At 37.7% G+C, this 121140-nt stretch overlaps 4 protein-coding genes across 4 annotated transcripts; 2 read left to right on the forward strand and 2 right to left on the reverse strand.

The window, feature by feature from the left end:
• Positions 1-1947: 1947 nt before the first annotated feature.
• Positions 1948-3151, forward strand: cmklr1 (chemokine-like receptor 1; the record flags this gene model as incomplete). The annotated part of the gene is made up of 1 exon (XM_083905130.1): positions 1948-3151. The coding sequence occupies one exon, from the start codon at positions 1948-1950 to the stop codon at positions 2998-3000; it is 1053 nt and encodes a 350-aa protein (XP_083761256.1). The 3' UTR covers positions 3001-3151.
• Positions 3152-4855: 1704 nt separating this feature from the next.
• Positions 4856-40642, reverse strand: wscd2 (WSC domain containing 2). The gene is made up of 9 exons (XM_083904812.1): positions 40358-40642; positions 16691-17585; positions 13691-13805; positions 12001-12185; positions 9629-9750; positions 9383-9557; positions 7603-7767; positions 7317-7517; positions 4856-6451 (listed from the first exon to the last, which is right to left on the reverse strand). The coding sequence occupies exons 2-9, from the start codon at positions 17082-17084 to the stop codon at positions 6099-6101; spliced, it is 1710 nt and encodes a 569-aa protein (XP_083760938.1). The 5' UTR covers positions 17085-17585; positions 40358-40642; the 3' UTR covers positions 4856-6098.
• A 15171-nt stretch (positions 40643-55813) lies between these two features.
• Positions 55814-72580, reverse strand: LOC310940200 (sodium- and chloride-dependent GABA transporter 1; the record flags this gene model as incomplete). Its single annotated transcript, XM_083905131.1, has 14 exons — positions 55814-55927; positions 56603-56770; positions 56957-57057; positions 57211-57310; positions 57425-57565; positions 58595-58707; positions 61027-61151; positions 61288-61391; positions 62211-62345; positions 62850-62982; positions 63159-63369; positions 70266-70400; positions 72011-72223; positions 72382-72580. 14 exons carry the CDS (start codon positions 72578-72580, stop codon positions 55814-55816), a joined length of 1992 nt encoding a protein of 663 aa, XP_083761257.1.
• A 3778-nt stretch (positions 72581-76358) lies between these two features.
• limk2 (LIM domain kinase 2) lies at positions 76359-95905 on the forward strand (the record flags this gene model as incomplete). The annotated part of the gene is made up of 16 exons (XM_083905132.1): positions 76359-76472; positions 76979-77075; positions 82427-82562; positions 86618-86727; positions 86958-87143; positions 87409-87514; positions 88663-88877; positions 89763-89949; positions 90047-90133; positions 90417-90548; positions 90972-91028; positions 92669-92734; positions 93028-93202; positions 93768-93823; positions 94618-94775; positions 95650-95905. Exons 1-16 carry the CDS (start codon positions 76457-76459, stop codon positions 95903-95905), a joined length of 2040 nt encoding a protein of 679 aa, XP_083761258.1. The 5' UTR covers positions 76359-76456.
• Positions 95906-121140: the final 25235 nt, after the last annotated feature.

Consider the following 121140-nt stretch of genomic DNA (forward strand, 5'->3'; position numbering starts at 1 on the left):
TATGTAATGCCTCAATGTTAAATTGTATTTTTCAGGACAACCTTGAAAAAAGAGAGTTTGCTCCCCATGATTGCCGGTCAGCAGCTGCTTCGTGTTCTCACTTCATATAATGACAGAGTGATTTAGCTGAGGTTTTCTCCAGGTTCTCCGGCTTCCTCCCACAGTCCAGAAACATGCAATATGGGTATTAGGGTAAATTGGACACTCAAAATTGACCGTGGTGTGAGAGTGAATGGTTGCTGTTGTGTGGCTCTGTGACAGGGTGTACCCCGCCTTTTGCCCTTTGTCAGCTGGGATTGGCACTAGCGCAGAGTGTCCTCCATGTTCTGCCGCTCAAATCCCCGTTTACCTCCTCGTCTTACCACAGCCCATACTCTTTTTTTTTTCCACCCCATCTTATCACTATCTTTAGTGATTTATATTTTAACCTACAACCTGCCAACCATTTCATCTGTCTCAGCACCTGGGTTCACTTGTTTAGAACCACTAGTGAACAGTGGGGGTTTTCAGAGGAATGAGGAATACAGTGTGATGAATGTCCTTCTGTCCTCCTCAGTCTTGATACACACCACAAAGCAAGATTAGGAACATCTGTGTTTCTTCTTCTTCCCCAGACTCCGAGGTCATCAGATCAAGGCGTCTCGATGTGGTCATCTTGCTCTTCTTGGTTAGTGTCCTACGTGCCTTCCTCGTCAGACTGTTTTTAACAGATACATCTGGCCACAGATAAATATCTTACAGAGAAACAACAGTCACAACACTAACGCAGGGGAGGAAGTCGGTGTGCGATAATGAAGATGCTTCTCTTTTTGCAGTAGAGAACATAACAAAATTATGTTACTGCTTTAACCTCGGAAGTATTGTATCTTTATCAGTGCTTTAATGGAAAATAACATTTATTCATTAGAATTCTTCACCTTTAACCTAATACGGGCATAGTTTAGTTCAAAACACCTGTAGTCTAAACATTCACACCACACTGGGTAATGCCCACACAGAACTGATTTGCTAATCTTTCTGTTCCTGAGACCCAAGGCCGTATTTCTCCCTTTCTCCTTACACAGTCGCCTTTTGTGTGCTACACAGATAAGTTCATGACGTGCGAACCGGCTACAAAACTATGTAAAATTTCTCTGTGCCTCGGAGCCATTTTGACTTGCCTCTGAGGTGTTGTCCATCTTGACTCTCTCTTTGCAAAGAAATAAACGTCTCTTCAACAAGCCATTTGATACTCAAGCTTTGATATCCTCATCAGGCATCTTAAGACAAAAACAAACGCCTTATAATTTTAAAATTACTGTTTGTTGTTTGTTTTTAAAGTATGTGTGTAAGCACATTCTCAAGTTTATGCTGAACAGTGGACCTGGAAGTGACAAACAGATTCTGATGTTATAAATATAATGTAAAGCTTTACTTGTTACAAAAAACAAAACGGGTGGTTATTCACTATTTTTTATTATGTTATTTCACTTTTTTTAGTTTGTTGCGATCAAACTGTGATTTCTAACAGTTTTGGTTTAATTAAGGGTGCTTTCACTGTATCTTGTCATTGTTATTGTATGAAATCATAACATGACTAAAACCAAAAAAATGACTAAAACATCTGAGCCTTATTGGATGCAACATCTCAAAATGCAGTACTGAAAGTATTTAGGGGATGGAAGTGTTGAGCAACCACATAGTCAGCTGATTTTGGGTTATGTGGCGTCTCCAACTCGTCAACACAAAACAGCTGTGCTCATTGGACACTCGGCTCTGTGGACACTCCGCTCTGGACGCAATCAAACCAACAGCAGCAAAATCTGTCATCTCTTCTGCAGGTATTATTACATTTTTTGACTCCATAATATTTGAAATTTCATTGAAAAATTATGTTGAATTTGATACAAAATGTTAATCTTCTATCCCCCACTTTCTCCACAGCTGTCATTCTTAAGGGAAGTGAATATGCCAGATTGGGACTATAACTATGATCTGGACTACAACTACACTTATGAAAACGACTCAACGCCACACGAGGAGCATACTTTTCACCATGAACCGACGTGTTTTAAGGAAATCACGTGTGTGCTTCTCCTGGTGGTCAGTGGGCTCATTTTCCTGCTGGGCTTCTGTGGAAATGCCCTGGTAATCTGGATTTCTGGCTTTAAGATGAAGAAGACGGTCAACACCACGTGGTACTTGAGCCTTGCCATCTCGGATTTTGTCTTCTGCGCTTTCCTGCCGTTCAGCATCACCAACATGGTAATGGAGGAGTGGATCTTTGGCCGTGCCTTGTGCAAATTCACCTCCACCGTGATGTTCCTCAACATGTTCAGCAGCATCTTCCTCCTCGTCATCATCAGCATCGACCGTTGCATCTCTGTCATGGCTCCAGTTTGGGCCCAGAACCAGCGCACTGTCAAGAAGGCATCCGCCGTTGTTGTCCTGGCCTGGATTCTGGCCATCGGTTTGAGTTTTCCCTCTATGATTTTCCGCGACGTTAGCAGCCACCTGGGTCGTACCATTTGCTTCAACAACTACACATTAAACCAGCACAGCCACAAGATCGTTGCACTGAGCCGCTTCCTCGCAGGGTTTGTCGTCCCCTTTCTCATCATCATCATTTGCTACTCTGTCATCGTCCTCAAGCTCCGCACCAACAGGATGGCTAAGTCCTCCAAACCCTTCAGAGTGATGACGGCACTAGTGGCTGCTTTCTTCATCTGCTGGATGCCCTACCACGTGTTTGTGCTACTTGAGCTCAATCCCCACAGCCTAAATCATAACATTTTAATCACTGGGCTCAAAGTGGGCACGTCTTTGGCAGCCACAAACAGCTTCCTCAACCCTGTGTTGTATGTATTCATGGGCAAAGACTTTAAGCGGAAGTTCAAGAGCTCCGTTCTCTCAAAGATGGCAAACGCAATGGGGGACGAAGAACGCACCAACACCACCAACACCAGCCGGTATCTGTCCAGGTCCAGCTCTGTGGATGGCAGAGCTTCCACACGTATTTAGAGGTATCAGAAATGGTTTCAGTCCCTGTGTTCATTTGAAAATGAGATTGCTGTTTTTCATGATGCAGTTGGTTTAGAGCAGATCTTTAATTTACCATTGCTTATGTAAGCACACTCCTGAAGAATCTGCAAATCAGAACCAACATACAAACATGTTAAGTCGTCTGTTGCTCTGGAGTCTGCCTCATTCAACAACTTTCATGCACAATGTACAGTAAACAAACTGCTGCCTCCAAAGTATGATGTGGTTTGTTTATGGATGCCACAGTGTGCCACTATTGCTCATATTTTATTACAATATGACAGAGAATTAAATCTGTTCAGTGTAAAATGTAAAGTGTAATTATTTTTCTCGACTGACTGAATCAGAGAAGAGACAAAGCTGATGTTCCTCAATTCTAGTCCTATGATAAATTCTGAAGAGTTTTTGTGAGATGAATAAAGTCTTCTCTTTCTAACATCTCTTTCTAACAACCACATATAGTACAAATAACACAAACTCAGCTGTTACCACTAAGTAACAACAGCTGTTTGTTGAACAAACATGTATTTTTATTCATGCGTAATAAATTGTGATTATGGTTTGTACTTTCTGAAATAAAGGTTGTTTTTTTATGCTCCAATCGCTGTCTTTGTTTAATGTCTCACTGCTCACGATTAATCACTCTTTTTTTGAGAAAGAAATGTCCTCATTGACAAAGTGAGAGCAATTATGTCAACACAAGCATCTGGTGGTTTTGTTGATGATGAAACACTGGAGGGCACAGGGAAACACAGAGTAACAACAGTGAGTAACAGTGGAACTCTACCTTTAAAGCTGCACGGGCCATATGTTGAAGTGTTATGTAATTTTGACTGACAAAAAGATTCAATTATTTTACAATTATGAGAGGTGCAGGCCAACACAAATAAGACGACATTCACAGGACACAAGAAAACGAAACTAAAAATGAACGAGTGGTGTAGCTGTTCATATCAAAGTTATGTAGAGGCACCTGTATAAATGGGTATTCCTATAAATTACAGCTGAATCAAAGACCATTTTAGTTATATATGCGTGTCTGTAAGAGTCTGTTGTTTTTCCTCATGTTAGCATATTTTTCTTATCCAAATGCTAATAATAAACCTTAGCTTTTACACTCTGGTCAAAACCTGGTTAAATCTGCTAAAAAAATGTCACAATGTTACAGTGGTAACAATCTTTTATTTAAATCCCCCTTTAAATCAATCATCTAGTTTATCTGAAAAAAAGTAAGGTTTGAAAAGTGTAATCATATAAGTAGCATGGAAGTAGGGGTTTATAGGAAAATTGGGATAAAACCAACCCAGGACTCAGTTGAGATGGGCAGTGGTCCGTCACCTTTGTGGGCTGTATTTCCTATCTATGCAGGATGAAAGGTGTCAACACATGGAGTTCACATAGAAACAGACTAAGCTCTCTTTACGACACTTACGATGTTCTCGCACCTTCTGCCTTGTGTACGAAAGAGTGAACACGCAACGGCCAGTTTGGCTAAAGTAGGCACACTACTCGACAAACTGTATGATATTAGTCTTGTCATTTAAAACATTTTAATGCAGACATGTTATATATTATAACTTTAAATTTGATTAAAACTACTCAAGTTATCGTTGCAGCAGACCGTGACAAATTTTACCCGCATCAGCGAAGCATGACGTTGTTAAAAGGCTGCTTTATGACGCAGATGAAAAATGTCGCAATAGCAAGTGACCAATGACGTGACCTTTACACTGTTACTCACTCAGTTATTCATTCACTTCCTTTGCAGATGTTTGAGTTTCATCCAAAAGAGCATGCAATAGAAACGTATGCAACATACTTGTTTATTGGGGCTTATCACTTTACATTCCATAGAAAATACATTCAAATGTGACACCTACGTTCAGAAAGTGCCTGCTCGTCAATGCAAGTGAGAGCCAATAAAGTTTAAAGCATGTGTTAAAAATAGAAACACCTTCCATTGAATTGTTTTTGCAATACAAATATCTTCTTCTTTTTTTGACGTGTCAGCATACACTGTAAAAATAGATTTATATTATATTGAAAATGGAAGTCAGTTAATGTTCTCTGTCTCCCAGTACCCAGTGCTTTAGTTATTTATACAGCATTTTCATGTATTTAATCATTTGCTTATCTTTAATGCATATGCCACAGCACATTGAGTACCATTATAAGACGTGCTTCGCTATAAAAATCAGAGCGCGATGTTTCACACTTTAGTTTTCAGCCAGCATTAACCGTCGTAGCTTTTTCTCACAACAAAGCAATAAAAAAAAAAGTAACACTTTTTCACATTCAGTATGATTAACTTAAGATCAAATCATAATATAACGATCACTACTACTAACGAGAACCTCCAGTCTGTGACATAATGTCTAATTCTTCAGTGATCTTTGGGGTGAGTGTTGCACAGCGGGGGTGCTTTTTGGATTTTTCTGCATCAAGTCCAGTGTCAGGAAAAAAACAACTCACAACCAAATTATTCAGTGAGACAAATAAATGCTGTGAAGATAAATCCTCCGCTCTCATCAAGAGGGAGTTTTCGTCTTTTCATCTGAGTTCTTCATCATCAAAAAACATCATTCGTCATTTCTCTATAACATACAGTCGGTTGAATAATCTACATAAAACACACAGTGTCATCATCAGGTAGTTAAAGCCTGCATATTGCATTTTCCTCCAACAAAAGGGCTAAACATTCCAAAGAAGTGTGTGTTTAAAGAACAACATTATTGTGAAAACGATGCTTTCATATCTCGTTTAGGATCAAAGGTTTTTCTTAACTTTGCAGTCAGAGTTGTACCTTGTGCATAGAGAGGGACAAGAAGTGCTTTTTGCTCATGTTCATGAAATCCAAACCTCCCCTTTCTTTATCAGTGCATGAAGCTGCAGGGAATTAAAAACAAAGATGAATAAAAAATGAAAATTGGAGGTTAGACACTGATTTCTTTGCATGACAAATTCAACCTAAATTACTTTACAGAAAAAATAATTGAAACAGCTATTAAAGTCATGTCATTCTACAAAAGAGAACAGACCAGTTAAGTGAGGAAAGGGAGAGGGGGAGATCACATTTATCATCTTGGCATGTAGTCCTCTGGAACTCCAGACATGTTCCTTTTCCTCAAGACCGTATCTACTGTCCTGATCAGTTCATTAATGTCTGCTCGCATTTCGCTTGTATACGGGTCATATTCTAGTTTGCGCAGCCCGGAACGCTTGAAGTTTCCGTCTTTCTGGCCCTCGACGCAGAGCAGTCGGTCCTCGGAAACGTTCAAACCTAGAAACTGAACCATGCCCTTGAGCCGCCTGAACAAGTCCCTCTTTAGTCCCTCGAAGTGGACCACGTGGACATTCTTCCCATAGTTCAACCAGTCCAACGTGTGGGACGCCCACCAAGGGGCATAGTTCTTCACAAACTCGGGCCACTCTGTCGGACAGATGAGACAACACAAAATAATGTAAGACAGATCTCTCAGTGAAGACCTAAGCTAACTGGCTATTCACAGTGGCTTCATATGAATGATAAGTACGAGGCATTGGTTTGGTTCATTAAAAACTTAAAATAATTAAGAAGTTTGTATGAATAATCTCTATATGGTGTGCACACACTCGACTCTAGTGTGCATACAGTTCCTACAATAATCTGGGTTTCATCTGTGATCTCAGCAGAGTGACTGAGCTGAAGTCGTTGTCAGCTGGTTCATTCTTTCATTTCTCATTTCTCAAAAACAGGCACTTCAATTGTTCCTGCGGACGTAAGCATGATCATGTCTTCAAAAATGAAACCACATGCTCAGTCATATTTGCTCAAAAGGATTTGTTTATCTCCTTTTGCTTACCATTTTGTGTCACTGTGCATAGTTGCAGTGTTAATTTGACAATGTTTAAACTGACTACTAAGTAATTGGATGAAAACGGAAAGACATTTTTCATAATCTTTTCTTCAAATTGATTGTTTTTAACCATATGTTGAGATGTTTAAAATTCCTCTTATAAAATGGTGACAGTCAAGTGATTCCCTTAATTTAACATATCCACCCATATACATGCAGCCGGCTATTCCCTTATCCAATGTGATCACAAACTAATATCAAAACAAATCAAGTGCCAAAGTAGCAATTAACACATCTTAATATAATGGAAAAAAAACAACTATAAATAATTCATGGCTCTGACAAAAAGCCTTGATTAACTTGTTGTAACACTATCACAATGCTTTGACACATCTGCTTTGTTTGTTTACATCGTGACGACGGAATGAAATGTTAACAAAACCGCTTTCACCTGCTTACCTTTCCCTTTCCAGTGAGCCTGGGAGGCAAAGCCAATGTGGCCGCCATATTTTCTATTAAATTCTGCCATGAGGGCTTTGTAGGGGTTTCGGATCATGAGGACGCCAGAATCAAAGGCTTCGATCTCCTTCCTGCCGCTCTCGTGTGTCTTGATGCAGATCGTTCTCCCACTCCGCCAGTGGTCCCGTTCCCCCTTAAATCCTGTGAGACCAAAGACGGTTAATATTTTGAATTCATGCTCGATTACGTTTTGGAATCGTGTCAAATTGTGTGTTGAGGGGAAGACCTTTATTGTAAAGGGAACCATCAAAGTAATAGCTGCCGGTGTAGAAGCCGGTGGCGAGCTCTATGAGGTGGCGAGCCCACGTGTTCCCGGCTCCAGGGAAACTGGCGAGAGCCACCAGCTGTTTAGCACGAGTGGGGAGGAAGTGGCGGTCCATGCAGCGGTTATCTGAAGACGGGAAACAAAGACAGAAAGATGAGCTGTGGGTTTATACATGCAAGTAACGACAAGCCAATGCTCACTTTACAGACAAGAGGACACCGGATGTTCTTTCGTAACGCAACCCACTAGAGTCAATTTAGTGTGGATACCCCAGCCCTTGACCTGGCAGGGACTTGAACCGGCAACCTTCCAAATTCCCTTTCCGCTTGGCCTTGGCTTACCATCTCACAGTAAAAAAAAATTTACGTTAAAAATGATCTTTCACCACAACTTCAATGGCTATATCTGCCGTATACTTTTCAAACGCAACACATCCTGTTCCTGTTTCAAAGTAAAAGCACTCAAGTGTTCCAGTTCCCTGATTTTGTATGGGTGCTTTAGGTAAAGGCCTTAATTTATAGTCTGTATTCTTACAACGCCATGTTTCTACAGCAGCACAGTATAGAGAGCGGTAAACAAAGGAGTCGATGTGCACTCTCACCACGAAATTTCGTACACTAATTCGTACACGGTGGACCTATAACGCAATCAACCTTCAAATAGACAAGTGGAAGTGAGTCACTTTCAGTTCATTAATAGTTAAGTCCTGTGATATCAGGGGCTAAAGGGGAAAAAACAAAAAACAATTGTGTTGAAATATTGGAAGTTGGTGGAAAAGTCATTTAATATCATAAGAGAAAGAGAGAAGGTCAAATATATGGGAAGTTTTGTGTGTGGGTTTGTTTGACTCACTCTTGTTCCTGCATGCCCGCGTACTGACGTTAATGCGTTTGGTACGCTGTTCGGTCAGTTGAAAAAAACACCAAGAACTTCTTATTTTTATTATAATATTTTCAGTAAATCTTACTGTACCAGTTCTCTGTATGTTTGTATTAACACAGAATCAGTCACAGATATAGTCACACAGGATAGCGTCAGACACTTGGTAAAATTATCGTGCTGTTGCGTCCTGCACAGAGGAAGTGACTCATACTTTTAAGTAAAACTCCTTGTAAATGAAACTGTGTTGCCAAGTAACATAAGCATCAGCAGCAGAGCTGTCTGTGAGCACCGTGTTTACTAATGTGAGTGGAGGTCATGCCGCAGACTGGCCCATTTACTGTGTTCACTTTGGTTTCCCTCTGCATTTTATTTTCTTCATGTATGAACAACGGAGCATAATTGCATGGTTGAAGTGTCGCTCGGGTATATAACGTATAGTATTTATTGGAAAGCCCACAATTTACCAGCGTGGCTGTGAGTGTTTGCACAACATGACGCTCGTTCTAAGCTTCCTGTTGTAAAGCCTGGAGAGTCGCGTACTACGTCAGTTTTTTGAAACTGGGCGGTCACCTGCAACTAAGGCTGAATGATTTATGGAAAAATTGTCACTGAACAATACTGTAGATCAGTCAAAAAGACTTTAAAATCCCAAAAACATGCGTTTATCGCTAACATTTGCCACAAATGTCTATTTAACAGAGGAGTCTGGTGTATTTAGTGTCGCTGTATTTCAGTTCAGTGTTAATTAGCTGATTCTATTGATTCAGTTAGTGAAAAAAACTGCTTTACAAGTCACTATATCAGTATAAAACAATATCACGGCAGTTTCAGTTGTGAGACGTATGTTGCCAAACTTTACCTTGAACCTGCGTCTGGTACACCACAAAGTACTCTTTATTGCCGCAGCTCTCAAATTCTTCCCCGTGGCAACGGTGCTGACACTTGTCCTCTTCCTCCAGCTCGTGAAGCGAGAAAAGGGACGTGGGGAAGCCGCAGTAGCATCGATCTCCGGCCAGCACGGCGAGTGATTTCTCCTGAAACATGGCTGCCATTACACACCGCAGAGAGACCTACAGGTACAAATAATGTGACGCACGTCTCTCACCCTCTCCGTGCACATGTCCACACACTTGTCCACAGACATGTTTTGGATGACTGCGTTGAAAGGAAGTGCCAAAGTGACATTGTCCGGCCGATGGAAACAACCCTTGAAAATGGCGCTGCCATCTGAAACGGAACCAAACAAAACATTATTCTTTATCCAGATGAAAAGAAAGATTCACTTCAGTGACAAAGAAAGTGAAAACCGCTTCTGTCATGAAGTGTCCTCTCTCCCCTGATGTCTTAAGAAGACATCTCATTGGGACTCATCATGGGGGTTGCTGGTGCCAATCCCAGCTGACATAGGTCACCTGTCTTGTGTTCAATTATTAGTTTTCAGCTTCCAGGCCTCATCAAAAATGTATCTGTCTGACAGATTTCTGACTGAATGCATATTGTCATATCTTTTATTGATATTTTACCTCTTTAAAATCATATTTTATAGTATAAATAGTATAAAAATAAATGGCATAAATATTGTGAATAGTTTAATATATAATATAATTGAAATCATATTAATTATGATATACTTTTGGGCAGTCCATGGCCAGAGGAAACAGAACTTGGCTTGTGACTGGAAGGTTCCCGGTTTGATCAAAACAACAAATTTCATTTTGAACAAACTTAATTTATAAAACAGTCAGTCATGTGAATGTAAAGATCTCTAAGTGGGCAAAACCACAAAACAGCCACCTCGACACAATGCACTGCGTTTCCTCTTTGATGTTCTCACATGACAGAGATCAGGGTCAGAGGTGAAGACGCAAAACATGCAGAGCAGACTCAGCAGTCTGACTGACGGAAAACAAGGAGATGGAAAAAAGCAGAAATGAAAACATCAGTAAAACAAATTGATTGAAATTGGATTATATAATGCTTCCTACAGGTCACTTCAAGTTAAATCCAAGATACTTTAGTGTAATGTTGCATGTAAAGACATTTAGTCAGAGATGGAGGTGGTGGAGACGAGCTGTGAAATGCATGATGCTCACCGGCAGTGTTTTTACCCTGTGTATGTGCAACTCCACTGCCTTAACCAGTGTGAGTAACTCCTAGGACTTAGAGAGATATTATTTTCAGGTTTGCAGAAACCCTGAGTATACACTACCGTTCAAAAGTTTGGGGTAACTGAGTAATGTCCTTATTTTTTAAGGAAAGGCACTTTTTTCAATGAATATAACATTAAATTAATCAGAAATAGACTCTATACATTGTGAATGTGGTAAACGACTATTCTAGCTGCAAGCGTCTGGTTATTAATGGAATATGTACATAGGTGTATAGAGGCCCATTTCCAGTGTTCTAATGATACATTTGCTAATCACGTTAGAAGGCTATTGGATGATTAGAAAACCCAATTATGTTAGCACAGGTGAAAACAGTTGTTTGACAAAAGCAAAGTTTGAAGGGCAAAATTATTATTTTGAATTAAAAATCATTATTTCTAACCCACATTTTGATTCAAACCTATCTTTGTGAGGACATTTTGACCTTTTGAGGACTTGTGACTGGGCCTCACAACTTTAAAGGGCTTTTTAGGGTTAAGCTTTTCAAAAAGTATTGTTTCAGGTGTCCAAACCTGTTGTCTCTGAAAAAAAAGCATATTCACGCTAAATCAATTTTCCCCTTAGGGCAATAGAATTGGCTTTAGATAAGGTTTAGGTTAAATTTTTGTTTAGTTGTGGTGGTTAAGGTTACGGTAAGAGGCTGGGGGATGCCTTTATGTCTAGGAGTGTCCTCATTTAAGAGAGAGAAAGTGTGTGCGTGTGTGTGTGTGCTGACTTCCTTACAGATTAACAGAGTATTTCTATGAAAAGAGAAAAGATAAAGAAAAGAGAAGGGAGGAAGTAAAAGGTGTCGTCATGTTGCAGATGGGACTTTCTACCTGACGGGGAAAAAGTACAGACAGAAATGATACTTTCTTTCTTTCTTTGCTCAAACTACCTCATTACTCATTGTTTTTCACGTCTGACCAGCTCTTGCTTTATTCTGCTGTCAGCAGGCTGTATACTGTGTATGTGTTGAGTGCAGGCCACGGTTCACTGGGCTACATACCGTACTGTAGGTACCACGGCTCTCTGAGGACACAAGTAAACACAACATGGCAGCCTGTTCCCAACTGTGGCGTTGACCCAAAAATAAACACATATTTTCCTCTCACTGCAGTCAGACTGTTTGAGGATGAGGTTGTTTTCTGTTGAATTTCTGATCCAAACATGAATCATTAAGATTCAGAGGATCCTGTGTGATACTCGGTACTCTCAGTGCAAATTACACTTCTGTGAATCGATACACACTTGTGCCAAATGTGCCGGAGTTATTTTTTTTATCATTTTTATTATATATATTTTTTTAATCATGCTGACTCAGACTTACAGCGGCGCGCTGACTCATGGCTCAGCTCCAGCCTGTAGATGGACAGTCTGTTTGCTCCTCCACACAGGTTGCTCCGCTCTCCTTTACACTCCATGTTGCATTCGCTCTCCGAGGCGTTGGGGGCCTGGATCTTGTGACCGCAGTAGCACTCTGCTCCAAACTCCAGGCCTGCATACATGTAGCCTCTGAAGGACGGAGCAAATGAAGAGGATCAGTGCAATCTTTATTATTAGTTTGCCAAACTACTGTCCTTGGGCCAGTAAACAAGCACTAGAAAAGATATGATTCATTGAATGATGTGTGTCCACCTCTGATACAGTAGGTGGCGATACGCCTCCTTTCAGCTTCTTATTATTAGGCTTCTCCTGGTTGACCAGTCATGTCACAGATTACAACATCTTTAGCTGGCAGGGTAGTAGTTGTCTTTCTCTTACCTGGAAGAATATTTAATTCTGATAAAGCATAAACTCTGTGTTGTTGTCGGTCTGAAACTGTACCACTCTGCATTTTGCTAGGTTTTCTTCTTCCGTTTACTGGCTCCTCATATTATTCCTGGCTCAAAGCCCACGAGGTGGGAACTATGAAGCATGTGTGTACATGTGATAGTAATTCAAGCTCTGGTTCAACTTTTTTTTGACTGTGTTTAATGGTTTGTTATGTTATATTTTGACTGAATAGTTGTTTTGCATTTGATTAAATTGAATTGTTTTAGTTTAACAGAATTGAAGGAATAAATAATTTGATTTTGGAAACTTCTGAGAATCATTTGCTACACTTTTTAGTATTTTTTTCATTCATTTATTTAAAGATTAATTTTGCATCATAAATACTTTTTAATGTGAACAAGTTTCCATTTCATTCAACACTCACACAAATTATTTTTTTAAATTATGTGAAATATTCTACCAAATGTCATGATTGTGATCATTATATAACTCATATCGTCGACCTCTACTAAACAGAAGCTTTTTCTTCCCTCCTGCACAGACTAGATGTTCAGCGGATCATAGCTAATTTGAGTTTGAGATGCTGGCTCTGAGGGCAAAGTCAATTGCAAATGAGTTTATGGGGAAAAATCCATCACATGACGCCTCCTTGCTAACCCTAATCCTAACCCTCAGCACATGAGACGTCACAGAACAGGGTACGCCGATTAGATAAATGTGGGAAAATCGTCACTTCCAGGGAAGCTCAGCATATCCGAGAGTCAGTGGATGATTGGAGGAACTGTCTGAAAAGTGGAGCCAAATTTGACTGACAGTGTTGCAGAAATATACAGGTTAATTGATGTATGTCAAAGACCAGCAACCAGCCGCTGCTAGCCATTAGACCAATGTGTGGCTCACCAGGCCAGCACTGTACTATTTAAATTGTGTTGTTTATATTCAGTTCATCAAATTGTATTGACTTGTGAGCATCCATTACCGTGCATTGAGGCCAGTGAACTCACAGTGGCAGCAAATCCTGCTACAACCACACTGGTCAATAACCAGTGATGATTATTCACCAGTGTGGCATTATAACGCACTGTAAATATGGAAAAAATAAAATAATCTGTAAAACACTTTTAGTTTCTTCCCCTAGTCCTATTTAAAACATCAGCCTAAGCATAACATGATGAAGAAAATAAACTGAGGGATATCTCATGGAGGAGGATTGTTTTTTTTTAATATTTTTACTGCCATCATACCTTTCTGCACAGTTGTCCTGGCAACGGAATACAGTCATTCTTTTGTAGTCAAAAAAGGAAACTCCTCTCAGGGCTCTTTTCTGTGTGTTATCAGCGTGGCAGCCGATGTACTTTGCTGGAAAAAAAGAGACAAAATATGTTAGTGGCACACAGCAAGAATATATGTCTTATAACACATGAAAGAAAATGCTGTGAAAAGTGAACAGTATGAGCACACGGTGAGTTTTCTCCGCAAGGAAACACAGTGTGTTGAGCTCACATGGAATCCAAACTGGGGCAGAGTCTTCACTTATTTATAAAGACACACAACCCCTTCTAGTGGCCTGTAAGTTAGTCGCAGTCATGTCTGCATTTTTCAGAAGTGTGTGTGTGTGTGTGTGTGTGTGGGGGCTGGGCTTCAGTGAATCTCTGCAGTGTCTGACGGCACAGCAACCCTTCCACGGCTCCTCGGCTCTCATTAAAAACAAGCCGCACAGACTCTGCTGTACCTTCACCGACAACCCTCTCACCATCTGTGCTGTGCCATTAACCCCCTGAGCTTCTGCTCATCACTAAATGACTCCTCGTCCACTGCATTACTTTAATTATTATGGCCTAAAAGCCTGTGTTTCAGCTGCATGTTGCTGCAGGACTCGGCTATAATCCTTCTCCTCAACTATTGTTGAGATGTAATAAATAAATAAATAAATAAATGATAATAATCTGCTTTGTGATGACGGAAAAATGCTGATTTAATACAACAGTGACGAGCACACTGGTGCTTAGCTACATGACATGAGGAGAAAACGATGAAACAGCAGATGTGATTGATGATTATTACTCTTAATGCTATTATCAGCTGATCTGGGTCAGTATTTATTCTCCCTCTTCTTGTCATTCATGTATCATTAAATAAATTATTCCTTAATATGATAATAATGATAAGTAATGAAGGTGTTTATAATTTCCAGGTGTATTATTCCTGTTTTTCTTTGCTTTCTATGCTTTGAAGCAGTTAATTACTCCATCATCACTTTTAGCTGCAGTCCTCTGAGAGGAGATATTTCAGGGACTGTAAGAATGAACAGGAGGAAGAGGAGGAAGTGGGAAAACTGAGAGACCCTTCATGTGATCGGATAACTTTGAAAGTACATTGTTTGTTTTACTGACCTTGGAATGAAAGTCGTGTAATGGAGTGCTTAACAAACGTTGTAATACATGCACAATAATGCTTAGTGATGCTTTTGTAATATAGTCATATTACCAATTTTCACTGTGGGTTTGATTCTCTTTCAGCTCAAAGATGTTGGAGTCTCGTTTAAGTCTAAGTGAGGACACCACGTATACATAATGTATTCTCCAGCCCCTTACCCTAAAATTAACCATCATAACTAAGTGCCTAAACCTAATTCTAAGCCTAAAACTAGGGATGGGACGATACGGCTTTCTTGTATCCCATTTACCAATACCAATATTAATCCGATACAGTGATTTTAGACCATTTGTGAAACGAAGAAGAAGTTAACAACACATTTGTGGCGAGTCGTTTTAACTCATTGGCTGCCAGCCATTTTCAGCGCAGAGATCCCCATCCATGCTGCCAAGCGTTAGAGCATTTTGACTGATTTTCCAAGACCCACAAAACAGTGTGTTCCATGACTATGTAAACACAGAAACTACCAAAAGACAGAGTAGATTCTCTTCTTTCATCAGACGTCATTGGCAGTAAACGGTTGTATTTGAATTGACGTCATTGCCAGCCGAATTGTTAAAGACATAGTTCTCAAGCTGTGTAACAAATATTGTTCTCCCAAAAAGTAGAAATAAACAGCCCAAACATGACTCGGTTAAAATTATGTTTTTTTGGGATTGTATGAGATCCTACAATTTTATCTGTATGCTATCCGATCCATTTTGACTATTATCAGACCGATACTGAACAATACCGATTCCCATCCCGACCTAAAACCAGGACTGAAGCCCTTTCAAAGTTGTGGGCCCCAGTCACACAATGTCCTCACGAAGACAGCTATGTACGTTTCTTTGGACCTCACACAGATATAAATACAAGTACACACACACAGCAGTCACTCACACTCAGTGCACGTTTCATATTTATGGCTGTTCTCCACATGCCAGTGTGCTTGTACCGCACATTGGAGGGAAACCAGCAACCCATGTAATCACTGTGAAGCTCCACTGCAAATCATAATTATTTATGACTATTCAGAGTCTATTTTAAGATTCACATGAGCGCTGTAGTTCACTGCAGTTGTGAGGTATGGGTCCATTATTTTAGTATTTCCTTGTACTATTTCCTCCGCTCCACCACATTTTTCTGCACTACATTTTATATCTCCCGATCTTGAGATTTTGTCATATAATCATGTTGTGCCATCATTCAAGGTCAAATATGTCAGCTCTGGACACAGTTGATGTTTTCACAACATTTTTGTGTTTTTGTCAAATGTCAGTGAGGAGTTTAAATGTTAAAACTTGAAGCTGTTTATTGAAAAGAAAACAGCACAAATCATTGAAGGTTTCATAATCATTACCTCACTGTACGTGACCAAGTGGAAAAATGCAGTGTCACGTCGCTCATACGTTTCACAACTCTTCTCTTAGATTAATTTCAGTCTTTTTGTACAAATGTGTACCTTTATTCATTATTATCAGGAGTGTTTAATTTCATTGGATTTTTTTTTTACGTGGATGTAAAGTCTTGGGGTAAATTTCAGCCATCACTTAAGCCGGGGGAAAATATCTGACATGGTTTGAATGTTAAAACTGCAGTGTGTACATTTTGAATATAAACAAATGTTTATACCAGTGTGAAATGAGTTTGAGTTTAAGCCAGTCAGCTCCACGTCACTCTCTTTGCGTTTCTCTCTCTGAGCCCTACAAATAATCTTCAATAGTTTTTGTCCATATAGTTGAAACATCAAAGGAAAAACAAGTTATGTAAATGTACATGCTGCAGGTTTATAACAGTATAATAAACACAGTCTCGGTTTAACTCACCTCTTCCATCGTCCACATCTTTGGCATTGCGTCCTTTAAGTGCTCTGTTCCAGTTGCTGGTGTAGTCTCCCCCTCTGACCTCTTTCCCCTGTCTCTCCTGTCCCCCCTTCCTTTTCATCCAGGGAGGACCATACCTCCTGCCAGACCTGTGCGTCTCCTTGATCACCCGGCTCATGCTGCCGAGCCCCCGGGTGTCTGACGACGAGGTGCGTCTCCCCAGCTCTGCGGCCGCCACCGACTCCCGGCTCCCTCTGCCTCCGGGGCCGCTGTCACCGACGAAGCCCGAGTGAAGGAAGACGAGGCTCCCGGCGGTCAGGTAGAGGAGGATGAGGGAGAAGAAGCGGACGGGTTTCCTTCGAAAATAGCGCTGTATCTTCAGCAGAGCCTTGGCCATGCTGGCTCCCCTGCCTCTCAGAGACACTGTCCCCGTGATGAAAACACATAAAGCAGGGTAATCGACAGCAGCTCTCCCCGTTTCAGCCACCAACTAAAATAAAGAGTGCCTTAATCCTGACGCAGGAAAGTTATCACACATTAACGTGACTTTTCTCTCCAGTGAAGGATCCCTCATGACGACTCTCTGCGACTGTGTCCACGTTTGAGCCTCTCTGCTGACTCTTTACCCCGGAGAGCTGGCTGCAGCTACCACAGCATGAAAGGTGAGTGACTCAGAGGTAAAGGTGATCGCTCAGCACTGCTGTCACTCCGCTGATCAGCCCTCGGAGGCTGCGCGGCGCCAGCACCAGCACTGCTGTGACACTTTCTCCCACGCTGTGCAGGAGCTGGTTTATTTACAGCTAAGCTGAGATCCTTTCACCTTTGTGGCATCCACTATTCACTGAGACGGTCCAAGAGAGAGGGAGTGAGGGGAGGAGGGGGGGGCGTGACTCACCATCTGGAGCAAAAAACAGAGAGAGAGAGAGAGAGAGAGGGTGAACACCTGAGTAAGCTTTATCACTCATGGAAAAGAAGAAACTACATGAGCATGATAGAAAAGACAGAAGTCAACAGTACTTGGGTACAAAATGTATTCAAATTTCTAGCAACGTTTACTTTTACACCACTACAGTTCTTCTAACTATCTTTGTTACTCATTACTACCTAATAAAATCAGAGGAAGAAGAGTTGGTAATGATCTATATTTATATAAAGCTGCTTCACTAGTTTTCACCCATTCACACATGGGGATAAGTGTCTTGCTCAAGGACACACGTAGACTAGCAGAGCCAGAAATTTAACCCACAACCTTCCAGTTGAAAGACAAGTCACCCTACCACTGAGCTACTATGGCTCAATCCTACTAATTAATACTTTTACTTCTAAAATTTAAGTACATTTTATATCATAACATTACTTTTGATACTTAAGTAAATGTCGTATACTTAAATATTTTTAACGTAAGTAATAATATTACTTAAGTTACTAACTCTGCACTATTTAGTGCAGAGTCCAGGAACTGTTTACCAGTTAGCTCCTTTAGCGTCGTTAGTGCACCTACAGTCAAACTTGACCAGTCTGTTTTTTAAAGGAAAAGAGCAGCGCTACAAATGACCAGCGTACCTGTGCCTCTGTTGAGGCACCGGTTACGTACATACGTACATACGTACACATGACGTCATGCGCGTCTTTTTCCAAACTCGTCATGCGTTAACACCTTTAACGCTGTTAAAAAGTGACTTCAACTTCTACCAAAGTCATTTTCTGGTAACACACTTGCACTTTTACTCAAGTTTTTTACGCTGTGCTTTAAATGAATCCTGAAAGTCTTATTAGAGACACAAACACTCACAATCTATACATGTTCTTTTGTAGTTTTGAGCTTTGTCCTCTGTCAAACTAACATTCATGAAACACAGAAAATGAGCAATAGAAAAAATTAAACTCATAGTATGATTTAAAACAAATAAAGACCCACACAACGCATATGTTGCTGTTCACCACACAGTGAACACACTCTGAGTTCTGTGCTATGATCTGTAATAATTATGGTTAAGCTGAGAGGAGAAAAACAGAAACAAACCCTGCAGCATTTTCACTGATGAGACTGGCAACTAATGTTGTCTGGGAAAGTGAAGGGAATTAAACACATTATTCATGACGATAATTTATTTAAATGTGTGTGAGAAAAGAGCACAAAATTACACGGCTCAAATTAAAGCTACTCTTCGATCAAATCTACGACAGGCGGTCTAATTGAACGTCTTATTCTCATCATAACTCAGTCTGGATTTGTTTTGGGAGGAAATGGCTGAATCTCGACTTTCCAAATTGTCAGCAGTCTTCCTCAAAGGAGTCTCTGTTCTGGGACCAGGGGGCTACAATTGGTAGGTAACGCAACACTCTTCAGGGTCAGCGAACTTTCCACAACATTGGAGAGGACACTGGCCCTTGTGGCTTTCCGACTGCCACAGGGCAAATTAAATTGCAGAATACTTGTCACTTGAAACCTCAGACCCCCCTCGGCTTTCTGCCCCTCTATGTTTCGTTGCATTAGTCTGGGAAGAACTCCTGGACCCTCAAGGAGAAATGGATCACTTTCTGCTGATGAGCCCACAGCATCCGGACACGGATACAATCCTCGTCCTGTCTGACTTCTCGCTGCTCGGTGACTTCTAAATACCTGCCGAGGAAGAGGAGGAGGAGGGTTTTCACTGCCGCTGTCTTTGTCTGCATCTCAATGACTCTGTTTTGTCTTCGCTCTGGTCAAATAAACACCGACTGCAGTGAAGGTATAAATGAAGGGCACAGACGCCGATAGAAAACAATCTGCCATCACGTTTGACGAGTGAGTTTAATACAAAATAATGATAATACTTTGCCGGAAATAAACCTGATCTGCCTCAGCACCTTAAGTCCCACGGAGTCATTCTTTTCTTTTATCTTAAGTACATTTTTTTTAACTATTTAAATGCTTTATTTAATTCATAGAACAATAAAAGAATTGAACATGGACATGAATACTGTTTTTGAGTGAAAGCAGCCGCTTAGTTTGCTTATTCTCTGTCCAATTCTGTAAACTAACAGCATAAGTAACAATGCAGTCTTCTAGATTTTTCTTTCTATTGTCTTCTGTGTACCAGCTTCTTTTTTGTTTTTTTCCCAGGTCAAAGGTCAGGTGGGGGGGAACTGTTGAGCATGCACAGTGTCATAGCCAGTTTGTGTCCAGTTGAACGTGCAAATATGAGTCAGATTATCATATTTATATGATGTTTTCAAGGTTCAGTTTTGTCAAACAAACAAAATAATATAATATATCATCATCTAAACGCACTGTTTGCGTCTGTCGAGGGAAAGGTAGGCGTTATATAAATGATAAAGGTATAGGTATAAGGTAGAGATGGTACGATAACACTTTTCTGTGTCCAATACCGATCACAAACTTGAGCATCTACCGATTTTAAGACCACTTATAAAACTATGAAGCTGCTAACACATTTGTGCGGAGTCATATCAAAGACCCAATCCAACTGTGTCACAAATAGTTCTCCCCAAAAAGACGAAATAAACAGCCCTCACATGACTCAGCTAAAATTATTATATTTATCTTCATTTTTACACTCGTAGTGAAGCATGTGACATATGGGATTTTTCAGATTGTTCAGATTGTATCAGATTCCACATTCATCTCTATGATATCTGATCCAGTGATTTTTGACAAGGGGCCACACGGGTGGTGTAGTGGTTAGCGAACGGTCGGAAACCAAAAGCCTTTCTGCATGGAGTTTGCATATTCTCCGTGTTTCCTTCCACTCTACTGATTGTTTGTCTCCGTGTCCCTGTCCAGGGTAAGACTCCGCCATATCGCCCCATGCCAGCTGAGATTGACGCAGGATAAAGCGGTAGAAAATGGATGGAGGATTTTGACCGATTCCCATCTCTAGTATAAGGTAAGACGATAGATTACATATTGTGTGCACACGTTACGGATCTTGTAAACACAATTGATTATACTGCACAAGATTACTGGCTCTGTAGTCAGTTTAGAGCAAACAGCTCATGCCACAAAGACTGAAAATGGGGGGGGGGGTGGAGACATGTAACACTTTGGTTGTCATGGTTGATTAATTCAAAGAAAAATGTCACAATAAGTTCCTGTCACTCTTCATGCAAAGCTGCATTAATCAGCCGCTGGTTCAGGCTTAGCATGGTATCGATCTTCTACTTCACAAACTGCTCCTTTAAACATTTGTGTCTGAAATATCAATGAAAGTTCAGGGCTCGTTTCATTCCCATGAACAGCGTTCAATCCACAGGGATGCATATGAATCCACTCCTTGTATCCTATTTGTTGAACATGGACTCCCTGGCTCAGCATTTCATTCCCCTTTTTCAATTTATATTTTAGGGCGACTGGATTCAGTAACAGCCTTAGAGAGATTTAATCATATTTTGGTTACCTACATGGTCACAGGGTCTAAACACAAACATAAAGGGCATCATTTCAACATGCCTCTTACTCGGAAACCGTATCCTGTAAATGTTCTCAATATGATTTAGATCAATGAAGGTCACGAGCAAAGACTCACAAGAGAGTATTGTTGCCTTTGTGTGTGTGTGTGCACACAGGTCATATAAAGGCAGTATCTAAACAGCAGTGATGTGCTCCCGTTCTGAGAGCATAGTAAACGGGTTTATGACGACGAACAGATGGAGACATAAAGGCACAGCAGCACATACGACACCAACAACGTTCTGCGGCTCGCAAATTCAAACGTGGCCTCGCAGGTTAATTACCGATATTAATAATTAATGTCCTCCCCCGGATAGGAAAATGAAACTGAACTCTACTCAAAGTCAATTTCAAGGTTCAAATTACTGTAAGAGAAAGTGGACGGACTTGACTTGGTTGCAAGCTCATGGTTTCCTTGTGATGCAGTTTAATTCTCAGCTCACAGGTATACGTAGTCATGAAAAAAAAAATACATATCTGTCTGAGCTGAAGCCAATCTGGCGTTCACGTTGAAATTATGAATTTAATTATCTAATTCAATGTCTGAACAGGGCCTGCTCATTTCTTTAAGGGGGCCCTAAGCTGAATTTGATTCCCCCCTAGAGTAGCCAGTGCTTGATTATTATTGATACAAATATAACACTATAAATTGCATTCATTATAGTTGTGTTATTTACCAAACCAGTTTCATTTCCATTAAATGACTTTGGTTCTTAAAATGTAGACAAGATATTCAAATGTGCACTAAATCAGCAAATCTTCAAGTCCAAAATGAAACCAAATAACTTATTTATAACTTATCCAAATAATAAAATTTAGATAAGGACATCTATATAACTTTAATATGTTAAAATATGTTAAAACACTACTGCTTGGGGCCCCCCTGCAGCCGTTCACTTTGCTTATATCTAGGGCTGGCCCTGTGTCTGAAAGAAGTTGTGTAAAACAAGGGATTGAAAGTAGAAAATATATTTAAAATCTCAATACATCACCTCACATTAAAATTGCACCAGTGGCTAAACAGGTGCTAAGTCCCTTTAAGGCAGTGATTCCCAAACAGGGGTACACAAAGTGATGCAGGGGTATACGCACACATTTTGACACCACTGAACCACTGAAAATGGAATTTGATCAGAAGCCACATCCTGATTTCTGGATCATACTTTGCAGAGAGCAGTCTGTGCTGGCCAAACACAGACAGACACTAGTTGGTTTTCTTTTGTTGGTTTTTTTAATTGTGCAGGAGGAGGGCGTACAAGGCTGGAGGTCAAATGTCTAAAGTTTGGAAACCACTGCTTTAATGGAACCAGTGTGTGAAGATCTAATGCCATCGCGTCACTCTGTGACTGCGCTGTATTTTCTACCGCTCTCGACCACAACTCCACTGAATTTTGCTTTTAACTACTGCTTGTAACTATCAATTTGCTGGAAATACACTTGTTTTAGTTTCTACTTTCAAGTATGTGGCACAAGTAAGAAGTTGGAGATGTGTGTTTTTGAATAAGTTTTCAATTCCCTTTATTGGAAAAAATGTGAAACAAAAGTTAAATACTTTTGTAATCATTAATATACAGTATTTAATGGACAATCAATCGTGATAAACTTCATATTCATAAATACAGACCACGTCCAAGAATTGGAGGAAACACAAAAGCCCCAAGGGACCATGTTCATGGAATAGTTTGGAGTTGACGTGAACCCACTGACTGACCATTAATTCACATTCATGCCGCATGAGTCAGCAACTGTTTGATCAGAGGGGAATTAGGTGGAGGAAACGTCAAAGGTAATCTTTGTCTGCCTCACGCCTCCACAAGGTTTATCCATAAATATTCTTCATATCTAACGTGGGACACATTGAGTCGCAGCAAAACAGCAGCTGTGCTCCACACCTCTCTGTTCTCTGTGGCCTTTTCATTCTATGTTGGAACAAAAGAAGCTAGCAAGAGAAAGATGAACGGATAATCAGATGAGATTAGACAAATAAATGTGTCTTTTTTTGATCTTCTAACAAAATATTGTAAAGATATAGAAGATCTAGAGGCTGGGTATGTAGAGGCAGATAAAATCATCTCTTTTGTTACTTGCTTCTGCTATTGCAGTTTTCACCTCCCCGTCCTGTGATTGCCAAAAACGCTTTCATTAGAACGTGGGAGAGGAATTTTGACTGCGAGACCTCTGAATCTCTACAGTGCAGATCTCGCTTACTGTGTTTTCATAGTGTTTTTTTTTATTTAAAAACACAGGAAAATGGCTGTGAGTGTGTGAAAATGTCAGAAACGCTTATTCCACAGTCAAGGCGCTGATCGTCATTTACATGATGATGAAGGAAAATCAGACAACAGTGTGATGGAAACAATAACAGTGGCAGGAAGAGAAGGTTAGAATAATCTGACTCTTCTCTCTCTGAACACACTAAACTTTTAATCCCATCCTGTACAACTGCACTGATCTAACTTACTGTTGTGTTAGATGTAGATTAGTTTGGCAGCAGAAGGGTTAACAGTGAGCCGCAGCAGCAGCCCTGACCCTGCACTCACCCTGGGGCCTGTCTTTCCGCTCTCCTGGTGTGTTTGGCCTGCCTGTGCACATTAGCCGTGTTTGTCAGATCAAATCAAACTAAAGATCGCATTCTTCCGCCCGCTGGCATTCAAGTTTACATAAAAATGTTCCATGCCTCTGACAGTTATCCTCGCGAAATGTTGCATGATGCCTGATTGTTACAGATCCAGCAGAAAAAGAAAAAAATCAGTACAACCAGGAGGCAGAAATATGTTTGAGATTTGTGACTCTGTGTTTTATTGTTTCACGCCTATGAATCAAACAACCTGAGGGCCAAAGAGCATCTAGTCTGGTCAAGAGGGGTCAGTTTAGAGATATACATTGGGGAGAGAGAGAGAGAACTGTTCAAAAAATGTTGATATTTTACATAATTTCAAAGTAAAAGTGTTTGTTTTGATATTAAATGATGGATATTTTTGCAATAACAAACATTTATGACGATCATATCCCTGTAATGTGTAATTTAATGTTAAATGTGATGAATATAAATTAATGTATTATATTATTAGTAGTATAAAATGTTAGTATTATATCTGTCCATATTCTATTGCCTCAGCATATGCACTTTCTTTACTGGGCAGACGTCTGGGCCATTGTGGTTTTCAATATGACATATAGTGGCGGGCCACAGGAAATTGATTAGTGGCCACATGCTGTTTCCTTCACCTTGCAGCTCCAAGTTTAATGGATACAGTGTGGAGAATAACATGTATATATAAGGCAACTTAATGAAGTTGGCAGCACCACATCTTTCTCTTCTCCCTCTCTTTCTCTGTGTGTAGTGGGAGTGAGAGTTATCGGGGGAGAGAGATAAAAGCAGGTATTAGAGATCACCATGTTTTAATAATGAGGTTCCACACTGGAGCTCTCAGTGTGTAACAGATAGAGAGAGAAATATTTGAAGATATTTGCCAACACTCTTAACATAAAAGTCAGAGTGGAGAGGAACTCCTCTGTGCAGACGCCAACTTTTAGGAGAGAGCGAAACATTTCCATTAACAACATGATCCGAATGTGCTGCACTTCTGGATGAACTGTTTTCATGTCAGCCATTTTAATTAACTTTGTCCTTGATCTGCATGTGTGCGTGCCTGTGTTAGTGATTGCCTTGATTACAGATTAGCCACTCAAAGAGAAAGTCAACAGCAAACATGTTTTCAACAGTGACGGACTGTATGCAGCCTCATGAGAAAGTTATTACACCGATAGAAATGTTTATTTCACTGTATAATAACCGCTCTATACCTGGATCAGGGTGCACAGATGGGTTACAGGAGGTTTTTATGGCGCCGTCATCAAATAAAAGTCTGTAATTAAGCACATTGCAGACTTTTTACTGAGGAGTTAGTGTGCATATTTTGTGTATAAACTAAATGTTTATTCATTCATCATATAAACTGATCAAAAACTTAACATTTAAGGGAACGCTTAATTATCACAATTATCTTTGACTTTGTGTGATTTTGGTTTCCATTGATGAATGTATTTAAGTTAATTTCAGTTAGGATCACGGCTGGAATGGTTCATCCATCAAGTTTTTATGCATGATTTGGGTGTTAATTCATTAATTCTATAGTTTTTTTAGCACTATATATTTTTTTATTTTCATCTATTTAACCAGATCAAATCCCATCGAGATCTCTTTTACAAGCAGGCAACAACACACGTCATAATAAGCAAACAAAAAGACGCATTACAAACATATAGCAGTATATAACATAAATCTCATATCATCAAATTTCTCACAATTTACATTGTGTCATGTGTACAGTGGTACAGGTCTGATCATGTGGAATAATTACGTGCAGTACGTCTTTACAAGTCAAGTTGCAGTTGAATATTTCATGTGTTATAAATGTATAATAAGATGAAGCATCATGTCACGAGATCGCTCAAACTCTTTATACTATAGTTTGTTTCTCACATTTTGAAATGATGGAATTAGAACAACCTTATTGCAAACATTTCAAACTGTTTTTCTTTTACTCCAGTTTATTTTATACCAAGCATTTATCACATACGTCCACGCCTGCTTCAGCGTCGACACTCACAAGTGGCACTTTACAGACCTTGTGATGGAGTTTCTAAAAACAGTTTCCCCGCGATACACATCGTCATCACTGTGAACAGTGTTCTGTATTTGTCAGTATGTTATATTATCTGTCACCCTGTCATACAGACCATGATAATAGTAAACAAATCTGTGCTGACATTTGAAAATGTATTTGAATGCAATACATTTCTTTTTTTTTTTTGTAATTAGGTCCATGTAGACTAAAATATAATATTTAAGCTGTTATAATAATGCACACAGACATTTTTTTCCACTGGCAGCAGAGGGTTTTGGTATAATTTCTCTGTAGTACTTTATAACTTTGTCTGTCTCTCAGTCTACAGATTTGTACGTCCTGACTAAACTCTCCTACGGAAGAGGATTAGGGCCACATGAGAATGTTTCAATAACAAAGCCATTATTCTGAGACTAAAGTCTGACTTTAATCTTAGAAGTCAGGTTGTTTTCCAAATTATCTTTTACATTTGGCCCTAATCCTCTACCGTACTCTACCAAAAAATCAGTACAGCAATTATTATGAAAATGTCAGTGTGTTTTTCTTAGGTTTTGCTCAATTATGGAAAAAATAATAATCACTCTTTGACTTTTGTAAATAAATATATATATAAAAAAACCTTTTGAATTGAACTCAAAATGACTATAAATTATTGTATGTTGTATATATCTTTACTCACGCTGTGCGTCTAACCTGACGATTCTATTTGCTCTATATGTACTATTTTTGCTCAATCACAAGCGGGACAGGAAGTACAACGCCATTACAAAATTTTTCATAATAAAAGCCCCCATTTTATAATAATCGTTTTGTTTAGATTATTTTGTTTTTGTAAATGTTTTGGGATATAATCGTAACTGAAACACAAGTTTTGATTAATTGCACAGACCTAGTTTTTCTTACATGTATAACGTGTTAAACAAAGGTACAGTAATGATTACAATCTTATGATACTGGTTGTTCCAGACAAGCAGGTTATATATTATCATAGATAAATCAGTGTCAGTGTATAAGTTGCGTTGGTTAATAAGTAATTATGTTCAGACACTGTAACGACATATTGAGGTTTTACTGTAAACGTGACATGGAAAGGAAACTAAAATTGCTTTTTTTGTTGCCGTTTAGTTGTAAAGAAATGTTATTTCCTAACTGTGTTGCGCCCGCGCAAAGATTACAAATACCCAGTTTGACATTGGCGAGGACGAGTAGACCAATCAGAGCAGGAGTTTTAAACACAAGCCATGAAGCTTAAAAAATTAAGTCCAGGAACGGCAAAGAAAAGCTCATTGTAATCCTGATAATACTCCACAGTCCATTAAGCCCAATGGCGACCTTAACTCTGAAAGAGAAGAGGGGAATTAAAGGGGACTAAAAAAAAAATAAAAAATTATGTAATCCTCTTCTTTTAATGGTGCACAATGTAAGTAAAGCTGCAGCGTTTTAATGGACAGTTCCACCAGTGCACAGGAGAAATCCTCGACTGTGACTGCAATTAGGTAAAAAAGAACAAAGCTATGAGCACAAAATCTACCACGGGTTCACAGAAAACCCTGGAGGATTGGGGATGGAAATGACACGAGAGCTCCTGACACTAATGTTGTGTTACAAACATCCCAGGTTCCTGTTGTGTGGACTTTCAGACTCACTGCCACTTCCATGTCCCAGTTGGCCACATACGGACATTAGAAAAACAATCACTTTAATTATTTCTCTCTCTAACGACTTCATAACAGAAGCTATTATTCTGCAGCAGGGAGCTTCTGTCCTCATTCAGGGCCTTTACCAAATATCTGCAGTACAGGTTGTTGTTTCTTTTTAGGCGGAAAAGCAGCATTTTCTCCATTTCCTCTCCCACCTCCACTAAGCACAAACGATCTCTGTTTTAATTAAAAGCAAATTCCTCTCCTGCAAACCTCAGTCCTCTCGACAAGAATAGACGTAGGTGGAGGCTGCAGAGGCTTTCAGAAAAATGTTAAGCTGGTAAGGAGGAGGAGGAAGGATAGAAGGTAAAAAGGAAATGCCTCAGGTGGAACTCAGGGCAATTTTCAACAGCACATCATTAGGTTAACTAACGCAACTCAACCACAGGAATCTGAGAAATACAGTTATTTATTAACCTCGAAAAAGGCCCTTTCTTTCCATCCTGGATGGTTAAAAAAAACATCTTGTCAGAACAGTGTACGACTCTTTATCGTACACTTGACTTATATTTAGAAGCTCGAAGTATGAGAGATATTCAAAGCTGCAGTCCATGTTTTTGTTGTTGCTGATGTCCATATTGTAACCTGTGTTACTGTGTTATGCTGAATCCTTGAAATCACACCTGACCATAAACATGTACATCCTATTGGACGATACCAGCTGTCAATCACACTGGTGTCCTCATTTATAGTGCTGGTCGGTACACAGGTTTCCTTTATCATGTTTATTTCTCTGAATGGGAAGATAATTTACAAGAATGACATCATGTGCTGATGAAGAAGACCTGAAACAAGCGATTGAGATCATTAACCATCTGGATTTATTTAGATTGTATGGCTGTGGAATTGTCAAAAAATGTTCAATGAGTGAGTTCTTCTGCCCCCTTTTTCCAAAATAACGTTCACTTTTGATATCTGGCAGTTATTCAACCATTTAGGAATTACAGCACGGAGAAGCTGATGACTAACGTGTGATTGGACGGTTGTTCCGTGGAAATCCTGAGGGCTATCGTAATGACGTAAAGTATATGGGCGTAAAGCTCTATTTCTTTGCCTTCCAGTATCCACTCATCTTCTTCCGCTTTATCCTTGTTAAGGCTGCACGGAGCTGATCGGCTTAATTATGATCGTGTGAGCTCATTTTTAACAATTATTTTACTGTCACAGACATTTGTATGTTACAATTTTAGAATTAGTTTGTGACCAAAAGCTGAAACACTAAAACAGTATCTATATTTACGCTGCTGTCATAACCGTAAACCATAATAATCCGTCGCTGTTTTTGTGGGGGTAAACTGTTTCACAGACTCATTATCACTCTGCTGCTTCTTATGCATGAAGAGCTGAGACAGAGGAGACGCAGATCATCTGCAGGACACGCTGCTGCTGCTGCTGCTGCTGCTGTGTCTCCTGAGGACCCACTCTGCTCAAGTGTCCTCAAGTGACCACTGTTTAAGGTCAGACAGCAGCATTTTCTATTTTATACAGAATATTATACTGATTTGTGGGTCTGTGAGAAAAGAAGTAGCAGACGAGAGACAAACTCTCATCTTCCTCTTAAAAACACAAACCACACTGTGGTTTTTCAGAGGTGCTGACGCTGCTCACACCCACAGTCGTCATATCTTCTATCAATCTACAGCAATAAAAGTTAGAGTGGGGGGGGAGGGAATTGAGATGAGAAAAGGCAAGTAAATAAATAAATATGTTGTGTGGGGAGACGGGGTGAGTGTGGTCACAGCGCCACATGCTGCGATCGCTTCAGACGAGACGAGATCCTGAAAGTGCCAGCTGCTGCCTCAGCGTGAGCCGCTCAGCTCAAGATATTTAGTAAAACACTCCAGACTTGTGTGTGTGTTCTAAGGGAGGAACAAAACCCAAAGAAAGATTTACTAAATTGACTTTGCTTAAGAATAACAAGATTCAGACAAAATACTTTAAATGTCACAGGGAAATTGATTATAATGCTTAATATTATATGATTATATACTGTATATTTATATTTTAACAACACTTAAACTGCTGCTGTCGTGTTGTTTACTTGATTTAATGAGTTTAATCTAAACCCGTCTAGTAACGAGTGATTACTCGCCGTCAGGTTTTTGTTGTTGTCGATGGAAAGAACATTATTCCCCTCTGGAGAAGAGTCAGCTGCTGTTTAAGTATTTAAATTACGGCGTTTATTTTTGTGCTGCTGAACAAACGGAATCCATATGATTGAAGGATATCACTCTGCATGAAGACAATATAATTCAGCTTCATATACGTCATAGATAATCAGTGTTTATTTTTTGACAAAAAAGTTGAGTGATACTAAATAACAATTGTCCTATTGTGAGACTAATAAATGTTTATCATATTTTATTGTATATTATGTGAGCAGCCCATATAACTTGTGGTTGCAGATTCAAGGTACCCAATTCTCATTTTTAACTGGAAACTCTAAATTAGAGGTCTCCAATCAGCCCTCCAATCAAATTCATGCGGTCCACCACTTAATTAATGTCTTTTTTTGTGAACTATACATCATTTTATGTCAACAAAGACACTTTTATTGTGAAATTCTGTGAAATATTGTCACAAATATCGTTATGGCGATATCATTAAAGAATTTTGTGATGCGAACAGTTGCACGTGTTTCCACATGACCAGCCCCCCCTTCCTGACCAGAGTAGATGCTCAGTAGCCCCTAGTTTTATTTGACATTGAGACCCCAGCTCTAAATTGACCCCCAGTCACATCTAGAGTCCTCCTTCTGTTGGTCCCAAGTGAGGAAGGGGCATCAGGCATAAAAATCTCTGCCAAATCAAACATGTAGAAAATAATAAAATCCTATCTCACCTTAACTGTTATTTGAAGAGAAGTGAGCTGCAAAAACTGTATTTTTCTTCTCACAGAGCGAAAAATAACATAGCGCTGTCATAACAAGTGCTTGGAGTTCTTTTTCTGCGTTTGAAAAAAAAAAAGAACAGCAGCAGCAGCAGCAGTATTAGTATGCAGTCGTCTGTTTGTGGCTGTCACCACCTACACATATAAACCACAGTACAATGGCAAGCACTTCAACAACTCATTGGCTGCAATGGTTATGTGTGTTTTTTTTAAAAGTATCTTAACACGATCTGCTGTTAAGAAAGTGCATCAACTTTCTGACTTTATCGACAACACACAGAAAACCACTTAGGTGTTTTTTTTGATGAGCTGCTGAGTGTGCACCGTCACGCAGGGGTTGCAAGAGAGCTCGGTGCACCGGTCTGCATGAGTTCATTTAAGGGACATTGTGTGTGTGTGTGTGTGTGTGTGTGTGTGTGTGTGTGTGTGTGTGTGTGTGGCAGTGCAGGGCGCTCAGTTAGCATGTCTCCCAAAATGTGCAGTGAACCATGGGCGACATCAGCATCGCACAAAATCTGCCTGGAAAGGTGGAGCAGCAGCAGAATCTCACAGTCAACATATCCTTTCAGTTAATCCTTAGAACACAGAGCATTTAGGCGGCTTTTCCCCCCTCATTTACTTTATAAAGTGCTACATTTTTCAATACGTCAAAGTTTGCTTGGCTCGTTTTTATGAACAAAAATAAAATTTTGTTTTTTTTTAAATGTGCGATGCAGAATGAATCATAATTTTGACTCAACAACACATAAGACAACGAAAAAAAGGCATCTTGTAAAGTGTGAAGATGTGACCTACAAACACAGAATGTCCATATAAGGCGTTGTAAAATATTCTCGCGGTGCACCTGTGGCACAGTAATAGTTAAATATGAACACCCACACACACTGATGTTTTTATGAACATTTTTAACTGACAGGAAAATGAACATAAATATAGACTGTTTCACACAAAACAGTAGCCAAATTCCAATTATTTGCCAAATGAGTTCACATATACTGATTTGTGCATTTCTCAGTATAGCGATCGTTCCCACACTGCACACAGGAAGTGATTTATTTTACGTCAAGACACACAACGGCTGCTGCAGACAGGTCTGAGTATGACTGAAAGTAGAGAGAAACACCCATGAAATGTGTTTGCTGTAACTGTGTGACCACAGTGTTTTTAAAATGATTATCATCAGTTACTACATGAAGTTAAAATCCAAAGGAAATTGAGAAAGGGTCACTTCTGCAATAATGGAAAGGTTACATGCACATGTATATATACACAGGGGAGCAGTGCAATTTCATGTGGCTGCATGTGTGTGTGTGTTTGTGTGTGATTGTGTGTGTGTGCAGAGGCAGAAATAGGCAAAGTATCAGGGGGACTGGGTCTTTCTGACAGCTGCCTGCTCCGGCCTCACACAGGACTGAGCGCAGCCTCTCCTACGATGAATAAAACATAACCAGCACAAACAGAATGGCAGAGTTTCACTGTTGCTCTGATGCAACCGTAGAATAACATCTGTGAAGCGATGGAAGGAAAACCAAGCCTGTGTGTGTGTGTGATACAGACACAAATCTCTAAAAATAATAGAACAAGATGTCAGTTATTTTCTTATCCCTATCAGTTTAAATGGTCACTTCAGCTCAATTCTCCAAACCAGATTTTCTCACTTCCCTCTTGTGTGTTGTCTTGCTGCTGGTTGTGATGTTATTTTGAGTTTATGCTTCTTTAAGTTATGCCTTCAGTAAAAAAAAAAAAAGAATCTAAACAGTACTGTTCTCTCTTCCAGAATAAACTAGGGCAGCGTTTGCACAAAGGCATGTGACTGCTGAATCTTTCAAATGTCATTTCTTTTGTGCAGCGCTACCAACATTCCTTACACCTCAGCTTGTGTTTGAGGTTGGAGGCAGAAATCTCTCAGGCAGATGAGACCAAAACTGAAACTATCTGCATGAAGACACAGCAGTGATGGTGAGAGGGAAACACACTGCACACAGAGAGCACACTCACAGAAGCAGAGCTCGTTATGCAGCCTCCTCAGCACACAGTGACTCTGAACCATCATCAGTGCGATGACTTCCAGTGGGTGTGAGTGAAACGAGTGAGCGAGAGCCTTATTTCACACATAAAAAATTGTATTTTATGTAAATACAGATATGTGCAATCACAAGGCTTGTGGACGTGGTCAAGAGTTCAAGGTTTCAAACAGAGCATTAGACCGACTAGGTGGTTTAAAGATATAGTACGGAACATTTCTGCATTCAAGTATCTAAAACAAAGTATTTTATTGAGTAATGTACTTACTTATTAGCCAAAAAATTTCCACATGACATCCAGGTCATTTTGGTTCCACTGCCACTGCATGTTAAAAGTCTGATTATAGTCGGACTAAGACAATAATTTGGCTTTCTTAATGTCATGTATACACGTTAAATACCGCACTGGTCTTAGTGCATACCCGGATAAGCACGATTCATAGTCCGATTACTCACGCATGTATACGCTTAGTCGGACTGGAGTCGGATTTGACGTTCTGCGCATGCACCCTAAATTTCCTCCCCGGTCTTTGACCCGGAAGTAGGAGGAGACCTCGTATAAACTGCAGTACTGTAGCCAGAAATCATAGTGGTGTCGTCTTTCTTTGCACAACAGAGCATGGTCTGGTTTGAGTATTTTAGAAACTGCTGATCTACTGATATTTTCACACACAACCATCTCTAGGGTTTAGAGTGAATTGTCTGGAAAAAGAGAGAATATCCAGTTTACAGCAGTGTGAAAATGCATTGTTGATGCCTGGGTTCAGAGGAGACTGGTCAAGAAAGATATGCAGAAGATCATCTCTGTCAAAGCCTGAAGCAGATGGGCGACAACAGTGCAAGACCACACCGTGTTCTTGCACTGTTGCAAGTGCTGTTCTCACCACGATCATGTCCTCTGTGTACCTAATAAAGTGGCCAGTGAGTGTAGGATTACAGATAGGATTAGAAAGATCAGCACAATGCTAATCTCCGTATATTTATAGTCAAAATAAGCAGCAAACGTCCTGTTTCAAGAGTCAGACTACAGACCAGGATTCCCACCAACACCACAGTCAGTATAAAAACACCAACAACTATGTCTTCAGTGCTCACATTAATCAATGCTAATGTTATGTCTTTAAATGAGACACTTATTTCTCAGGATTCCTTGGAAAAGAACATCTAATTTTCGGGAATAATGTCAGTATGAACCAGTGGGAGCAACAGATCTGTGTGGTGAAATATTATCGAACATTGAGCATCCAACAGTCTAAGTGTGTGTGGGAAGTGATGCAGTGGTGTGAGGTTTCTGGAACTGCGTCACTGCGTGTGTGTGTGTGTTAACCTGTGTTTTGGCCCGAGTCTAACTGTGCCAGCAGACCGTGTTTAAGTTGCTAAGGTTGACTGAGGAGAGAGAGAGATGAGGCAGGAGTCAGTGGAGTGCTGAGAGAGGGAGCCTGAGCTGAGTCATCCTGTCCCTAAGCAACCTGGGAAAGACATCTGCACAGTCACAGAAAGCAGGGAGGGAGAGGAAGAGACGAGGTGATGAGGAGTGACACACTGTGGAGCCGGGGCTCGTGGTCATCGAGGTGAGCGCCGTTTTACTGTGTGTAATAGTTCCGAAACATCGCAACCAATCTGGACGGCTTCACTGACAGATGGGGGACATTAGCTCTGTGGAGAGGCTCATGCGTGTGCTTTGCTTAGTGCCAGATTCAGAGTGAGTGATATTAGGGAAGGAAGTCCTGCTGTTTGCTGCTGAACAGAACAATTAAAAGGTTGAGTGGAAAAATAATACGCTCCTAATTGAGGTTAGTTCTTGGTGACTGTGCTGCTGCACTTCTTTGAGGTGAAATCCCAGTAAATGCAATTACTGAGCACAAAACTATCAGGAGAATATTCTACTATTTATTTATATTTCTAGAGGGCTTGGAGCAGTAGAAGGGTTTGGAAAGAAACGGGGGGGATGCACATCTTGATTTGACAGAGTAGTTAATTTCACAGAAACCTGACAAATTTCTCTTGTAAGTGTGACACCCCAATTAGGGCCGAGCATGCTGACCGGAGATGTGAAGCCGCTGCTGACAGCACAGACAGAAGTCCACTCCTTCTGAGTCTTCACCACAGAGGCCTCCTGCTCCTCCTGTTCCTCCTTCTGCTCATTACAGAATGCAGAATATATAAAATTAATCTTGCGTTCTCTTTTAAGAAAGAGCCAGTTGAAGCCCTGGTCACACTTCCGTGTCCTCAGAGAGCTGTTTCGCATTCCCGCATGGTCGTACATGTCTGTGATTACCTTCATACTAAAACAAGAGCTCACAACATTTTTGCATATCCTCACCCTGTTAAAATTAATCGCTTCATCACTAATTTTTTTAAGTTTTTCAGGAAACACAAAAACCTTCACCGCTTAAGTCAAAAACTTGACATAGGCCATTATCTGAAAGGGGTAAAATCACATGATCCGATCAACTGAGGATGTAGGTGATTTTACCATAGGTGGCCGGTGTCATGAGGAGATGATTTAGGCAACAAAAAACAATTTTGACAAAAAATGACTGAGGCGATTATTTTAAGTGTGACGATATGCAAACTCAATGTGACATTGACTTTGCATATGCCCACAAAGATTTGTTGGCCCTCATTTGCTTGTCCTTGTATTCTTTGAGCGATGGGTTTGTACATGTGTGTGTGTGTGTGTGTGTGTGTGTGTGCACCAGTGTCCAGCTAGGCGGCCATTAGCACAGCCCACACCACACCTACCAAGTAAATGTACTGTTCTCAGTCGAAACGCAAGCCTGAACCAGAACTTTACAATTCCATACAATATTGTACGGTACCAAAATTAACCACACCATGATGGAAACTACTTTTTTTACGCTACCTTTGAAGGCGGTTAGCAAGCGGCTAGCTGTTAGGATGCCATTCTGCATCTTTCTAGCATATATAGACTTTAAAATATAGAATTCTTTGGACTAACAGAGCTTAAACTGGCTTCTGGATCAGGAACTGTGGAGCATGTGTAGTTTGAGTTTTACTGAACATTATTAAGGAATATTGTTTTGGTCGGAATAACAAACATTAATTTTTTACTGGTTGTTTTTTGCTAATGTGCTTGTGAATAATAACTACTTTTTATATTTGCCGTCATTAAATATTGCTTGCCAGTCGACATCACAACAAATGAGTATGTGTTATATTTATTCCAACTTTTATCATTTTTCATACATTTCATCTTGGATCTCATTTATAAGTACGTTAAGAGTGCGTGAAGCTTTAGTTTAAGGGTTTTATATAAACGTTTCTCAGACTAATTTCATCTGTTTCCTGAAAGGTGGAGTTGGTAAACTGCTTCTCTATTTTAAAAGTGCGGCGGTTGCCAGGTTGGAGCTCTGTCGGTGCAACGTCAACAAAGGCCTTTTTGTGAAGCAAGACCGAGCTACACAAAGGTCAAGGCAGGGGGTCTGCAACTGGAGGTGAGTAATTACAGTGGTGATGTGTTAATCTTGAAGACTGGTACCGCCTCGAGGTCGGGTCATGAAGCTGTGGACCACAGAGAATGTGGCTTTTATATTGAATGTTGTTTTTTCTCCCTCCTTATCTGCTGGTCCTCATTTCCTCAGTCAGTCAAACACTTTCCGTTATTCTCACTGTCTCATACAAACATACGATGTTCTGACTCGCCCCAAACAGAGCTTTGAGTCAGTTATTTGAGGTCACACCCGGGACCCTGAATGACCTCGGGCTGAATGTTGTGATAACTGATGCTCCTGGACAAAGTCTTAGTCTGAGAAGGAGATGGATGTTTTTCTTCATCTGATAAAAACTGTAAATGAAATACCTTTAAAAGTAAACACGACAGGATACGGCATGCGTACTTCTCATTCTACCGTAACTTCTACTCCTTTCTGTCCATAAATAATTCAGACACAACTAACAGGCTTCTTCTTCTTCTTCTTCTTCAGTGTGAGATCATGATACTAACAGAAGACCCACCTAATATGCAGTTCCATTACTATTATTACTCACAGTATGATGATATGCTGTGTTGTGCCCACTTAAAATCACAAGTGTGAGTCATGTCTTGTTTTAGCCTGTGTGGAGATGTTTCCCAGTAGTTGTTGAGTCTAGTTTGGGGTTTTTTCACCTGCTTTGACTGATACGTCTGTATTATCTCACCGCTCGTCCAGGAGGTGATTATCAGGAACGCGTCTTAAAGAAGACGTCTGGTGTTGAGAATAATCCTCCTGTAAGCTGGAAATCTGTCCGAGGCCGACCCACTCTTTGGATCCGTGTGGCCGTAACAGTTTCAAAGATGATTCTCGCTCTAAAAAAATCACATCTTCTTTTGATAGAAGGTGAATTGAGTCACTGAAAAACGTGGGAATCCTCTCTTTGTGTTTTTAAATGAACACGAATACAAGCAGAACTCGATGCCACTGGGTACGAAACGTCCTCTTTTGAACATCACACGCTATAAACAGCATGTCTTTGGCGATGCCGGCAGAGCATTTAATGTCAAGCTATTTTTGTGAGCGCTGTAATGAGGAACTTGACATCCTTTATTGATGGTTAAATATCAAGAGCGCGAACAGAGAACCAGCCACCACCATCATCACTGTGATTTCCCCTGCAATGGCGAGCACATGCATGGGAACTTTGAGTCCCATCGGGTTTTCTCCGACGATCTTCAAAGCCCGCGGCCATTGGATATGATCCACAGCACGTCCCTGAGAGGTCGCCAAGAGGATAAGGAGATAAGCTCTGGTGGAATTCAAAGCCTTTTTTACGCTCTTCTGCTCGCCACCCACCCCAACACGACACACAAAGAACTTCATATCTCTGCTGCTTTCAAAGTTGCCCTCTGCAAACTACTCTGAAAACCAACTATTAAATTTACCAAAACAATCAATCTTTTATGGAACAGTCCTAGAAGAGGAGGCTTCTCTTCCACGGCATCCTCTCATTCTCGAGTTTACAGATATGCGTTTAATTTGTTGGCTTGTTTCTCTGACATCTGGTCACTGCTCTCCCTGGGAGGAAACGGAGCTCATGGGACGGTCACAGTTAGCTGTTGTTACCAACAATAACAACACCAATGTTGTTTAACTCTTCCCTCCACCATGGAAGTTTTGATTTCAACTGTGTCTGATACATGGATATAAAATTGGACATAGTCTTTTGCCTTTTTGGTTGATAAGAACCCAGAAGTGAGAATATATTGAATGTCCACCAGTGGGACGTCAAAAAAAGAAGTCTTCTATGTTTACACTCTGTATTTGTAACGTGACAAACATTTTCCTGAAGCGTTTATGGCACAAAGAGCAGCACACTTGTGTCTCGTTTATGTAAATGATACTCTTTACGTTGAGTTAGGGTTAAGCTAACCCGCATTACTAGCTGTGTGCGTGCCAAAGAGAAAGCAAAAGTAGTAAAAATAGATTTGCCCATTTGCTTTAGGTTTGGCCCTAAAAACTTGACTTTGACTGAGATGCATTCACTGACGCTCGTAAAATCTGCTCGCTCACAGAATTTGCGTACACACGTACAAACATTGCCCTGTCTCTAATATTGATAGAGACAATCTGACTTTCTCGTACACAAACCTACGCCCTTGGTTTTTAGTTATATTTTAACAACCCCCCCCACCTCCACAGTCTTACAATTTGACTACCTTCATGGGAGCCCGACTCCTCTTTATGAGAGCTCAGCTCCCATTGGCTCCCACGTAATTCAAAGCTTGGTTTACGGTCTTAATCACAAGCTTCGGGGTCTTTCTCAATAGAACATGACGTCCATGTGGTAAATTATGTTCTCATTTAGAAGAAAATAGACAGTAAAGCATGGCACGTACAGTATTGTGGACACCAGTGATCGGAGGAACAGTCTGAGAGGCGTAACACACTTTTTGATTGACAGCTTTGTGGAAATATACAAAACACTGGAGCCTTTTCTGTCTCAGTCAATGCAGAGCTGGTTGTGTGTTTGTACCCTTTACATATACAAATAAAAATACTAGTATAGCATTTCCTTGCTCCAGATTTACATAATTCTTGCGTTTTCTTGTTGGTGTGATGGGATTCTTGGCTGTATTTTTTTAAAGTTGAACATTATTTTTAATGTTTGAAGTTAAATAGTTTGAACTTTTCCCTCCAAGTTTGAACAAAAAGAGTGACAGCCTAACCTATCCCCGAGCAGCAGAAATGACATACTGTTTGTTTGAACTCTTCTGTAACAAGAGCTTCACACACCGTTTGGACACGGTATGTACTCGGCTGAGTCCCATATAGTTTAAGTGAGTGTCCACAGATTCCCTGCGGGTGAAACCGCTTCAACTATCGTCCAATCAGCAGAGGTGTAAATAAGAATCCAGCCATAGTTTTTATTATCTCAAACAGCCTGGTCCCGACACTCATGTTTCCACTGTCGCCACGACGAGAGGTTTGCGCTGCTGCTTATTTTCTGTCATAGCAAGTGCTGAAATTGCCGCATGAGTGATTACTTTCATTCAGCAATTGATTTTTAACAGCACTGTGATCAATATTAACAACCATTGTGATCTTCTTTGACTCCAACACTCTCACACCAAACCAAGCTCAATGCAGTGACGTACTGTATACTGAGGGAAAAAGGAAACTTCTAATTGAACCTTTTTTAAATTAATAAAGCATCTTATTCTCACATTTTAACAGAGCAGGAACCAACATTTCTGCTAATCACGACTGAAACAATCAATCCAGCACAAACATTCAGAAACATTCTCTCCTTCTGAGGTTTGATTTACAGCCCGTGTTGAAAATACGCAGCAGCGCTCTAATGAAAGTCCAGCGACTTCACACTTTGGTGAAAATTGTGAGAGGGCGGGCGTTCAGTCTGTGGGACATCCCCTGGCCTGTGGGGCATCTTTAACTGCCCAATTTCCTGCCCAAACCAGTTAATAAAGACACCATTATTCATAAAACGCAGAGCAGAAAGCATATACTACGAATAATACTAATAATAGACACATGAGCAGCCAACTTAAACTTAAACAACCGTTCCTCTGTGCACCAGAGCATTCCTGGGACCTTAAACGCACATTTAATTCAGTATAATAGGAACATTACAGAGGGAAGTAAATTATGTATTTTTATATCTGGCAACTTCACAGACAAGTGGAAGGATTCCTGTTCTTAGCTGAGCGACTAAAAACCTCTGACGTCTGGATAAATAACATGAATTTTGAATATACAGTATGTGCATAATATTTGGTTTTGACTAAATAAATGAAGCAGAAACGACTGCTAAAAGTGCAACCTCTGCTTGAATCGATAGCCTTTTTTCATTTAAAAAGCCAATAACTTAAGATTAAAAGCTATTTCTTGTAATTGGATGATTTTGGGGACTGTGTCACCCCACGGGAAAATGTGTCACTAACCACCTTTGCCAAATTTTAATGATTAAAAAAAAAAACAACAACAAAAAAACCATGCTGTTTAAAAATCAGGTCATGTGAAATTCAGCAGCTTTCAGAACCTGCAGCTTCACAGCAGGAGTCTGCTCTTCTCTCTCTCTCTTCATTTCCTCATCATTAGCCAGTTTAAAATCAAATAACAGTGTTTTTTTTTGTTTTGTTGAGCATTGAGGTTCGATACATTTTCCTAGACAAAAACATCTCAACCAGCTACTAAACCGAAGGCTGTCTGCAGTAATTCAGTAAGTGGTTAAATCACAGCGTTAACTATAGCACTGGTGCGTCATGGAGCCAAATCCTCAACGCGAGACTGAAGAGATGCTGTTTTCAGCCTTTACTCCATTATTCTACCCTCTCAGTTACTATTTTCAAAGATATATAAATAGCTATATATTTATGTTTGAAGAGGAGAATTTGCTTTACATGCACTTTTTTTAAAAAGTGTTCATGAAAATGCATCTAAATCCACATAAGCAACCGTGAACGAGCTGCTGCATTAAAGTCAGATGTTATTATTCATCTGAAGTGGGCTCCTCACCTCAAACACGAGCCAGGACGAGGCTCCGAGACATCAGCAGAGATCACAGGAGACAACTCTGAGCTGAGGATGGTCCTCTGTGCTGCTCAGGCTTCGCGTTCCTTCACGTTCCTCATCTCCACCAAAAAATATCGATCTCAGAAAGACGTTCACAGTGAAGGCGACTGTGCCGCAGATGAAGCTCTAACTCCAGCGTTAACAGTCGCAGAGGGAGGAGTATGTGATGATGTTAGTGGCCCAGTGCAGGTCTCACCACTTCACGCCACACTGTCCCCCTCTTCGTGTCGCTCTCTCTCGATCCGCTCGGGTCAACGCGTGGATGTGACGCGGGGCTGTGGAGCTCGACCAGTCTGTTCCCTCGACCGTCGGACGTTTGACGCTGCGGAGAAGCAGCGCCGCACTGTGCGCCCTGCGCTCGCACACTGGCCAACAGCACTGCCTGCTGTATTTAAAGAGACACAGCAGAGCAAACAGCGTCACTGTGGTGAAGAAGAAGAATAAGAATAAGACGGAGCTGCTGCTGCTGAAACTGCTGCTGCGCTGTGCGCCACACGGGAGAGCTTTGGCACGGTGACGCGCTCCCTGCGGACGCGGTGTGTGCGTGAGGGTTTCACTAGGACTGATGCAGCTGCTGCTGCGGGTGCGAGCATTAGTGTGTGTGTGTGTGTGTGTGTGTGTGTGTGTGTTCTTGTACTTGCGCCATACTGAGGACCAGTGAGGGTTTTTAACCAACAAAGTGAGGACATTTTGGTCGGTCCTCACTTTGTTTTCATTGAAATCACTTCCTTAGGTTGCTATAACATGCTATATTGTTTGTCAAAAAAAATAAAAATTTTGGACAACATAGTATATAGTATGACTTTTTTTGTCAAATTTTGGACCAAACTTTTTGCGTAAATTTTTTTTTCAAATTTTGGACCAAACATTTTGGGTCCAATTTTTTGTTTTCAAATTTAGTACCAAAATTTTGCGTCAAATTTTTGACCAAACATTTTGGGTCAAATTTTTTTTTTCAAATTTTGGACCAAAAAGTGTGCGTCAAATTTTTTTACAATTTTTTTTACAAAACATTTTGGGTCCAATTTTTTTTTCAAATTTTGGACCACAAATGTTGCATCAATTTTTCTGTCAAATTTTTTTTCAAATTTTCGACCAAACATTTTGGACCAAAAAGTTTGGGTCCAATTTTTTTTTTTTTTTTTGGACCAAAAAATTTGCATCAATTTTTTTTTCAAATTTTGGACCAAAAATTTTGGGTCAAATTTTTTTTCAAATTTTGGATGACAGTATACTATGACGTTTTTGTCAAATTTTGGGTCAAATATTTTTTCCAAATTTTGGGTCAAATATTTTTTCCAAATTTTGGACCAAACATTTTGGGTCAAATTTTATATATAAGTAGATATTTGTAATTGTGTTGATTTATAAAGTGGAAATGCTGGTTCTCACTTTGTCAGCTCTTTTACCCGGTCCTCAGTATGCAGCAAGTACAAGAGTGTGTGTGTGTGTGTGTGTGTGTTGCTCGCTGTCTACTGTATCCCTTTAAACTGAAAATCACAAAATGTGGAAATGCACACAATGATTTAAAGCTGCAGTGCGTAACTTTTGGAGATTTTCTTTTTTGGATGATGTTAATATTTAAATAATATATATTAATAAAAGACACTCAAACAATGAATTGATTATCAAAACCATCCTGGATTTGGTATGCGTACCTCTTATGACCTTAAGTAGTTTTCTTGTTCATTGTTTGTCTCGTCGTCGTCGTCATCTTCAGTAATTGTCGATGCAGCGCCGCCTCAGGTGAGGAGGGGGATGCGTTATTCAAAAGGTTCAATTGGTTTCACTTCAGTGTGAAAGCAAACACGGGCCTGAATGTAGCAACCCCCGATTGAACCGAGTCTCGCGGACTTGAGTCAACTCCTAACGTTGTCTGACACGTTGTGATTAACACTGAGAGGAGGAATCTTTCCCTCTCATGCCTGGATTTCGATGACATAATCCTGACTTCCGTCTTGCGTGGACCCTCTCGAGCCCAGATGTTCAGCTGCTGTGCACGAGAGGATTTCTAGCATCTGACGCGAATGATCGTCCGTTCCGCTTTAACCGCTAATCTCTTTGTGTGTAAACTGTGCCCTTTAATCAGTTTCATCATCTCTGTCCCTCCCGACTGTTGCAGCTATTAAATCAATGCTTAAGAAGCAAAATGCATTCAGCTTTCTTTCACAAACAGACATTCTCATGCGAGCAGATCTCTAATCCACCTCACTGGCATTTTCCTGAAATATAAGGAGGAGGATCTTTGGTCTTGTCTCACCTGGGAGGTTACAGTAAAACCCTGCATTGCTCTCAATAAGCCACTCGATTAGTTAGTCACTTACCAGCTTAACTCTGTCCTGCAGGGATGACTCGACAGAGATGACTCTGCATATTTTAGCAGCAGCAGCACCACCACCACTCCATGTGTGGGCTTGTGTCTGTGCTGCTGGCGCCTGCAGCACTGTCACCTATACAACAACCACTCTTGTCTCCTCTGCATGGTGACTCAGCGCCAGGCTCCAACTTGAAGGGGGCACTCTTAAAATCACCAGCGCTGCTGCGGTGGTATAACTCACGCTGAATCAGGCAGGACAGGACGGGACGACAGCCAAAGCAGCAACACAATCCTAAAACTCTGAGGCAGATGTTGGATGGAGGCTAATGGAGGGAGTTGTTTTGATCAATGATGCTGCAGGGTGCTGTAGATGTAGCTGCAAAACAATGTTAGCATAATACGTGGTACATGTATTCATCTCTGGGAGTCAGGCGTGGGGAGTATAAGTCATGAGGTGCAAGAGATAAGTGCAGAGTATTGTGTGCACGGTTTCTCTGTGTGTGTGTGAGCAGTTTATCTCCTATATGCAGAAGACATGAGTAAATACACGACAGTGGGTTCATTGTGTACAGTCTCTGCTGTGCTGGGATGCAGGTGGCTGTGTGGTCGGGGATAAAAAATGTTCCTTTACTTTTAGAATGATATCAGTTCTTTCCGATGATCCTGCATCAGGATCAACTATGCAGGTGAAATCATGGCCCGAGGATCTCTGCTTGTTTTCATACATTACAGAACATGCATTAAAGGGATCCACAGTGTTTATTTTCAGTGGGTAGATTCTTACAGTCACAGTGCGACAGTGTCACACACTTGGCTGATCATGTAGCCATTATACAAAACTCTGTATACAGGAAGTTGTTAACAGAGGAACAGACAAACCCGCGCTGATGAAAAGATAACCTCCTTGTTGGAGGTAAAAAAAAAATCTGCTCACAGATTTGCAGAAGCTCTATGAATCAGTCTTACATAATAGCATATTAACAGAGGGTGAATAAATCATAGATTCTGGTTTCCAGGTTTCAATAAATCAGATTTTAACACCCATTTTTTAAGACCCATCTCTTCTCCTTGGCTTTCACCTCTGGATAGAAATAGTCAAACTTTTCTATGTAGTTTTGACCATTTTATTAATTATGTCGCTATTTTTACAGTTTTACTTCTATTTTTTTATGTTGCTGTGAAACACTTTGGTCAAACTTGGTGCTTTAGAAATATAGTTGACTTGACTAATGTAAGAAATTGGAACCTTAAATCAAGGTCAAATACATGGTGATTTCTTTTTTTTTTTGTAGTTAACTGAAATGTGTCCAGTTCTACTGTGTGATTTTGCTTTTGTGCTCGGTGATCAAAAATAGCTGTTGCTATGGCAAAAAGAAGAAAATCTACTATAATGAGAAATGTGATTGTTTGTTTATCAAACCTTTGCAATATAACCTTCATCCATCCATCGTCTAACACTTTATACTCCACATTTGTAGAAAAACCCACACAGAAAGACTCTTGTTCTGACCGGGTCATAAATCCAGATCCTTTTGCTGCAAGGCAACAGCGCTAACCCCTACTCCGCCATGTGGCCCACAGTATGACATTGATATAAGAAAAAATACCTTTTACTTGTTGTAACCAAAAATGAAACAGTTCCCTGTAGGTTGTCTGTCAACATCACAATCTCATGGTGTCAGAAATCATAAAAAATCATCATCATCGTCACTGTGATTCCGTTTCATGTTTTTAGAGCAGAAAAATCCAGACACCGTCGGCTTTTCAGAAACTGTGCGTGTCAGCAGGAACAAAGCCTCGTAACTCTAGAGCTCACCGTCCCGGGAACAATCGTGTGACACGTGTACACGTGTCTTTTTGTAGAAGGTGTTTAAATGTCAGTCAGAATGTTAGCGAGACGACGAGAGAGGAATATGAGAAGGACGAGTCAGCCCACGTCTGATCTCTGTTACTGTGCTGGGCGTCATATTTCTACTGGTGTTTGTTTGGAGAATGAAATGAGCAAGGGTTGTGATTTTTTTTTCGTTGTTGTCAATTATAAGAAGGAATTTCTTGGAAATGTGATCATTTCACCAGTGGTTGATTGAGTTTTATAGTTATTATATTCTTTTACCCAAGAAGCAGGTAAGGGTGAACCATGACATCAGCCGTTTTTCATTACAACAACAAAAGCACTAGTTCCGATTTCACAAATGGGAAGTATCGTCTTTCCAATAGCATGTGAAGGCAGCATTATACTTGCAGAGAACGAGTTTCCAAAGATCCAATTAATTTCGCAGGATTTCGGGTTACCACTAGGTGGTGCTTTTTCAAAACCTCAAGAGAACTCATTCCTAAAATACTCCTGGACAAACTGCACAATTTGATGTGTTGACTGTGGTAAAATTGGTCTCGAAACTGTAGAATTAGCTACATTTTGGAAAAGCCAAATGCTCCCACTGACTTTTCTTTGTGCATGATGCACTATCCCACACCGAGGCTGCAAGCTACTCCTGCAAAACACACGTTTGACCAGAGCAGTGTTTCCTAGGTTTGGGACGTTTCCCCTGCCACATAATGTCATTTCCAAGCTTTTTCACAGCTTGGTGACGAGCTGACTCATTTGAATCAGGTGTGTTGGAGCAGGAAAACATCTGAAACATGCAAGGCCAGGGTCCCCGAGAGACACAGACCTTGGACCAGTGTCGGATTGCAGAATATTTGCAATCTGTCCCGCTGTCCATACAAAGTTAGGTGAGTTTTCGTGCATGCTAAAACCCTCAGGCCCTAATAATCCTCTTGACATCAGTACAGTGGGAGTCGACTGTCGTCACTAACAACAAACATATTGCTGATTGTTCTAGTTTCTCATGTCGAATCAGCTGATCGTCACATGTCGTGTTTATATAGATCTGCACAGTGATTCTATATCTGCCCGCAATCATTTCCAACTATTGTGGTGTTACTGCAATTTCTTTCTTTGAATAGTTCTCATCGATTGGACACAGGAATAACATCATCGATATTATGTGGAGCTGACCTTTAAACCAGTAAACACTCACCTCCCACTCCGCTGGCATTTATTTGCCTACAACTGCAATTACATAAGCATTCTTTTTGACTAAATTATTGCAATTATTGCAAAATTTGATTAATGCACTTTTCTCTTTGCGAACCACAACACCCCCGCTGATGCTGCTGCTGATGCTGCCACTGCTCCTGTGTTTTGTTATTATTTCCGTTTTGAGAAAACTCAGCTGAAGAAACGCTGTGAAGATTTCACACATGTGCTTCCTCTGGCTTCCTGTCACCTTTGTGCACCCACGAAAAACCCACAAGTGAAGTCAATATATGACTCGTCATACAGGGAAGTGAGCAGCCTTTTTCACATGATCATTTCATCTCTCTCTGCACCGCTGCATCTCTGTGTTTCCATATTCACTGTCTCACTGTCACTGACCATCATTTGTCAAGTGTGTGACAGACAGCTATTGTTCCCGTTTGAAGGACTGAGCTCCTCAGGGAAACATTACGGATGGATTGATAAGCTTCCATTAGCTTCAGCAACCCCAAAACAATGGTCCTTGTTATTCCATTTTATCTTAAGCATATAAATCTAGCTCATGAGCATTGACTGACACTGTGAAATCTGATTCAGCTCTTTCAGCAGCAGCAGCATGGTGATGTACTGCGCTGTTTTATGATGAATGGTGATGAAATGTTCTCAGACAGACGATGGTGTAACATAAATCATAACGCATCCAAGAGGTTGATGAGGTTAAGAAGCGATCCTCATCTGTTTAACCCTTAGAATGTGCCGCATAGAAGGGGTAGGATGAAATAAGCTTTTGCTTCTTCCTACTCCATGTTTTATTTATGTTTAATCCATTAATTTATGTTTAATCCATTTGTTGTTTATTAGTTGTTTAGAGGAGCAGTGAAGGACATATATATATTGTATATTCACGTGATTGCTGTAAAAAGAAAAACGATTAAGTCATACTGACACCTGCACATTCTCAGCCTTAGTGCTGCTGTAATGAAGCTGCTTTTGTTCTGCTTTTGTCACGACATTAAATACCTGTACGTGACTCAGTGTGGGAAGCGTGTGTGGAACTCATCTGACACATGTTTGAATGTAACGGATATTTGTTTATGTTTAAATGTTACGCACCACAGCTTTAACACTACAGTGCACTAATTAGAAATGTGAATTAATGATGAGAGGTTATCTGCAGTAGTCAGCTTAAATTACAGAATCTAGCTCTCCAGGAGACTTAAGACCCGAGTTCATGACCCAGTCAGAATAAGGGCCTTTGTGCATGGAGTTTGTTTGTTCTGTGTGTGTGTGTGGGGGGGGGGGGGTTCTCTGGGTTTTCCAGTTTCCTCCCACAGTGCAAACATAAAATAAAATATTGCAGATTAGGCAAACTGGACACTCTAAATTAACCGTAGGTGTGAGTTGAGTGAGAGAGACAATGGTTGTTTGTCTCTGTGTGTCCCTGTGATGGACTGGTGATCTGTCCAGGGTGTGACCCTCATGTAAGCTGAGTTTGGCTCCAGCGACCCTCATGTGGAGGAAATAAAACCAGAAAATATTCACATTTAAGAAGCTGAAAAACCAAACAAACTTTGTTTAATCAAACCGAATAATAGATTATTAAAATAGCTGTCGATTCATTTAGTAATCGATTTATCGATAAATTGTTTCAGCACTATCTCCAGGACACACACAGGAGACCACCATTAAAAAAATGAATGTTTCTGTCACTGAGCTTCATTGGACTCCTGTGACTCTGCTGCCTGTCACATCTCATTAGACGCATCTGACACAGTCGCCTCATTTTGATGTCAGTGTCAGAAAACTTGTTGTTGTAAATGGATAGAATAACAAGCTGCAGTTAAATTCATTTAAACTGTTTTATCCAGGGCTTTATTACAGGAAATACTGTATATGCAGATGTTACTCTCATGCAAACTGAACCCAATGATGCTTACATGAAAAACAACTGCAGTCATTTATTAATGGCACATGCTTTCAAGTGGTTTAAGGCACTTCTTCATATCTGCTGAACTGCACTCGTGTTGTTAATGGCTGTAGTTTGAATGATATAAGACCAGAGATGAAGAGTTCTGTTTACTGTAGTATATCTCTTAGAAAGGAAAAAACTCTCACATGTGGCAATGACTATAAAGCAACGTCTTGGTAAATGGATTAAATGTGTTTACATTCCCACACTTTTCAATTTATTTAAGTCCTTGTGTGTGTGGTGTCACTGGATGAAATCCTTGGTTAAATTATTTCTCATATTATTTCCTTTGAGAAACGTGACATAAAAATTAGTAACCCTTCTGAGTGAGGTTGAGAAACAGTGTCGCACAGTGAGTCCAAACATTTCTAGACATTTATAGTTTGTAGACATTTCCCGTCTGCACACTTACGGGATCTGTGTTCACTGGACTAGTTCAAATGTTTTGTTTTTTTAACGGCAACATAATTAAAAACTTGTTCTGGTAATCGTAGTTTGTGTCTCTTCAGGAAATTGCAGCGTGTGAAATCATATGATAACGTGCACATCGTGGCGATGTGTCTCTACTGATAATCTCACATCGTTGATATCATTATTGTACACTGTGTGTGTGTGTGTGTGTGTGTGTGTGTGTGTGTGTGTGTGTGTGTGTGTGTGTGTGTGTGTGTGTTTGTGTCAACACCCGTAAAAAGCAGCTTGTCAAATGTCAGTTTGCTCGTGTGTCGCCATCGTTCACCATCTGAGAGCATGACCCAGAAGAGTTGACCCACTTCATGGTGCAATTCACCTCAGTGACGTCCTCTGTCACTCTGGGTCTTTCCCTGCCCACATAAATAAGCTCATATGACCTGAAAAAAGGAAAGAGAAGTTAACTTCAGTCTTTTTTCCGTGTCGACACTGTAAAAATGTGATGCTTTTAAAGATTAATTACATGTGAAACATTGATTTTACAGTCCACAACTATTGTACATTGAATACATACAGGGAAACTCCCATTAAACGTTTTAGAAGTTCTTGATTTCTGCTTCTCAAAACAATCCAGTCGTTCAGAAGTTTGAAGGACAAAATGCTTCTTGTCTCTGCCCGCTGTGCTACCGCTGTACACACACAAACAAAATCACCATAAGTTACGCACTGCAGCTTTAAATATGTCGTTCTTAAAGGTTTTTACAAGATATCAGACATTGATTTTGCAGTTCACAACTATTTTATTTCATAACAATGAGGTAAACATATCAGCATCTTGACATCATAAATTGAAGCACAGTTAATTTGTCACGCTATGTGATGTGAGAGAAAACTCTGTTAACGATTTACCAGTTACCAACTTAATCACCAACTATTTTGATAAATCAGATTTTTCAGCTCCTTGAATGTGAATATTTTCTGGTTTCTTTTGTTATGTGACAAAACAAATCATTACATCTTAATACTTTTGGTTTGTTGGCATGAAACATTCTATTTTCTGCCAATTTATGAACAAGAAGTCGAGGAGTAATTAAATAAAATAATTGACGGATTTGTCAGTTGAGAAAATACTCATTAGTTCCAGTACTTTTGTGTGTGTGTTGGTAGCGAGTCATTTCTAATGTGGAGATTATAAGTAACTGTGTGTGTGTGTGTGTGTGTTTCGAGAACGGAGTGCTGTCATTGGTGTGAGATTATATCCTTGTGTATAAATCAGACGGATGATCTCTATTAAATAAATCAGAAGATAATCTCAGTTACAAGCTGCTTACACTAATCTAAGTCGTCTTTATGAGAAACCGTAGAGTCATTACGTGAGTGATACCAACTGAATCAATCACAGGTTCATAACAGTCTGAACATTATAGTGGACTGTAATTTTGGGGAAATGGCATCGAGGGAAAAGGAACACGATACAGATTAACCTGGTATTTACAAAAATCTAATTCGATTGGATTAAAGGGTTTGGGTTTCACACATTATACGAAAAAAAAGTAAAGGGTTGCAGAAGCTTCATCAAATTTTTATTCCCTCCCACTTTCATAAAAAGCTGACTCAACATAAACATCTCTACGACGTCATTAAATTAGCATTAAAAAGCACTTTCTTCCTGTTTAGGAAACCCAAAGAAGTGCTGACCTCCAACCAGGCCGCTTAGTTTCACACGAGAACCGAAGCCTTCAGAAAACTTCATCAAAAAGATGGATTTCCTTTTTCTTGAGTAATCGGCTGCTTACAGGATAATCACACCTGCTTGGTAGAGAGAGAATGATGAAATATTGATTTCATGCACACATCCTAAAGCAAAATATATCCAAAATCAACCCATGTTCATGTAGAGTCAATGTAGGGCCACGTTTCGCCTTGGGGGGCGCTATAGAGCCTTAGTGAAATGTACGGGTCTGACCACTATGACTGGCCACACCAGAGTTTTTATGCACGTTAATCTCCTCAAAAATGAAAGCTACGGATGTAATAATAATCCAAGCCGTTTATGGCCCCTAGCATTCATGCTCAGGCTCTAATAATGACTTTATATTTTATATATTTATATTATATATAAGTGGCAGGCTATAAGTGGATCACGGACCTGGTTTGAGACCTCTGTGCTAACTGAAGGCCAAAATAAGTTCTCCTACCAGCTTTGGAAGGGAAGTGTGAGATGAGGGACATTCAGCTGCAGTACACAACTTCACCAGTAGATGCTGCTAACTAAATCCTACTATCTTTAATTTCGAGGCACACAAGCAGTAGATTTGTGGTTTTGTTTCTGGCAATCTGCAACTGTGCTACTATAAGTGGATTATGTTGTTTGTGCAAACCTCCAATCTCCAGATGATAACTTATTAACTTATAGATTAGGAGGTTAAATGTAAGTCTTGTATTGATCGGGCCTGCATTTTTGTTTGATGCATTTCTGCACCCATGTGACCTTGGAGGGCTTGGATATGACACAACAGCTGCTGTAGGTTATTAAGATGAAGAATCAAAGGCCGGAGTGGAAAAGTTAATGATGAGGTAAAACATGGTTCCCTCATTTAGCTACACACTCATGAGCTGCAGTAGCAGAACATCATCAAGCTTTCTTTACTTAATCATCTTTGAACGTTTTTGCAGAGACCTTTTTGTGTGAATAGTTGGGTTCCTCTGCGCTCTCTGAGTAATAGTAACTCTAAAGGACTTACTATGTACAGCGCCTTGAGATATACAAACAAAACTGAATTGAATTGAACTCCCCTCGCTCATTCAGCCACAGTTATTACAGAGTGTGAAGCAGAGACCGGTGGATTTCCTGCCCCACTGCACAATTTACTTCTACTGAAGATGTGCCGTGACAAGATCTGAAACTGCTCCAACGTGAGATTGATGTCCTCACACCCCCATGACAGTGAGTTAGACGGTGACCCATCTACACGGTCTTTGCCCCGTTCAAGCTCACCAACACTTCCTCTCTGCCATGTATAGCCATTAATTTACTGCCCCCTCCCCCCTTGGGCTCTACTGTTAATGACTATTGATGGAATGGACCTCCGGGCGCTAATACAGAGCCAATGATACATTTCTGACATGAGGGGCTCAGGATAGGAGTATTGATTCACCCCCAGCTTTGCTCAGGGTGCAGCAGCAGCAGCAGCAAGGGCTTTAAACCTCTCAGAGCACTGCATTAAACTGCGCTCGCCTTCACAAGCAGTGACACCAGAAGACGTGGTTCAATTCCCAGCGGGGTCATTCATTCTGGAAATATATATGCAGCGATGGAGATGGCGGGCAGTTTCAATGACATAGTGTCTTCTAGCCATTAATTGCACAATTCTGCAGTGTGTGCTGCAATGTTGTGATGTTGAGTGTCAAAGATATGCAGATGTTCAGTATGTGGTACAAACAAAACAAGCATGTTTAGATGTGACGAGAGAGGGAGAGGGAAAAAAAAAAACCACGGATGCGTTTCAGTAATGAGATTGAGATTTCACGGCGCCATCCTTTTATTCCCTGCTCCTCTGCTGCCATCCAGTGACTCTGCACGGGCTGTAATCCCACAGACAAGAGGTTCACCACCAGCATAGAGAAATTAAGGCGTTTTATTTGTTGACATTTCTCACACATCGCAATGTAAAATACAAAAATATGATAAGTAGAAATAAAGAAAAGAAAAACAAACACATGGTGTGACAAAGCCAGCGTGGCCCTATACCTCCCTCTTTGTCTATGTCAGGACCAAAAAACTTAAGAAACCACAGGAAGTGAGTGACATTCTGGGTTAAGACTTAAGGCTCAGCACTGAGTTTAACCCTTAAACACACCTAGACACATATTTTTGTGTTTTTGGCTTTTAATTTGTATAATTCTTTTGTCATCTATATTGTGAAAAAAATTATGCCAATACATGACAATTTTTTTTATTATTATTTTTAGTCTATTGTAAACGTTAACTAAAATCTTTGATGCGTCGTGACAAAAACCTGGCAGTTTAAGGGTTCAAAAATTATATGTATAATGAGGACTGATTTTAAATAATAATAATAAAGAAATGAAACAACTTTAAAAGCTTGGTGCTCTAGGTGTGTTAATGTAACTTTTATGAAGGCACAAAAGGGTTTAAGGGTTAAGGTAAGGGGCTAGGAAATGCATTACGTCTTTGAGTGTTCTCACCAAGTATGTTGTACAAACTTATGTGTGTGTGTGTGTACATGTATTACTAATTGTGGGGACCTAAATCTGTTTACACAGTCACATTATGGGGACTTGTCTTCCTTATGGGGACAAAAAGTCCCCACAACGTTATTTATTACATTTTAAGGAAAATGAGGTTCGGATTAGGGTATAGTTAAGGTCAAGGTTAGGATTAGGCCAGTAGTAATTATGGTTAAGGTTAGAGTTAGTCTCCAGGAAATGACTGTGAGTCTTCTGAAGCTGATTGGTCCTGTCTGCTCTGTCCCACCCCCCTGGCTGTAACACCTGCTCATTTACATGAAAATTAAACAGATATTTGGTAAAAGTAAGTGATATTTGGTTTTACAAACAAACAAGAAAATAGTTCTATTCATTTCAGCTTATTGCCAGACACAAGGTACAAAAAAGAAGATGATTCAAAACAGACAAAAATACATGAAGATAAAATCAGTAAAGGTAAATAAAAGGCAATCATACCAATGTTTCCACAAGTACGGTTGCTAATGCACAGCAAATCGGGGGTCGCGTGTAGATCATTCAGTTTACATCGAGGATTTTGCAGTATAGTGTGATGTAAAGTTTCATTTCCTGCAATAAGGTTTCTTGAGTAATCTCTGCTGACAATCATGAGGCAACCTGATGCTGGCTTTCTTAAAATCAGTTCACAATGCAACAGCAGCAGCAGCAGTAATAAAGTTACTGTTTCACTGTGATTACATATTCAGTGCATGACAGTACACGACTTAACATCTTAAAAAAAAGAAAGAAAGATTATTGTGTTCACCTGCTAATTACAGTTTGTATGCTGCTCAAATTAAATGACAAAGTTGTTTAAGGTGTAAACATTGACCTATTATTTTCTAGTGCCTCTGACAACAGTCACTTAATGAAAAGTAAAAAATAATGCAGATTACATCACTATACATGTACAGTATCACAACAAATATACATTTTGGTTGTCTCTCTTTCTCTCTCTCGCTATATATATATAAATGTATATTTACCAGATTAACTTTGCCAATCAGATTAGTATCTTGTGCAAAATATGATACAAACACAAAATTTCAAACGGCAGCATGTTTAACTTAAAAAAAAAAAGTGTAACCATCGGGGTTGTTGTGCTTTTTTTGTGTTTTTTTAAAAAAAGAACACAACTTCACAAAAATGTACAACATCTACCGTACAATATGAGCTTATGAGAGGAGTATTGTTGGATTGAAAAGGCACACGGTGTTATTTAACAAGCTACCTCGTTAGACTAAAGGCCATGAGTAGAGTGTGTGTGTACTGTAGGGCAGAAGTCATTGGCGTTTCCACAGACTGCATCTTCTCAGGTCATTTCCAGCTGAGGTAGTTCATCTCCATAATATATTAGCCCCAAAGCAGCTGAGTTTAGAGTCCTAACACGGACTTACAGTACATTTAACTCCCAGTGCAAAGACAGAACTTTCTGGGATCCGGTCCAATTTGTCGCAAAAGAGATGAATGCTTGTTAAAGTTAAAGCCGGACATTTGGATCAAACTAATCGCTACAACCAATCAGAGCAACGAAGAAGGTGACGTAGACAGCGCGACGGGGAAGAGTTTGATGCAGGGATTTCTGTAAGCCGACAAATGTTATCATTGGAGCCCAACGACTGTTGCCGTTTTTTGCGCAAAGATTATGAGAATTGTAGGCGTGCTTGTACATTCAGCGAGCGTCTTCAAAAAAAAACGAAGAAACCCCCAAAGCATGTCGGAGCGGTGGTTGAGACAACGCTCACCCTATTTATCAAGACTTGAACGTGACTTGCCACCGGTGTGACTGTAGATGGGGTGGAGGATGAAAATGAGCGAGGAAGCCTCCTCAGTAAAAAAACGAGACAGATCGTTGGGATAAACGAGACCGTGAGCCAACGCCATCGAAGACGCCCAGCGTCTTGTGAAAGTTCTGCCATAACCCCCCCAGGTCCTGGAAGAGCTAATATCCGACGCAGCCTCACCGAGGTATGTTGGTTGTATTTACGTATATTACACGAACGGTTGCAACTGTCGTTGTTACGTTAAGCGCACCCACCGACTCTATACACGACGTGATTGGCCAAACCAGAGTTTGGTTTCTAGAAGGAACCACGGCTGCAAATTAAACTTGCTACCGCTAGGGTCCGTCCAGATTTCTAGGCTAGCGTTCACCGGTATGAAGCGTGAGATTAAACTGGGTCAAGATTTGGGTCAATATAATATGCAGCACAACTGATTGAAGAGATGGACCATAATAGCAGATACAGTAAGTGGCTGCTCAATGACTCAGAACAGCTTTATGGCAGTAGATCTTCAAAGGCACCATTAATTACTCTCACGAGCTAACCGGCTTTATGAAAGTTTAAATAATGATAATAATAATAATGATAATGACATCAAACACAACACTGAAAAACTGTTTCACATATTTGCATCTTCACGGTATGCTCAAAGTGAGACGTACTATGTCTGTATAAAAATGTTTATAATAGCTTTTTAAAGTGTGCTTAAAATCAAATATTTTGTGTGGGTTTTTTTTGTTTGCTGACCAGGCTTTTAAAACCTGTTCTGGCAGTCTGAACAGTTCCCCTGTATTCATTCACAAAGGTCATCATAGGTGAGCGCTACAACTGCACTTTTATAAAAAATGTTGCCAAATGAAAATGTGACCCCAACAGTTTCACCTATTAATAAACCAAAAGTGGGGATGTAATCATTTAACGTCCAATCTTTGCATAATAATCCACAGCTGTACTTGTGTCTATTGTCAGTCACTTCCTGTCTCTGATTGTTTTACCGCCACTTTTTCTTTAGCATCTGAGTGCTCAGATTCCTCAGAGTGCATATAAAATTGAATGTGTCATTGTTTCATGTTTGGTCGAGTGCTCCTGTGTCTTCCTGTGCTTGAGTTTTTTTTTTTGGTCTGCTTGTTCTTTTCCTGTTTTTGGACTGTTATCTGGACTCTGATCTTCTGCCCTTCCCCATTTTGGATTTGTTTCCCAGTGAATTTAAGGTCATCCCCCCCCCCCCCCCCCCGTGTGTCACCAGTGACACTTGGTAAGAACAAGCACATGCATAGTCTCTAGAGAGTGAAAATGGACACTCATGTCTAAATTAAATCAAATTAAATTAAATTAGCCTTTGGCTGATGGACAAAATCTCAGATTTTCAATGCTAACTTTGTGAAAGGGGATATTTTCATCCTGTTGAATTCAACTTGATAAATACAGTGAAGCACTAAAGTGGATTCAGGATAAACTAAAGACCTAATCCTTAAATTGTATGAATGAAATTGTACAACCTCAACCCAAAAACTATATACATACACATATACATATGTGTATGTATATGTCTATATGTACCACAGCCAATAGAGTTCAACACATTCAACATTTTAAAAACGGAACTGTGTCATGTGTTTTGGCTTCCGTCTCATCACGCCACGGAACTCAACAAGGTTTCAGACATCTGCAGTTCCAGATTCAGTTTTTCTGACAAGGCATCATCAACGCCCAGGTCTACTGTGGGAGTAATGGCCGTTTTCAGCCTCTGTGGATTAGAGAAGGCATGGTTTGAGAAAATCAATCTTTTCAAGCTAGTCCGGTCAACGGTAGCTGTAATACAGAGATAAGAATTATTTAAACCCTTTAAAACCGAGTGAGAAGTTTATTAAGATAATTTAACACGCGCTGTTGCAGGAAGCCAGAGAATAAGCGTCTTTATCACCAGAGAGGAGAGAGTTGGAAAAATAGCCTGAGCATAGTTGGCATGTTTTGCACATTGAGACAGACTCAAACATTTTTACACGTAAAATATGTTGTTCATGCACAACTGTCATTTTAAATTGTTAATACACTACTCTGACAGGCAGTAAATTGGAAATAACTGCCAGATATTCAACGTTATTATTACTTGGAGGACATTTGTCCGGGAAGTTTATGGTTCAAATAAGCAGGACATTTTGAGACTGTGTTAAAGGGTTAAATAGTCTGTGTCTTCATTTTCGATTACTAAATCAATCTTGATAATCAATTTCTTTGCTCTATATAAGATAGAAAATCAATAAAACTGAATAGTTTTGTCTTGTGGACAAAACAACACATTCGAGAACATCATCATTTCCAGGTTCTGATCGACAATTTCTGACATTTTAAGGATAAAACATGTCCTCGATGATGAAAAGAACATTAGTTTCAGCTCTAGAATGATAAAGCTTGAACTGACCTGACGAAAGGAGCCTTTGTTTCTGCAGATCTCTTGAATAGCACAGAGTGGGATCCACACTATGGAGACAAGTGAAATGGCCCAGCCCAGCCACTCAGACCACGCCGGGTAACTGTACTTCCCATACTTAACGGGAGTGTACTGGACAATGCTGGAGATCAGTATCACCTTTGTAGTGAGATTAAAAACAAGAAAGAAAATTAAATCTTATTAAGTCCTGTGATAAATCATTTTGATATAGCCCTGTTAATTTAGGGCAGCTGTGGCATAAACCAATTTGGGGGTGGTCTGATAAATGTGTTAAGCATTGTATATATGTAGATGTAGATGTACGTGTAGATGTGTATAACTCACCAGCATCAATATGGGACAGAGCACCATCCAACAAATGCGAAAGTAGAGGTTTGGCGCTTTCCCCAGCATCTTTTTGATCATTATCGAGATACGAGAGACTCCTGAATGAAAAAGACAAAAGTTGACTTAACACCGATGTTGACCACAAACTTGATACTGACTTTATATGACATTTGGGCTTAAACGGCTAAAACATTTTAACACATAAATGGGAAATGTGGGTTTGAAGTCATCGAAATTAAAGTGGATTTTACCAAAGATCCAACAGACAGCTATGACTTCAAAGAAAGCCAAGAAGACGAGAGAAACCACAGCAGTGTAGTGGTCCATCAGCTGAAACACGTAGACTCCTCCCTGTGCAGAAAGTAGAAGATATTTTAAAGGAAACAAAACAGCTGCAAAGAGTGACCCAACTTGTCTACAGACGTGTTTCTGAGGTGTAAGAGCGTTGCCGTTTCATACTCTTACCTTTGTAATGTGAGGAATTCCTAAGAGAAAGGAGAAGATGCACACAGCCAGGGTTAACAGCTCCTCTCGTTTTATATAGCGCAGAATTCTGGGGCCGTACTCGTCTCTAACGAACGCCACAGCCACCTCAACTGTTGCAAACTGCAGCACACACAAAAATATCAGGGTGTTATTTTACTCATTTCTCTGGGGCAAAAAAAATTATTTTTTTGCTTAGTTCTGCATGTTAACATAACCATTTTTTCAAGTGGGAAGACTTCACACCTTCAGGGAAATGTAAAATTGCATAATTAAACGACAAAATCTCATAATCAGTCATGTGGAAATACATTTGTAAAGATTTTGCAAGTGGCTGCACAAGTCACTTCTGTTTTGTGGTGAAATCATGCAACGCTTGTATTTTAACTGGGGCTGCAGCGTTAAAGGATGTTAATGTCATCGTGATGACGTGACTTCTATCGACCCAAGGACTATTTCCATTCTTTCCACACAGTTTTACTGAAAAAACAATCCATCTCAATGCTTTAAACATTTTATACTACTTAAAAATATCCCCTACTATCCCCTGACTGCAGCATTGGGGTGGGGATTTTAAAAATAAAAATAATATCATCTAACTTTATGGTAATTTCTTGGCCTTAATGAAAGTAGCTCAATACAGAGTCTACATCAGAGTCCTGCATCGGGTTAGGTTCCCGCAAAAAGATAAAAATATAAACTCACGCGTACAGACACGGGTGAAAATTAACTTAATGTAGTGGATGGTAACAAAAGTATATATATTTTTTTAATATGTGCAGTATATAATAAATCACTCTTATTAAGACAAAATGACGTTGGTAATTAAAAATAAAAATGAAGCCTGTGTGTAACCTGTATGGGCAGGTGCGGAATTGAATAATACATAATGACGTTTAATAAGTCAGTTCTTTTACAGAACTTTGCGTGTATGGCCCGGGGGATATAACGTTGGTGATAACTTGTCGATATATTGTGAAATAACAATTCAAACATGGACACCAGGTAAATGCAACAGAGAAATGGGGGGAGATGTCAGTAAACAACAGAATCTCTCCCGACTGCAGATCTGTTGGTACAGGTGTAGTTTCTGCATTCATCTTCTCACATGTCGTCCTGCTTCATTATGTGAGGGGGATGATGTTTACCTACCTGGCTGTCAAGCCCCAGACAAAGAAGCATAAAAAAGAACAGAGGGGCCCACAACTGGGAGATGGGCATGGTGGACAGGATTTCAGGGTAAACGACAAACACCAATCCAGGACCTGAAATGTGATTAAGCAAACAGGTCTTCAGAGTCGGATGCAAATGTGGTAAAATTCAGACTCGCATGAGTCCATGAACTGAGGTCGGCCGTGTCCCTCTGAAGACAAAGTGGTACATTATGTTTGTAGATAAACTGGAGACAGCTCGCTAACAAAGCCAGCAAAGCTAACAAAATCTGCCCTGTTCTTGTTCTCTTGTGCCAAAACCAGTGTTGAAAGACATCTTAAATACCCTATAAATCAAATCTATAGTTTCTCCCCTTCACACAATAAAAAAAACAAAAAAAAACTGTTCCTTTTCAGAGTTCTGCTCAGGATTTTTTTAAGGTGAGCCATGGTTAGCATAACTCCCCTTCAAACGCTGTAACGATATGTGACACACTTTATCAACCTGTTCACAGTAATGAGTAATATTCCTCATTCATGAGAACTTACGAAATGCTTAGTATTGTGACAGGTAGACGGACGTAAAACGGACGAAAATTTAGTATATTCCAAGTATATACCTTGGAAGCTAATGCCAAAATTCAAATTAAGTAGCCGGTGTTTGACTAGTGAGATACGCCAAGTTTTATCACATGTATAATTTCATTACTTCACACTAAACTGTGAAGATTTGCACCTGAATCAATACAACACCAGTTCTAGATACCCATATACACTAGTTTTAACCTGTAAAAAAGTGGTTCAGTTATACATTAAATACCACTTGAAAATGCAAGGGCGGAGTGAAAGATGAATAGCATCTCAGCCTTCCGTACACTAGAGTGTTTTTCCATTCAGAACCTTAACTAAGGGGTTTATTTTAGGTCACATTTGACCAGTGATAGCTATTAGAGCTATTTCACTTTTATAAAGACAGGCATGCATATGCATTGTGTTTCACCCTCATGATATCCTGGTGTTTTAATACTGGTTTTGGCACCAGGAGCCGTCTGGAAGAACGAGGCAGATTTTGTTAGCAAACTGGTTTCCCCCCTTTTCCAGTTCATCTCCCAAGATAACACAAGCTAACTGGCTCCTAGCAAAACGTTGTCATGAAGTGTCATCAATCCAGGCCAGATTGCAAATCACCATATCATATCAACATTTAAACTATTATTTCAAGGGAACAATGTCATATTATCACAGAGCAGAACAAACACATTAAACTGAACCTAAACTGGGTTTATGTTTCATACTTTCAGGGAACAAAAACAACTCTGACACTTTCTTGTATTCACTTTGAACACATTTAAACACAGCACTTTTGTTTAATCATTAATGAGCCCACGAATCAACAGATATGCTATATGGAACAACATATTTGGCCACACCTGTTAAGTATTCAATCCTGGTGTTTGGGTTAGGCCCCTTATCTCCAGTGAAGGACAATCTTGGCACTTCAGCTATCTATGATTCCAACTTTGTGGCAACAGTTTGAGGAAGGCCTTGTTCTATTCTAACATGACTATGGCCCAGTGCACAAAACAAGGACTTTAAAGACCTGGTTTGACTTTGAGTTTAGGTGTGGAAGACCTTGTCAGTTCTTGGAAGACCAGACCTTCTCGTCCAACATCAGTGCCTGACCTCTTAAATGCTCTACAGAATGAATGGGTACAAATTCCCATAGAAACATTTTCTAAGAAGTGTGGAAGCTGTTATAGCTCATATTAAAGAATTGTGTATATAACACTGAGATTATAAGTGAAAGGCAATGTCTTCATCGTGTCATGGGATTCTTAAATGACCCACAGGCTTAACCACATGATATCTCTGTTATTTAGCCCTCACTGTTGACTCAGACATGAGCTCCAGGTCCAATTATGTGATTTATATAACAATTACAGTAAGTAAACACAAAGATTAGGTTATGTAGAAGCTGTTTCACAATAACACTACAGACGTATAGATGCCCCTATTAAGGGCAGTGTATGAATTAAAAATATATTAGAAGAACGGTATTTTAATTAAACACAGACAAGTGGAAGAGTCAATCACTGTGCTTCATAGAAACTTTACTTTAAAAAGCTCTACCATAACCAGAACTCTCTCATCAAACAACTTCACAAGTAAAAATATAGTGAAACATTGCTTTAAGAGATGTTTTTATATTTTGTCCTCAAGGAACTACAAACTGTTGCATTGCACATCTTGACATCTGTGTTTTGTCTTATCATGACAGACTTGAGGATAAAAACAGTGACCTCTCTGTTGCCGTAACATCTTGGCATTTATAGTATACATTACACAACACAAACCCATGTTTTGGTCTTTTTGTCTCAATACCAAGAATCTGACAAAGCCGTTCTCTGTGATCGTGCCAGGTTTAATGCTTACCATCTGTAGCAATGTTGTCCACTGGGAGGTTGTGTATATGAGCCATGTACCCAATGGCTGAGAAAATCACAAAGCCAGCCAGGATACTAGTGAATGAATTGGTTAATGACACAATCAAAGTATCCCTAGGACAGAAAGAAAAGGTCAAAATAAAGGTGTGAGACGACGAAGAAACTATTTGAACATAATCATGACTGATCTGTCAGGGAATGCACAAAGGTTTGCTTTCCCTGGAAAGGATCTTTAACAATTCATCTTTACCTGAGAATGTTGTTGTTGAACTTGTTGTAGCTAGACAACGAAATCTGGGAACCAAATGCTATTCCAATGGAGTTAAACACCTGGGCAGCCGCGTTAACCCAAACCTATGATTGGGATTAAAAAAAAATCGGTATTTCATTCAATATTATTTCATTACATTTAATGTGGTTTAAAATGCTTTAGTGCATTCTTAATTCATCTGCACAAACCATTACGTTTACCTCCAATGCAGAAATTCAGGACTCAAAACAAAACTAAAACAAATGTTAATCTTACAAGACAGGCTATACAAGACAGATTACAAATGATGCAGATCCATTCAACAGTAATGAGTCAGACATTGCGGTTGAAACATATTTGTCATCAGACGCATGACAGCGCAGTCTTGTACACAGTCATTGTCCATTGTGATTGCCAAACCGCCATGACTTAATATACTGACGATCCCGTTCTGCGCCTTTTGTGACTTGTCATTCAGATGACACGGACAAATTAGTCGATGTGAATTATGAAACACTCAGATAATTGCAGATGATCCGACTTCATTGTCATTGTCCTTTGTAATCGCCAAATCACCACGACTTAATATATTGTCGATCCTGTTTCCGCGTCTTCTGTGACTTATCATTCAAATGACACGGACAAGTTCATACTACTGTTTTGGGGAAATGCTCCAAATATTGAGGATAATTTGTAATAAATATAGTTCTAACATAAGTTCTGTTCATTTTTCTCCATGCAGCTGAGAAACTAGCTTTAGTGGCCTTTTTAAGTATATATCTGGGCCCTTTGGCAACCACTAATGTGTGAGATAATTATTCAATGATTAGAACATCCATTGCTGCTATCGTGGGCCAGTGTGCAATCAATGCCAGGGCTCAGTTCAACGGTGTAATCCATTAACAGAGTGACAAGAGTCTCACCTTCACTTTGAACAGTTTGCTCCAGACTGGCGTCACAAAGTAGAGGACACCGTTTTTGGCTCCGGGAAGCTGCAAGTTATTGATGAGCAGGGCGAACAGGACGAAGTAGGGAAATATGGCGGTGAAATACACAACCTGTGTGACAAAGAAAAGGAAGAAATAAAGATAAATGTCTGGACACAGCAATGCTGGCTGGGCCTGGTTTCAGTTAAGGGAAATGTAGATGATTTGTGTTTTAATTAAATATTCTACGCGTGGCGCAATAAAAAAAACTCCATTTACATGGAGGCTGCCATGCATTGTCTAATTCATATCCAGATTTAGCAATCCTGATTTATATCAAGTTATGTGAACAGTCAGATTACAAGTCTCCATGTAAATATATTAAATGTTAACATTTATAGTATAACACTCATTGATCATGACCTTTTTCTAAGCTGTCTGAACAAAAAAATGTTTTTTTCTTAAGTCTCTGCATAGACTACACTGTAGATTACACAATGCAACGTCCTTGTCTTTATTTCTTGGACAAACTGTGACAAAATATCCAGATGGCAAGTTTTGCAAACAGTGAAATAAAGATATGAGACCAGCACAAAAACAAAACTATCGTTGTCGTAGCGGTAGCAGTGACCTGACCTTGCCAGTGGATTTGACTCCTTTAAATATGCATAAATACACGATGACCCAGGCCAAAATGAGATAGCCAAAGAGTTCCCAACGAACGCCACCACTTTCTTCAATGCCAGCAGTTTTCTGCAGAAGCCGGTGACTGAAAAAATGGAAAAAAGACAAATGAAAATACTATTTTGGAAAGCTTCATTATCATTATATGTGACCATATAACCACATTTCAGACTGGAAATGAAATCACACATTTGTTTTTTCAACGGAAAGGTATATAAATAATGTAAAAATGGGTTAGCTTTAGGGTTAGGGCCCACTCACTCAAAGAACTGCTGGCTGGCAGACTGCAGGTGTGCGTCGCTGTCGACGAAGCCACTGGAACAGTTTTCCACGACATTCCAAGTGTTGTTGCACGATTTCCAAGGAAGTGTCGCCTCAAATGAGTTGAAGAAATAGTAAAGTGACCAGCTCATGAGCACATTGTAGTACGTGGTGAACACAAAGGAGATAACAACTGTGGCCAGACCAACACCTGAGGAGTGACAAGTAGCAGGGAAATACAAAGACACAGTGAGAGTCATGTTGTGAAGAAATTGGACACTTAAAATTGCTCTCAAAGCTTAAAGCAAAGTTGTCAATTACTTGGGAACGGAAATGTTGGTTATGAAGTAGGAGACAGACAACAGAGTAAAGTATCATGAGGACTCTCCGGGCAGCGGTGGCCAGAATAAAGTCATGCAAACTCAGCCACGGATTAAAGGAATTCCTGGAGCCATGGATTATAAATTCCACTGTGTCTTTTTGGCTGGTGAGTAAAAGCAGGCTCTTGTCCAGAGCATGTAAAGATGAGATCAAAGTCCTCAAACAGATTAAATTATTCAGTCTTTTAGCACCTGTGTTTCTGTTATATGTCTGTGTCAGGTTTCAGGGAGGGGTTTGCACGTCTGTGTGTGGATACCATATGCGCCTTCACTTGTATCCTGCACCTGTCTCCTCCTCAGTGAAGTCAGAGCAATGACTCGGCATTATATTTCTTTCTCAAGGGTTATTTGCTCTTTCTTTATAGACTGCCGTTTCCAGGAAATCCGCTCTACCTTGTGCTATTCTTGTAGTACACTGTGACTCCTTTGTGCTCCGACAACAAATGAACTGCACATTTTAATAATTTGTCATTTTAGCAAAATATACTTATTCATTTTCCTTTTCGTAATCTTGGCTAAAGACCGGAAAAAGCGCGTATGCCTTTGTCCAAAGGTAACGAAATTGCATACTAGCACTTTTATAACTCACTAATTAACATTTGTTTAGTTTTTGTTTGTTTGTTTGTTAAACTGTGTAAAAGCTAGGTCTTGAAAGGTTTAATGGTTCAAATGGACAGATCAATCCATTTTGTGATTACAATACATTCTGTGTGAGGTATTATACTAACCAAATTGCCTTTGGTTTCACAGTTTTACGATTGTGTTCATACTTGAACTGTAAAGAACCATAAACGTGTTAAAAGCACAAACACATTTTACTAGCACTGTACCGTATACGTTTTTCTTGTAAAAACTATTCCTTGTTAATGTTCATTCCTCCAACTATGCATATCTTTTAGTTTCATCAGCTGTACATGCTGGCACAGAGAGATTTGCAATAAAAACTGAAAAGAAAACATCTTGCCATTGTACAGGGGGAGATTGTGGACTGGACTATTTTTTGGCAAGGACCAGTAACTTTCCTGGGGTCTTTATGGGGTTGCCTGGCAACCTTCACTGGCAAAGAAATAATTGAAGCCCCACAATAACTGTTTCCTGATGTTTTCAATTTTGGCTGCACACTATACAGCTATGAGTTATACACTTTCAGATGGGCATCACATTTTTTTTTTTCAGAGAAAGCAAATCAGCCCATTTTCAAAACTGCCCAGTCATTCCTGTAACCGCTGTTTCTTGTCAAGTATGTCTTTGTCATGAATAATTTTGTAAATAATACGTGGGAGATTTTCCCTGACTATGGTTAAATGGAATGCACGGAGTGGCTGTTGAAAAACATGTCAGTGTCAACATCATGTCAGAGACAACTGAAGTACTCCTAATCTGCAGGATCAGCTAAAACCACTGAGCACGGTGATTTTTGAGCACTCCTTCCTTTGTCATTGGCCGTTTGACTAATTCCCCTCTTTATATCTAGGTCTTATGGTCGACTGCGCCCTGTTGCACTTCAAGTGGTGTAAGAATGGGTGATTTGAAATTTTCAGTCTGCTGGACTCAAAAACAAGGCAGAGCAAACAGTGGCGTTGTTATTCAGCGAGAGCTATCAAAGCTTTCTCAAACAGGACGCTCCTAACTCTGCTCTGTTTGTCGTCGTCCCACACACACAGCTTCGTTAGGTTATGGGATATTAATATACAAGAAGCTTCAGGATGCACTTCCCTCTCTGTGTCAGAAACAGGAACTTTTGATCAATTTCTTTTCTCTTTTTTGAATTCTGATGTTTTACAGTCCCTGTAAATGTAACTTTATTTTCCTTGCTAATTAATGGTTTTAAAACATTAGAGAATGTAGTATTTGAGTTAACATCTTGTTATTGATTATTTCATTTTAACCTCTCAGTTTCATTCTGGCAATTATGCTTCTGTGTTGTTTTTTTAAATGCCTTTGTGTATGAAAAGTGCCCTTGGTCATCCAATCCATTATGTGGCACAGTTGAAAAACCTCATTGTCTTAGAAAAACAGTCCTGAAAGAGCATCCCTCAGTGTAGCAGTAACACATGGTGCGTTCCACTTACATCGAAAAATCGGAATTGACGTCATCTCTGAAATGACCATGTTCCAGTTGAGGATTAAGGGAAAAAACATGTATGCGAACGTACTTCAGGCTAGCCAATGTTAGCGATATCAGTTGACGCACTACATGGTATTCTGTCACGCTCTCTGGCAGAATACTGCACTGCTATAGACGTTAGGGCTGCAAATAATCATTTTCATAATCGATTAATCTGTCGATTATTTCTCGATTAATCGATTACTTGTTTGGTCCGTAAAATGTCAAAAAATGTTGATCAGTGTTTCCCGAACCTGACAATGTTCTCAAATGTCTTGTTTTGTCCACAAACCAAGTGTTTGAATCCGTTTGAATGATTTCTTTGTTCTACACTCTTAGAAACAAGGGTTCTAAAAGGGTCCTTCTACAAGGGCTGAGGTTCTACCCGGAACCATTTGCTTCTGAAAAACCCTTTCCCGAAGAAAGGGTTTTTCAAGGGTTCTTGGTAACACTAATGGTTCCAGTCAGAACCATTTTGACCCAGAGAACCCTTTAAAACCCCTTTCCTGAATAAAGGGTTTTAAAAGGGTTCTTGGTGGAACCCTCCAAAAGGGTTCTCCTATGAGAGCACTTTTATTTCTAAGAGTGTATGGAGCAAAGAAACCAGACAATATTAACATTTAAGAAGCTTTAAGAAACATTGTATGTACCAGATGAATTCAGTCTGATAAGTTTTGTGATATATCAGTCGTTTTTGTCGCCTCTTTGGCTGCCAACATGGCGGTTCATTGGGCCTGAGTCATGTGATGTCCTGAGTATTTTTACTACTGACTACTCCAATATCAAGGTTTTGAAGGTTTGCTCCGACTTTTCATGTCAAGTTGAAAAATTGGAAAATGAAAAATTTGTGAATTCTGACTTCCGACTAAAAGCTGGAACGCACCAATAACATTAGACCATTTTCTACACCAGTGAATGGATTATATGGCCCTAAACAAAACGGAACCTTTGTTTTGTCGAACATGCAAATGGAGTAGACGAGGGTAGGAAGGAGATGACGCTGAAGTCGAAAGTGTACTGTATATTTAATTGTCCTGTCAAACCCCACCTGTTCACAAAAAAAAGTCAATGCGGCATAAAAAACAAACCAGTCAGAATTAAAACATTAATTTGCAGCAATTCATGAAACGTGCATATTTGGTGATTTGCAATAGACATTTGTGTGCAGCTCAATCACTGATCACAGGTACATCACAGTAAACTGCACTTGAGTCATGTAAAGATAGAGACAGAAAAAAAACTACCTGCTTTTGGCCCTTGTTTAGCACAGAGCATTAACCATGAGGAAATGAGCGAAAAATCAAGTGAAGGACCAACGTTTTGACCGGGTAGATTATCTCTGTCTTTAAGGAGATAAGAAGACTATGGAGAAAAATCTCAAGTTAGAACAAGTCAAACAGCATTTTCAATCCACACCCACAGACACTTATTGGTTGTTGATGGCTGAGCTCTTGTTGGAGAATTGTATGTGTCACATTTTGATTTCCGTCAGTCATTAAGCTGTGCAGAATTTGATAATTTATTCAAATGATTTGATTATTTCTTTGGTGTGAAGAGCAGAATGTGCTGTTTAAAGTGGTAAAAGAAGTCAAATGACACACTGATCATGGTGATTGTAAGAAATTCTCATCCATCAACATGTGAAACAATCAATTTGTGTGTGAAAAATAAAGAAGTTGTGTATTTAACCCTTCACACATTTACCTCAATCTAAGACATCAAATACATAATGACACAGGACCGTGGAATAACACAGTTTTCATTTGATTAAAGCAGTCAATCCTAAGGAAATACATATACCTATCACATCACAGTATGATGATAATCTTTCAAAGGATTACTGACTTGGCTGGGGGTGGGATTAGGCAGAATCTTTGGCCACGTTATAAATTATTGTTGTAATTGTTTGCAGATGTGCATGGATGTTTAGACAACAGTTCAACATCTAACCACAACAAAACCAGTGGCAACGAGACACGGGACTTGGCCCAGAGGGATCGGGCACAATGTGGATGTAGATGGTAAGTGTGCAACAGTAGTAGACCACAAGATCTAATGAGCTCAGGCGTGGAAGACCTGAAACACTAAGCATCAACTGCTTAATCTGTTCTGTGTGTATAACGTTGTGCCCAGCTCATCGAACCTTTATCGCCCTAAAGCATCGGCAGGGATGCTGTTATGGGCGTGACAAAATAGACAAAAAGAGACAAGATAGGGCTCGGGAAAAGTCAAGTCTATAATTCATTCAAAAACAAAATAACGTAACTATAAGACATTAACAATACTGAAGCACTGTTAAACGTTTGCCTCAAAGTCAACAGACTGGTTCCTCTTCACATCTCATAACTGGTCATCAACCGTTTATGTCAGGTTTGCACTTGGTCACGTCTGCTGCCGTTGGCGTATGTCACAACATCGCAGCAAACCGAGAGCACCTTTTTGGTGGTTTACAGTTAGAAAACCAGTTTAAGCATGCATGCTATGCTGTAGGCAACCGGACCTGTTTGTGTAAATGTTTGACCTGAGGCAGTGAAGGAGAAATGAAGAAGCTCTCAAACATCTACTTGAACAGGTCCAGCTCTCTATTGAAGATAACTATGACCTGGATGACTGAGAACCTACAACAATAGATAAGGCAGGGGAAAAATAATTAAAAATAAATCTCACTGGACAGAGTTTTACCCCCCAAGTTCCTATTTGCTGGCACCATGCATGAGCAAATGCTGAAAGTAATAGCTGAGTTTATCTGCTGCACCACTGACCAAATTAAGCATCTTAAGCCGCCATGGCTTAGAATCACATTTATGAGATCAAGAGATCATATGAAATCCCACCCAACAGCCTTAGTAGTCCTTAAATCAGGAGATGAGGGTGAACCAGAGAAGGCAACTCAGATTCCACGAAGACATTGCAAAGACTGTGCTGACCTCAAAGGCACTCGAGCAGGTCACGCTTGAGTTTACGACGCACTGGAGAAAGACTGGGGCGACAGAGGCCAATGAAGAGATTTCAATTTTTACGATATCACAAGGAAAGTTTGTCTCAGAACCATCATTGGGCCTGTGATGGTATCAGATGACAGGTCTTCCAGGCGAAAACCAGGTTTCAACCAGCGTTTACGCTGCAGTGGAGCAGGGCAAACGCAGCTGAGAACCACCGGAACCATCATACCACGCATGCCTATCATCCTTTCAAGAGAACAAAGCATGGATGTAGGAGACAAAGACAAAGATTTCCAATGTGTGGACGCTTCGATGGCTTTTAAATCTGATGGGGAATAATTTCTGTAACCCTGTGTCAAGAAAGGAGAACGGAGAAAACGTGATCATGAATGATCAATTCACTATGCTGCGAAAGCTAAAAACGCCTACAACGCAAACCCGGACCAGGGACTAAATGTTTAATTTTGGTTTGGGGAGAATATTGTTTTCAGAAGCAGTTTTGGTGTAGCCACACCGCTTGGGAAGAGATTTATCACATTGTTAAATAGATAAATGTCCAGAGGCTCAAAATGGTGTTCGTCGCATACCGCAAAAAAACACCCAAGGTTTGCCACAGACCTGTGCGAGCACCTGGTGTGAAACTGAATGCTTCTTCTACTTGCAAAAGCTACTTGTAAACTTGTATTTACTGCTGCTCCGGTAATGATTACTGACACGGTACTTTAGGATGGGACTGAAATCATTGAGAAGCTTGTAATAATTACTTTACCCCATCTCTCAATATAAAACTAACTGAATAGGGCTTTACTCAACATGGATACCTGGCAAACCATTACACCCAAAAGACTCACCTCGGGCAAACTCTACAGAAACTGTTAACACCACTTTCTGATAATGATGCGAGGGCTCACGAAATCAAAGGATTTATCGGTGAATATGTAGCCAAGTGGACACGGATTCAGGAGATTATTAAACATGCTAGAGCCAAAGTGCTTCCTAAACTTTTTCTACAAAAGTCTCCTCTAGGAGACTGACAACATTGTATGACGGAGGTTTGCGGTTTAGCTCGCTTCACTAATCGCCAAAAGTGAATTTTTAGAGACACAAAGCACACTGGGGACTATCTTCCCCACTCACTTCCACAGGTCAACGTGTGGCCATGGCAAACTCAAACAGCTGCCTGACAACTGGGGTTGCTTGTTGAATTGTCAAAAAATGAAACTCCTGTTAAACATATACGTACAAACAGCATAACCAGTTAAGTTCTTTGTGGGCTACACCAACTCATTCCCAGCACTTTCTTCTCCTACCTATGTAGTATGTCTTGTTACCCCAACTGAACTCATGGGCTTTGTTTGACCGAACAATAACTAGTGCTAACTATTACAACTGTTTTTCTTCATATAATCAATCAATCGTGACTAGGGCTGCAAATAACGATTATTTTATCAATAAATCAATTAATAATTAAGTTAATTGAGTGTTGGAAAATGTAAAAAAAAAATCCAGAAAACTATGTTTTGATTACATAACTAATTACTCAATTATCATAATAGCTGCCAATTAATTATGTAACTGAACAATAATCGATTTTTCTGTGCAGCCCTAATCATGTCTGTCAAAACAATGAATACAATAACTGTCCCACGTGGGAACCTTTGACTCGAGAGTTACTTACCTTTGAATAAAGGGCAGATTTTGGCGAGAGCATGCACTGGCCCTAAACGAGTGTATTGTCCGATGGCAAACTCCATGAAGAGCAGAGGCATGCCACACAGGAGCACCATGGTGAGATACGGGATCATGAAAGCACCTGCAATACGAGAAAAATAAATATCAATACAACAACATAAAGATCGGTGGACAAAGCCGCGGTCCTGTAAAACAGGTTCTTAAGTTGTAATAGGGGAAATATACAGATGTGAAACTGACTGATGATATGTGGCACCCTCCTGACTGCAAGGCAAAACCAATCGCGCACAGATGGGAGGAACTATGTTTTATGTCAGTGACGAGATTTATGGACTCTTGACTTTGGCGCATTACAGTTGACGGGCCGACTCTCTGATGTTGCTTTTCCTCTGTATAGTCTCGGCAAGGTGCGGCACGGCTTCGTTTTCCATCACTATCATAGCCGTGACTTCGGTTTATACATGACACACACAACTAGTGACTGGTGTACTGAATCATTAGAATCAGTTGATTAAAAAGAATCTTCAATCTTCAGTTACTGAACTGAAACATGGCAGAAGTCGCCGCTTTTGATTCTTGTGCCGGACATCGCGCTTATGACTCTTTCTGCCAATCAGTGGACATCGCGTATAGCGTCGGCTCAGCTCACTTGGAACCTCGCAAGAGTGGGTACTAAAAAAAAGTACCAGGTACTAAAACTAATGGAAAAGCAAAAAACAAAAATGCAAAAAACAGGCTCGACACTGCCCTCTAGAGGAAGTATTGTGAGGTACAGTGCTTTATTTGGCAAATAAACTGAATTCATCTCCAAGTTTGAGCCGACTCAGAATTCAGAAATTAATCAAGCATAACATTCAATCACTAAAACTGTTTTTTTTCTGTTCAGGAGAACCAGTAAATTACTATAATTTGACATCATAATCGAGAAGTAATAATGTGCTTTTACTATTTTTGTCAAACAGTAAATTTGAATAGAATAGATGTCTTGTTTTGTCCACAAACTGCACACACTTCTTAGCGATTTGATGCTATAAAAATGCTTTTATTCGGTATAACTGGTTATACCGAATAACCTGGTATAGCAGGTTCGATGGTGCACACCAATACATGTCAGGTTCTTTATGAAAATTTGCTGAGTCATTCTTACACAGTAAAATCAGGCTACAGGGACTGAGCTTGTATAACATTTGCATGCAGGAAGTGACTTTAAAAAACAAAAAAAAAAGCTACTACATGTGTTTATTAATATTATCGTTATTATTAATTACGACAATAATGACAATAATAATAATAACGATAATAAACTGTTGGAGTGAGATTATGTTTAGCTTTTAAAGGTTCTAACATGTCTTTTGTTGCTTTGAGTCAAATTGTTCAAATTCAGACAACTTTATTCAGTTGATGCTTGATATAAAGACAGTCATCATTCATTTATGTTACATATGAGGGCAGGGCTTGGCAAACAGATGCATGTGAAGAACAAAAGATAAAAAAAATAAATAAAGGTACTTAAGTAATAAAGTAATGAATTAAATGGTGTGACCTTTGTTATGTGGTATGTAATGAATGACATGATGCTGTAAAGGCTGGTATGAGGACATGAAAGCAAACGAGGACACTATCGCAACCTTTTATAACCCGGTTATAAGCACTTTCCCTCCTTTTATTAACAGCAAAAACATGAACTAAGCACACTTTTTTTACAGCTTTAAGTCCCCATGTGTGTCTCACCTCCACCACTACTGTAGCACAGGAAGGGAAACCTCCACACGTTGCCCAATCCCACCGCGTAGCCCACCGACGCCAGGATGAACTCCAGGCGCCCACTCCACGTCGGTCTCCCATCCGCAGTCTTCTCGGGGATCGCTTTGAGGTCCAGCGGCTTCAGAGCACGGTCTCTCTGGTCAGCCGGTGCCTTTGAGTGCTCGGCGCCGACATCCATAACTGCAGCCGAGGATGATTGAAGAAGAGGATCCTTTATAGCGGCGTTGCTGCGCGACACTCACACTCTGGCATTACAGAGACACACTATGTGTGTGTGTGAGTGTGTGTGTGAATGAGTCAGAGTCCTGCTGCTGCTGTCTCCTCTCTTATGTCCTCACTGATGACAGACAGTCTTCGGGGGAAGTTCATCTCCCGCACGGGTGACTTCAGTGGAGGGTCGGCGTCGACACGCGTGGACAAGTACAAAGCCCACCAGCGCCTGCCTTCAAGTGTCTCGTAACTGCGGATGTCATTCTGCGCGATAGTTAAGCTAGCAGCCGTGTAACGATGCACATTTACCAAAATAAGAGCCCGCATTTAAAGGGACGAAACAGTTTTATTGTTTGACTTTTTCTTGCCTTTTTGTCATGTAGTCACAAATAAGTATCAGAGGTATTGAATATTATATTAAATATTGTGTGTGTGTGTGTGTGTGTGTGTGTGTGTGTGTTTATATGTGTGTCTATATATATATATTTATATATATATATATATATGCGTATACATATATATATGTATGTATGTATATATGTGAATATGGGGGATAGTTAAGCTAGCAGCCGTGTAACGATGCACATTTACCAAAATAAGAGCCCGCATTTAAAGAGACGAAACAGTTTTATTGTTTGACTTTTTGTCATGTAGTCACAAATAAGTATCAGAGGTATTGAATATTATATTAAATATTGTGTGTGTGTGTGTGTTTATATGTGTGTATATATATATAATATACATATATGCGTATATGTATGTATATATGTAAATATGGGGGAAAGTTAAGCTAGCAGCCGTGTAACGATGCACATTTACCAAAATAAGAGCCGCATTTAAAGGGACGAAACAGTTTTATTGTTTGACTTTTTGTCATGTAGTCACAAATAAGTATCAGAGGTATTGAATATTATATTACATATTGTGTGTGTGTGTTTATATGTGTGTATATATATATAATATACATATATGCGTATATGTATGTATGTATGTATATATGTAAATATGGGGGGATAGTTAAGCAAGCAGCCGTGTAACGATGCACATTTACCAAAATAAGAGCCGGACAGGGACAGTTTTATTTTGATTTTTCTTGCTTTTTGTCATGTAGTCACAAACAACTATCAGAGGTATTGAATATTATGTTAAATATTGTGTGTGTGTGTATATATATAATACATATACATATATATATATATATATATATAATACATATATGTGTATATGTATTTTTACATATACATACTTATATATACGTAAATATATACACATACACACACACACACATATATATATACATATTATATATATGTATATGCATCATCGCCAGAACCCACCCCCTCATTCCACCACATCACCCCGATCCTGCCACAACAACTCCACTAGCTCAAGTTCCCTTTCAACATCCTCCTGAATGCCTTCAACGTTCAAGGCCATCCACAATCTCACAACCTCCATATCTCTCTCCGTCCTCCTCCACATTCGCCACCTTCTTCCGCTCCTTCACATCCTCCTCCTCCTCCTCCTACATCCACCTCACTGTGCCCTCCGCTCGCCTCAGCACCATCTCTGGAATTCACTCCCACCAGACAACTCTGACTCTCTTCCCCTCCTCAAATTCTGTCAAAACCTGTTTAAAACAGCTTACTCTCTATTAACTGTGTCGTCCTGTTGCCTGCATGTTTTTTTTTATCGTTTGTTTTGTAGTGTCCTTGTATGTTGGAAAGGCACTTATGAATAAAATGTGTTGTTATTATACATATACACACATATATGTATGTATATACTATATATAGATATGTATAATACTTTTGATACTTGTATATAACACTGAAAAATGTTACCTATGTAAGTCTAATGCTGGTGTATATACTTGTATATCAAGTCCAGTATCACCACACTTAGTGCTTCCCTTTGTGAATATGAAAGTGCAAAATCAAACTGTACATAATAATATGTATATGGATCATAAAACACTGCACTTTCTGTGTATGTACGAAAGCATGGACACTACGATATGCGAAGTATGGTGCTTTTATTTTGAAGACAGAAACTGAAACTGGGTGGTTCACAGTAACTTTCCACAGAATCACAAATGACCACGGTACTTTGTGCAACCTGTGTTATGCACCTCTGTAGAGCCTCTACTTTCATTTACTGTAGCATTCTAGTATAATGACAAAGTGTAAAAGTAAGCAAATTATTAGGTCTGTATTTGTATTTATGTCTTTGTCAGACTTTCAACTTTTTTAGGGTTGAGACCTGGTTTTAGGGTTAGGGTTAGATTTTACTTTAGGTTAGGGTTAGGCACTTAGCTGTGAAGGGGTTAGGGAATGCATTATGTCATTATAAAAACAAGTTTGTGTGTGTTCTTAAATGTGTAGCTTTGTAAGGACTAAAGAGAGGGAGGCTATTTTGGGAAAGTGAGGACATTTATTGGCTGGTTATCACAACTTTTAAGGGCTTTTTGTTAGGGCTTAAGATGTGGTTTTAGGTTCAGGGTTAGAATTGGGTTTAGTTTAGCTAATGATGTGTCCTCACTAATATATGTATGTATAAACAAGTTTGTGTGTGTGTTGATTTGAGGTCATGCGTTGAGAGAGGTTAAGTTTTAGGGTTCTGCATTAAGTTGTGATGTTTAAGTTTAAGGTAAGGGGCTAGGGTTTACCTTTGTGAGTGTGCTCACTACGAATGCTGCACAAACAACGTGGGTGCATGCATGCGTGTGTAACCGAAACTGCAGTATCAGAATCGGATTTCTCCTGCTCTCGCTTTTGCAAAGGTGGCAGTTCACAGACTTGGTACAATGTAAAAGCCTGAAAAACAACAACAATCAATCGAAAAAGTAGTGTAAACAAACAAAGATGTTTGCGTGCTTGAAATCTTAGTTCAGTGGTTCCCGTGCCCCTTCGGATATTTGACCTCCAGCTATGGACCCCCTACTCCTGAACACTTGAAATATTGCGTCTGTCTGTGCACACAGGACTCGCCACATAACATCGCTCAAAATCAATCATTTCTCACCAAAAAGATCTATTTATATTACCAGCATGTTCAATGAGTAACACCAGCACACCACCATCACCCTATATATATGTGATTTTTAAAATTATTATTAGTAGTAGTATTTTTTTTTTAATAAATCTACTATAAGTCTGAATGTGGCTGTATATATAAATATATATTATATATATGTCTATATGTGTACATTTATGTATATACATATACATATATGTATATGTGTGTATATATATATACATATACGTATATGTGTGTAGATATATATGTATATGTGTGTATATATATATAAATATATGTAAATTGCATTTTTTTTGCATGATTTTAAGTTGTTAAATGTTTTAAATTGTTGATCTTAAATTGTTTAATGTTTTAAATTGTTTTAATTTCATAACTGATTTTTGAATTTATTGTGCTTAAATTACAAATGATTTTATATTACACTCATTTCTGCTTGATTTTAAATTGTTTGATGTTTTAAATGGTTTTAATTTCTTTACTTGATTTTTTAATTGATTGTGTTTTAATTTCAAATGTAATTAATGCCTGTAAAGCACTATGAATTGCCTTGTGTAAGAATGGTGCTATACAAATAAACTTGCCTTGCCTTGCCTATGTACATACATACATATATATGTATATATATACATACATATATATATATGTTCCAGTTTCTAAATGTACTTAATATACTTAGTTTATATACAAACATAACAAAACAATGTTGGTTCACTCACTCACAAATTTGAAAAAAAAAAAAATTATTATTTTCATTGGCGCGCAGTGCGGCCATTTTGTCGGCAGATGGCGCTCGCGTTGTTTCGTGTCACTCCGGGCCCAAACCTCGGTCTCTCCTGTTTCCAGGTGCTGCAGTGGAGTTGAGCCCTTCCGCTCTCCGTACAGGAATGTGTAGAGTGCATTACGTCACTCAGGCTGCCAGAGGCGAGAAAGCGCCTCCGTCCTCACATTCACTCACTCTCACACACAGGCACACGTACAAGTGAGGTTTCCTCAACGCTGTGTGGAGGTTTAAAGGAATTTGTGTGACTTTATTTTGCTTCTTTCGGAGGCTGAACGTCCACGGGCAGGACAACGGAGTAGAGTGAAACACGGCAGCTCTCTCGCTTCACTATGAGAAGTTTGTAAAAGTCTCTGAGAGTCGACGACCTTTTCTACAGAACGTAGATGGAGGAGCCAGAAGGTGAGCAGCGTTTTCAGGTTGTAGCTTAAATACCGTTCAAGTGAACGTTTTGTTGTTGTTGTTGTATTGTTTGACACGGTGAGTCCAAAAAGCGTGTAATGTTTTCTCGTTTAAAGAAGTGTCACCGTGTCGGTACACAACTAACGATTATTTTAAACGTCGAATAACATTTTGATTACCTTTTTTTTACTCGGTTGTTTTCGGTGTTATCCACAACTCAAGAATCACGACGTCCTTAAATATCGTTTGTCTACAAATAAAACAAATACAGTGTGTTGTCAAACAGAAGAAGAAATGCACGCTAAAGAAGCTGAAAACACACAAAATAGCTGCTTATTATCTCAGTATTCGATTATTAATCGAATAGATGTTGTTGCCCTGTCAGTGAAACATCAAACATTTAGCATCTCATTTCAGCTGCAACCCAAAATCTACATGGCAGCTTCAGTTTTTTATCTGATTATATAATCACCACCATTTTCATTGTGTTTATTTTTGTTTTGCAGGTACAGATGCGTGCTACTGTGTGGGCTGTGGGGAGAAAATCCAAGACTCGTTCCACATGAAAGTCCTCCACGACATCTGGCACAACTCCTGTTTTCAGTGAGTGTTAACACGCCTGCTACTGCCCTTGTCTAGTTAAGTCATAGTCTGAGGCTTTGTTTCCATAGAGAGAGAAGTGGGGGAACAATTTGCGTTGACATGGACGCAATTGTTTTTATGCTGCTTTTCACCACTGTGTTGGCTGCTTTCTCTGAGGATGGTTGGGTGCACTTACAAAGGGCCAGGTGGAGAGTCCCAGAAGCTTCTGCTTCTGGTTTCATGTTTGTTTCTTTTTTTTTGCAAACAGGTTATCATTGTTTAAAGCACCACCCCCCTCCCCCCCTGCACAATATGCCCCATGTAGGATCATGTCATACTTGTTCTGTGACGGTCGACAGGCTTCTGAATGGAAACGGGACCCGGCTCTAGTTTCAATGGCCAATCTACGCTTGTACACAGAGTATCGATTGGTCAGTGAAACTATCCCAGAAGACTTTGACCCTCTGCTTGGAGGCTTAATTATTGCCACACTCAAGCCGATGCTGGCTCTTTGGTTTCACAGGTCATTGCCCCTCGATGAGATTGCTCTGAGAGGGCCAGTGACCGGCAACATGTTATGTCAAGCAAGGGTTTCCTCCCTGGCTAGCACTCGTATATTATGATGTGAGATAAAATAGCTCACATAATGAAAACCTCGCATGTGTGTGAGACAGTGTAACTGACACATGTCCGTCTAGGGCAGTGTTGCAGTTAATTGCCATTCTTTGTGTTCAGCCAACTGTCAGGTCGGTGTGTCCAAGGATTTACACAGTGGAAAAATAGCACTGGTATCAGAATCAGTTATCTAATCTAGGTATTGGCATCTGGCATCATTAATCGATTTGAAATCATAATCACATCGTTTGTTACCATATTAGTCTAGGCTGCAATTTAACTTGACAATGGTTTCAAGCTGCTGATTGCTGATAAAGCTCCACACGATTCTCTCTGTCAATATAATGGTGTTTAGCTTTCGTGTCTATGGTGACACAGATTGATGACGGAAGCACAACAGCTACGATAGAAAAAGGAGACGGCAGCATTAGGTTAAGGTATTAACCTAGGTGAGAGAGGTTGTCTGATAGCAAAACAACAAAAAGTTGAAAGAGAACAATTGGACTATTGACTTAGAATCTTCCTTTTCTGCAGACTCTCATTTGTGAAATCTGTCTTTCAAAGTGAATATTGAACTAAAACCATAGAAATCACATTGCAACTGTGATATCTGTCAGAAAAATCACAATTAAATATGTTCCCATAAACCGCTCAGCCCTAATCAATGCACCACTGACCACAAAATCCCAGCCTGCTTTGTTTTGACTCCATCACTGCTAATAATTTCAAGTAGACATGTAAGAACTGGGTGCCTGGAACAGTCGATCTAGCCGACTCGGGCACAGCCTTTCCTGGCCAGATGCCGTTGAATATATTAAAAAATACTTTGGTTTTTATGGCTGCAGTCTGGACCTGAGGTTCTTCAAGTTCTTCTACTTAATTCTGACTATGTTGCCTGATTCTGGCATCTGAAATAGTATCTACCAGTGTCCTTACATAACCTAGGACTTCACTCTTTTGCAACACTGACATCTCAGCATCATGTCAGGGGCCACATCTCTGTTTTAACTGTCACTTGATCCCCTCTCCACTTTTGAACATGTGTACCGTGTGTCTGACTTTTGTAGCCTGCATGTTTGTCTGCAACAGTCTTGCAGATGGTTGAATTGCTGTGGAAGTATGAGCTGCTATGTGCTGCAGTCAGATCCCACTTCTGGATTTAGCTGCAGCAAATGTGCCGCTCTAATCGGCTCAAGGCAATTATTTTGCTTAAAGACCTTAATCTCTTTGAGTATGTTTTTTTTTAAAATCACAGTAGAAGTACAACATCCTTTTTGAAACCCGCACTGGCGTTCATTTTGTCTATTGTCCAAATGCGGCCACTCTGCCTCCACCTTGTGTGGCATTCTTACAAGTTGAGGTCACTCTTGTTCCAGTAAACCTGGCAGTGTTGTTAAGTCCTATAGGTAACGGCACATTCGAGTCGGCTGCATTCCTAGACAGCGATTCAGAGGTGTGAGCCTGCTGTGTCAGACACATTTTTTCCCCCAAAACAAAGCTAGGTGTGAGTATTGTATTTCATTTTTGTTCCCATCACAGGATGGGGTGGTATTTACGCTCGGTTCTGTCTCTGAGTTCATTGGCTGATTAGTTATACCATATATAACTGTACCATTTTCATGATTGGCTTATAATTTTTCAAGCAAAATGTTTTACATATGTATATTTGACGTTTAATATGACATGATAATAAACATGCATTATTAGTGGGCTTTGAATATAAGATGATCACTTTGATTTTAGTCTCAGAGCTTTTGATAGATAGGTGAATTTAAACTCATCGTCCAAACTGATTTGGATTAACCACAGACTGTGTGTTCCTGGCCATGAATGACACAAAGAAATAACTCCACTTTTTGGGAAGAGGTTGTTGTGGAGAATAATGGGAACACGACAGACAAACATCCTGAGATAAGGTCTGACTGAAAAGTGAAACGCTTCCTCAGCAGGTCTTCAAGGTCTCTGAATGTCTCTCTCAAACCACCTCTTCCTCTTTACTCCAACAAATAAATACACTCAAGCAGGAATGTGGATGAAAGGAAGTGAGCGATGTTTACTTTGTTGGTGTTTGTGCGGGCAGGACTGTTGCATTGTTCATTGAAGAGCCACCTGAGTTTTAGCGTGCCCACCCCCCATTCACCAGCAGCCGTGGAGGGGAAGTCAGGTGTTTTTATAAGCTGCCCTGCATCAGTTTATCTTGACATTTTATAGGGACATAATGGACAGTAATTATCATTTATCAGTAGTCAGTTTAGTCTTGGAATGTTTTGTTGTTCGGAACAAGGTGTCCAAACTGGAAGTTTTTCCGTGCTGCACCTGCACAGATACTGAAATTCAGAGATATCAGAGGAAATGTTTCACTTTTCTTTCGTTTAAGTCTTTCACTTAATAAATAATACAAATTCTGGTACTGGTAACAGTATTTGAGTATAATAATTATGTTTTTCAACATAATTTAAAGTTAAAGTTGAATATGAAATATTTAAGAAAAGCATCTAATTAGTTTTTTATACAATTTTTTTTCTGATGGGTAATTGCAATTTTGATTTGTGATATTATTTAAAAGTTCTAGATGCATTACCACACAAGATACCAAATTATTGACTTTTATAATGTAATGCAACTTAAAGATATAAATTGTAAGTGGAACACATTTTAAAATAACGTCTACGTTTAAATTCCGGCGAATAGCGTAGTTTCAAATTGTCATAAGGCTTTTTATCATGAAATATCACACACACACATACTGCACTTCTCTCTCCACAGAAGGCACGAACATTCTTCTCTCTATAAGACGTCTCCATCTTAACTAACGCCAGAACATTCTGAAACATCTGAGCTTTTTGCCAAAGTCAATAATCCTAGATCAGCTCTACCTGCAGTGGAGAGAGCAACATGATGCACGATGTTCCACTGAAGGCTGCGCCCAGCGCTGCAACCCGAAAGATTAAAAACAAGTTAAAGTAGACTTTCCACTGAGTGTAGTATTTCTGACTGGTCATTTCATCAGTTTGTGCCGGTTATATATGTTGTTATCGTCAAGTAGGTGGAGATCATATCTATGAATTAGAAAAAGTTGATCAGAAAGTCAGTTCCAGTTGCTGTAGTGTTTTCCGGCATTGAACATGTATTACTCTCTGAATCGATGGCAAAACAATGTCCAAATAGAAGTGACACACGCCTTTCATTGTGATTCATGTGTCTGCAGCTCATCTCCGCAGTCTGACATGTCTTTTAAAAGCTTTGCTCAAATTACCTGGAAAACCAAGGTAAAAAGAGAAAAGGCTCAGACAAGGGGAGTGTTTGCAAAGTCCAAATGTCTGCAGCAGTTAGGAAAACCAGTGCTGCAGACATTTTAGTAACTGAATCTCCTGACAGACGATCATCCTTGTTTGTAATTTGTCAGGCAAAGCCGCTGCCACCATTTTGCACAACCAGTGCAGCTTGTTTGAGGAGCACTTCATAGCCTGTAGGTGCTGGCAACTTCAGCATTCCTCACTCTGAACATTTTGTCCTAAAATGTGCAGCTGCCATAAATGTTGTCTCTAAATGCAAAGCCTCTGCTCAGGTGACGGCAGTTAAATATCATCATGAAATCTACATTTTAAGTGTTACATTAGCAGCTGCTCACCTTGATAAAGGCGGTTGAATTGACAGAATTGTAGTGACATATCCTGTGATTCAGCCTCCTGATTTTAACTTGCATATATTGCACAAATTGTTTGCACATTTGACCACAAGGCTTAACGGGAAGCCTTATTACAACACTTGCTTATAGTTAACACTGTGATATTTTAAGTAACATGCAAAAAAAGAAAACACCCAGGTTACGAAGATCAGGAGATTTGTTTCAGACGGCCTTATCAGAGGTTGTGGCTAATGTGGTTCCCCCCACTTTCCTCAAACTGGGCCCTTTTAAAAGTGCTATAAACTGATGTGGTGGAGGCTTATAACCAAACGTCCCTTCAGTCCACCATCTGCAAACGTCTGGCAGATTCCCTTTTTCCTCAAGAGTGGAACAACACTTAGTGCTGTCTGATTTTCTTAACCCTGCACACATGCAAAACAGAGCAGCTTTCACGAAGAAGGTATTTACTTTGCCCCTCACTGTGTTTAGCACAGAGAGAGGTACTTGTCATCGGGAAAATGCCCCCCAGCTAGAATGATCCTGTCATATTCAACCTTGAAGCTGAGAGTGTTGTACCCCATAGAAACAGTTTAAATCATGAACCAGTTATAATGTTCTGCATTTTTTGGTGAGTAAACGTAAAAGCTGACCTTCAAATCTAAATCCAGAAATAAGTCCACACAGTGCTGATTACACAGCTATGAGCTCCACACGACCTTCTGTGCCTCTAAGTATAACAGTGTTAAGATTCATTGTATATCCAGACTGATGGAGGCAACGATAACATTGCGCTAGTAAGGCGAGACAGCTGCAAAAGGTTAGACTGGGACTGGAAAAGTGATCACAAAAAGTTCAGAAGTGAATTCTATTGCTTGACATGATAAATGCTTTTTGCGCCTCGGCTGCCTCTGTATACACATTAACGCTCCCTCGACCAGGTCTGATTTATTTAATGTAAAGGACAAAATATGGAGTAGTGGTGGCTCAGTGGTAGAGCCTTAATAAAGTTGCTCCTTACTCTTGTGCCTGCAGTGCATGTTACTTGTAAACTGCACAGTTAATTTGAAGTAATATGTCAGGGGGAAAAAAGCTAAATCATAACAGTGACTTACTGTTTTCTCCTCCACAGGTGTTCTGTGTGCTGTGACCACCTGACTAACTGGTACTACGAGAAGGATGGCAAGCTGTACTGTCGCAAACACTACTGGGAGAAGTTTGGGGAGTTTTGCCATGGGTGTTCTCTGCTCATGACTGGACCTGCCATGGTATGTCTTCTGTTTATCACCTTTTACACCATCAATCAAAGTTTAAGCAGTGGATTAGCATTTTAATTGTATATAAAAGGTCATTAATGACAGCCAGCTGGATATGGTTTCATATTTGTATACCTTTTTAATATCCTATATATCTTTTCTCACATGGAGCAGAGTCAAAGTTGTTTGGTATGCAAAAACAAGGGTGTGTACATTTTCAACGCAGTCCTGGCACAAGAAAGGTGTTCTCATCAAAGTATCCAGGGTTTTAGGATCCTAATAAGTTGAACTAAAATATAAAGGCATCTGCATCTTCAGTAATTATTATGGCCAGAGTACGCAGAACGGCACAAATATTATTCTTTTCCTTATTTTTATTTTTCCCCTTCTCCCCAAATGGTTGCATGTTTGCACGGAAACTCATGAAACGTCTGCAGTAATTCACTCTGGGCGTGGCAGGGGCCCTTGCATGTCGGGGCAGCCCCAACCAACGGTTGTGAACGGTTGTTGTATCTTGTATAATTCAAGAATCTTCAGTGAAACCAATCCCACCTCTGGATTATGACTATTAAAAACAATGCTTTCATGTGCGATTGCCAAGCTCCCAGTGTCTGCCTGTTCATGAATCGTATAACATCAACTGCCAACAATTTCCCCCTGTACTTAAATAATACCAGAATGCCCACAGTGCGTGTCAGTGCTCCCTGTGTGTACCCGATGTTACCACTCCAGAATAATATGAATGTGCATTAAAAGGCAGGGGGCTTTTTCTCTGGCCATTACAGTTGAGCGATACTTTACATAGGCTGCTGCTGCTGAACACATTTAACCCTAGACCTCACAATTAGTTTCCCTCTTTGAGGCCCCTGGTTGTTCCCACTGTGTCCTGAAGTTCTCCACAGCTCACTTCCCCAAGTACACAGAGGATTTAGTGGGAAGACGCTCAATCGACTATGAGGTGGTTTTTGGAGCCCGTTGTGTTTAGGCGTCTGTGGCGGGGGAAGCTTTGCAGAAATTATCCACAGTCTACCACCTACTGTATATCTGTGTTTTCAGAAATATTTAATTTTTCGTTACAGAGGAAGTTAATATTGCATGAACTCCTTCTATGTACAGATTTAAAGCTTAATTAAGTGGTGGTAAAACTCTTCTCTGTTGAATGTCCATCGCTGGCCGATGATGACGTCAGTGGCATCTGAATAGGTCATAGGTTTAGGCTAACTTTAATAGCTATAGCTATGTGCTGCTATAGAGCGTAGACATTGGTCAGTTGACTTTACAATGCTGAATAAACTGATTTAAGTTGCTCATGAAATTAAGTAAGATGAAATAAGAATTTTTAGTGCTCTCTCAAGTTGTAAAAGAATGGTTCATTAAAATAATTCATGACTAACGGCTATGCTAACAGCTAGAAAACAATTGACCATGACGCCTTGACAAAAATGAAGCAGACAAAATGTGTGTGTTCACCTGCGTTCCAGTTAACACGGTTTGGCTTTTATTGCAGTCATTTGACCCTGGGTGAATTTTGAGTTGAGGTCAAAAACCCTATTAAACAGGTTATTTAACCAATGGGAATGGGGTATTACTGGCTTCGACCTAATTATGCCACTCTTATGCTTTGTTTAAACATAATGTATGTGCTATTTGTGGCCACTGTGTGGCAAATATGTCGTTAATCAAGCTTTAAAAGCAGTATGTTTATTTAAATTTAAGCTAAACCCCATTAGGGTTGGGAATCACAGGGTACCTCATGATACGATACATGATTCCAAAAGTTAAAAGTGCAAGATTTCTTTATTTATTCACAACATAGAGAACAAAGTACATTGACTTGATGGGGCATCTCTTAATGTAGCTTTCTCTGCTCTGTGAAAACTGACAGGGGCTGTTTCCTTTAATTTGTTAATTAAAATATCAATATTTACGATGGTGTATAGATGATCATAATGCACAAGGAAGGACAACAATCACCAAATAGTTATTTTGACACACGCCTAATCCCCATTATCACACCTTTTGTCTTGGTCTAGTTCCAGCTAACTGAGCTTTTATTCGGCACACAATAGATCAATTGTCAGTTCGCATTCATTTGGTTTTGCCTTCAGGCTGACACAGACTATGAATTGGATTTTTTTCTTTATTGAAATTAAACTCAGTCAATTATAGAGGGCAGTTCACATTTGAATTATATATTTTGTGAAAATAAATATATTGCCAGTTGAGGAAGGATTGAAATAACTCGCTAACCATAAAATAATCTGGCACAAGAGAAGGTGCTGTATGTCGCTCATTGTTGATTCGATATTTACAAATTGAAAGTTGAAATTTGTGTGGCAGCACCTCTTGCTGATCACAACTGGGGTCACTTGTCTGACATGAAGTTGGACCGAAGTTTTCTCTTTTTTTTGCCACCAAGCGACACACATAACGGACTCCTCTATTTAGTATTGGCATCCAGCTTCATCAGCTTGTGGAGCCAAGTGTTTTTGGCAGCGCTGAATTGGCATTACAGCCTCTGAGCCAGAAAGAGAATCATTGTGGTCCATGAGCAGAGGAGGGTTGTTCAGAACTGCTGCTGCTGCTGCTTGTGAGGCATTTCAGTCCACAACAGTATTGTTTTTGTCCAGTTTGTTGTTCATTTATTGTTTCACTGAAGATGTTTTAGTGTTGTTTTTCTTCCCCTCAAATTTGATTGACTCAAATAACCATTACCTTTTAGATATAGGCTTGTTTCTCTTTCTCTACGTTGCCAATACGGTAAATGTTGAGAGTTAGAACTTAGACTCAACCTTTTTGTCCTTTTGAGTGCAACACCCTCTAATAGAATTTATATTGCATGCAAGTCCATGCAGGTTGTGGCGGTGGTTGTTTTTGTTTGTAGCTTAACGCTTTACAGATAGGCCTCCTGAGGTGTCACAATCATTTGGCTGACATCACTCTTATTTATCTGTGTAGCAGCGGGGAGTTCTTTTCCCACTGACTCACTAAGTCTCAGCTGTGATTAGTCAGTCTTAGAATATAGATAACTAAACTGTAATATACCAAGGGATAAGTTTCAATCATAGTTTACATTCACAACAAAAGAGCGACAAGCATGCGTTTATTCAAACCGGTTTGTCGTCAGACAAAAATAAAACCCTTGTAGTTGTTTTGTTTTTTTAATGGACATTATTTTCCCACAAAGATGCACAAAGGAAATGGAGAAGCTGCTCACATCTGGAAAACGTTAAATTATTAATGGCGACGTAAAAGCTTCTGGAAGAGAACCGAGAAAAAAATAACTACTATTTTTGTGAAACAACAAGCATTTTTCTTTACCTTTGTGAAGTTAATTTGGTTATGTCATACGAAAGTTAAAAAGAAAGGCTTGTATTGTATCAGTCAGTGGTTTCCAAACTATTCAGATCTTGACCCCTGTAATAACAGAGCCAGCGACATGGGAACACCAATATCCCAAAGGACATTTAAATCACATTTTGTCCACTGCTATGTTGTTGTATATCGACAGTTTAATGATACTGCTGTCAACAAATGCTTCATAAGTACACCAAGGGCCAGAGTATCAGAATACTATTTTTTTTTATTTTATAGATTAACAGATGTTTAAGAAGTTTTTAGATTTATTTTATTTGTTGAAATTATTTCAGGGCCCCCTTTTTGTGTCTTCTGAGCCCTAGTTTAGGAACCACATCTTATTAGTAAACAGAAAAACCAACAACTTATTCATCACCTGCTCATTGTAGGGTGACGACGAGCATGATCTCACCTGGGACGAGAGTGTGACAAAGTGCAGAAAGAGAAACGGTGTGTGCTAATAAGAAGGCAATCATTGATTGATTGATCGTTGACGAGGAGGTGGACGTCAGCGAGGTGACATCATAACAGATTCCAGACAGACTGAGGTGAAGCAGGTGTTACCACTGTGTCACCCTAGACAGTGTGGGAGGGAGCGAGGGAGGGAGACAACATCACGCTCATTGACACACACTCACTCTCAGACAAGCAAACAAAACACAGCAGGGGACACTGTGAAGATAAGCTTGGATGGTTTTTTTTATTTCCAGGTGGCCGGAGATCACAAGTATCACCCCGAGTGCTTTGTGTGTCTGAGGTGCATGGTGGTGATTGAGGACAGGGACACCTACGCCTTAGTGGAGCGATCAAAACTTTACTGGTAAGTCAGCAGCACGTCCCCCTTTTTCCAGTTCGTGTGCGTTTATTTCTCCTAAGACGGATTGAAATAATAGAGGCAATAGCTTCTGCAAGTTAACTTTTAGCCTTGATGCTGACTGACGGCCGTAATTACTTTGGGAATTTTCCACAGCTCCTTGAATGTTTTGTGTTCTGTAACTCAACAACAAGCCCTCGCATGTGATGATTCACTCAGTCTCCTGTTGTTTGCAGCGGAAAGTGCTACAAGCAGGTGGTCCTGACGCCCATGTTGGAAAAGCGTACGTTTGACTCGGTGCTCGACTCGCTGCCCCACACTGTGACTCTAATATCGATGCCCTCTGCAGCCAACGGCAAGAGGGGCCTCTCCGTCTCGGTGCTGAGGGACGCCAACGGTTCAGCCAGTGTACAAGTCAAAGAGTAAGTGACATAATTAAGCTCTCACCTCTGTACCTGTCCCCTGGCTCTGTGGATGGCATGAGTCATGCTTTCTACATAACGCTAATGATAGCTCTGCTCTGGTGTGCACTTAAGTGTTGATGTAAGTGTGCTTTAGTATCTCACATCCACTTGGTCCTGGTTTATTTGCTGCCCAGGACACAGAGACCACATTGTTCTGCTGATTCCTTTCTACGGTGCTAATTAATACTCACATATTAGTGTTGGTGATGATGTGTTGTTCCAGGGTGAGAGGGATGCTGATTAGTCCCGAGGTCCGAAATGCCATCCACGTTGGCGACAGGATCCTGGAGATCAATGGCATTCCAGTGGGGACGTTAATGCAGGAGGAGGTGAGTTTATTCTTCAGGGAAATTCTTGAATAAATGATGTTTATATATGTTGTTAAGTCGCATATTTACATTAGCCAAAGATGACAATGATGATTTTAATGATCTGTGTTTTAACTTCTGGGGAAAATCTCTATGAAACATCAGAAAGGAGAAGGAAATACTATGTACTACAAGTTGGCCAGTGTGTTGTCTTTTCCCTTTGCAATTTATTGTGCATTTCCTGACTACTCACTGCAGTTTGCTTTGTGTGTGTTCTGCTGCTTAAGATCTCCCCGTGAAACAGAAACGCCCAGGGGAACCAAACAATCCCACGCTGCCTCCCAATATTACCAAATTCGCGTCTTTTGTTATTGTTTTGATAGAGAATACTGACACACTGTGCATTGAGCTGTAAAACTGTCCGCATTAAGAGCACCGATCACCTCCCCGAGTATAATTTGCTGAGCTATATTCTTATACAACATGTGATTTTTGGCATTCCTCTCATTCCTCCATCATTTATACATACTTAAGCTGGGAGAGGATGGTATGTGGAATGACTACACTTAAAGGCTCATTCCCACAACCTCACCCTTGCAAAATTACATGCTTTCAAACACAGTCATCACTCACTGTCGAGGTTTTGTTTTGTTTTGTTGTCAGATAGAGCTGATCCCAATGTCCATTCCTCTACTCTTGTTTCCTGTTTCCTCCAATTTTCAGTATTAGTATGTCAAAGTTCTTAAAAGGTTGACTTGAGTTGTATTTCATTTGCTGCCATTGAATGTTGACTATTTCATGCTCCTTATTCTGTTCGGTAATGCTCGTGTGAGAACATGAGAAACTCTGGTTAATCCAGAGTGAGTTAATGAGTTAGTGAGTGTCCTTGGTGCTCAAGGTGCCACCCACTCGTTTGCATGCCGTTGTGAAGACATTTGACCCAGACAGTTTCCCACTGCATTCATCATGTGAACGATAATCTGAAAATTGCTATTGTTTGTTTAAAAAGGAGCTATTAATCGTCATAAATGAAAGATTATAGTGATTAAACTCGGCATCGTAATTATCCAGTGTCCTTTAGTTGAACTTGAAATGTATTTACTGTATATGTGTAGACATATTGAGGAGTTCAGCAGGTTTGTCATACAAAATGTCCCCGTCTCACACAGGTGGACGATCTTATCCACTGCACCAGCCACACGCTGCAGCTGCTCATAGAGTACGACCCGGTCCGGCAGCGCTTGGATCGGCTCAGACTGGGTTCGCCCGGGAGTCGACTGGCAGGACCGGCCACCTCTCGCATGCGTCTGTCCTCACCTTCTGATGCAGTGCTGGAGAGAACTGACGTGGTTGACAACAGCTCACTGAAAAGGAGGTCTCTGAGGTACGGTTGGCCCCCAAATATGGAATCAAAAACACTTGCAACTAACAATTATTTTCTCGATGAATCGTTTGGTCCAGAAAATGTTAAAAAATGTTGATAAGTGTTTGTCAAACCTGGAAATGACGATGATTCAGTTTTAATGATTTCTTTGTTATGTTAAACAAAGAAAATATTCACATTTAAGAAGCTAAAACAATCAGAAATCAAAATAGTCGATCATTAATTTAAGTAGTAGTAGTAATCGATTAATTGTTTCAGCTCAACACTTTCATATCATAAAACCTTGAGTACCTACTGATAGTCGTTTTACAGCGTTTAAAGCTGTTACCAACATATTTGTGCTAATCCATTTACCACCTGGCTGTAACCAGCCTTTTAAAAACACAATGCTCCTACTACAAACGTTCTACTCGATGAACTTAATGAAATCTCTTTTACGTTACACATCATGGTGAAATTCTTCTATTTCAGTTGGTCTTGTTGTGTTTTCTCTGTCGAACACGGAGCACATTTCTGCTCTTGCGTTTTTTTCCACGCACAATTACGTGTTTAATTTAATTTTAAACCCCCCGTCTTCCTCTTCTCCCCCTGTGGGGAACGAGCGCTGGTCGTAAATTCCTTCACGCCTCGAGACAGCCAATCACGAGCGGCGATAGATCTTGGACAAACAGATGCTAATTACATCAACTCCTGAGGTCCAGACATTTGATATGGAACGACAACACATTTTCATTCGAGATGATGTGATGCAAAGGAACTTAGTTCCGTACCACAAAAGTGCTGAGTTGACCTTCTTAAATGCTTTTTATTAAATTTTTTACAGTCTGTGTTAAGAGAAGAATTCATGTTCATCATAATAGTGATTTTTTTTTGTCTTGTCTCCAGACGGAGTAACAGCACATGTAAGTCACCTGGGCCAAATTCTCCCAAAGAGTCGCCGTTTATCACACGAGACATCGGTCGCTCTGAATCGCTGAGGTCCTCCAGCAGCTGCTCTCACCGCATCTTCCGCCCGTGTGACCTCATCCACGGAGAGATCTTGGGCAAAGGCTTCTTTGGACAGGCCATAAAGGTCAGCCGACGACTTCAAATCACCCTTTTTCCCCCCCAACATGAATTTGCAGGATATTAATGTATTCATGCAGTGTGTGGTTTTGTGGCTCTGACAGGTGACTCATAAAGCCACAGGAGAGGTGATGGTGATGAAGGAGCTGATCCGATGCGATGAGGAGACCCAGAAAACTTTCCTACAGGAGGTTAGTAATCTGTTGCAGGAGGCGGCCAGCGCTTCCTCACAGTCAAAACAGAATTCTCAGATTCTGCACGGAGCTGATTTGGTTTACTCATAAGTGAAAACACGCCACATTCCAAGACTTACCTCTGTGTTTTTTATTATTTTGAGGTATACTGTATGCCCCCCGGGCCTGTGAGAGAAATAAAAGCCTGGTTTTAATTACACGTGTTGCTTTTTCTCATGGATTCAATTTCACCTTCAGTTGAAATGGATCATAATTGTTAACATCTTTCGTCTTTCGTCAGGTCAAAGTGATGCGAAGACTCGATCATCCTCATGTTTTGAGGTTCATCGGCGTGCTGTACAAGGACAAGAAGCTCAACTTGATAACCGAGTACATCGAGGGAGGCACGCTGAAGGATTTCATCAGAGACACGGTGAGTTGAACACATTTAATCCTCCTCTCTCCTCTTCCACATGGGAGCACAAAACCCCTTCAGTGGCCGCAGAGAGAGCCGGTCGCAGCGGCTCATAGAGTCGTGTGGGAGGAGCCTGACCTGAAGTAAACTCTGCACTCACAGAGGGCTCACGGCTTTATTGTGGGCTGGCTGGCATGTCGAGTCGATCCATGTAAAATGAGAAAAGTGCTAGAAAGTGTTGCCAGGTGAAGCTGAATGAGCCTCGCTCTCCTCCTCCCACTGAAGAAGAAGCAGTTTAGTACAAGGGAGTTTTTTTTTTCTGTCTGTGTGTGAGAGAGAGAGAGAGAGAGCCAATTCAGAATTTTGTTTATGTTGTGCATCATGATTTTATATTTACTTCCTGTTGATTTGTCTAATTTGTCTCTTTTCTCCTCCTAACAGGATCCATTCACATGGGAGCAAAGAGTGAGCTTTGCGAAGAGCGTTGCGTCTGGCATGGTGAGTTTCTTCCAATCAAAGATCCGAGAGAAATCTTTTGGCTGCAGTTTCCGGGCTGCGTAAATGTGTGTAGTTTAAGAGCTTTAAGAGCGTGGGAACTCTCGTGGGCTCTCGGGGTCAACAGACGTGTGTACTCGGTTAGAAAAGGACAGTTTTGTTCATGCAGTATTGTGTATTTTTTCCTTTTTTAGTACTGTCAGATGTGATGAATCACAGTTTAATAGGTTAAGTAGTTTTTTTTTACGAGGTTTAAAATTCTGTTTTGTGATTCACAACTGTTTTAAGTGTGTTTTGATTCTGAATCAATCAAGAATGCAAAGGAAGTTACTTTATGAACTTCACTTTTAGATTCCTTTGGTTGTTTAAAGTCACAAGAAGTGCAATAAGCTGGAAATGTCAGTGCAACAGAATTTGCACTTTGCAGGAGTTTCCAATTTTGTGTTCTTCTCTGTTTTAATACAGGTCTGTGTATAACTGTATAAAGGGCAGCGTTAACATGATGCAGCAGCAGCAGCTTCAATTAGATTAGATTAATTGTTATTGTCATTGGACTGAGTACAGAGATTTTCTGTTTTTCTGACTAATATTTTTTTCCCCTGTTTTTCTGTCTAATTATTTTCCTGTTTTTCGGAGTAATTTTTTTTCTGTTTTTCGGAGTAATTTTTTTTTCTGTTTTTCGGAGAAATTTTTTTTCTGTTTTTCGGAGTAATTTTTTTTTCTGTTTTTCAGAGTAATTTTTTTTCTGTTTTTCGGAGTAATTTTTTTTCTGTTTTTCGGAGTAATTTTTTTTTCTGTTTTTCGTGCAAATCTTTTTTCCCCTGTTTTACGGAGTAATTTTTTTCTGAGTTTAGAGAGCATTTGAAATAATAAACACATTCACTCCTTTATTGAGAGTTCGATTTATAACAACATGGATGGCTTGTTTAGTTTAATCAAGTTTTACTTTGATCTGGGTTTAAGACACTGGGAGATAGTCCTGTCTTTAAGTCACATAGATGGTATTATCATTAGTTTGTCGACTTTACGCAGGCACCTGGGGACTTTGCGGTTGTTTTAATTGACCCGCTACGGTAGATCATTTATGAGGCATGTATGTGCGGGAAGGAGTCACCATATGTGTATGCATGGATGTATATCCATGGGTGTATGGGAGTCACTTGCATGTAGGAGGTTCTTGCGAGAGTTCTTGATAATTCAGAAAAAAAATTACTCTGAAAAACAGGGAAAAAAGATTTGCACGAAAAACAGAAAAAAAAATTACTCCGAAAAACAGAAAAAAAATTACTCTGAAAAACAGGAAAATAATTAGACAGAAAAACAGAAAAAAGATTATTCAAAAAATCAAACCGAAAATTAATTGGTGAGAAAAACAGGATTTTTTTTTTTTTCAAGTGAATACAATACGCTTCCGTAAGAGATAATATATAAATATAAATATAAATATAATAAAGTGCAATGGGTGGAGTATGAGTGGTATATATAGATATAAACAGAATATAAATATAGTTATATGTGCTTATTTTATTTCTTATTTTTTAAGGTGTGACACCATGACAGTTGACATCAGTCACGTGGACAAGTTTGAAAACGTTGTTCCTCTCGCACGCGTGTGAATTTTCCCCTCCTTTTCTTCGTTTCAGGCTTACCTTCACTCGATGAGCATCATACACCGAGACCTCAACTCTCACAACTGCCTGGTTAAACTGGTAAGTGACATGGCTTCATACCAACACTTGAGCTTCAACAATAAAGGGTGGGAGCGGTTTGTTGGTTCAGTGAAAGTCTGCAGGAAGTTGTTTTTCCTTCCTTGTGATTTACCAGGACATTTGCGTGTGTGGAAATAAACGGTAGTTTAACGTTAACCCAGCAAATTTATTTCATGTTGTAACAAGACGCAGAAAATCTTAAGTGCATGCAACTTATTTTAACCTCAGTTATTTATGTTTAAGTACAGTTTAGTTTGTTATACTCTTTGTTATATTTTGTCGTTCTTCCACAGGACAACACGGTGGTCGTCGCTGACTTTGGACTCTCACGACTCATAGTAGAGGAAAAAGTCAAGCCCCAATCTGAGAAAAACCCCAATAAAAAGAGGGTTTTGCGGCGCCTGGACCGTAAAAAGCGGTACACTGTTGTGGGAAACCCTTACTGGATGGCTCCGGAGATGCTAAATGGTGAGAAGCTACCCTACTGTTCGAAAGTTTGGGGTCACATATACAATTTTTGTTGTTTTCCCTCAAAAGTCACACTTTTATTCATCAAAAGAGTTGCAAAAGGAATAGAAAATATAGTCAAGACATTGACGAGATTACAAATGAATGATTTTTATTCAAAATAGTAGTTGCCCTTTGGTCAAAGAACCAGTAAAACTGTTTTCAGCTGTGCTAACATCATTTGCACAAGGGTTTTCAAGGGTTTTCTAATCATCCAATAGTCTTCTAACGTGATTAGCAAACACAATGTACCATTAGAACACTGGAAATGGGCCTCTATACACCTATGTACATATTCCATTAAAAACCAGATGTTTGCAGCTAGAACAATGGTTTACCACATTGTATAGAGTGTATTTCCGATTCATTTAATGTTATATTTATTGAAATAAAAGTACTTTTCCTTCAAAAATAAGGACGTTTCTAAGTGACCCCAAACTTTTGAACGGTATATTTTGATTCCCACGGCGCAATTAATTCTGTGTGTGAATAAGTGCATTAACGTTCTTATTTGATGTGATTTCAGGCAAACGCTACGATGAGAAGGTGGATGTTTTCTCCTTTGGAATCGTACTCTGCGAGGTGAGAACAATATGATACGATAAACTCCTACATTGTTGTGTCTTTGTGCACCGTGATTTAATAGATAAATAGAATAATATGCGGGGGTTTTATCCAGATTATCTGCTTGGATAATCTGGTTAGACCTGGGCTTCTAATTTGCAGAGCTTTTTGGCAAACACTTCTAAAAAAGAAAAAAAAAAAAGACCCTGGGTGAGATTTAAAGGGAAACATCAAAGGTAGTTTTCAGAACTAAGCTCCATTATCTGATCAGACAACACGAACATGTTGAAATATCGCACTGTGAAGCAACTTTCAAGTAGAGGAAAACATGTGATAATGTTGTTACAATGAGAAATAAGAGTATACTTATTTAGGAGTTAGTACCTGTATTATTCCCAGTCCAACAACTTCAGAAAAATCTAACAAAAAATTGTTAAAGTTCAAATAAATGCTAATATAATCATTAAAACTGCAGTGTCTAATGTATATACCAGGGTATGTGATCAGAGTGGAGCTGAATAACCAGGTTGTCACAATATAATAATAATTGTAGTCACCTTCTCTCGCACTCCATCTTAATCTAATGTCACTATACCGAAGTATATGTGAGGAAGAGGAGGATGATGAGAGAGCAAATCTGCTTCCTGTGGAAATCTGTAGCTGACTTTGCTACAGATTTTGCTTTGAAACATGGGTCAAACCCATTCTCAATTCTCTTTCCTCTAAGAAATTGGCAGGAGGGTGTTGACTAAAGTGTGTTAGGCCGCCATGTTGAGAGAAAATGACTGACCCTGGTCTGTCTCGTGATGCAGATCATTGGAAAAGTCTATGCAGACCCCGAGTGCCTCCCCAGGACAATGGACTTTGGCCTGAATGTTGGCAAGTTTGTGGAGAAGTTCCTTCCTGACGACTGTCCACCAGCTTTCTTTCCACTGGCCGTGGCCTGTTGTGACCTCACGCCAGACAACCGGTGAGCAGGATTTTTATTATTAATTATGTTAGAAGTGAATCTTTTGCAGAGTGGAATGATCGTGGATGACAAAATGAAGGAAATGGAGCGAGATGCAGCAGGTGTATAGCTCGAGTTTTAACAAATGTTTAGGTGGAGACACCGTGTCTTTCTTAGTCCCATTTTAGTCAGACTAAGGTGTGTTAGTCACGACTGCATGTATACGTTGGTAAACTGGACTGGAGCTGGCCTGTTTCCCAGCCCTGGTTTATATCCGTAAATAACAGATGAAGAAGAAGCTGGTAAACAAAGGAAGACACGCGGAGACTGGATCTATTCTCTCTCGGCTTAAACAGTTCAATATTTTAAGGTTGATGGACGTGAGAAAAACATGGAATGGTTTGGTCTTGGACGGAACCGGACAACTGGAAAACGCCTAGCACTAACAAGCTGAAAGACAGCATAACGCCACCTAGTGTAGCGGAGTTGGACACCCTTCACTCCATAAATGGATTCACTGCTAATTAGGACTGCAACAACTATTTTTATAATCGATTATTCCGTTTTTAGAGGTTTTTTTTAATAACTTAAACAGATTTTTCAGCTTCTTAAATGTAAATATTTTCTGGTTTCTTTGCTTCAGAAAGAAGGTTTGTTTGTGTAACTTTGTTTTGTGCGTTTTCTGTTTTGCCTTGATTTTTTTGCCTGAGGGCATCATTGAAGGCGAGCCCTGAATAAAAGTTGAGAAATTTGAAAACGTCTTTCACAAGTCGTCTCAACCTGCCAGCACAAGTCCACACCTCTGCTGCCAGATTCCTCCTCCGTGTTTTGTCACGTTTTTCAATGTCGTCAGTCTGGTTTTAAGCTCTGGTTTCCCTCTGTGCTCCTCCCTCAGTCCTTCTTTCCAGAAGTTGGAGGACTGGTTCGCCGCTCTGTCCCTCAACCAGGATCTGGGGATCCCCCTGCCTGCCGAACTGGACGAGCTGCACCTGAGTCTGAGTCAACTCCACTGGCCTAAAGACCTCTCACCAACACCGAGCACAGATCCTCAAGCGCCCACCCCGACACCACCACCACCACCACCACCAACACCAACACCACCACCACCCGCCTCTCCAGACTCTCCCAGTTTGGAAGAGAGCAGCACCTAAAACCTGTGTGTCCCTCTTTAACCCTCTGAGCTGCTGCACTAACACTGTGGACGTGAAAAAAAAGAGGACAAGTGAACTGAACCCGAGCCATGGTAGAACTGGATAACCTGTGCTAGCTGGACCAAGTTTCTCTCTCTCCGAGTGGGACGCATTTCAAAAAAAGTTTTAGTTACTTTTAAAAAAGTTTTTATTCACCTGCGGCTTCCTCAACAGACGCAGGGTTGTACTATTGTTTACTGTTGTGTACAGTGAGGGCATCTTAAAGAGGCGGAGACGCCTCGGTGAGTCGCTAAGTCACAGCAGCTTTGTTGTGTTTTTGTCTCTGGAATGCACACGTCCGTTCTTGCCCAGAGACAAAGTCACGTGACTGCAGCACCAGCATGAAAAAAAAACAAAGAAGCTCGACGGTTTATCTGATTGGCATGTTCATGTAAACAATGGACAGGGCCTGATGAAAACACCGAGTGACAAACACTGATCCTGAAAGGTTTCATCTCTTACATTTAGCAAAGGAATGTTTTGTTTTTTTTGGTCCCAGCACAGCAGATGTAATTTTTTGACGACATGGTCACAAGTTTGTAGTCTAATGATATTCACTCATTTCTTCAGTTGTTAGATTTTGTTTACTGACGGCTAAAAAAATTTAACAAATAAAAGGGAGAAGCTCCTGTGGAACAACCGCATGCGTATTTTCATAATCGTTAGACTTAACAATGACCTTGTACAGAAAACTGGATTTTTTTTTTCTTCCTTAAGCAGTGTATAAATATGTACATACGCCTCTAATCGGACGTCATTTTTCTAATGGGAACTCAAAACATTTTTAAACATTTTGTCATCTGTGGACATGTTTGCCTCTGTTGCTGTAATAATAATGCAATAATGCAAGGTACCTATGACCAAATGTAACCACTATTATTTATATCACTTTGGTGTTTCATAAATAAAAGAAAAAAACAAAACAGAAAGTTGCCATTTAATTTAGTCACTTTCTTCACTTTTGCACATCACCAAAACGGAAATCTATCTTATGAATGACCGGGCCATAGATCCGCTGATTTATTCTGAGTTAAATAAATAATGATAAATGACAAATACCTAACATTTATTCGATTTTTGACTATTGGTTGACCTTAATGATGAAAAGGGTTTAATGGTAAAATATTTAATTATTTTAGTATCGGTAGTTGGAGCCTTGAAAGTGATTTTCTTAGACTGTAAAAATACATGTCTATGTTTAGCACCATGGAATTAATTTAGCTGTAGATTGAAAGAAATAACTAGTAACTATCAAAGTAGGGCAGAAATGATCATTCAATTATTGGTGACTAAAATGTTTCTGATTTTCCAGCTTCTTAAATGTGAGTATATTCAGATTTATTTGCTCCATATAATAAATAATTAAAACTGAATAAGATTGATTTGTGGACAAAACAAGACATTAACCAACAATGACCAATATTTTTCAATATTTTCTGACGTGTTGCTTTGTTTGTTTGTTTTCTGCAGTTTTATCTGACTAATGTTTTTTCTCCTCATGTTAAAAGATTGTGTGTTAAAGATTTCACCAGCAGAGGGCGCTGTTGCAGAGAAAGTTGCGACTGTGGTCAAACCCTTTTAACAACCTCCTCCAATGAAAACAGGGCTCTTTTTGTCAAAACACACTCACCAAAGGCAGAACACCACAGGGCTTTACCAAACTGAAACACTTTGTTCAAAACCTCCACAAAGCATGCTTAAATAAGATAATCCTGAGTGGGCTGGAGGAGAGGAGAATATGGTTTGAGGAAAAGGTTTGAAAATTGTGGATACAGAACTGCATCAAATATGTTATTAATAAAGTTAAGATTATTAAAATGTTATAGGGCTCCAAGGATTATAATATTATATATATATATATATATATACATATATATTTATATTATTTTTATAATCGATTAAAACTTGACAATAATTCCATACTATACTATGTAGTACGTCATACTATGTTGGTCCAAAATGTGACCATTTTTTGAAAAAAAAGAACTGGTCCAAAATTCGACAAAAACGTCATACTTTACTATGTCGTCCAAAATCTGTCAATTTCTTTGAAAAACATTTTTTTGATCTAAAACTTGACAAAAACGTCATACTATACTATATAGTACGTCATACTATACTATGTGGTCCAAAATGTGAACAATTTTTGAAGAAAAAAAGTTGGTCCAAAATTTGACAAAAACGTCATACTAATATGTCGTCCAAAATCTGTCAATTTTTTTGAAAAACATGTTTTTGGTCCAAGACTTGACAAAAACGTCATACTATACTATGTAGTATGTCATACTATACTATGTGGTCCAAAATGTGAACATTTTTTGAAAAAAAAAGTTGGTCCAAAATTTGACAAAAACGACATACTATACTATGTCGTCCAAAATCTGTAAATTTTTTTGAAAAATCAATTTGGCCCAAAACTTGACAAAAACGTCACACTATACTATGTAGTATGTCATACTATACTATGTCGTCCAAAATGTGACCATTTAAAAAAAAAAAAAAAGTTGGTCCATAATTTGACAAAAACGACATACTAAACTATGTCGTCCAAAAATATGTAAAATTTTTTGAAAAATCAATTTGGTCCAAAACTTGACAAAAACGTCATACTATACTATGTAGTATGTCATACTATACTATGTCGTCCAAAATGTGACAATTTTTTGAAAAAAAAAATTGGTCCAAAATTTGACAAAAACGTCATACTATACTATGTCGTCCAAAATCTGATGATTTTTTTGATAAACATTTTTTGGTCCAAAACTTGACAAAAACGTCATACTATACTATGTCGTCCAAAATCTGTCTATTTCTTTGAAAAACATTTTTTTGGTATAAAACTTGACAAAAACGTCATACTATACTATATAGTACGTCATACTATACTATGTGGTCCAAAATGTGAACATTTTTTGAAAAAAAAAAAGTTGGTCCAAAATTTGACAAAAACGTCATACTATACTATGTCGTCCAAAATCTGTCAATTTTTTTGAAAAATCAATTTGGCCCAAAACTTGACAAAAACGTCATACTATACTATATAGTACGTCATACTACACTATGTCGTCCAAAATGTGACCATATTTTGAAAAAAAAATTTGGTCCAAAATTTGACAAACACGACATACTATACTATGCCGTCCAAAATCTGACAATTTTTTTGAAAAAAATATTTTTGGTCCAGAACTTGACAAAAACGTCATGCTATACCAGTAGTACATCATACTATACTATGTCATCCAAAATGTGACAATTTTTTGAAAGAAAAATTTTGGTCCAAAATTTGACAAAAACGTCATACTATACTATGTAGTATGTCATACTATACTATGTCGTCCAAAATCTGTCTATTTCTTTGAAAAACATTTTTTTGGTATAAAACTTGACAAAAACGTCATACTATACTATATAGAACGTCATACTATACTATGTGGTCAAAAATGTGAACATTTTTTGAAAAAAAAAAATTGGTCCAAAATTTGACAAAAACGTCATACTATACTATGTCGTCCAAAATCTGTAAATTTTTTTGAAAAATCAATTTGGCCCAAAACTTGACAAAAACGTCATACTACACTATTTCGTCCAAAATGTGACCATATTTTGAAAAAAAAATTTGGTCCAAAATTTGACAAACACGACATACTATACTATGTCGTCCAAAATCTGACAATTTTTTTGAAAAACATTTTTTGGTCCAGAACTTGACAAAAACGTCATACTATACCAGTAGTACATCATACTATACTATGTCATCCAAAATGTCACCATTTTTTGAAAGAAATATTTTGGTCCAAAATTTGACAAAAACGTCATACTATACTATGTCGTCCAAAATCTGTCAATTTTTTTGAAAAACATTTTTTTGGTCCAAAACTTGACAAAAACGTCATACTATACTATGTAGTATGTCATTCTATACTATGTCGTCCAAAATCTGTCTATTTCTTTGAAAAACATTTTTTTTGTATTAAACTTGACAAAAACGTCATACTATACTATATAGAACGTCATACTATACTATGTGGTCAAAAATGTGAACATTTTTTGAAAAAAAAAAATTGGTCCAAAATTTGACAAAAACGTCATACTACACTATTTCGTCCAAAATGTGACCATATTTTGAAAAAAAAATTTGGTCCAAAATTTGACAAACACGACATACTATACTATGTCGTCCAAAATCTGACAATTTTTTTGAAAAAGATTTTTGGTCCAGAACTTGACAAAAACGTCATACTATACCAGTAGTACATGATACTATACTATGTCATCCAAAATGTGACCATTTTTTGAAAGAAAAATTTTGGTCCAAAATTTGACAAAAACGTCATACTATACTATGTCGTCCAAAATCTGTCAATTTTTTTGAAAAACATTTTTTTGGTCCAAAACTTGACAAAAACGTCATACTATACTATGTAGTATGTCATACTATACTATGTCGTCCAAAATCTGTCTATTTCTTTGAAAAACATTTTTTTGGTATAAAACTTGACAAAAACGTCATACTATACTATATAGTACGTCATACTATACTATGTGGTCCAAAATGTGAACATTTTTTGAAAAAAAAAGAATTGGTCCAAAATTTGACAAAAACGTCATACTATACTATGTCGTCCAAAATCTGTCAATTTTTTTGAAAAATCAATTTGGCCCAAAACTTGACAAAAACGTCATACTATACTATATAGTACGTCATACTACACTATGTCGTTCAAAATGTGACCATATTTTGAAAAAAAAACAATTTTGGTCCAAAATGTGACAAAAACGTCATAATATACTATATAGAACGTCATACTATACTATGTGGTCCAAAATGTGAACATTTTTTGAAAAAAAAAGTTGGTCCAAAATTTGACAAAAACGACATACTATACTATGTCGTCCAAAATATGTAAATTTTTTTGAAAAATCAATTTGGCCCAAAACTTGACAAAAACGACACACTATACTATGTAGTATGTCATACTATACTATGTCGTCCAAAATGTGACCATTTAAAAAAAAAAAAAAGTTGGTCCATAATTTGACAAAAACGACATACTAAACTATGTCGTCCAAAATCTGTAAAAAATTTTGAAAAATCAATTTGGTCCAAAACTTGCCAAAAACGTCATACTATACTATGTCGTCCAAAATCTGATGATTTTTTTGATAAACATTTTTTGGTCCAAAACTTGGCAAAAACGTCATACTATACTATGTCGTCCAAAATCTGTCTATTTCTTTGAAAAACATTTTTTTGGTATAAAACTTGACAAAAACGTCATACTATACTATATAGTACGTCATACTATACTATGTGGTCCAAAATGTGAACATTTTTTGAAAAAAAAAGAATTGGTCCAAAATTTGACAAAAACGTCATACTATACTATGTCGTCCAAAATCTGTCAATTTTTTTGAAAAATCAATTTGGCCCAAAACTTGACAAAAACGTCATACTATACTATATAGTACGTCATACTACACTATGTCGTCCAAAATGTGACCATATTTTGAAAAAAAACAATTTTGGTCCAAAATGTGACAAAAACGTCATAATATACTATATAGAACGTCATACTATACTATGTGGTCCAAAATGTGAACATTTTTTGAAAAAAAAAGTTGGTCCAAAATTTGACAAAAACGACATACTATACTATGTCGTCCAAAATATGTAAATTTTTTTGAAAAATCAATTTGGCCCAAAACTTGACAAAAACGTCACACTATACTATGTAGTATGTCATACTATACTATGTGTTCCAAAATGTGACCATTTTTTGAAAAAAAAGTTGGTCCAAAATTTGACAAAAACGACATACTATACTATGTCGTCCAAAATCTGTAAAAAATTTTGAAAAATCAATTTGGTCCAAAACTTGCCAAAAACGTCATACTATACTATGTCGTCCAAAATCTGATGATTTTTTTGATTAACATTTTTTGGTCCAAAACTTGGCAAAAACGTCATACTATACTATGTCGTCCAAAATCTGTCTATTTCTTTGAAAAACATTTTTTTGGTATAAAACTTGACAAAAACGTCATACTATACTATATAGTACGTCATACTATACTATGTGGTCCAAAATGTGAACATTTTTTGAAAAAAAAAGAATTGGTCCAAAATTTGACAAAAACGTCATACTATACTATGTCGTCCAAAATCTGTCAATTTTTTTGAAAAATCAATTTGGCCCAAAACTTGACAAAAACGTCATACTATACTATATAGTACGTCATACTACACTATGTCGTCCAAAATGTGACCATATTTTGAAAAAAAACAATTTTGGTCCAAAATGTGACAAAAACGTCATAATATACTATATAGAACGTCATACTATACTATGTGGTCCAAAATGTGAACATTTTTTGAAAAAAAAAGTTGGTCCAAAATTTGACAAAAACGACATACTATACTATGTCGTCCAAAATATGTAAATTTTTTTGAAAAATCAATTTGGCCCAAAACTTGACAAAAACGTCACACTATACTATGTAGTATGTCATACTATACTATGTGTTCCAAAATGTGACAATTTTTTGAAAAAAAAAGTTGGTCCAAAATTTGACAAAAACGACATACTATACTATGTCGTCCAAAATCTGTAAAAATTTTTGAAAAATCAATTTGGTCCAAAACTTGACAAAAACGCCATACAATACTATGTAGTACATGATATTATACTTTGTCGTCCAAAATGTGACAATTTTTTGAAAGAAAAAGTTGGTCCAAAATTTGACAAAAACAACAGATTATGTCGTCCAAAATCTGTAAAAATTTTTGAAAAATCAATTTGGTCCAAAACTTTACAAAAAACGTCATACTATACTATGTAGTACATGATATTATACTATGTCGTCCAAAATGTGACCATTTTTTGAAAAAAAAAATTTGGTCCAAAATTTGACAAAAACGTGATACTATACCATGTCGTCCAAAATCTGATGATTTTTTTGATAAACATTTTTTTGGTCCAAAACTTGACAAAAACGTCATACTATACCAGGGGTCACCAACCTTTTTGAGACAGAGAGCTACCTTAAGGGTAAAAAATAATATGGAGGGCTACCATATAATATTTTTTTGTTTGTTTACCATTTAAATGATTAATATTATGCATTCAACTGCATACACATTCATTCCAGTGCTTACTACTAACGATTACCAGTTTTTATAAACAATATCAAAGATATTTTACTGAGCGATCATACGGATACATGCAAGTGAGGTGAAGTGAAGTGAGCCTGCGGGCACCATATTGGCTGCCTGCGGGCTACCAGGTGCCCGCGGGCACCACGTTGGTGACCCCTGTACTATACTATGTAGTATGTCATACTATACTATGTGGTCCAAAATGTGAACATTTTTTGAAAAAAAAAGTTGGTCCAAAATTTGACAAAAACGACATACTAAACTATGTCGTCCAAAATCTGTAAATTTTTTTGAAAAATCAATTTGGTCCAAAACTTAACAAAAATGTCATACTATACTATGTAGTACATGATATTATACTATGTTGTCCAAAATGTGACAATTTTTTGAAAAAAAAAGTTGGTCCAAAATTTGACAAAAACGACATACTAAACTATGTCGTCCAAAATCTGTAAATTTTTTTGAAAAATCAATTTGGTCCAAAACTTGACAAAAACGTCATACTATACTATGTAGTACATGATATTATACAATGTCGTCCAAAATGTGAACATTTTTTGAAAAAAAAGTTGGTCCAAAATTTGACAAAAACGACATACTAAACTATGTCGTCCAAAATCTGTAAAATTTTTTGAAAAATCAATTTGGTCCAAAACTTGACAAAAACGTCATACTATACTATGTAGTACATGATACTATACTATGTCGTCCAAAATGTGAACATTTTTTGAAAAAAAAAATTGGTCCAAAATTTGACAAAAATGTCATACTATACTATGTTGTCCAAAATCTGATGATTTTTTTGATAAACATTTTTTTGGTCCAAAACTTGACAAAAACGTCATACTATACTATGTAGTATGTCATACTATACTATGTGGTCCAAAATGTGACAATTTTTTGAAAAAAAAGTTGGTCCAAAATTTGACAAAAACGACATACTATACTATGTCGTCCAAAATCTGTAAACTTTTTTGAAAAATCAATTTGGTCCAAAACTTGACAAAAACGTCATACTATTCTATGTGGTCCAAAATGTGAACATTTTTTGAAAAAAAAAGTTGGTCCAAAATTTGACAAAAACGTCATACTATACTATGTTGTCCAAAATCTGTACATTTTTTTTGAAAAATCAATTTGGTCCAAAACTTAACAAAAACGTCATACTATACTATGTAGTACATGATATTATACTATGTCGTCCAAAATGTGACAATATTTAGAAAAAAAAGATTTTGATCCAAAATTTGACAAAAACGTCATACTATACTATGTAGTACATGATATTATACTATGTCGTCCAAAATCTGTAAAAAATTTTGAAAAATCAATTTGGTCCAAAACTTGACAAAAACGTCATTCTATACTATGTCGTCCAAAATCTGATGATTTTTTTGATAAACATTTTTTTGGTCCAAAACTTGACAAAAACGTCATACTATACAATGTCGTCCAAAATGTGACCATTTTTAAAAAAAAAACAGTTGGTCCAAAATTTGACAAAAACGACATACTATACTATGTCGTCCAAAATCTGTACATTTTTTTGAAAAATCAATTTGGTCCAAAACTTGACAAAAACGTCATACTATACTATGTAGTACATGATATTATACTATGTCGTCCAAAATGTGACAATATTTAGAAAAAAAAAGATTTTGATCCAAAATTTGACAATAACATCATACTAGCATCATCATCATAAAAAGATTTTGATCCAAAATTTGACAATAACATCATACTATACTATGTCGTCCAAAATCTGACAATTTAAAAAAAAAATCAATTTGGTCCAAAACTTGACAAAAACATCACACTATACTATGTAGTACGTCATACTATACTATGTGGTCCAAAATGTGACCATTTTTTGAAAAAAAGAAGTTGGTCCAAAATTTGACAAAAACAACAAACTATACTATGTCGTCCAAAATCTGTAAAATTTTTTGAAAAATCAATTTGGTCCAAAACTTGACAAAAACGTCATACTATACTATGTTGTACATGATATTATACTATGTCATCCAAAATGTGACCATTTTTTGAAGAAAAAATGTTGGTCCAAAATTTGACAAAAACGACATACTATACTATGTCGTCCAAAATCTGTCAACTTTTTTTGAAAAATCAATTTGGTCCAAAACTTGACAAAAACGTCATACTATACTATGTGGTCCAAAATGTGAACATTTTTTGAAAAAAAAAGTTGGTCCAAAATTTGACAAAAACAACATACTAAACTATGTCGTCCAAAATCTGTAAATTTTTTTGAAAAATCAATTTGGTCCAAAACTTGACAAAAACGTCATACTATACTATGTAGTACATGATATTATACTATGTCGTCCAAAATGTGAACATTTTTTGAAAAAAAAGTTGGTCCAAAATTTGACAAAAACGACATACTATACTATGTCGTCCAAAATCTGTAAAAATTTTTGAAAAATCAATTTGGTCCAAAACTTGACAAAAACGTCATACTATACTATGTAGTACATGATACTATACTATGTCGTCCAAAATGTGACAATTTTTTGAAAAAAAAAATTGGTCCAAAATTTGACAAAAATGTCATACTATACTATGTTGTCCAAAATCTGATGATTTTTTTGATAAACATTTTTTTGGTCCAAAACTTGACAAAAACGTCATACTATACTATGTAGTATGTCATACTATACTATGTGGTCCAAAATGTGACAATTTTTTGAAAAAAAGAGTTGGTCCAAAATTTGACAAAAACAACATACTATACTATGTCGTCCAAAATCTGTAAAAAAATTTGAAAAATCAATTTGGCCCAAAACTTGACAAAAACGTCATACTATTCTATATAGTACGTCATACTACACTATGTCGTCCAAAATGTGACAATTTGAAAAAAAAAAAAAGTTGGTCCATAATTTGACAAAAACGACATACTAAACTATGTCGTCCAAAATCTGTAAATTTTTTTGAAAAATCAATTTGGTCCAAAACTTGACAAAAACGTCATACTATACTATGTAGTACGTCATACTATACTATGTCGTCCAAAATGTGACCATTTTTTGAAAAAAAAAATTGGTCCAAAACTGACAAAAACGACATACCATACTATGTCGTCCAAAATCTGTAAACTTTTTTTGAAAAATCAATTTGGTCCAAAACTTGACAAAAACGTCATACTATTCTGTGGTCCAAAATGTGAACATTTTTTGAAAAAAAAAGTTGGTCCAAAATTTGACAAAAACGTCATACTATACTATGTCGTCCAAAATCTGTACATTTTTTTGAAAAATCAATTTGGTCCAAAACTTAACAAAAACGTCATACTATACTATGTAGTACATGATATTATACTATGTTGTCCAAAATGTGACAATTTTTTGAAAAAAAAAGTTGGTCCAAAATTTGACAAAAACGACATACTAAACTGTTGTCCAAAATCTGTAAAATTTTTTGAAAAATCAATTTGGTCCAAAACTTGACAAAAACGTCATACTATACTATGTAGTACATGATACTATACTATGTCGTCCAAAATGTGAACATTTTTTGAAAAAATAAAATTGGTCCAAAATTTGACAAAAATGTCATACTATACTATGTCGTCCAAAATCTGATGATTTTTTTGATAAACATTTTTTTGGTCCAAAACTTGACAAAAACGTCATACTATACTTTGTGGTCCAAAATGTGAACATTTTTTGAAAAAAAAAAATTGGTCCAAAATTTGACAAAAACGTCATACTATACTATGTCGTCCAAAATCTGTCAATTTTTTTGAAAAATCAATTTGGCCCAAAACTTGACAAAAACGTCATACTACACTATATAGTACGTCATCTTACACTATGTCGTCCAAAATGTGACCATATTTTGAAAAAAAAACAATTTTGGTCCAAAATGTGACAAAAACGTCATACTATACTATGTCGTCCAAAATCTGTAAAAAATTTTGAAAAATCAATTTGGTCCAAAACTTGACAAAAACGTCATACTATACTATGTAGTACATGATATTATACTATGTTGTCCAAAATGGGACAATTTTTTGAAGAAAAAATGTTGGTCCAAAATTTGACAAAAACGACATACTATACTATGTCGTCCAAAATCTGTCAACTTTTTTTGAAAAACTGTTTTGTGGTCCAAAACTTGACAAAAACTTCACACTATACTATGTAGTACGTCATACTATACTATGTCGTCCAAAATGTGACCATTTTTTGAAAAAAACAGAATTGGTCCAAAATTTGACAAAAACATCATACTATACTATGTCGTCCAAAATCTGATGATTTTTTTGATAAACATTTTTTTGGTCCAAAACTTGACAAAAACGTCATACTATACAATGTCGTCCAAAATGTGAACATTTTTTGAAAAAAAAAATTGGTCCAAAATTTGACAAAACGACATACTATACTATGTCGTCCAAAATGTGACAATATTTAGAAAAAAAGAGATTTTGATCCAAAATTTGACAAAAACTTCATGCTATACTATGTAGTACATGATATTATACTATGTCGTCCAAAATCTGTAAAAAAAAATTAAAAATCAATTTGGTCCAAAACTTGACAAAAACGTCATACTATACTATGTCGTCCAAAATCTGATGATTTTTTTGATAAACATTTTTTTGGTCCAAAACTTGACAAAAACGTCATACTATACAATGTCGTCCAAAATGTGACCATTTTTTAAAAAAAAACAGTTGGTCCAAAATTTGACAAAAACGACATACTATACTATGTCGTCCAAAATCTGTAAATTTTTTTGAAAAATCAATTTGGTCCAAAACTTGACAAAAACGTCATACTATACTATGTAGTACATGATATTATGCTATGTTGTCCAAAATGGGACAATTTTTTGAAGAAAAAATGTTGGTCCAAAATTTGACAAAAACGACATACTATACTATGTCGTCCAAAATCTGTCAACTTTTTTTGAAAAACTGTTTTGTGGTCCAAAACTTGACAAAAACTTCACACTATACTATGTAGTACGTCATATTATACTATGTCGTCCAAAATGTGACCATTTTTTGAAAAAAACAGAATTGGTCCAAAATTTGACAAAAACATCATACTATACTATGTCGTCCAAAATCTGATGATTTTTTTGATAAACATTTTTTTGGTCCAAAACTTGACAAAAACGTCATACTATACAATGTCGTCCAAAATGTGAACATTTTTTGAAAAAAAAAATTGGTCCAAAATTTGACAAAACGACATACTATACTATGTCGTCCAAAATGTGACAATATTTAGAAAAAAAAGATTTTGATCCAAAATTTGACAAAAACGTCATGCTATACTATGTAGTACATGATATTATACTATGTCGTCCAAAATCTGTAAAAAAAAATTAAAAATCAATTTGGTCCAAAACTTGACAAAAACGTCATACTATACTATGTCGTCCAAAATCTGATGATTTTTTTGATAAACATTTTTTTGGTCCAAAACTTGACAAAAACGTCATACTATACAATGTCGTCCAAAATGTGACCATTTTTAAAAAAAAACAGTTGGTCCAAAATTTGACAAAAACGACATACTATACTATGTCGTCCAAAATCTGTACATTTTTTTGAAAAATCAATTTGGTCCAAAACTTGACAAAAACGTCATACTATACTATGTAGTACAAGATATCATACTATGTCGTCCAAAATGTGACAATATTTAGAAAAAAAAAGATTTTGATCCAAAATTTGACAATAACATCATACTAGCATCATCATCATGAAAAAGATTTTGATCCAAAATTTGACAATAACATCATACTATACTATGTCGTCCAAAATCTGACAATTTAAAAAAAAAATCAATTTGGTCCAAAACTTGACAAAAAAATCACACTATACTATGTAGTACGTCATACTATACTATGTGGTCCAAAATGTGACCATTTTTTGAAAAAAAGAAGTTGGTCCAAAATTTGACAAAAAAATCACACTATACTATGTAGTACATGATATTATACTATGTCGTCCAAAATCTGTAAAAAAAAATTAAAAATCAATTTGGTCCAAAACTTGACAAAAACGTCATACTATACTATGTCGTCCAAAATCTGATGATTTTTTTGATAAACATTTTTTTGGTCCAAAACTTGACAAAAACGTCATACTATACAATGTCGTCCAAAATGTGACCATTTTTAAAAAAAAACAGTTGGTCCAAAATTTGACAAAAACGACATACTATACTATGTCGTCCAAAATCTGTAAATTTTTTTGAAAAATCAATTTGGTCCAAAACTTGACAAAAACGTCATACTATACTATGTAGTACAAGATATCATACTATGTCGTCCAAAATGTGACAATATTTAGAAAAAAAAAGATTTTGGTCCAAAATTTGACAATAACATCATACTAGCATCATCATCATGAAAAAGATTTTGATCCAAAATTTGACAATAACATCATACTATACTATGTCGTCCAAAATCTGACAATTTAAAAAAAAAATCAATTTGGTCCAAAACTTGACAAAAAAATGACACTATACTATGTAGTACGTCATACTATACTATGTGGTCCAAAATGTGACCATTTTTTGAAAAAAAGAAGTTGGTCCAAAATTTGACAAAAACAACAAACTATACTATGTCGTCCAAAATCTGTAAATTTTTTTGAAAAATCAATTTGGTCCAAAACTTGACAAAAACGTCATACTATACTATGTAGTACATGATATTATACTATGTCATCCAAAATGTGACCATTTTTTGAAGAAAAAATGTTGGTCCAAAATTTGACAAAAACGACATACTATACTATGTCGTCCAAAATCTGTCAACTTTTTTTGAAAAACTGTTTTGTGGTCCAAAACTTGACAAAAACTTCACACTATACTATGTAGTACGTCAAACTATACTATGTCGTCCAAAATGTGACCATTTTTTGAAAAAAAAAGTTGGTCCAAAATTTGACAAAAACGTCATACTATACTATGTCGTCCAAAATCTGATGATTTTTTTGATAAACATTTTTTTGGTCCAAAACTTGACAAAAACATCATACTATACTATGTAGTACGTCATACTACACTATGTCATCCAAAATGTGACAATTTTTTGAAGAAAAAATGTTGGTCCAAAATTTGACAGAAACGACATACTATACTATGTCGTCCAAAATCTGTAAATTTTTTTGAAAAATCAATTTGGTCCAAAACTTGACAAAAACGTCATACTATACTATGTAGTACATGATATTATACTATGTCGTCCAAAATGTGGACATTTTTTGAAAAAAAAGTTGGTCCAAAATTTGACAAAAACGACATACTAAACTATGTTGTCCAAAATCTGATGATTTTTTTGATAAACATTTTTTTGGTCCAAAACTTTACAAAAACGTCATACTATACTATGTAGTACATGATACTATACTATGTCGTTCAAAATGTGACAATTTTTTGAAAAAAAAAATTGGTCCAAAATTTGACAAAAATGTCATACTATACTATGTTGTCCAAAATCTGATGATTTTTTTGATAAACATTTTTTTGGTCCAAAACTTGACAAAAACGTCATACTATACTATGTAGTATGTCATACTATACTATGTGGTCCAAAATGTGACAATTTTTTGAAAAAAAAGTTGGTTTCAAAATTTGACAAAAACAACATACTATACTATGTCGTCCAAAATCTGTAAAAAAATTTGAAAAATCAATTTGGCCCAAAACTTGACAAAAACGTCATACTATACTATATAGTACGTCATACTACACTATGTCGTCCAAAATGTGACAATTTTTTGATGAAAAAATGTTGGTCCAAAATTTGACAGAAACGACATACTATATCCTATGTCGTCCAAAATCTGTCAACTCTTTTTTGAAAAACAGTTTTTTGGTCCAAAACTTGACAAAAACGTCACACTATACTATGTAGTATGTCATACTATACTATGTCGTCCAAAATGTGACCATTTGAAAAAAAAAAAAAGTTGGTCCAAAATTTGACAAAAACGACATACTAAACTATGTCGTCCAAAATCTGTAAATTTTTTTGAAAAATCAATTTGGTCCAAAACTTGACAAAAACGTCATACTATACTATGTGGTCCAAAATGTGAACATTTTTTGAAAAAAAAAGTTGGTCCAAAATTTGACAAAAACGACATACTATACTATGTCGTCCAAAATCTGTACATTTTTTTGAAAAATCAATTTGGTCCAAAACTTAACAAAAACGTCATACTATACTATGTAGTACATGATATTATACTATGTTGTCCAAAATGTGAACATTTTTTGAAAAAAAAGTTGGTCCAAAATTTGACAAAAACGACATACTAAACTATGTCGTCCAAAATCTGTAAATTTTTTTGAAAAATCAATTTGGTCCAAAACTTGACAAAAACGTCATACTATACTATGTAGTACATGATACTATACCATGTCGTCCAAAATGTGACAATTTTTTGAAAAAAAAAATTGGTCCAAAATTTGACAAAAATGTCATACTATACTATGTTGTCCAAAATCTGATGATTTTTTTGATAAACATTTTTTTGGTCCAAAACTTGACAAAAACGTCATACTATACTATGTAGTATGTCATACTATACTATGTGGTCCAAAATGTGACAATTTTTTGAAAAAAAAGTTGGTCCAAAATTTGACAAAAACAACATACTATACTATGTCGTCCAAAATCTGTAAAAAAATTTGAAAAATCAATTTGGCCCAAAACTTGACAAAAACGTCATACTATACTATATAGTACGTCATACTACACTATGTCGTCCAAAATGTGACAATTTTTTGATGAAAAAATGTTGGTCCAAAATTTGACAGAAACGACATACTATATACTATGTCGTCCAAAATCTGTCAACTCTTTTTTGAAAAACAGTTTTTTGGTCCAAAACTTGACAAAAACGTCACACTATACTATGTAGTATGTCATACTATACTATGTCGTCCAAAATGTGACCATTTGAAAAAAAAAAAAAGTTGGTCCATAATTTGACAAAAACGACATACTAAACTATGTCGTCCAAAATCTGTAAAATTTTTTGAAAAATCAATTTGGTCCAAAACTTGACAAAAACGTCATACTATACTATGTAGTACTTAATACTATACTATGTCGTCCAAAATGTGACAATTTTTTGAAAAAAAAAATTGGTCCAAAACTGACAAAAACGACATACCATACTATGTCGTCCAAAAACTATAAATTTTTTTGAAAAATCAATTTGGTCCAAAACTTGACAAAAACGTCATACTATTCTATGTGGTCCAAAATGTGAACATTTTTTGAAAAAAAAAGTTGGTCCAAAATTTGACAAGAACGACATACTATACTATGTCGTCCAAAATCTGTACATTTTTTTGAAAAATCAATTTGGTCCAAAACTTAACAAAAACGTCATACTATACTATGTAGTACATGATATTATACTATGTTGTCCAAAATGTGACAATTTTTTGAAAAAAAAAGTTAGTCCAAAATTTGACAAAAACGACATACTAAACTATGTTGTCCAAAATCTGTAAATTTTTTGGAAAAATAAATTTGGTCCAAAACTTGACAAAAACGTCATACTATACTATGTAGTACATGATACTATACTATGTCGTCCAAAATGTGAACATTTTTTGAAAAAAAAAATTGGTCCAAAATTTGACAAAAATGTCATACTATATACTATGTCGTCCAAAATCTGATCATTTTTTTGATAAACATTTTTTTGGTCCAAAACTTGACAAAAACGTCGTACTATACTATATAGTACGTCATACTATACTATGTGGTCCAAAATGTGAACATTTTTTGAAAAAAAAAAATTGGTCCAAAATTTGACAAAAACGTCATACTATACTATGTCGTCCAAAATCTGTCAATTTTTTTGAAAAATCAATTTGGCCCAAAACTTGACAAAAACGTCATACTACACTATATAGTACGTCATCTTACACTATGTCGTCCAAAATGTGACCATATTTTGAAAAAAATTCAATTTTGGTCCAAAATGTGACAAAAACGTCATACTATACTATGTCGTCCAAAATCTGTAAATTTTTTTGAAAAATTAATTTGGTCCAAAACTTGACAAAAACGTCATACTATACTATGTAGTACATGATATTATACTATGTTGTCCAAAATGGGACAATTTTTTGAAGAAAAAATGTTGGTCCAAAATGTGACAAAAACGTCATACTATACTATGTCGTCCAAAATCTGTCAACTTTTTTTGAAAAACTGTTTTGTGGTCCAAAACTTGACAAAAACTTCACACTTTACTATGTAGTACGTCATACTATACTATGTCGTCCAAAATGTGACCATTTTTTGAAAAAAACAGAATTGGTCCAAAATTTGACAAAAACATCATACTATACTATGTCGTCCAAAATCTAATGATTTTTTTGATAAACATTTTTTTGGTCCAAAACTTGACAAAAACGTCATACTATACAATGTCGTCCAAAATGTGACCATTTTTTGAAAAAAAAAATTGGTCCAAAATTTGACAAAACGACATACTATACTATGTCGTCCAAAATCTGTAAATTTTTTGTAAAAATCAATTTGGTCCAAAACTTGACAAAAACGTCATACTATACTATGTAGTACATGATATTATACTATGTCGTCCAAAATGTGACAATATTTAGAAAAAAAAGATTTTGATCCAAAATTTGACAAAAACGTCATACTATACTATGTAGTACATGATATTTTACTATGTCGTCCAAAATCTGTAAAAAAAATTGAAAAATCAATTTGGTCCAAAACTTGACAAAAACGTCATACTATACTATGTCGTCCAAAATCTGATGATTTTTTTGATAAACATTTTTTTGGTCCAAAACTTGACAAAAACATCATACTATACTATGTAGTACGTCATACTACACTATGTCATCCAAAATGTGACAATTTTTTGAAGAGAAAATGTTGGTCCAAAATTTGACAGAAACGACATACTATACTATGTCGTCCAAAATCTGTCAATTTTTTTTAGAAAAACTGTTTTTTGGTCCAAAACTTGACAAAAACATCACACTTTACTATGTAGTACGTCATACTATACTATCTGGTCCAAAATGTGACCATTTTTTGAAAAAAAAAGTTGGTCCAAAATTTGACAAAAACAACATACTATACTATGTCGTCCAAAATCTGTAAACATTTTTGAAAAATCAATTTGGTCCAAAACTTGACAAAAACGTCATACTATACTATGTAGTACATGATATTATACTATGTCATCCAAAATGTGACCATTTTTTGAAGAAAAAATGTTGGTCCAAAATTTGACAAAAACGACATACTATACTATGTCGTCCAAAATCTGTCAACTTTTTTTGAAAAACTGTTTTGTGATCCAAAACTTGACAAAAACTTCACACTATACTATGTAGTACGTCATACTATACTATGTCGTCCAAAAAGTGACCATTTTTTGAAAAAAAAAGTTGGTCCAAAATTTGACAAAAACAACATACTATACTATGTCGGCCAAAATATGTAAAAAATTTTGAAAAATCAATTTGGTCCAAAACTTGACAAAAACGTCATACTATACTATGTAGTACATGATATTATACTATGTCATCCAAAATCTGTCAACTTTTTTTGAAAAAAAAAATTGGTCCAAAATTTGACAAAAACGTCATACTATACTATGTCGTCCAAAATCTGATGATTTTTTTGATAAACATTTTTTTGGTCCAAAACTTGACAAAAACGTCATACTTTACTATGTAGTACGTCATACTACACTATGTCGTCTAAAATGTGACAATTTTTTTAAAGAAAAAATGTTGGTCCAAAATTTGACAGAAACGACATACTATACTATGTCGTCCAAAATCTGTCAACTTTTTTTGAAAAACTGTTTTTTGGTCCAAAACTTGACAAAAACATCACACTATACTATGTAGTACGTCATACTATACTATCTGGTCCAAAATGTGACCATTTTTTGAAAAAAAATGTTGGTCCAAAATTTGACAAAAACGACATACTATACTATGTCGTCCAAAATCTGTCAACTTTTTTTGAAAAACTGTTCTGTGGTCCAAAACTTGACAAAAACTTCACACTATATATACTATGTAGTACGTCATACTATACTATGTCGTCCAAAATGTGAAAAAATTTTGAAAAAAAAAAAAAATGGTCCAAAATTTGACAAAAACGTCATACTATACTATGTTGTCCAAAATCTGTCAACTTTTTTCAAAAAATCAATTTGGTCCAAAACTTGACAAAAACGTCATACTATACTATGTAGTACATGATATTATACTATGTCGTCCAAAATGTGACAATATTTAGAAAAAAAATGATTTTGATCCAAAATTTGACAAAAACATCATACTATACTATGTCGTCCAAAATCTGTCAACTTTTTTTGAAAAATCAATTTGGTCCAAAACTTGACAAAAACGTCATACTATACTATGTAGTACATGATATTATACTATGTCATCCAAAATGTGACCATTTTTTGAAGAAAAAATGTTGGTCCAAAATTTGACAAAAACGACATACTATACTATGTCGTCCAAAATCTGTCAACTTTTTTTGAAAAACTGTTTTGTGGTCCAAAACTTGACAAAAACTTCACACTTTACTATGTAGTACGTCATACTATACTATGTGGTCCAAAATGTGACCATTTTTTGAAAAAAAAAGTTGGTCCAAAATTTGACAAAAACAACATACTATACTATGTCGTCCAAAATCTGATGATTTTTTTGATAAACATTTTTTTGGTCCAAAACTTGACAAAAACGTCATACTATACTATGTAGTACGTCATACTATACTATGTCGTCCAAAATGTGACAATTTTTTGAAGAAAAAATGTTGGTCCAAAATTTGACAAAAACGACATACTATACTATGTCGTCCAAAATCTGTCAACTTTTTTTGAAAAACTGTTTTGTGGTCCAAAACTTGACAAAAACTTCACACTATACTATGTAGTACGTCATACTATACTATGTCGTCCAAAATGTGATCATTTTTTGAAAAAAAAAATTGGTCCAAAATTTGACAAAAACGTCATACTATACTATGTCGTCCAAAATCTGATGATTTTTTTGATAAACATTTTTTTGGTCCAAAACTTGACAAAAACGTCATACTATACCATGTAGTATGTCCTACTATACTATGTCGTCCAAAATCTGTAAAATTTTTTGAAAAATCAATTTGGTCCAAAACTTGACAAAAACGTCATACTATACTATGTAGTACATGATATTATACTGTCATCCAAAATGTGACCATTTTTTGAAGAAAAAATGTTGGTCCAAAATTTGACAAAAACGACATACTATACTATGTCGTCCAAAATCTGTCAACTTTTTTTGAAAAACTGTTTTGTGGTCCAAAACTTGACAAAAACTTCACACTATACTATGTAGTACGTCATACTATACTATGTCGTCCAAAATGTGACCATTTTTTGAAAAAAGAAATTGGTCCAAAATTTGACAAAAACGTCATACTATACTATGTCGTCCAAAATCTGTACATTTTTCTGAAAAATCAATTTGGTCCAAAACTTTACAAAAACGTCATACTATACTATGTAGTACATGATATTATACTATGTCGTCCAAAATGTGACAATTTTTTGAAAAGGAAAGTTGATCCAAAATTTGACAAAAACGACATACTATACTATGTTGTCCAAAATCTGTCAACTTTTTTTGAAAAACTGTTTTGTGGTCCAAAACTTGACAAAAACTTCACACTATACTATGTAGTACGTCATACTATACTATGTCGTCCAAAATGTGACCATTTTTTGAAAAAAAAAATTGGTCCAAAATTTGACAAAAACGTCATACTATACTATGTCGTCCAAAATCTGATGATTTTTTTGATAAACATTTTTTTGGTCCAAAACTTGACAAAAACGTCATACTATACTATGTCGTCCAAAATGTGACAATTTTTGGAAAAAAAAAGTTGGTCCAAAATTTGACAAAAACAACATACTATACTATGTCGTCCAAAATCTGTACATTTTTTTGAAAAATCAATTTGGTCCAAAACTTGACAAAAACGTCATACTATACTATGTAGTACATGATATTATACTATGTCATCCAAAATGTGACCATTTTTTGAAGAAAAAATGTTGGTCCAAAATTTGACAAAAACGACATACTATACTATGTCGTCCAAAATCTGTCAACTTTTTTTGAAAAACTGTTTTGTGGTCCAAAACTTGACAAAAACTTCACACTATACTATGTAGTACGTCATACTATACTATGTCGTCCAAAATGTGACCATTTTTTGAAAAAAAAAAATTGGTCCAAAATTTGACAAAAACGTCATACTATACTATGTCGTCCAAAATCTAATGATTTTTTTGATAAACATTTTTTTGGTCCAAAACTTGACAAAAACGTCATACTATACTATGTCGTCCAAAATGTGACAATTTTTTGAAAAAAAAAGTTGGTCCAAAATTTGACAAAAACAACATACTATACTATGTTGTCCAAAATCTGTACATTTTTTTGAAAAATCAATTTGGTCCAAAACTTGACAAAAACGTCATACTATACTATGTAGTACATGATATTATACTATGTCATCCAAAATGTGACCATTTTTTGAAGAAAAAATGTTGGTCCAAAATTTGACAAAAACGACATACTATACTGTCGTCCAAAATCTGTCAACTTTTTTTGAAAAACTGTTTTGTGGTCCAAAACTTGACAAAAACTTCACACTATACTATGTAGTACGTCATACTATACTATGTCGTCCAAAATGTGACCATTTTTTGAAAAAAAAAAATTGGTCCAAAATTTGACAAAAACGTCATACTATACTATGTCGTCCAAAATCTAATGATTTTTTTGATAAACATTTTTTTGGTCCAAAACTTGACAAAAACGTCATACTATACTATGTAGTACGTCATACTATACTATGTCGTCCAAAATGTGACAATTTTTTGAAAAAAAAAGTTGGTCCAAAATTTGACAAAAACAACAAACTATACTATGTCGTCCAAAATCTGTAAATTTTTTTGAAAAATCAATTTGGTCCAAAACTTGACAAAAACGTCATACTATACTATGTAGTACATGATATTATACTGTCATCCAAAATGTGACCATTTTTTGAAGAAAAAATGTTGGTCCAAAATTTGACAAAAACGACATACTATACTATGTCGTCCAAAATCTGTCAACTTTTTTTGAAAAACTGTTTTGTGGTCCAAAACTTGACAAAAACTTCACACTATACTATGTAGTACGTCATACTATACTATGTCGTCCACAATGTGACCATTTTTTGAAAAAAAGAAATTGGTCCAAAATTTGACAAAAACGTCATACTATACTATGTCGTCCAAAATCTAATGATTTTTTTGATAAACATTTTTTTGGTCCAAAACTTGACAAAAACGTCATACTATACTATGTAGTACGTCATACTATACTATGTCGTCCAAAATGTGACCATTTTTTGAAAAAAAAAGTTGGTCCAAAATTTGACAAAAACGACATACTATACTATGTCGTCCAAAATCTGTAAATTTTTCTGAAAAATCAATTTGGTCCAAAACTTGACAAAAACGTCATACTATTCTATGTAGTACATGATATTATACTATGTCGTCCAAAATGTGACAATTATTTGAAAAAGAAAGTTGATCCAAAATTTGACAAAAACGACATACTATACTATGTCGTCCAAAATGTGACCATTTTTTGAAAAAAAAAGTTGGTCCAAAATTTGACCAAAAAGGACATACTATACTATGTCGTCCAAAATCTGTAAATTTTTCTGAAAAATCAATTTGGTCCAGAACTTGACAAAAACGTCATACTATACTATGTAGTACATGATATTATACTATGTCATCCAAAGTGTGACCATTTTTTGAAGAAAAAATGTTGGTCCAAAATTTGACAAAAACGACATACTATACTATGTCGTCCAAAATCTGTCAACTTTTTTTGGAAAACTGTTTTGTGGTCCAAAACTTGACAAAAACTTCACACTATACTATGTAGTACGTCATTCTATACTATGTCGTCCAAAATGTGACAATTTTTTGAAAAAAAAGAATTGGTCCAAAATTTGACAAAAACGTCATACTATACTATGTCGTCCAAAATCTAATGATTTTTTTGATAAACATTTTTTTGGTCCAAAACTTGACAAAAACGTCATACTATACTATGTAGTACGTCATACTATACTATGTCGTCCAAAATGTGACCATTTTTTGAAAAAAAAAGTTGGTCCAAAATTTGACAAAAACGTCATACTATACTATGTCGTCCAAAATCTAATGATTTTTTTGATAAACATTTTTTTGGTCCAAAACTTGACAAAAACGTCATACTATACTATGTAGTACGTCATACTATACTATGTCGTCCAAAATGTGACCATTTTTTGAAAAAAAAAGTTGGTCCAAAATTTGACAAAAACGACATACTATACTATGTCGTCCAAAATCTGTAAATTTTTCTGAAAAATCAATTTGGTCCAAAACTTGACAAAAACGTCATACTATTCTATGTAGTACATGATATTATACTATGTCGTCCAAAATGTGACAATTTTTTGGAAAAGAAAGTTGATCCAAAATTTGACAAAAACGACATACTATACTATGTCGTCCAAAATGTGACCATTTTTTGAAAAAAAAAGTTGGTCCAAAATTTGACAAAAACGACATACTATACTATGTCGTCCAAAATCTGTATATTTTTCTGAAAAATCAATTTGGTCCAGAACTTGACAAAAACGTCATACTATACTATGTAGTACATGATATTATACTATGTCATCCAAAATGTGACAATTTTTTGAAGAAAAAATGTTGGTCCAAAATTTGACAAAAACGACATACTATACCATGTCGTCCAAAATCTGTCAACTTTTTTTGAAAAACTGTTTTGTGGTCCAAAACTTGACAAAAACTTCACACTATACTATGTAGTACATCATACTATACTATGTCGTCCAAAATGTGACCATTTTTTGAAAAAAAGAAAATGGTCCAAAATTTGACAAAAACAACATACTATACTATGTCATCCAAAATCTGTAAAAAAAAATTGAAAAATCAAATTGTTCCAAAACTTGACAAAAACGTCATACTATACTATGTAGTACATGATATTATACTATGTCATCCAAAATGTGACCATTTTTTGAAGAAAAGATGTTGGTCCAAAATTTGACAAAAACGACATACTATACTATGTCGTCCAAAATCTGTCAACTTTTTTTGGAAAACTGTTTTGTGGTCCAAAACTTGACAAAAACTTCACACTATACTATGTAGTACGTCATACTATACTATGTCGTCCAAAATGTGACCATTTTTTGAAAATAAAAATTGGTCCAAAATTTGACAAAAACGTCATACTATACTATGTCGTCCAAAATCTGATGATTTTTTTGATAAACATTTTTTTGGTCCAAAACTTGACAAAAACGTCATACTATACTATGTAGTACGTCATACTACACTATGTCGTCTAAAATGTGACAATTTTTTGAAGAAAAAATGTTGGTCCAAAATTTGACAGAAACGACATACTATACTATGTCGTCCAAAATCTGTCAACTTTTTTTGAAAAACTGTTTTTTGGTCCAAAACTTGACAAAAACATCACACTATACTATGTAGTACGTCATACTATACTATCTAGTCCAAAATGTGACTATTTTTTGAAAAAAAAAGTTGGTCCAAAATTTGACAAAAACAACATACTATACTATGTCGTCCAAAATCTGTAAAAAAATTTGAAAAATCAATTTGGTCCAAAACTTGACAAAAACGTCATACTATTCTATGTAGTACATGATATTATACTATGTCATCCAAAATGTGACCATTTTTGAAGAAAAAATGTTGGTCCAAAATTTGACAAAAACGACATACTATACTATGTCATCCAAAATCTGTCAACTTTTTTTGAAAAACTGTTTTGTGGTCCAAAACTTGACAAAAACTTCACACTATACTATGCAGTACGTCATACTATACTATGTCGTCCAAAAT

The sequence above is a fragment of the Microchirus variegatus genome (assembly GCF_963457635.1).
Source record: "Microchirus variegatus genome assembly, chromosome: 18".
Taxonomy (NCBI): Eukaryota; Metazoa; Chordata; class Actinopteri; order Pleuronectiformes; family Soleidae; genus Microchirus; species Microchirus variegatus.

What these genes read in the sequence shown, in the direction of transcription:
- wscd2 (XM_083904812.1), bottom strand. Translation starts at nt 17,084, where the DNA reads ATGGCCAAGGCTCTGCTGAAGATACAGCGCTATTTTCGAAGGAAACCC. An exon ending in CAGGACAACTGTGCAGAAAG is followed by an intron (nt 12,186 to 13,690) that starts GTATGATGGCAG and finishes TCCGTCCTTCAG; the next exon opens with AGGCTACATGTATGCAGGCC. An exon ending in GGCTCACTGGAAAGGGAAAG is followed by an intron (nt 6,452 to 7,316) that starts GTAAGCAGGTGA and finishes TCTGTCCGACAG; the next exon opens with AGTGGCCCGAGTTTGTGAAG.